Raw genomic sequence first — 144,179 nt, 5'->3', positions numbered from 1 at the left:
TTAATACATTTCTTTATACGTATATAATAAAACCCCAACAAAATTAAAAGCAATATTTTACTACTTACAGTAACAGCATTAGTTAGGATATGTAAAAGATGTGAAAGACTTCTACATTGAAAACTATAAAATAATCCTGAGAAAAAGACCTAAATAAATGTTCCTGGTTTGGAAGACTCAATACTGTTAAGATGCCCATTTCTTCTCAAATTGACCTATATATTCAAGGCCCTCCTAATGAAATCCTAACATGCTTTTTGTAGAAACTGACAAGATCATGCTTAAATGCTTATATTTATGTGGAAATGTATATATCCTAGAATAGCTTAAACAATTTTGAAAAAGAAGAATAAAGTTAGATGAATTAGACCATCTAATGTGAAGACTACATAAAGCCACAGTAAACAACATGGTATTTATGTTGCAACATAACAGAATAAAGTGTCCAGAAATATATACATATGTAAGCTATTGGTTTTCAACAAGCTTTTAGGTAATTCAATGGCAAAAAAGCTTTATATTCTTATTTTTATATTTTTGTCTTTTTAGGGCAGCACCAAAGTCATGTGGAGGTTCCCAGGCTAGGGGTTGGATCTGAGCTGTAGCCACTGGCCTACATGACAACCACAGCAACATGGGATCTGAGCCTAGCCCTGCTCACAGAATGGTGGACCCTTAGCCCACTGATTAAGGCCAGCATCGAACCTGTGTCCTCATGGATACTAGTCGGAATTTTTTTTTTTAGTGCCGCACCCATGGCATATGGAGGTTCCCAGGCTAGGGGTCAAATCTGAGCTATAGCTTCTGGCCTACACCACAGCCACAGCAACACAGGATCTGAGCCGCATCTGCAACCTACACCACAGCTCATGGCAACGCCAGATCCTTAAACCCATTGAGCAAGGCCAGGGATGGAAATTGCATCCTTCCTCATGGATGCTAGTCAGGTTCATTAACTGCTGAACCATGACGGGAACTCCACCAGTCAGATTTGTTTCCGCTGAGCCATGACGGAACTCCAAGCTTTATATTTTTAATGAATGCTTCTGTAACAAGCAGACCAAAAAATCCCCAAATCCCTCCTCCCCCATGCCAGACATAAAATTTACTGGAAGTAGACCATAGACCTAAACATAAGAGTAAAACCATAAAAATTCTAGAAGAAAACAGAATATCCATGTGAACTTTGGGTAGACGCACTTTTGGACAGGATACCAGAAACACTGAATATTAACAATATCAATTAGTCTTATCAAGATTAAAATCATCTGTTCTTCCAAAGGAGCTGTTATGAAAACAAAAACATAAGCCATGGAGTAAGAGGGAAAAAAAAAAGTCAAATTTCTATCTGACAAGAGGATTATATCTAAAAATAACCTGTATAATGCCTTAACTGTAAAAAAAAGGAGAAATAATTTTAAATAATTATTTTTCAATAGCATGTGTTACAATTATAATTGAAGTAGTTAGATGCTTACAATTAGAGATAGAATCATTCTGAATGTGACAGCTGGGATTTTGGAATGATTCCAGGAAGAAGGTTGTTTTCTATGATGTGAAGGGTTTTTATAAGTCTGAAAAAAAAAATAAAAAAGCCCTCTGTTTTCATGGTTTAAAATTCTTGGAAATTTCAATGTATATTAAAACTATGCAAAATGTACTTTGTGTTTATGTGTAAAATGTAGTTAGGTTCTTAGCTCGGATGATTATGCACAAATTTCCACCCACGAGAGAAAGTCCTATGGTGCATTCCAACGTTGCGCAGGTTACAATTCTTCAATGTGTGAGACTGTCCAACTCTTTTCAGGCCCCAATTAATAAACACTGTTAGGGTTCCTCAAACATTGTGACAATTAAAAAAAACCTCCTCCTCAAATTCCTAAAATATCCCCTAGCAGGTGGTGCCAGCCTGACAGAAAACCACTGTTAGTTGCATTAGTGCAACCCAGAAAAAAAATTAAGATTTCCTGTTTAGGTGATAACATGAATGGGGATTTCTCTGTCCCCATTGACTTATTCTGTAAGCTTCTTACAGATGAGTGCATAAAGAAAGTCCTGACACTTTCCATGTTTCAAAAACATTTATTTATTTTGGAAATAAGGTTGTTCTTCTAGCAAAATGATGGAGGTCATCTCTACTGAATTGTTGCCTGGCACATGTAAAGAAGCTAGCAGCTGCCTCCTTGGTTGGTTGCCCATAAAAACTGACACACTGAATACATTCAATCCTGACAGTGAATGAAATGCATTTAGAGAGGTGCCAGATTAAAAGCTAGTCCCTGAAAATGGCTTGGCATAGATGGGAAAACCATTCAGGCTAGACCCACAAGTACCTCTGGGCTTCTAGTTAACAGTGCCTGGGCCCTGCTCCACCCTCCTGGTTTGAAAAAATGCCCCCAGAGCATGTCTTTGGTGATGGCTGTGCCTGAAAGTTTGCTTTCCAGAGTGACATCTTGACAGATCTAGAAAACAGTGCTTCTCTTGGCTCTCTGTGGTTTTGTCTCTCATAAATCTCATGTTTTCCACTTGATGGTGTTACTGGATAAACTAGCTAAAAAATAGCATAGCTTTTCCATCAAGCTTATAGGTGCCTTAATGCTTTTGATACAAATTCACTTAATCTTTAGTCTCATTGCACCATAGATAGTTCTCAGATGGCTTTAAAAAATACAGGAAGAGAGACAATTTCAGAAATACTCTGTACCGCAGTTCCCGTTGTGTCTCAGCAGGTTAAGGGACAGATGTTGTCTCTGTGAGGATGTGTTTGGTCCCTGGCCTCAATCAGTGGGTTAAGGATCTGGCATGGCTCTAAGCTGAGACATAGGTCACAGATGTTGCTCTGATCTGGTGTTGCCATGGCTATGGCGTATGCCTTCAGCTGCAGCTCTGATTGGACCCCTAGCTGGGGAACTTCCATATGCCACAGTTGCAACCAATTAAAAAAAAGTTACACACTGTACATTGTTTCAACTACAGTTTCTGCTTTGAAAACGCCACTTCTGAGTGGGACCTTTGTTGGCAGCCTCTGTCATCAAAATTGGTGACTCCAAGATTGTGTTCTTGGGTTTTGCCGATGTTAAAGTCTTGGTCATATGTATCCAATGGAGTCAAGCTAGCAACAACAAAATGATTTAGATTGATGTGGAAAACTCCTTTTATTTAATTTTATCTGGAGCCAATAGAAAGTGGTGATTTAAAAAAAAAGTGCATATGCAAATTCATTTCCTTTTACATATTAAAAACATTTTCGCAGATACATTGAAAGTCAAGGTCCTTAAGTTGCCATTTAGTGCAACATCTAATCTGATACTTAAATCTTCCTTGCAATCTCTCATACCCACTAAACAAACTCCTTGCCATTTGAGAGTTTGTGAGATTTATAAACATGGCAGAACTTTGGAGACCCTGAGGATAGAACCCAAACACTTCAATCTTAAAAGTGCTATCCTTCAAATACTAGATTTTGTTTTCCCTCTGCTACCAATACCCTTAGATCCTGATTTGATGTTAGTTCCAGACTTAGTAGGATTGTATTCATTTTTCTTTGTATAGGAATCATTTTTAGTAAGTCCTTCTTCTTCAAAGTTGACTTCTGGCCCTGAACAAATTTCTTCCAGATGTCTTCTGACTGGTGAATAATGGAATAGGACTTTCATGATTCTCTTTCTCTTGGTGGACACATTTTTCTTTTTAGTTTTAGTAGTGATTATTGAAGTAACCAACCCTCTTAATTCAAAACAAAAGCATGGAAGCAAATCCAACTTAGGAAGGCTGGTTTACAACCAGTCTCTGTGTTTTCCCTATCAGAAATGAGAAAGAGGGACTACCAGGGAGAAGTTACTAATGTATTTAAGCTGGCACCATTGACTAATTACAACATTCAGGTCTTTAGCAGTCATTGTATAAGCTAATATGCACAATAGCTGGAAAATTAAAGGTTTTAATTAAAACATGCAAATAAAACACCTATCAGATGCATCTTATTAGATAACTTCATCCTTATGGGGATGTCTAAGTGTTTTATACCTCAGAGGAGACAATCTTCACTGAACTCTTAAGCAATACTGTTTAATGAGATTGGATTACCAAATCCATCTTAGCCTGTGCCCTGTTAAACAGTCCTGTGATTGTTTAAAATTTTGTTCTGTTGCAAATAAATCATTTAAGAGCTAGAAAGTTGGTTTGTGTAGATTCAGCCTTTTCCATTCTCATCTCTAACCTTGCACCAGAAGATTTTTTGTCATTGTGTTATATATTACAGAGATCCTTCAGGGTTAAGGAGTAGGTGGGCATTTTTTCTTTTTAACTATTGCCACTCAGGCAGGGAGCGGATCCTGTCATATCCCTGAGTATATTTCACATGATCATAATTGATTCAAACAAGGCTTTACTCCTATATAGTTGATTTTTCCCTTTTAATAGATTTGCTTTAATTTTTAACTGTATATATGAGTGTGTATATATATATATATATATATATATATCCATGTATATTTAAATGCACGCATATCCTTGTAAAATACATGGTTATGATTGGTATATGTTTATTTTTCATTTACGTAAATTGTATTGCACTATAATTCGTACTCAAATAGCTTGCTCACTTCTTGCAATGTGTTAAATGTTGGTCAACATCATTGTATGGGCATCAATTTTGTTGCTTCTGAGAACTTCATAGAATTCCATAATATACAACCACCCCACTTGACAAACTTCATATTAGAGATACACATTGTGCCTGCCTTCCATTCCCATCATTATAATGTCATGATGAACGTGTTTGAGCACAGATCCTTAAGAGATTCTCTGAGAAAGCTTCCCTCAGATAGAGATCTCCAGGAGTGCATCACTGGTTCCTAAAGCATGAAAACACTTTATTTTCTTGGATACTACCATACTGCTTTCTGGCATGGCTTGATCAGGAATTACTGTTCTTACTTGCAGTGTGTGGGTATTCCAGTCCACAACTTGTCAACATTAGCTATTACCTATCTCCCTAATTCTTGCACTCTGATGGGGATATATTAATTTTTCATTGTTGCCTTTTTAGAAAAATTAGCATTTTTTTTTCTATTAGTTGTGACTTAGAACATGTTTCTTGGACTGGTCAGTGATCTTCTGCTAGTTTTCTACTATATTTCTTATCTTCATTCTCAAGAGATCTTTTTTATGATCTAACTATTATTTCCATATCAGTGTTAACAGTTGTAAGTATTTTTTTATGGTCTTCTATCTGTCCATTATTTTATAATGGCCTTTTGATTTTTCCAACACTCGTCAGGTCTATGATCTTCCCATACCCATGTTATAGTCTTGTGCTTTCTGAATTCCTTTTATCATGTACATCTGTTTCTCCAAGTGGCAGGTTGGAAAACCTAGGAAGATCCCCGAAAATAGGCAAAAAATCAACTGAGTAAGTAGGTGTGTTCTTAACTGAGTCAAAAACTCAGTGGATTCACATAGCTTGCTCCTATCTCTTCCTCAATGCTTTATAGTACCATCTTCATCATAACAATTTGTCTTAGGTTCAGGGGCCATTTCTTTTACTGTGTTCTATTAGTCTGTTCATCCAATTATTATGACTTACTAATATCGTATACAGTTAAGTTTCCTTCTTCTTCTTTTTCAAAGTTGACTTTGATTTTTCTTCCACATAAACTTTAGAATGAGTTTAATGCCTCCAGCTATACTTTCTATTGCCTATTTTGTCGAATTTGCAGATTGATTTGGGAGATAGTTAATTGACCTCTAGGCCATATTAATTAGCCCAGGCATAAACATGGCATATCACTCAATTTATTCAAATTTGCTTTCATGTCTTTTAATAGGATTAAAACATTTTCTCAGAAAGATTTTGGGCATTCACTATTAAGTTCATTTATATACACTTTACATTCTTTGTTGCTATTGTTAATGGTATCTTATATTCATTACATTTTGTGAAATGAATCAGGTAAATCAAAAGATCTTAGATGTGGGAAATGGCCTGGCAGGAAAAGCTGTCTCTTAGCAACACTCATATTTGTCCCATTTCCTATGTTAAACCCTCACTTCTGAACAAGAGGCTCTATTTTTCTGACTGAACTTAAACAGGTTTAGACTTATATTACCCATAGCAATATAATTCATTTCAATATGTAAAGAAATTCTTGAGACTTTTCAACCTAAATTGTTACCTGAAGTATAGAAAAAATTGCCAAAATATAGGAATTAGTAGAATTAAGAAAGAAGTAAAGTAAACTTGGGAAATCTCTGGGGCAATTCATGTCCTAAATTTATAGATATATAGGCACTAGCCAATTGGTTCATATTGTATATAAAAGAAAAAAGAGAATATAATGTTATTTCAATTTTAGTCCATAACAAATCAAAAACAATTCTAAAGTCATATGTTTAATAAATTAGATTTTTTCATTTTGCAAAGCCTGGCGATGAATTAAAAGAATAATACATTGTGCCAGAATGCATTATGGGCCCAAATTCTTCACCTTGTCCATACCCTTTCCATGTAACTATGCAATTTCTTTCATAGAAGGTAGAGTAAACTTCTTACTACTTGACTTGAGTTTTGCAGTATGCTGGTTTTTGGTCAATGGGAATTTGGTGAAGATGATGTGCAATAGCTTAGAATGAGCTTGTACAATAAAGCTGTTTCTTATTCCTCTGCCATCTGCATGGGAAGAACATGCAAAGACTACCCTTCTGGTCCAAGGATGAGCTCTGTGGAGCAGAGCCAGCTGGCTAACAGACTGGCAACTTGATAGGACTTCCCAGCTCAGCCCAGCTTAGCCCAGCTAGGCTGCAGCCATGAGCACTAACTCACACACTTAGGTGCACAGATATTTCGGATGCCACTGGTGATTCAGAGCTTCCTTTGCCACTCCATCCACCCCAGCTGACCAATGATCCATGAGAGTAAATGATTACTACTCCAAGTCACTGGCTTTAGGGTGGTTTGTTAATGGAGAATTACTTATGAGATAATACTCATTGATAATAACTATGACAAAACTAGGCATTTAACAAGATGTCAGATTGCTTAACTTTAGAAAATGTATTAAAACGTTTATCTTATCTAGATAAACGTAGAAAGATACTTAATAAAATTCAACACTTTCATTAATTGAAAAAAAAAGTTTATGATTCTTTGCAAACTAGAAGTAGACTTTCCTTAACCTGACTAGTGGCGGATACCAAACCTTACACGTAACACCCTATTTAATGGCAAAATATTAGAAATATTTTCTTTAAAATCAAGTGAAAATGAAATTTCCCATTACCCAACTTGTATTCACATTATAATGGAGGTCTTACAAGTATAGTAAGAAAAAGGAAGCAAAATCATGAGAAGAAAGAAAGAAAGGAAATACGCTATTTATAATTAGATATTATCTCCATAGAAAATCTACGGGAATATACAAATTTTATAATTAGGAAGATAACTCAACAAGGTTACTGAACATTTATCAATAAACAAAAATAATTTGGTTTTCTATATACCAACAGCAAAAAATTAAATTTAAATGCATAATGTGTTACATATCTATAAATATAATTATGAATAAATCCTCAAAATTAAAGTCTGAGAATAATAAGATTTAATATAATTAATATGCTAGTTCTTCCAAGATTAATCTACAAGTTCTGTACAATTCCAAAATAAGATTTGAAAAACCTAGGAAGTCTTTTGTCAATCTGATTTTTAAAAAATTCAGAAGAAAAGGGCCAAGAGTTGATAAGACAATTTGTAGAAAAGAAAATTGGTGGGGTAATTTCCCTTTTCAGAGAGCAAGACTTAAGTAAATAAAGTAGCATAATTTAGATCCATAGTGTTAAGAGAAATGGGCCATCAAACATATGGGGAGCACCAAAATAAACACACATATCTGGAAAATTGATATATAGCATAGTTCTTTTGGCAAATTGGCTGGGATAGGATTGGCATCTTAACCCTAAAAAAAAATAAGCTGCTAGAAAGAAATAGGATTATATCTCAACATAAGCCATGCCAAAAAATCAGTTCTAGGTAAAATAAAATCTAGTTGTGAAAGTAACATTTAAAAACTTTATATCTTTGACCTAAGTTCAGAAATGTATTTCTTAAAAAGACAGAGTAAACAAAGAAAAATAAAAGGAAATCAATATTCAAGTATATAAAATTAAAAGCTTATGTGTATCATAGCACACCAATAAAGCAAAAAGGTAAGTACCAACTGGGAAAAATCATTAGAGCCTATTATCAAAAGATTAATCAGTATCTAGAACATTTGATAAATAACATCCAAAGAGAAATTGACAAAAATTATAAACTGGAAGTTCATAGAAAAAGAAAACTACAAGGCTTACACACACCTTAATAGATGCCCACCTTCTCTAATAATTAGGAACATAACAGCTACCACTTCACAGTTTATGGATTAGTTGATTAAAAAGTGTTGACGAAATGCAAGGAAATGGGAATTAAGTTAATGTGAAAAGAAATGAAAAATGAAATGAAAAATCACCCTGGAGAGCAACCTAACAAAAACTGGTAAAGAAGAATTTGCATGTCCCCTTCCAAGTAGAAGTTCTGTTTCTAGGCATTTACCTGACTCTAACTCTGGCATGTATGCCCAGGAGACATGTATAATAATGTTCATAGCATTATTTTTTGAAATATCAATGATCTGGAAACAACTTAAATGTCATCGAGAGAATGGATACTTTTATTGTGCTATATTTATACTATGTAACATTATTCAGCAGTGAAAATGAATTAGAGCTATCTGTCATTATGGAATATGGCTCATGATTACAGTACAGAGTGAAGGAAGATTCTTGCAGAAGGCTCTGTCCTTTATGACATCATATGTATAAAATCAAGGGGGATACATTGTTTAGGAACAAATATTCACATAATACAGTATAAAGACTTTCACAGAAAAGATAAATACCCAATTGAAAATAGTAGACACCTATAGTGAGGGAGAGGAATTTGAATATAATCGTGGGAGTGTAGACATGAGTTTCAAGAGTTTGGGTCACATTTTATTTCATTTCTTAAATAGGTGGTAAATAATAGGGGCTTTATTTTAAAAATAAATTTGTATGTCTAAAACTTTCATAATCCAAAAGCCCTGGCAAAAGCTGTTTATAGCTAGACTTATAAAGTTATCCTAAGAGTCTTTTCTGGAGGAAAATTTTGAAGTGCTTTGTTTTCCATGTAAGTGGGTAGACTCCTTGGGAATTAATCAATTTATATTTTCTCACTAGACCGCATTCCTCCACTGCAAGAATTAGGCCTTTTACATCTTTGTAGTCTTGGAACTCCCACTAATCTTAGAACACAAGACAAATATTTCATGAAGGAATGAATGAATGAATCAGGTGGACATAAAGGTTAGAAACCATGGGGATAAAACCCCAGATATCCATGTACCAGATTAGATTGTTTAGGCAACTATATCGAGGAATCATTCCTATGTTTTCTCTCATCTCTCTCTAGAATTGATCTTATTTTCTCCTGAAGGCAAATTTAACCTGTTATTCCTGAATTACAGATATAAAAACATAATTCCATGATTAAGTTTTTCCTATGTTCCATGGAACACCATTGTTCAGTGAAAAATTAATGGGTGTGCTTCAATTGAAGGGCCTCATAGTCAAATAAGTTTGGAAAACAAAGAATTTAAAAAGTGAAAATGATCCACAAAAAATCTATAGCTGGAAATTCTGTCGTGGCGCAGCGGAAACAAATCTGACTAGGAACCATGAGGTTGTGGGTTTGATCCTTGGCCTTGCTGACTGGGTTAAGGATCCAGCATTGCTGTGAGCTGTGATGCAGGTCGCAGATGCAGCTCAGATCCTGCATTGCTGTGGCTCTGCCATAGGCCGGCAACTGTAGCTCTGATTGGACCCCTGGCCTGGGAACCTCCATATGCCGCAAGTGCAGCCCTAAATAGCAAAAAACAAACAAACAAAAAACCTATAGCTAACATAACGCTTGATGGTGAGATGGTGAGAAACTAGATGTTTTCCTCCCCACAACTGAAAACAAGGAATGATAATCTGCTTTTATCACTCTTATTTAATACTAAGTTGCAAATGCTAGTTAGGGTAATAAGACAACAAAAGGGAACAAAAGATATGGCTATCAGAAAGGAAGAAATAAAACTGATTGCAGATGACATGAAGGGCTATGTAGAAACTCCTCAAAATCAAAAAAACTCTTGGAAATAACAAACGAGAATTTAAGGTCACAGGTTATAAGGTTGATATGCAGACATCAATTGCTTTTCTGTATATCAGCAATGAACAATTATATTTGAACTTTAAAAGTATCATTTGCAATAGCAAAAACAAAAAAAATTAACTATAACAAGATATATACAAGATCTACATGCAAAAAATTGGAGTTCCTTCTCTGGAGCAACAGGGTCAGCGGCATCTCTGGAGTGCTGGGATGCAGGATCCACCTCCAGTGCCGCACAGTAGGTTAAGGATCTGGGATTGCTGCAGCTGTTATGTAGGTTGCAATTGTGGCTTGGATCTGATCCTTGCCCTGGCAACTCTATATGCTGAAGGGTGGCAAAAACAAAAACAAAACAAAACAAAACAAAAAACCAAAACAACAACAACCTGTTGAAAGAAAACAAAAATCTAAATAAATGGTTTGTTATCCTGTGTTGATAGATTGGAAGACTTAATGTTGAGATGTTTATTCTTCCTAACTAGATCTATAAATTCAGTGAAATCCCAATTAAAAGCTTATCAAGGTATTTTTTAGATACTGTAAAGCTAATTCAAAAGTTTATATAGAAAGGCAAAAGATCTAGAATAGCCAGAACAATACTAAAAAGAAAAAGTCAGAGGATTCACACTATCCAATTTTAAGAATTGCTATAAAGCTACAATAATTAGGATAGTGTGGTATTGGTACAAGAATAGACATTAAAGATCAATGGACAGAATAGAAAGCTTAGAAATAGATTCACAAAATACAGTGAGCTGATCTTTGACAAAGGAACAAAGGCAATTCAATAAAAGATAATCTTTTTAACAAATAGCACTGGAAAAATTGGACATCTACCTGTAAAAAAAAAAATGAATCTAGACACAGACCTTAACATCTCTCACAAAAATTAAATATAAAATATTTAATTAATATAAAATGCAATATTATGAAACTCCAAGAAAATAGCAGAGGAGATGATCCAGGTGACTTTGGGTTTTTAGATATAACACCAAAAGCATGATCTATGAAAGAAAAAATTACTAAGTTGATTTCATTAAAATGACGTTTTTCTCTGTGAAAGACACTGTAATGAGAATGAAACACAAGCCCAGATGAGAAGAAAATACTTGCAAATGCATATCTGATAAAGGCCTTATATCCAAAATATACCAAAAACTCTTAAATCTCACCAAGAAGAAAATAACCCAATTAAAGACTGGCGAAAGATCTCAGATCTCACAGACTCCTGACCAAAAGGATTTAAGATGGCATATCAACATTTATTTTAGAGAACTGCAAATGAGATACCACTGTACACCTATTGGGATGGCTAAAATACAAAACAAACAAAACAAAAAAGCAACCGACAGTACTAATTACAGATGAGGATACAGAGGAATACGAACTCTCATTCATTGCTGGTGAGAATGCAAAATGCCACACCTACATTTTGGTGATTTCTTAAAAGTTACACATAGTCTTACCAAAGAGTCCAGTAATCATGCTCCTGGTTTGAAAAATTATATCCGCATAAAAACCTGCCTGTGAATGTTTACAGCAGCTTTATTTACAGTCATCAAAAATTGAAGCAACCAAGATGTCATTCAATATGTGAATGTACAAACACATTGTAGTGCACCTGCCCAGTGGAATATTACTCAGCAATAAAAATTTATGAGCTATCACGTTGTAAAAAGACATTGATGGACCTTAAATCCATATCTCTAAGTGAATAAAAGCCAGTCTGAAAGGGCTATGTACTATATGGTTCCAATTACATGACATTCTGGAAAAGCCAAAACTGTAGAGCTTGTCAAAAGAGCAATGGCTACCAGAGGGTGAGGAGGAGGAAGGGAAGAGAATTAAATAGGTACAGCATGGGGCATTTTTGTTTCACTGTAGTGTATCATATTGTAATGGTGGGCCCTTGTCTACCATTATACACTTGTCAAGACCCGTACAACTTTATAGCATGAAGAACGGACCTTCATATATTCAAATAAAAATCATTTAGGAGGTAGAGGATCCCAGAAATGAATGCAGATGGAGACAAGAGAATTAACGGTAGTAAATAAATGAAACAAACCTGCTAAAGGTTGTGAGAGAGAAGGGGCTGACCTAAGTAACTCTGGAAATGATAGTCTGTAAGGTAGGGAGTTCCCATTGTGGCTCAGCGGTAATTAACGTGATTAGTATCCAGGAGGATGCAGGTTTGATACCTGGCCTTGCTCAGGAGTTTACGGATCCCATATTGCCAAGAGCTGTGGTGCAGGTCACAGAGGTGGCTCAGATCCCACGCTGCAGTGGCTGTGGTGTAGGCAGGCAACTGCAGCTTGGATTCAACTCCTGGCCTGGGAACTTCCACATGCTACAGGTGCTGCCCTAAAAGAAAAAAAAAAAAAAAAAAAGACTAAAGGCAAATGACTGGTATGTAAACACTGCACTCTAGTTGATAGAGTTGTCTCCCATGGCAACATTTGGTTAACATTTCCCTTCCTATTGCACATGTGACAAAAGACTGTCTGTTTGATCAAACTTGAGTCTGGCTCCTCTGAGTCCTCCTCTTGGCTGGGCTTGAGACCTTGGCCTATAAAAACTGCAGACTCACAGCACTAATGTCCCTCCTGGCATGCACTAAGTGGCTTGAACAAATGCTAGCATAGTTTCTAAAAGCTCAAGGCTATATCCCTATGTGAAAACTCCAGTCTTCCCCCACACCCCACACCCCAAATTCCTGTCTGCTTTGCAAAGGTCAAGACTGCTGAAAGAATTTATGATTCGTTCTATTAAATACCTGAAGTAGGGTCCCTGTCCTCTAGTCTCTGGGAGAGTAGGAGACCGATTTCAGTAAATGTCACTTAGCAAACCCAGATGGCCTAATCACATTGACCAACCCATCTTGCTGCATTCTATAAATTTCCAGTTTCCAGACTCTGCTAGAGCCCCACTTGTTCCCCCCTCCATGTTTCCTCACTCTCCCTTTAGCATGCTTGGTAACCTCTGTGCCAGCTGCACTTGAGTTCATTTCAGGCTGCAGTCTTTTACCTATTGCCATAGTTAATACTGAGTAAATCTGCTATTTCCACTGTAGTGTCTAGCTTTATTTTTGACACGTATGTACTGGAATGGAACAGTAGGTCAAAGACTGGTAGGTAAAGGCTGAACAATAGCTGCCAAAGATATTAGGTCTTAGTCCTTGGATCTGAAAATGTGATCTTATTTGGAAAAACTCTCTTTGCAGATGTGATTAATGATCTTAAAATAGATTATCCTGAATTATCCAGGTAGGCCCTAAATGCCGTCTCACAAGCATCCTTGTGTGAGAAAGATTACACAGACAGCAGAAGGGCAGGTAATATGAAAATGGAGATGGAGATCGGAGTGAGGGGAAGGAAGCCTGGCAACACCAAAGCTGAAAAGACAAAGAGCAGATTCTTCTCTAGAGCCCCCAAAGGGAAGGGAGCCAGGCTAATACCTTGGCTTTAGTTGAGGGAAGCTGATTTTGGCTTTCTGACCTCTGGAATAAAAAACAAAAATTTTTAATTTCTTCTGAGAGAATATGTTCTCTTGTTTGAAACCACCAAGTGGGTGGTAATTTATGACAGCAGCCACAGGAAATTGATGCAGCTGATGAATGGTGAGAATGGGTTTCTCATTCTTGGAGTAGGAGTTTACAGATGAACAAGGGGAAGAAGCCAGATTGATCCGTTTGGTAATGGATGAATGCTGGAGATGTTAGCACAGCCACAAAGTAAGGATATACCCCCAAACCTTTATTTATTTATTTATTTATTTATTGTCTTTTAGGGCTGCACTCATGGCATATGGAGGTTCCCAGGCTAGGGTCGAATTGGAGCTGTAGCCTCCAGCCTATGCCACAGTGACAGCAACACCAGATCTGAGCCGTGTCTGTGACCTACACCACAGTTCACGGCAGCGCTGGATCCTTAACCCACTGAGCAAGACCAAGGATGGAACCTGCATCCTCATGAACACTATTCCAGATTTGTTTCCGCTGAGCTACTATGGGAACTCCCAAAACTCCTTACTGATGGAGTCAAAGGAATGCAGGTGACACCTGAAAGACCTCTCAATGGCCAATGCTGGAAAAATTTGAGCAAGGAAATAAATTATATTTATATTAAATATTCAATTGTATTTATATTTATGTTACTATATTGAAAAATATGAAATATATTTATTAAATAATTGTATATTACTATTGTTAGTATTAAATATCAAATATTAAATATATTAAATAATACAATGTATTGAATATTAATTTATATTAAAATTTAAAATATAAATATCCATGAATCCATATTGATAGATGGATAAATAATAAATGGTGGGTAAGAGAAAAATTTCCCTCATAGAAGAATTCCAAGAAATGTATGCAGATATTCTGCCCTCAGGGGGGAGGGAACATAACTCCACACCCCTTAAGGGTAAGCTGCACAGAGTGACTTCTAAAGAGGACAGAATGGAAAAGTGGATAAAACTGGCAAATACTACCTCAGCTAAGTGATCCAACTTAACATCAGTAGTGATAAATTGTGTTGATAATTTGTACCATTAACCTGAAGTGATTAAAAATGGCACGTACCTCTGTGATCTTCCTCCAAACTCATAATCCCAATCAAATCATGGTAAAAATATATGACAAATCTAATAAGGGACATTTTACAAGATATCTGACCAGTGTTCCTTAAAACTACCAACGCAAGGAGAAACTGTCACTTCTAAGAAGAGCCTAAGGAGATATGACAATTTATCTAACACAATATCCTAGATGAAATCCTGGACCAGGAAAGGACATTTGGTCAAAACGAATGAAATATGAACAAAGAATGGACCTTTGTTAATAACAAGGAACCAGCATTGGCTCGTTAATTGTTGCAAATATAATTGTACAATATAAGATGATCAATAATAGGGGAGACAAAGTGTAGGATATATGTGAAATCTCTGTGCTATCTTCTCAATTTTTCTGTATGTCTAAAATGGTTCTAAAAATATGAAGTCTATTGCAAGTGGGGAAAAAAGTCAAAATAGCTTGTATACTGCAGGGATCCTCAGTGGTGTCTCTCTGTGCACTAAGGCAGCATTCCACCATTTTTAAGGAAAAATTTTGGGAATACGGTTCTTTGCTTTTTCCATTTCAGCGTAGGATTCGTCAAAGTTAAATCTGGAATATGTGTGTTCTGAAATAGGAATTATCCTGCAGCGATAACGGAGAATAAAAGGCATTTTTGTCTTCTCTATTTATGTCAGGAACTCTTTTCTCAACCATTTCCCTGGTTCCGGTTCTTCTTCATTTCTATATAAGAAGCGAGTGATGAAATAGCTTAAAATAAATTAAATAAAACTAGGCTAAAACAAGCATTTACAGTATAGTCTTGCAAGTCTGGTTGGCAAAGGATGTGCTTTATGTGAATTAAAACTAAGTAGGGGCAGTAGCAAGCTCTGAAAAAGCAAGTCTGAGGATCTCTGCAGGGAAGAATTCCCAAGGGAAGGTTTCCTGCAAAGTGGCCAGAGGGTGAGGCCAATGGCCCCATTAGAAAAGTTATGAGTCTTTTGGCTCTCACCCTTCACCTGCCCTCCATTCTGTCTCACTGCTGATGCATTCACAAAGTCCCCTATGCCCAGGAGGAATACTGCAGTCAGTGGTGACAGACTCAGTCCCTCCCTTCCCCACAGCTGTGCTCCTTGTCAGAAACAACCAACTCACTGGGATACCTGCCTTGTGGAGGTTCTATCAGGGCTGCTGGAGGATTAAGTGACCTGGGGTAAAAGGAGCATTCCCCTAGTTCAAATGAAGTCATCAGTAGCTCAAGCATAGACAGCCTCACATTCTCATTTCATTTTTCACCCTCTGACACGATTTGACTGGGATGGCACACATTCTCTGACTATCTCAGGTTTAAAAGATATGCTTGGAATTCCTGTTGTGGCTCAGTTGTAATGAACCCAAGTAGTATCCACGAGGATGCAGGTTCAATCCCTGGCCTTGCTCAATGAGTTAACGATCTGGCATTGCCGTGAGATGTGGTGTAGGTTGTAGATGTGGCTTGGATATGGTATTGCTGTGGCTGTGGCATAGGCCAGCAGCTGTAAGTCTGATTCCACACCTAGGCTGGGAACTTGTCTATGCCTCAGGTGCGGCCCTAAAAAGACCAAAAAAAAAAAAAAAAAAAAAAAAATGCTGACCCTGAAGAAGGAGAAGGAAAGGAAAGTTCTAGTGAACAGATTTTTTTTTCATCGTCTACTTAAGAATAGATGACATTTATTGAGGTCTAATAACCAAACGAAGAGCTTTGAATTTGTCATTTCACTTATTTTCCCAACAACTCTGTGAGCTAACTCTATGTACCCATTTAACAGAGGAGAAGTAAATTGATGCAAATCACATTGCTAGGAATTATGGAGGAAGAGTTCTAACTTCATCTCCAGAGCCACATTCTTAACTATTACTGTAAATGTCTCTACGTAATGTGAGGCTCACTTTCTCTTTTTGCACAACAAAGTCAGGGCTAAATAATTGAAATGTAGCCCTAGTTCTGAAATCTCTGCTATTCCCAAAACAGGTGTAAAATTTTAAGGGAGGTGAAAGATAAAACTATTTTAAAAAGAATCAGTGTATTTCTTTCCATATTATGGAGGAATTTCACTGCTACTAAAAGAATCAACTGTCTAACAGACTAAAATGATATTAGGCATTCAATTAGGCTCTGGGATTGTGCCTTGCCAGGAATATGTTCATCAAGAATTTCGATTTGCTGTGAAAATCTAGACAGAAATATGCCCTCATTTTCAACAAATAAATGTGATTTGGTGGATATAACTGTATCTAACCCGACAAGACTGAGAGTTTCAGTGGGTAACATTTTAATCTAGATCATCTCAGAATAAAGCAGTTTTTTATCATTAAACATAAAACCAACTGGCAGGCACAAAAGGGCCAACTCTTGTAAAATAAATGGTTTGGAGGGATTTGATTACTGCTAGGGGGTAATTGGGTCCAAGTAACTAATGGCCAAAGAATAGGAGGAAAGCTGGACATTATTTAAAGTTGAAGCTTATGCTCTAGGTGGAAGGGGTGCAGATAAGTCAGAATTCAGGAAGTGCGGATATTTTTCAGTGAATGATGTTCAAGGATGCCTTCCAGTGAGGGTTTCTTCTTTGCCATGAGTGGTAAGAGGTCATTTAAAGACTTCTGGTGGAAGTATAATCTTGTGGAGTCATTTTGATTCTCTGTCCTCTTCCCATTCTCTCTGGACATATCCCCATCAGATTTTCTTTATCTTTTTTTTCTTTTTCTTTTCTAAAGTTTTATTGAAATATATTTGATTTATAAGGTCGTGATAATTTCTGCTGTGATTCAGTTACACATATCCATATATCCATTCTCTTTCAGATTTGTTTCTCCACATAGATTATCACAAAATATTGAGTAGAATTCTCTGTGTTACACAGCAGGTTCCCATTGGCCAATCATTCCATATACCTCAGTGAGCATATGCCAGTCCCAAAACCCCAGTCCATCTCTCTGTGCCTGCCACTTGATTTTTTTAAAATTTTCATTTAATTGATAGGGAAATTGAAGTGTAGAGGGGTAGGCACTTGATTTTCTTAATCCTATTCTTTCTTAGTATGTCAGCAGCATATGATACTGTGCTTCATTCCCTCTTTTTAAAGTACCTTTACTCTTGGCTTCTGGCACACACTCATCTTTCTCTAAACTCATGAATGCACCTATTTTGTCTCCTCCCCTGATTCTCCATCTTCCTGACCTTACCCAGATACAAAATAAGGAAAATCATACCAGAGTTCTTAGCTGGAAAATATAGAGTGTGTGTGTGTGTGTGTGTGTGCGCACGCGCGCATGCACAGGAGCACACTTTAAGAATGTCTCGACTTTTACAATGTTAGATGTGGGTTCTCATAGGTAAAGTATAGTTAGGAATTATTCTACAGAGCTTTTCCAGTGAGGTGGAGCAGTTACAAGTACACTTTGGGCAGTGGGGATTTATACATCTGAAAAGGTGGGGTGAACATCTTAATGCAATCTCAGGCCAGTGGACTTAGTTCTCAGATATGTTTTCTTAATCTACACTCACTCTCAAAGTGATCTCATCTTGCCACATGACTTTATATATTATCTATGCACAGACTATCCCAAAATGTCTATCTCCATACGTTTACCTAAATTCCAAAATCCTATGTTCTTCTGCCTAGACCTTCTTCCACTTAGAGAGACTTATGTCCAAGATCAAACTTCTATTTCCAATGCCTCCCATCAATTTTCCCATGCCAGAAAATGGAAAACTTGCCCTCCCACTTGGTCTGTCAGAATCCTTAAGATCAACTTTGTCTCCTTTCTCTCATCACACTTGACTTCTGAACAACACTTTAATCTTTCCACCTTGGCCTTCATAATACATCCAGAATGTGATCCACTGTCACTGCTTCTGCTGTGACCACCTTAGTCTGTGCCACCATCACTTCATAGATTACAGTAGCCTCCTAATGACTCTTACCCTTTGTTCATTGAAATCTATCCCTAACCTCACAGTTCCTATTATTTCTTTGCTCAGCAACCCCCAAAGGCCTCCCAAGTTATTCAGAGTAGAATAAAAATTGGTTTCTGTGATTGACGAGGTCCTGCATTATCTGGGCCAATTTCAGATCCAAGCTCCATCCTTGCTTCTCTCTTACTGTGCTCTAGCTCCTTAGCATCTATTGCTATCTGTCATATTTCACAGTTACTTGTATGAAGGTTGTGTATCTTTCCCGATTAGAATGTAAGCTCCAGCTGAGCAATTGTGTGACATCGCAGGTTGCTTAACTTCTGTAAGTCTCATTTTTCTCCCCTATAGAATATCATCAAGACCTCATAAGGGTGTTGGGAGGATCTAACGATGTGATGCATGTAAAGTACTTACCACAGTGTATGGAATGTTGCATGGCCTTGATGATTAATCATGGTTGCAAGTCACTCCTACACCACAGGCAGCTATGTCCCAGTAATCTGGTGAAATCTACAGAAGGATCCTAGGGGAATGGGGGACTTCCTTTATACAATAATTACAATAAATACAATTCCCTCGGAAAAACATATAAAGTTCCACAGTCTCTTAGTTCTGGATAGCAGCTTTGTCTCCCTAAATGATTTGAGACACTGTGTTTGAAGACTCTACTAGGAAATGAATTACAACCACATCCATATCAGTTAGAGCTAAGGTATGAACTATAAAAAGTTGCACTTCTAAACCACCTCCAGTAGGCAGCAGTCTTAGGAGCTCAGTGAGTTTGAAGAAATAAAAAACTGCAATTTGAGATCAGGGCTTGCTGGCCAGAGACTTGTCACAGCCAACTCCTTTGATTGATTGCTAAGGCTTCACATATCCTGTCTGATTAAATGAGTGTATCCAGGTGCAACTGGCTAGAGTTTGAGAGCTTGGATGAAAGGATGCAGATGAAATATTTGTCTTTTTTTCCTGTTGTTTCAGTAAATCTGCCACTTCAAATCCTCCCCCTTAGAATCATTTTGGCTTATTTAATTATTTGCTCTTGCTTCATTCCCAGCAAAGTTGTGGCCTTCCTTCTGTGCCTTGATCCCTGAGATACACATAAATAGCATCTGTAGCAGCTCAAATCTTCATATCCTTCAATTTGCCTATAACCTTAAACATTAAGTGAAGCAGCAGATTCCTGCTAAGTCAGCTGGCCTAAAGAATTTTCTGGCATCCTCTTTGGAAATAAATGTATTCAAACTCAGTCAATGTTATTGGAATATCCACGCAGGGATGTTAGATGATGAGAAATGGCAGGGGAGCAGGAGGCTTCCCGGAGCACTGAGCAGTGGCGAGTCTACCAGGCATTTCAAGCTCTTGTGCCTTTGCTTTTGCAATTCCTTCTATCTCTTTCCACTGTTTCTGTTGGATGTTAATTCTTCTCATCATTCAAAGCTCAAAGTCAATACTACTTCTCTTCTTGATTTTCCTTAATAAGCTTCTTTCATTTTGCTGAGTTTCATATATTATGTATATATCTTTGCTATAATCCTTGTGTGAGAGTTCATGTCATTTTATGCCCTAGAAGTGCCCCCAGCCCAAGGGGAGGGACCATGTCCAATTCACCTTTGCACACAGTTCCATCTATGGAAAATCCTTACTTATTCATGTATTTACTTCAAGTTACTTGGCCTTATTGACCTCATTTGTGGCCTTTCCACTCTAGGTTTGTTTTTTTTTTAGGGGTTGAGATAACTGGATTCTGACAAAAGCTGAGAAGAAATAGTTACTATTTTCAGCCAACTTTTGGTTGCTGAGAAGGTATGAGATTTTGTGTCTTTCTCATTTTTCTTTGTCCTACTCTTTCCTTTCCTTTCCTCTCCTCTCTTCTCCTTTCCTTTCCTTTTTTCTTTTCTTTCTCTCTCTCTTTCTCTCTCTCTCTCTCTCTCTCTCTCTCTCTCTCTTTCTTTCTTTCTTTCTTTCTTTCTCCCTTTATGGCCACACCTGTGGCATATGGAAATTCCCAGGCTAGGGGGTGAATTGGAGCTATAGCTGCTAGCCTATGCCACAGCCACAGCAATGCAGGATCTGAGCCAGGTATTCAACCTACACCTTAGCTCATGGCAACACCAGATTCTTTAACCCACTGAGCGAGGCCAGGGATCAAACCTTCATCCTCATGGATACCAGTTGGGTTCATTATTGCTGAGCCACAACGGGATCTCCCTGTCCTCATTTCTGTATAGGAGTTCAAGGATAAAGAATCTTGTCACAGATGCCCAAAGGTGAGTTTTCTTGCTTATTTTTAGTGTTATGGTTGAGAATTCTTTTTATCTTGAGGGTCAGGTAAGAGATGCCAACTCCTTAGGTCCTGCTGTCCTCACGGATGAAAGCACAACAAAGAACCAACTTTAAAGCTCATTATTTTAAAATAGACTTTTAAATTCCTACTCTAGGGTCTAACTTGACTCAAATTGATGCTTTTTTTTTCTTGAAAGTTATTATTTTATTCTAAATCAATATTTCTCATCAAATGTACAAAAATATTCACTGTTGGTGAACAATTTCTGAATTCATTTTAACTTAAAATGGCACAAAAATATGGTGAGAAAGCAATATTTCACTTATTTAGTACATTTTACAATACAACAGCTGCTACGCATTTTGATAAAGATACCGAACAACTGAAATGTTCTGCTTAAAATCATACTTTCTGGTTTCCATAGTCAAGTCTTTGACAACTTTCATATACAGTCATGCAATGTTTCTGAGATATTGACAAAAGAATTTATTCCTAAAAAAAAAAAATTAAAAAAAAGGCAAGCAGTCCTCGACGTGGCTCAGTGGAAATGAATCTAACTAGCATCCATAAGAATGCAGATTCAATCCCTGGCCTCGATTGATAGATTAAGGATCCAGGGTTGCTATGGCGGTGGTGTAGGCCGGCAGCTGTAGCTCTGATTCAACCCCTAGCCTGGGAACCTCCATATGCTTCTGGTGCGGCTCTAAAATGACCAAAAAAAAAAAAAAAAAAGAATTTATTCCTGCTTTCTTTCTACTTCTGAATGCTGTTTCAACTAAACTATATAGGCATAAAAATTGTAGAAAAAATGTCACATTCTCTATGGAGAATCTGATATCAGAAAGTATTAAAGATAAATGATTAAGTGAATTACATAAATAATTACTTTGAGTACCTTTTCAGAAAGATACCCTCCAAAAATTACAATATTCATCTTCCTCTCAATACTTTTCTTCCGGTTCTTTAGAATATGTACACTTTCTTGTCTTGCCTATCTTTTCATGCCCCACCATTTACAGTCATTATTGGTGTTCCTTCTTCCTTTAAAAAAATCTAGTCATCCTTAATTTCTTCCTCACTCTGTTCTAGCCATTTCAAGCTGGCATCAGTTTCAGTATGCAATTTTGTCATCAAATTACATATCTGAAAACCTCAGAGATCATTCAATCCAACCATGTCTTTATTGTAAAAATCTTTTAACATCCTTGAGATCCATTCTCCTCCTCAATCTCTCACTTCAAGAGACAAAGCTTCCTGTCTGTGGACACTTCTCATTTCTCCTAAGCTATTTATGTTGAGTCCAAATCTTTTTGCCTGTCACTTACCCCCACTGCTCCTAGCTTGCCATCTGGAGCCACATGGAACTTGTCTATTCCTTTTTCCATAAAACTTCAGATGTTTGCCATATCAAATCTACCTTAAATCTTCTCCAGGCTTTACGTCCATAGTATCTTTAAATTGTTTTTGTACCTAGTGTTTTTCTTTAAGATTTTTATTTTTTCTACTATAGTTGATTTACAATGTTCTGTAAATTTCTGCTGTACAACAAAGTGACCCAGTCATATGTATATATATTTCTCACATGATCCTCCATCATGTTCTATCACAAGTGACTAGATATAGTTCCCTGTGCAGGATATAACCTAGTTTTGAGATCTTTTATCACTTTATTATTTTACCAGTATTTCCCTAGATGGGGTTCAACCTTCCAAGTGTTGTTGAATCTATACTAAACCCCATGGATTTATTATTTCTCTTAATCTGAAGTTCCTTAATCTTCCTTTGGCTTAAGATTGCATTGAACTTCTATTAATTGTGTCATTTTTAAACTCATAATGAATTTTGTATTTATCAAAACCACTAGGTTTTTCACTCAATTATTTTTAGGTATGGCTTTCCTTATGTTTTGGTTGGATAACTTCATTTTTGAAAGAGAATTGAGAACTTTTCCTTATAAGTCAAAATAATTATTCTAGCCAATTGAAGTCATTTGAAATCTTTTGTCATCCAAAGCAATTTTCACCTTTAAAAAATATATATATATATATATTAACCAGGAAGATACACTTTTATTTGTTGCCTACTTTCTAACTTTAATTCAATCCTTAATTTTCCACTCAAAAAATTGAATTCCAAGTGAATGTGAACGTTACTTATTAATGCGAGACATAAAAATCTCAAACTCTTTAAATAAGAAACTTGGCGGAATCATTTTATCTTACCTCCTTTCAACTAGGGAAAGAAAGAAGTACCCCTAGAATCTAGTTCTCACTCAACATTGTGAATATCAGCAAATATTTATACTTTCCAGAAAACTGTCAATTTAAATGTTATTATAAGGGCAAAATAGTACCTAAGGCTGGATAGCTTACTTGTCCCATTCACTCTTCAGCATTCTCCACCCTGATTTGTGCCATGAGAGGCCATCCTGTAAAAACTGAATCTAGAGATATTTGTCCTTTGGCTTCTGGCTAGGAATTACCAGCAGGAGATTTGTGCTACATAGAGATAAGAGGGAGGATGAGGTATTAATTCTTCCAGCATCCCTTCTACTGGGTCCTTGGGCCCTGGTTATATCCTACTATTGAAGATCACAGCTCTTGCTCCACAGGTTGAAGGGATAGCTCCTTCCCCAACCAGCTTTCTCACCATTACTCACCCTCATAGGCTACTCCATCTCATGTGACTTTCCCTGAACTTTGCCCACACCTTTGCAAATAGTCTCTTCATTGAATTCTCCTCCATTATCCTCTTGATTGGGCCATCCATCTCCCACATGAACCTTGAGTGGCCTGGCAATCCATTAGAATTAGAGCTTTGTAGAGGTCGAAGGTAACTTTCATGAGACAGATCTGCTGTGCAGATTCTTCACAACTGGCATCTATAAACATTTGTCATGGGATGACTCAGCCAGGTGTTCTGGGCAAACTGTTGGAAGTTCTTTATCCACCAGCAAGTTCCAACCCCATTTGGCCTTCACTTGATGTGCACTTAGTTGTAAAACTAATGCTAATATGGACCCTGTAATCATCTGTCATTAGTCAGCTGGAAGGTGTTCATCCAGCTAATTCTTAGGATATGTTTTATTGAAATGAAAGAAAAACATGCCTAGACTTACAGACCCTTGAGAAAAAGACAGTTGACCCTGGAGATCCATGGATGCTGTGGTCCTTTTGGGCTGCTGTAACAAAATACTGCAGCCTGGGTGGCTTATAAAAGATAGTAATTTACTTCTCACCATTCTGGAGGCTGGGAATCTGATTTCAGGGTGACAGCAATGGTCGGCTGAGGGCTGTCTTCCAGGTTTTAGACTTCTCATGTGTCCTTGCATGGCCGAAGGGGTAGGGAACACTCTGGAGCCTCTTTTGTAAGGCACTAATCTCATTTGTGAGAGTTCCACCTTCATGACTTGAATCATCCCCCAAGGCACCATTTACTAATAACATTACCTTTGGGCATTAGGATTTCAACATATGAGTTCCCGTCGTGGCGCAGTGGTTAACGAATCCGACTAGGAACCATGAGGTTGCGGGTTCGGTCCCTGCCCTTGCTCAGTGGGTTAATGATCCGGCGTTGCCGTGAGCTGTGGTGTAGGTTGCAGACGTGGCTCGGATCCCGCGTTGCTGTGGCTCTGGCGTAGGCCGGTGGTTACAGCTCCGATTCAACCCCTAGCCTGGGAACCTCCATATGCCGCGGGAGCGGCCCAAGAAATAGCAACAACAACAACAACAACAACAAAAGACAAAAAGACAAAAAAAAAAAAAAAAAAAAAAGGGATTTCAACATATGGATTTTGGATGGATACAAACATTCAGGCCATTGCAGATGCCCAGTTTAAGAAACAAAACACTGGCACAACAAATAAGCACATGGGCTCTGAAAACTTGTCGATGGTCAAATCGTGGTCACTTTTCACAATGTGACATTAACTTTTTTTGGTTTTTCTTTTGAGGGCCACACCTGCAGCATATGGAGGTTCCCAGGCTAGGTGTCTAATTGGAGTTGTGGCCGCCGCCTATGCCACAGCCCCAGCAACACTAGATCTGAGCCGCGTCTGCGACCTATACCAGAGCTCACAGCAACATGGATCCTTAACCCACTGAGTGAGGCCAGGGATTGAACCCATGGTTCTTAGTTGGATTCCTTTCCATTGAGCCGACACGGGAACTCCCAACTAACAATGTTTCCTAATCTCAGATGTCTAATCTGTGAAAGTGATATGATAGTAATATCCACTTTATTATTTGGTAAATTAAATAAGATTTCATATTTATACATTTCAACATAGCCTGGCATTTTGAAAGCACTCAGCAAATACTAAGAAAAATATTTTGGTGCTGGAATGAGGTCAGCTGCCCATTCACATGTCAGAAACAGACATTGGTCTTCAGTTTCCTTATTAATAAAAAGGAAAGTGCCAGAGAAGGTGTGAGAATGGGTTTATGGCCCTGGTTGCAAAATTTTAAAAAGAATGGCTCACTTAGAAGGGATACAGTAAAATATAGAAATATACAAACCATTTCAGTTGAATTGTTAAACTTTCACCTCTTAAGTAGCTCTTAAATTAAGCTTTATAACAAGTAAAAGATGTTTTTGTTTCACTAAAATTATGCAATTAATCACCATCAAAGGCAAAAACAATGTATTTTAAAGAAAATCAGAAAAGTTGGTATTTTTAAGCACTCTATTACTAGATGCTGAATTAAAAAACTTGGATAGCAATGTGAAAAAATATTTACATCAAAATTAATTAAATTGCACACATATTATTTTCAATGTGATAATGAAAAACCAACCTCATTGCCACTAATAAAAATGAATAATACTTGTCAAAAACTTGGGTCTCTCACACATTGCAAAGGCGAAAGGCCTGGTCTTATTTTCCTAAATTTAGTTTTTTAATTGATTTACCCTAATGATTTTCTGGAACACTTTTCTGCTTTTTTTCCTCAATCCAATTTAGATTCTGTTTTTAGTCTTTACAGTGGTATGGCCCTGTATTTGTTTGAGCTATGTTTGTCACAGCTGTTGTCAATTTGATCCCATATGTTTTCTATTTCTCAAGGATTCTTCACCATGTGTGTTCCTATCTCATTATGCTTTATCTGTGTCTATATCATCTACAGCTAAATCTAGCTATATCATCTAGATCTACATCTGAATAATATATATATTCACAGATATGTGTCTTTTCTCTTGCCTTAGGAGAGTTGATGTAGAAAGGAGTATTGGAACAGGTGTTCCATCTACAGTTTTGATTTATTCTTGACAGTATTTTTAATTTGAAGATAGTAAGATGTATGGAATGTGCTATATTTTCTCTTGGCAGTTTAGCAACATTTCCCCTCTGTGCTTCTCTTTTGTATATTGCAGAGGCTGAAAGCCTGTACTACATTCTTCAGAATTCCTAACAACAATACCATGTTACGTTTTGCAAATAAGGGTGCTTGCAAAGAGAGTAGAAACCACTATTATTCTGGAGACAATGGCTCACGCATGTAGACTGCAGAGGTGACAGATGTGAAGTTTGATAATTGTCTTCCTTGTGTCAGCCTGTGAATGAGTAGAGGCAGTTTTCCATGATTCTTAGTTTTCCTGAACTTTTGAACACTAGCAATGAGTTCCCTGACCGTTGTTTTACCAGTCATCCCATTGGTTCTGTGACTCTCCAGTCTGTCTATGACATCTCTTTCTATTATACCTTCAGCAATTTCTGCTTTCCTGATCAAACCCTGACTAATACATAGAGTTTCAATAATTTGTCTAAGGTCCCACAGTTAATCAGGTTTTGAACCCAGATCTGTCCTGCTTTCAACAATGTGTTTATTGGTGAGTTCTAGATCTTTTTTTAGATTCTTCTTGGATGCTTTACATCCTCAGCTGTGAAAAGTATGCTTGGACTTTTATAGGGGGTGATATACGTGTGTGTGTGTGTGTGTGTATAATTTAACAATACTTCTATCTCTTTGAGCTCTCTTAGGCCTAACTGAGAACTTTGGGGTAAATTAAAATGCAGACAATGAAATAAGAAAGCAAACTATTTGAAGATTTGAGGTACCCCCTTTGTTATTTTTTAAGCCATGGGTTAAAGACAGAGGATAGAAGAGACTAGTAAGATGGAAAAACAAGAAATTTACTGTAATATGAAGTGATATGATCTATTGATAAGGTATACCCAACCTTTACTATGTTTGTGTGTGTGAGTGAGCGTTTTTGAAATATCCAATTCTAGTAGTCTCAGTGTTTGTAATATAATGTGACTATTAGCCAAGTGGGACTGATTTAGTTTCAAGTCTTTTGACACAAGAAGAATAAATTAAAAATCACACTCTTTTTACTAGTAGCAAATATTTGCCATCATTTAATAAAAGCTAACAAATTTAGGAGGATGCTTATTTGTACATTATATTGTTGATTTCAGAAGCAGTTTATTTTCTTGCAAATAACTAATTTGTAACGATGGTTTACTTTTTATTCATCAGTATGTTTTAAGAATTCTCTGAAAGGACAGAAGTGAAAGTTGGGTTAACAATAAAGTTATTGACTTAATTGGAAAATGCCTAAGGTATTGCTTTGAAAATTCATGACTGGGCAAAATAAGAAGTGTAAAGGAAGAAATCTTGGGAAGTAACTGTGTTGCTATGGGAACAGGATTTATAGATGACCTTAAATAGTGTATTAATTGAATGTTTCTTTTGTGCAGTTTTACTCTTCATTTGAAAATGGTCAAATGTTGTATGTTTGACAAAAAAACAGTTTCATGATGGAGTAGATAACAAATCACACAGTGGATTTAATATATACCCCCAAATAATCAAACCAGTGTAATTTGTGTTTTATATTTTTAAAATTGTTCAGACAATTTTCAGACTTTAATTTCTTATAGTAATGGGCCAGGTTTTCAGCCTAGTCTCTTCCCTTCCACTGGTATATATGTATATACCACACACTCATAAAGAAAATTGCTGGAGAAAATATTTTTCAAAATTAAAATCACCAAAAGCATGAAACAGCAAAGAATTATATGGTTAAAATTGAAAGAACAGGGAAAATTCAGAAATGTAAATTGACCCAAAGCTGCTCTTGCCCTGAAGACAATTTGCCAACTTGAATTTTGGTGTATGACAGCATCAAAGGGTAAAGGAAACAATAAAAAGTGACTTAATTGATTTTAGACAACCAACCAGAAAGTCAATAATTAAGATGACATTAATTAAAACGAAAACTCTAAGAGTAGGTATAGCAGTATATTAGACAAATCTAAGAAAGATAGGCAAGGAGAGAATATTGGACATGTAACACATAAGAGAAAAAGATGGAGGAGTTTAAGAGGCATGGAAAGCAGAATAGGAAGTTCTAAAATGTTTATTAGGGGTTTCAAAAGGTGATAAAAGAGAGATGAAGGCATTGGAGCTTTCTTTTTACAGTCAGATTTATGGTATGTTTGCTTACAATTTTCCTGCCATTGTGAAGAGGCATGGAGCATATAATCTGTGCATATGTATGTGTTTTAAAAACACTGCAATCTGATTTCTTTTTAAAACTTACAGTGTAACACATCACTACTATATTATAATATTACAAATTTAAATGAGGGCTTAAAATATTTTAAAAATATTGACCACAGGAACAAATGAACATTATTTAATACATTGCCACTACTGAATTTAATGTTTTATACAGTGAATTATTGTCTTACCAAGATGTACAAACTCAAACTATTTCATAGTATGCCTTTTTTGAATTAAAATATTCTTCATATTAAAAAGAGAAAACAAGCATAATAAAGGCCATATATGACAAACCCACAGTGAACATCATTCTCAATGACGAAAAGCTGAAAGAATTCCCGCTGAGATCAGGAACAGGACAAGGATGTCCACTCTCGCCACTACTCTTCAACATAGTTTTGGAAGTCCTAGCCACGGCAATCAGAGAAGTAAAAGAAATAAAAGGAATCCAAATTGGAAAGGAAGAAATAAAACTATCACTATTTGCAGATGACATGATACTATACCTAGAGAACCCTAAAGACTCTACCAGAAAACTATTAGAGCTCACCCATGAATTTGGCAAAGTCACAGGTTACAAAATTAATACACAGAAATTGATGGCGTTTCTATACACTAACAATGAAAGAGCAGAAAAAGAAATTAGGGAAGCAATACCATTTACCATCATATCCAAAAGAATAAAATACCTAGGAGTAAACCTACCTAAAGAGACAAAAGACCTATACTCTGAAAACTATTAGATACTGGTGAAAGAAATCAAAGGTGACACAAATAGATGGAAGGATATACCATGCTCATGGTTTGGAAGAGTTAATATTATTAAAATGACTATACTACCTAAGGCAATCTGCAGATTCAATGCAATCCCTATCAAATTACCAAGGACATTTTTCACAGAACTCGAGCAAAATATTTTAAAGTTTGTTTGGAAGCACAAAAGACCCATAATAGCCAAAGACATCCTGAAAAAGAAAAATGGAGCTGGAGGAATCAGGCTCCTGGACTTCCGACTATACTACAAAGCAACAGTCATCAAAACTGTATGGTACTGGCACAAAGACAGAAATATAGATCAGTGGAACAGGATATAAAGCCCAGAATTCAACCCACGCCCCTACAACCAACTAATATATGACAAAGGAGGCAAGAATATACAGTGGATAAAGGACAGCTTGTTCAATAAGTGGTGCTGGTAAAACTGGACAGCCACATGGAAAAGAATGAAATTAGAACACTCCCTAACACCATACACAAAAATAAACTCCAAGTGGATTCAAGACCTAGACATAAGACCAGACACTATAAAACTCTTAGAGGAAAACATGGGCCAAACACTCTCTGACATAAATGCCAACAACATCTTCTCAGATCCACCTCTTAGAGTATTGACGATAAAAACAAAAATAAACAAATGGGGCCTAATCAAACTTAAAAGTTTCCACATAGCAAAGAAAACCCTAAACAAAATGAAAAGACAACCCACAGAATGGGAGAAAATCTTTGCAAGTGATTCAACTGATAAGGGATTAATCTCCAAAATTTATAAATACTTTCTGCAGCTCCACACCAAAAAAACAAACAACCCCATCAAAAAATGGGCAGAAAATCTAAACAGACAGTTCTCCAAAGAAGACATGCAGATGGCCAAAAAATACATGAAAAGATGTTCAACATCATTCATTATTAGAGAAATGCAAATCAAAACCACTATGAGGTACCACCTTATATCAGCCAGAATGGCCATCATCAAAAAGTCTACAAACAAGTGCTGGAGAGGGTGTGGAGAAAAAGGAACCCTAGTATACTGTTGGTAGGATTGTAAATTGGTGCAACCCCTGTGGAAAACAGTATGGAGATGCCTCAGAAAACTCAAACTAGAACTACCATTTGATCCAGCAATCCCATTCCTGGGCATCTATCCAGAGAAAACCGCGACTGGCAAAGACACATGTACTCTAATGTTCATTGCAGCACTCTTTGCAATGGCCAAGACATGAAGACAACCTAAATGTCCATCGACAGAGGAGTGGATCAAGAAGATGTGGTACATATACACAATGTAATATTACTCAGCCATTAAAATGAACAAAACACCAGCATTTTTAGCAACATGGATGGACCTAGAAATTATCATACTAAGTGAAGTCAGCCATACAGTGAGACACCAACATCAAATGCTTTCACTGATAGGTGGAATTTGAAAAAAGGACAGACTGAACTTCTTAGCAGAACAGATGCTGACTCACAGACATTGAAAAACTTATGGTCTCTGAAGGAGACAGTTTGGGGGGTTGGGGGGTGTGCTTGGGTTATGGGATGGAAATCCTGTGAAATTGGATTGTTATGATCATTACATAACTACATATGTGATAAATTCATTTGAGTAATAAAAAATAAAAATAAAAAGAGAAAACATATGTGGCCTTTCAAGTTTATTGATCCATTGAATTCACAAGCATCACATTTTTTCCCTTGTTTTATGAAAGCAGTAATATTTAAAAAAAAAATCAACTAAGATTAGGGAGTTCCCATCGTGGCACAGCAGAAATGAATCCAACTAGTATCAGTGAGGAAGTAGTTTCTATCCCTGGCCCAGCTCAGTGGGTGGGGGTCCAGGATTGCCGTGAGCTGTGGTGTAGGCCACAGACTCAGCTCAGATTCCATGTAGCTGTGGCGTAGGCTGGCAGCTGCAGCTTCGATTTGATGGAACTTCCATATGCCATGGGTGCAGCCCTAAAAAAAAAAAAGAAAGAAAGAAATCAACTAAAATTACTGAAATAATTGACTGTTAATGTCTGTGGCAATTAAACTACTATCATTACTTAGAGGACTGGAAAAGTCATGCAGAATTATGTATGTTGGAGTTATAGCAGAATTATAAAGCAGCTAGTGTTTTAAAAAATGGCTATTCATGGGAAATCTCTTATCTAGGATATCGAATGTATGAAATATGTCATTCTCTGTTGTAAAGCCCATAAATTCTGAATCACAGAGGTAAAGGAACTGAGATGACATTCAGTTCAATCTTTGGAAAATGACTCTCTAAAATGCCTAGACGATTTTCATTCATACCTTTTCACAAAAGCTTTCCAGTGATGTAGGTAGCTTAGTGTGATCAAATAATTCGAGCACTTGTCCTCTGCAACTCCATTATCTTCAGTATCTGCTTTTTTTCTGTTAACTGCTTTTTAATCTTTATTGAGTTATAATTGACATGGAATAAACTTCATAGGTTAAAATGTGCCATTGAAAAATTTTGATAGATGGACCTACCCATTAAGTCATCATAGTATTCAAGATATCAATTATTTCTATGACCCCCAAAAGTTTCTTCATGGTCATTTGTAATCCATTCTTTCATTTATTCTTTGTCCTTGAAAATATTTATTTGTAATGATACTTGGAGGCTTAGTATGAAGACTCATTCCTCCAGAGAGGTCATTTTCACTTCTGGCAGGTTGTTGGGGACAGTTCTACTCAGGGATCACTTATTGAGGAATTTATTTTTTTAACGAAAAAGTTTTATAATTTATAGTTGTGAATCTGCTGATAAAACTAGTGTATTATTTTTTATTTTCTAGTGTTTTTGTTCTTATTTTTGGTTTTGATGTGTTTAGTTGTTTACCCCTTCTTTGCAGGACAACTTTCCTTGAAATTCCTTTTGGGGATGGATGTGGGGAACAGGAGACATAGTTAATTATGGCTCATCTTTACCTGAGAGATTACTTTTCTGAGGTTCCATTTTAATATTAAGAGAGTCTCCTGTTGGTCTTTGTACTATGGAAAAACTCCAGGTTTGACTTCTTTCTTTTTTTACTGTATAACATTGTCCAATCTGGAGTTTAACTTTGCCAAATTTGATAAGTGCCATAGGAACAAGAGCAGCTTGAGTGCTCTACTTAGGATTTCATGCTTTTCTTTAGCATCTGAACTGTTAATATCTTACTATCTTCTCAATTCTTGTGTACTCTTGAAGTTTTTTAGAAGTACCCTTTATCCAGTGTTTTTTGTTTTTCTTCAGCAAGAGGATCAGTTTGATAATGTAACCCACCATTTTCTCTGAAGTAGATTTCTTACTTTGAATTTTTATTATAGTTCTAACAAAGAAATTTCCCCCTCTCCACTTGATTGGTTTTATTTAGACTCATTTATTCTATTCAATTTAATCTTGGAATCTTACTCAATTAAAAAAAAAAAACCAAGTCTATTTTTGACAAGTGAGGCTCTGCTCAGTTTTTCAGAAAGTTTTTCTCTTTATTTTTTCTACTTATTTTGACAGATTTATCTAGAATCTTGCTACTGAAAATTCAGTCATAAAGCACAAATTGATTAAGACAGTAATGCATACATTTCATTTTAGTGAGGTTATCATTCAATCAAGTTTTTCTTCAATTTCTAGCAAATCAATCTGTAATCAGTGGTTTACATCAGTAGGTATCAGCTTACTGTATAGTTTGTGATGAGTAAGGAAAAGATCTAATTTTTTTTTCATCCAAAGGGAAGAAGTTGGAATATATGTTATCTTCTAACCATCAGAGTTGCTCTTTTACTTAGCAAACCAATAACATTTGGATCAAGGAATAAAATCTGTTTCCATACATATTAATATCATTTCATAGAAGTTTTCATTTTGAATGAGGTTTTGGCTTGTTATTGATGAAGCCATTCCAGAGAACTATTTCTGAATTATGAAGGACAGCATTTTAGGGGTCCAGACTTTGGTTTTAGCTCCATCCATAGTTTGCATTCCTTGAACTTCAGTGCTCTCATCCAGAAAAGAAAGGCAGAAATGTAATTTGGCCAGTTCAACGTCAGCATCGACTTTTAAGTATCATTTAAATGCATCCTAGATTTCATGAATTGGAATCCCTAAGGATGAGTCCTAGGTGACCTTTTAGGTCCAAAGGCTATCTCGCTTGTTCTTAATTTAATTCTTGCAACAAACCCAGAAGGTGGGTATCACTGTCTTCATTTTGCTAATGAGGAAATTCTCATAAGTTAAGTGGGAGGGGTTATACAGCTAGAAAGAGGAAGAGTAGGAACTCAGAGCCTTATTTATTGACTCTAGATTCAGCCTTATTACCACTACACCCGATTTATATGCTATAAAGTTGTTGATATTTCAGGAAAGACTAGAATAAGCGATGAAATGGTCACTGTAAAATAATTATTTCTATCTAATATTATAAAATATTTGGAACCTTAGGTTAGAATAATATGCTTCTCTAAAACAAATGTCATCATACATTTATTAATTTTACTTAGGAGTTACAAAACAAAATCATAATACTATTAAATCTATCTTTTAAAAACACACATATGTTCTTGATATTATATGGCTCAAATTCTATACCTTTTGACTACTGAATGTAATTCAAACTTCTCATCTTAACAGTAGAAGTCAATTTTGATTTGACCCTGCCTCTCAGCTTCACTTCCACTCATATAAATTGTTATAGGCATACCAAGTATCTCTCATTTTCTTAAAACTCCAGTGCCCTCTTATGCCTTTGTTCATTCTGCTTGGAATGCCCTCCCCTAAACATTCCTCCTCACATCCTCCTCCACTGCCCCCTCTTCCCGTCTCTTCCAATGAATTGCTATTCTTAATTTAAAACTGCTCAAATGTCATCTTAGCTGTGAGACCCTCCCTGACCACATGGACACAATTTTCCAAACCGCAATTCTCTGGTGGTACCATGTTTATATTCAATTAACCTTTAGCTCACTGCATTAGAAATTATTTCTTTATGTGTTGTGTTTCCCAGTGGACACTGAGTTCTTTGAGAGTGGAAGTGGCATGTTCTTTTCTGTATACTAAGTGCATGGCACTGCATAAGTACTTTGATAAACTAATTCACTTAAAATATTAAACTTATATACATGGGAGAGTTCTTTTGCATGATTTCAACCTTAAAAGCTTGTATCTCTTCCATCTGTGCCCTCCTCCCTTCCACTCCTCCATGCCATGCCTGGAGCTGCAGAGAGGGCACAGAGGACCCTCTCGACTCTCAGCATAGTTGGAAAAAAGGCTCAAAGATTTACTCTGGAGGGACATTGTTGAGTCTGCTATCATGGAAAGTGAGATAAGTCAGATTCATGAAAGAGTTTGCATCAGTTTAGGGGATGAGGGCATTCTACTCTATTATCTGTGTATCTTGGTGCCTGGATTCCTTCCACAGAGGTACTCTGGTTGTGAGGGAATAAGATGTAGGGAGGCAAAAAATGTCAGCATAGAAACTTGAAAAGAGTATGAGAAAGGTTTGGTCAGTGACGGTCCAGCCCCGCCAGTGGGGCAGAGTATGGGTTTCCTTGCTCAGACTGGTTCCATAAGCAGGAATATATCAGAACAAAGATCCAAGAGCATCCTTCTATTTTAAGATTATCTCCCCATAGGCATTCCCTTTGTGATGCAGCAGTTAATGAATACAACTAGTACCCATGAGGATGCAGGTTTGATCCCAGACCTCACTCAGTGGTTTAAGGACCTGGCATTGCTGTGAGCTGTGGCACTGGTCACAGACGAGGCTTGGATCCCACGTTGCTGTGGCTGTGGCACGTAGGCCAGCAGCTGCAGCTCTGATTCAACCCATAGCCTGGGAACTTCCATAGGCTGGGGGTGTGGCCCTAAAAAGCAAAAATAAATAAATAAATAAAAATAAAAAAATAAGAGATTCTCTCCACAGATCATCTCATTCTCTTTGCCTTGATCTGGTATCCAAGGTTCTTTAAACCTTATTCATTTTTTCTAAATTGGCTTCCCTCTGGGGACATCTACTGACCACCATTGGCAAGAGGATTAAATGAGATCCTGGGCAAGACGTCTTTAAGCTTAATATTTGACACATAGCATACTTGGACCAAATGGTAGCTGGATCTGAATCACTGTAAATTAGCAAATTGATCTTCTGGTTTACAAATCAGCTGTGGGTGAGATCCTGAGTGGTATGAGCCATTCTCCTGCGGCTTTAATGAGTCAGCCTACAATGCCCTGGAGTATCAGAAGATGTAAAATCTTGACCTGCAGGGAAAAACCCCTGCAACTCAGTCTAGCACAGCTGGGCTTCCCAGGGCCAAGCAGGATAAAAGCCAAACTTATCTCTGGGTACTGCCTTTTAGTCTATGGCAAGACCTCTTCATGAGATTTCTGGAGTTCGGGGAAAGCCAGTTATTTTCTTGCCCTCTGCTTTTGTCTGGCCATAATCCCTTTCTCATCCTCAAAGTGAGACTGGAAGCATGTGATTTGGATTGGGGAACCTGGAGGCAATGGAAATGAGAGGGCATAGAATAAAATGGTAAAATTATAGAAGCTCAAAGGAGTTAGGAGGGACAATGGCCAAAGCTAATCCTAAAAACTCTCCCACTGTCGATGATATATGCGAGATTGGTACCAGTAGATGCAAACTGTTCATGCTTGGAACTTGGATTATTTCAGGTGTTTAAGTCCTTGGAATGTTTCTGTGTTGCTGTATTACCCCCCCCTTTATTTATTTATTTATTTATTTTTGCTTTCTAGGGCTGCACCTATAGCATATGGAAGTTCCCCAGCTAGGGGTTGAATCAGAGCTGTAGCTGCTGGCCTATGCCACAGCAACAAATGATCCACATTGCATCTGTACCTACACTACAGCTCACAGAATCACTTGAACCTTAACCCACTGAGTGAGGCCAGGGATCAAACCTATATCTTCATGGATACTTGTCAGATTCATTTCCACTGAGCCACAACAGGAACTTCTGCTGTATTTCTGTTATTCAATAATTGCGGAAGATTTTGAATTTTCATCAAACACTCTTACCTCAAATTTACATTAGGAAGTTGAAAAGATAGGCAACGCTTCATCAGTTGTATTTGTTCCAAATACCTCCAAGCTGTCCAGCCTTTTGACATCACTTTGCTTGACAGTCACATGGAGTAATTCAAGCTTCCAACTTAAAAAACCAGGAGAAGTCCAAGACTCTCAATATTTCCACAGGTTCTCAAAAAGAAGGGCTAACTCTGGCCTAAAGTTGCCTACAGCTTCCTGATTTGTGTAATTGAGAACTTCCCACCATCACTTCATCAATTGATGCTGTCTGTTCCAATTCTATCTTGTCCCTTTTCTCCTAAATTGAAATGAAAGCTCCTCTCCTCTGTTATCCAAAGCAGTGCTGTACTAATTCAAAACTAATATGGTGACAGACTTGCCCTAAAGATCAAGGGCATTTCTGCCCAGATCCAGAAACAACTAAAATCAAATATCAGTCATCACTTCAAAAAGTTTGCCTTCCCACTGTTATTAATCAGCTTTCTCTCTCTCAGTACCTATCTCTTGTTTCTTGCAGGAAATTCTTGCTCTACCTTCTTGTTCTTTCTTGAATTCTAGGGTTCCAATTCCTTATTTTTCAGCCAACTAGCCACTACCTAGATATGTATAACTAGAGAGAGATAGACAAGGGTAGAGAAAGAGAAAGATCAAGGTTCACCCTTCCTACCTGTCTATCTACCTATCTATCATCTATCTATCTTCCTATCTATCTCCGAAGATATCAATTGCAACTTTCCCCTATAGCTAGGAGTTGAGGAAGGGATTCCAAAGGCTGAGAACAGTAGCTGCCAGATCATTTGTCTAAGGCATGCTAAGATTGTGGGTAACCGCAGGAGGGTATAGAAGAGATAAGTAGAGAGGTGTTTAACTCTGCCCTCATGTCTCCTGAGGGATGCTTTGGGAAACCACCTGAAGAACTTGACCTGTGCCTGCTGATATTTAGAAACATTTATATCTAAATGTATAGCTAAAGTCTATAAGGGGAAGAGCTTAAGGGTACTGTTAATAGCCAGAGAGCAATTCATAGGGGGGCTGCCTTCATAATGGTCTGCTTGTCTAGATGTGGAAAAATGTAAATTGATGTAGGAGTTGAACATGGGCTGTCTTGAAAGATCCAGCCCTACATCATTCCCTTGTGGGTATGGGGTGCCCATGATGGGGTATATGTGTGGAGTAAACTGCTAGATGCTAGGACTGAGGGGAGAGACATGAGCAACCAGGAGGTGGCAGAGAAGCTATCTCCTGTGACGAGGGAACAGGAGGTGAGAAATGCATAGTAATGGAAGTTTCTGAAGATTCCATGTTGAGTTCCAGTGAGACTCCGTGAATGAGAGATTGAGAGGAAAGGGAGAAAGGGGGCTGCTCTCTCAGTGGCCTCCAAAGTCAGGGGCAACTGTACTAGTCAAGTAAATCTTTTCATCTTCATCTCTCTTTCCTGGAGCCCTGGGAAAACCAGAGACCACCTAGTGAGGAGAACAAGGGCAACGTGCAGAAGGTGGTCCAGTGCCCCTTCCCCACTGCAACTCTCCAAGCCTCAATCAGCCCAAGATGCGAGGTGGTAGGGAAGATGAATTGATTTACTCAAGAAAACTGGCTTTGATATTAGGCTGGACTAAGCTAGGCATTTTATGTTAAGAGGGACTATTTACTTACATGAAAGAGTGACAGGAAAAGCTATTTTATATTTTTGAGATTTCTTCCAGAGGCAAGAAAATGATTGACAAAACTTGTTGGAAGGCAGTGGCATAGAGCAACAGAAAAAGCTAAGTTATAATTTCACCCCTGCTGCATACAAATCATTCACTAAAGCAGTTTCCCTGTCTTTGTCTTCCTGAGTTTGCCTCTCTATCTCTGGCTTGTTCTCTCTGCATCTCTCTCTTCTGTATGTCACTCTCCTTTCTTCTCTGTCTCTGACTTTCTCTCTCTCACACATACACTTACATTTCTGTTATGTGTTGTCTCCAAGTAAATTTATCTTTCTCTTTTTTGCAACTTCTCCATTCTAGATAAGCATAGGGCCTTCCCTTTCCTAAACAAAATCTCTGTACTTGTTTGTTTGCTTATTTTTAAATAAAAGGACCTCTTCCCCTCACCATACAAATTGCAACTGAATTCTGTTGCTCCCTTCCTGCGTCAGCTGCCCCAGTGGTTTTTCTCTACCAACCATGAACCTTTTTGTTCCTCCTGGCTACACACTACATCTATTAAACACCATGTATGTGAACATGGGCACTGCATCCCCTGGAATTATTTCTTGATAACCTTTGATATAAACCTATATAAAACTATGACATATATTCTGATGGTGGTGCAGGCCTCAGAGTGTCTGCTAAACTGGAATTCCATATATGAGGATGAATTCGATTCTTACTGTGGCCAAATACTCAAGATATCGTCACAAAATTATATCCACCCCCCGCCTTACAACACACACCAAACCTCAAGAGTTGTCAGGAACCCTCTAAGATAGTCGGCAGAAACATACACATTGCTGCTCTTTGCCTGTATCCTTGCAACTTGTGCTATGTCATGGTCACTACAGTGCGACTTTCAAGAACCTATGGGACATCATTCCTTGCAGTCTTCTTAGCAGGCTCTCACCTGTCTCCAAGCCAGAGAACTTTTCTAAAACTTCTGGGAACAGGGTCACCATCTTTTTAAATTTATATCATTATCTCCTTTGTCAGTGTCCTTCCTGGCCTATTGCTTCCAAGTAGTCCTCAGCGTAACATAGCACCAAACCTCATTCTTCTTCTTAGCATAGTCTTTATTTCAGCCTTTTATGTATTCATGTCAGTATGGAATTGGCTGCAGAGTGCATGTGGCTTTTTTTTTAGGGCCGCATCCTTGGCATATGGAGGTTCCCAGGCTATGGGTCGAATTGGAGCTATAGCCATTGTCCTACACCACAGCAATAGCAACGCCAGATTGGAGCTGTGTCTGTGACCTACACCACAGCTCAGCAATGACGGATCCTTTAACCCACTGAGCAAGGCCAGGGATTGAACCTGTGTCCTCATGGATGCTAGTCAGATTCGTTTACACTTAGCCGCAACAGGAACTCACACATGGCTATTTCAATAGAAGGGGTCTTGTTTGAGCAAAGGAGGCTCTTGGAGAACAGCAAAGGTATTTAGTTTAAAGCGGTGGCTGCAAATAAGCAGACATGAATTAGAGACATCTTTTGTTTCATCCACACAGTAATTACATATGGTTTTTAAAATGTTGAAAGCCTTAGAATTCTATTTATTCACTCTCCAATTCACCTCCCTTTTCACCATTCCTTTGTTGGGTTCATTCACTTGTGTTATTTACTTGTCTTCTGCAGATATTTGTATTTGTACCTTCTGAAAGAAAGCCTTTATTGACAAATATGTGCTAGACAGAATAATGGTCCCCCAAAGGTGCCTGCATCCTAGTCCTCAGGACCTGTGAGCATGTCACCTTACCTGGAAAAGGGGCTTTGCAAAAGTGATCAAAGATCTTGAGGTATGGAGATTATCTTGCATTATCTAGGTGGCCCTAGTGTAATCACAGGGAGACAAGAGGGTCTAAGTTAGGAAAAGGAGATGTGTTAACAGAAGCAGAGGTTGGAGTAACAGTGCACTTTGAAGAAGGAGCCCCAAGTGAAGGAATGCAGGTGTTTGTTAGCAGATGGAAAAACAAGAGAACAGATTCTCCCCTGAGAGTCTCTAGAAAGAATGCAGCCTTCCCCACATTTTGATTTTAGGCTCATAAACTCATTTCAGACCTCTGACCTCCAGAACTGTAAGATAATAAATTTGTATTGTTTCAGACCACTAGGTTTGTTATAGTTTGTTTCAACAGCAATAGGAAATATATACACTATCTAGTAAGAGTTTCCAAACAGCCTAAACTTCATTTATACCAGCATTTTCTCCACTTGGTCTTAGTGCCCGCATTGATATCATTTTAGTGGCAAAAGAAACTGATCCATTGGGGTAAAACTCAATGGTTAGGACTCTGCTTAGTTTCTAAAAAGACAGCATGTGACAATAATTGCTTCCTTCCATCTATTGGATAAATAATGAGTTGTAAACTAAAGTTCAATTAAGTAATGGCTCCATAGGCTCTAGTCTCTTACCTTTAGCACTCTTTCATCTAGTTAGTAACCTGAAAGGGATCAAGACAAATGTTTTACTTAAAAAAAAAAAAAAGAAAAACTAAGGCATTTAATAACCACCCCTTAATTGTTTTCCCACCTACCCTCTTGATCATACATGCTGACCGATGATGACTTCATCTTTTATTTTCCCTGATTTCACCTCTTTTGTCCTACTTGTTATTTCTTTCTCACCCTTCATTGTCATCACCTCAAGGACACTCTGTTGCTTTTCATGCTTGAAACTCACTCCCGCTTTGAAGACAAACCTTCATTTCAGCAACTAGCATGTGGGCTCAGGAGAAAGAGTCCCTAGTGTTCACTTTTAAAAGCCATTTTCCATGTTAGCAAATTTAACAATCAGACCTGGTAAAGAAGATAGCAGGCAGGTTTTATATTTTACCTCCCCAATGGTGCCAAGGAAGGTGTCTTTGCATTGACTATTTCTTAGTTTCTTTCACTGCCAACTATGAAACGTAATTTGATTTGGCATATGGCTGTAAAGCCTAGAGACAGGCACAGTTTGGGTTTTCATCAACGTTTGCAGATCAACAACAGTGGGCCTGGATTTCAAGGGAGGCAGTGATAACAGATGCCATCCCTGGGGGACCGCCAAGCCAACCAGGTGTAACGGCTAAAAAAGAGACATAGAATAAGAGTGTAGGATGAAGCACCTGTTGGTATGACGCCTTTTGTCATTGGCTGCTAAAGAGTTTTATTTGAAATAGTCAACAGAGGAAGATCAAAACTGGGTCATTTCCCACGGCCAGGTATTTAAAGGATTTAGGAAGCAGATTGCATGCATTTGGATGGAAATGTATCATTTTGTTTCATTATGAGGAAAATATCTTGAATTATCTAGGGTTCTTACATAGGACAGCCTTGGGCAGTCACCACCTTTCTTTGGTTTATGTCATATAGACCTGGTCTAACCAATCAGTGGAATGCCAAATAGGATAGGAATAGGAATCCCAAACCAGCCACCTCACACCAATTCAGTTCTAGATGGATGCATTCAGCTAGTCTAGTATTTTTAAAAAGTATGACTGCCTTTAGGTAAAGCATGTGCAGTATATACTATGTCCTCTTATACAAAGCTGTTTTGCATAGCCTGCATATTTTTACATATTTGCCTTTGATACACAGAATAACCATCTCCCAAAGATGTCCATGTTCAAATCCCCATAATCTGTGAATGTATCACCTTACTTGGCAAAAAGACCTTTACAGGCATGCTTTTTTTTTCTTTTTCTTTTTAAGGCTGCAACCATGGCATATGGAAGTTCGCAGGCCAGAGGTTGAATCGAAGCTACAGATGCCAGCCTACACCACAGCAATGGCATTGATAGATCCAAGCTGCATCTGTGACCTACACCACAGCTTACAGCAACACCGGATCCACAATCCACTCAGCAAGGCCAGGGATCAAAGTCACATCCTCATGGTTCCTTAACTGCTGAGCCACAACGGGAACTCCTTTAGGTACGATTAAGTTAAGGATATTGAGCGAGATTGTCCTGAATTATCTGAGTGAACCTAATATAATCAAAGGGACTTCATAAGTGAAAGAGGTTAAAGAGGGAGGTTGCAGCGCCAGATATTTTCTGTATATTAACACACTTGCTCCTCACAACAACTCTGAGACATGTACCAGTGTGAACCCCATTTTTCAGGGGAGAACTGAAGCTTGGAAGGGGCAAATAAATTGCCCTGAGGTGATAATGACAGTGCATGAATTCAGGCACTTGGGCTCTAAGACTCATGTCTAAGGATTCTGCCTCCTTGTGAATAGGTATTATAAGACCTGGGCAGGTCCTGGTCATCTTCCACTAAATTGATGAATCATTTAACCTTTCTGGACCTCAGATTCCTCATCTATAAATCAAGGGAGTTGGAATGAATCAGAGTATTTTAACCTTGTAAACAGTATTCTTTTATTCCTACCAATTGAAGTCTTGTGTGGGATTCCTTTATTAAACAGACAAATGAAACAGAGAAGAGGACTGTTTTTTGAGTTTAACCCCAGCAGGGAAGCTGGAATCTTGCCCTCTCCAGTTTGGTCCCTGAGATGTCACACTGGAACCCATGGACACTGGGGTCACAGTTTGAGAAGCACTCAGGTACATGGGGTCTATGGTCTCTTCTAACCCTAATAGTAACTGGTTCTACATGTGACATCCTAGAAAAGTTTAAAAAGTTGAATAAACAAGTGAATAGTGTAGTAATTTATGTAATATGGACCCTTTGGCCTGAAGAAATAAAAGCTACTGGCTACGTCTCTTTGATTTAATTTCATTTCATATTTGCATTTTTGGTCTTGTGCATACGAGTATGGAAGCCTCCCTATGTTGGGCACATTCCCTATTCCCAGTCTTTGGCACTCTCCTCTCTTCTGAGGCTGAACTAGGTCTGCATCAGGCAGATCTCCAATATAAAGACAGACAGAAGAGCATGCCAACTTTGTAAGCCAATGCATTGTAAGCCCTAAGCTGGTTCTTAGCATAGGAGGAGGAAGATTTGCTTCATCTCATTTTCCTCCCTCAGTTCTTAATTCTCTCTTAATGTTTAGAAAATTTAGTCAACTGGTTTGCCTGATAAATGGTCCAAAATAACTCATCAATAATAACACACAGCTGAGTCTTGGCCCCTGGCAGAGATACACACATGACTGACTGAAAGGGAATTTAAAGGTGATCAAAGAAAAACCCATCTTTGCATTCTCACATCTGTTCCTCTCATTTTAACCCTGTCCCTTTCTGCTTTTAAGGAACTTAACCAAGAGACAAGATTCAGATATCAATCTTCCAAAGCAGTTCAGGCTGTAGGAATAACAGGTGGTGGTATTGGAAGCTGTTGAAGTAAAAGATAATTCTCTTTCCCCCAAGTCAAGCTCACTCATATTTTTATATATGTATTCATGCATTTAGATCATTTTCTTTAGAATACCTCATCTGACTCTGTGCCAAACACTATCCTAAGTGATGAAGGTGGAACATTGCATAAACAAAGAAAATTAACCTCAAAGAATGAATAACCCAATAGGAGATAGACAAATAATGAAATATATATCATTATGAAGGGACAATTATATAATTAAAAGATGTTCCATGTGTAAAGGGAAAGAAGATTTTAAGATATCAGGAGTCAAGTAAAGTTTAGAGCAGATAATGAGTTTAAGATTTAAATTATAAATGAGAAATTTATTAATGGACAAGAAGGGGTCAGAATTCTATGCAAAGAACAACCCATGTGTGCACAGCCCTGGAGATAAGAGTAAGTGAAGGCATTTTCTGAGAATTGGAAAATGAAATGTTTAGGGCCATTTAAGAAAGAGGTTAAGACTGGTAGGAGAGGAGGCAAAGAAACCAGAACAAAAAGGGTCTTGTAAGCCATGCAAAGGCATTTAGGTAATATTCTGTAGCTATGGGGAGCCAAACAGATTTTGAAAATGGTAGTGAAGGGATCAGATTTATGAATTATGAAGATAAATCCCATGACAGTATGATTGTCTGACGGGAAGGATAGACATCCAGAAGAAAGCGACTCTTAGTCAAGCTATTATAAATGGTTCAGACAAGACACGATGAGGGCCCAAACAGCGGCACCGGCGTTGGTAATAGGCAGGGAGGATTCTAGACATATTTAGGTAAAAGAATTCGAAGGACTTGCTGATGGACTGAATATGAAGGGTAAGGAAGAAAAGAAAAATTCCAGGATAATTTCTTGCTTCTGGTTTGAGGTATTGTATGCTCATTCAAAGAGGCAGAGGGCATTAATTGAAAGAATGGTTTTGCTGAGGATAACAGGTTCTATTTTCACTGTCTTGATTTCGAGGCACCTGCAATATAACTAAGCAAAAGAAATTGGTTAACTTATTAGATTTTGGAGCTCATAAGTGAGGTTGTGCCAAAAACTGCAGGTTTTAAAGTCACAAGCTTAAACTAGTTTAAACCATGGGCATGGGTGAAGATTGTCCAGTTTCTGGGAGACCATGGATATGAGGCTAAAAATATGGACTATTTCTTCTATGTACATGGTTCCCAGGAAATGCATTTTTCCTTTGGGAATGATGGAATAGGTGGTAGTGGTAAAATGGGTTAAGGCCTTAAAATAATTTTGCCAAAGCAGATTATTTTTCTTAACAAATAAAAATTTGGTGGAACAGAGTATGTCAAGATGAGTCCATGATTCCTCAATGGAGTCCAAGGAGAGTTGTGCCTTGTACCTTATAGATCAAGATTTGTATTATTGCTTTCATTGAGAAGAGGATAACATTTAACAACTGTAAGTAATTCTGCACAACAGAGGTCTCCGAAGTGCTACTCTGAAAACTACCTTGAACCTGTTTAATTAATGCAAGGGAACAACATAATTGGGAATTGTCACTTCACAGAGTCAGTTCAATTCTTCATTTCCCCTGCATCAGAAAACTGTCATTATAAATCAGTTTGAGAGTTGAACTAATCACTCTTTCCATTACTGTATTTTGTATTTGCAACAAAAAGCTGTCAATGAAAGATGTGGTGTGGTTAAAAAAAAAAAAAATAAGGATTCTTTTGACTGCCATATAGGTAGGAATTTTTAAAAGTTAGCAAACCTTTTTGTTTTTTTTGCGTTCATAATGACTCACTCAAATTGCTGCAGGATTTCAGTGGCTATAATCATCAGGCTAGAGGGAGGGAAGGAAACCAGCAAAACCTAGTCCAGTCTCTAAAAATGAATCCCTATACCTGGAGTCTTCACTGGTGTCACTGACATTCTCCTAGTGATCCAGGTTCATAAATCTACCTTTTTAAGGATAACTTGATGACCGAGTATGGATATACTGGGGCGGGGGGAGGGGGTGGTAGAAATTTGGACTACATATAAAAGAATAAACAATAAAATAAAAATCACCATGCCTTATGGAATAATTATTGTTGAGAGACCAAATAGGGTAAAAATAGAGACCATCATTGGCTTGAAACATTAATTTTCTCCTTGCACGCACAGCTAAATACTGCACATCCTTGATATTTTAGCTTAAATACTTCTTTTCAACCTTGGCTCTTCCCACGAACATCAGTGTGTTTCAATAGAGTGTATACTCATCAGAGAAGATGGAAGGAAGGTGAGGGGCAACCCTCGGCGTGCTGTGTTGTGTTTGAAATATCTAACGAACAGTAGGCAGAGATTTGAAGTATGTGATTGGACACATGGGTTTGTGACTCAGTCATGGGACCAGGCCTGGAGATAAACTGGAGAGCTGGATAAAATCACCAAGTGCGAGAATGTACAGGGAGAAGAGGACTGCGGGGCTGGAGCAACATTTAAATGTTGAGTAGAGGCTGTGCCCACATAGAGAATAGAAAAAGGGTGTCTGGTGGTGTCCTGGAGTCCAAGCAGAGGGATGCATCCATTGTGCTGAGTCTGTAAAGACATCAAGAGAGACAGTAACAGAGGGAGTTCCTCATCTGATATACTCTTTTCCTCTTCCTCATGTGGCTAACTCTTAACTCATCCCTTTGCTTCAGATGAGTACCCCTCCTTTGAGCAAGTCTTTTATCCCTCCTTGGGGCAATTTCTCTCCATTCAAACTCTACTTTCTTGAAGATAGCTCTTGCAATTTTGCTATTACTAGGCTAAACATCTGTCTCTTTTATTGGATTGTAAGCTCCCCACAAGTAAGAGCGTGTCTTTTTGTTTACCATCCTGCTTCCAGGATTCAGTATTGCTTATACCACAGAGTAGCTACTAAGAAATGTTTACTGGAAAAAGAAAAAAGAAAGAAAGAAAAGAAAAAGAAGTGTTTGCTGAATGAATGAATGGATGAATAATGAACTAGACTTTTTACATTTTTCTTTTGTTCCCAAGGCAAGAGAGTATATAAAACTGTCCTCTCCTCCTGCGCAATTTTTTGAAATTTTAAAGCATTAATACCAGGCATTTCCTTTGCCTAGGATTATTTGCTTTTCCCATCTTCTCTGACTTCCTTTCTAGTCACCTCTTTCAGGCCGTCTACTTGGACTAGTTCTGGACCTGTCTTGAAGAAAGCCTTGATTTGGGGCTTAGAATGTAACATTTAGGCCATATTTGCCCTCTGAATATCTATAGTTCTTATGTTACTTTTCTCTATTTTTGCAGGCCTAAAGTGCTGGAATGGAAAGAAGCCTAGAATAAGAACTAAGCAGCACAAGCTTTGGCTTCAGCTCAGCCAATAACCAGCTGTACAATGGTGGTGAGTCAGAACTCTGGGCCTGCCTGTTTCCTTATCTGTGAAAACCTGTAAAGAGGGCTTCTTACTCTGTTAAAAGGTCAGTATCGTTTTTATTTTTCTCATTCATGTCTCAGCATCTGTTGAGTATTCTTTACTATGCTCTGCCTACAAAGAACATTTTAAAAATTCTTTAGTTAATATACTTGAGAAAAAAATCTTAAGATAATATATTCAAGAACAGTTTGCTAGGCTTTGTAAACTTAAAAAACTGGTAATCATCTTCAGAGTTGGTGATTCCCAAACCCTCATACAGTGTACGTGTTTTCTTATAATCATTTTAATGTGCTGTGCAATTCAGTTTGTTAGTATTTTGCTGAGGATTTTTGTGTCTATGTTCATCAGGAGTTATGACCTGCTTATATTGTCTTTTTCTGGCTGTATCAAGGTAATTGTGACCTACTAAAATGAGTTTGGAAGTACTCTTTTTTCTTCAACTTTTTGGAAGAGTTTGAGAAGGATTGGCATTAACTCTTTAAATGTTTAGTAGAATTTGCCAGGGAGAGCATCTGGTCCTGGACTTTTTGTTGGGAGATGTTTGATTACTGATTCAAACTCCTTATTTGTTACTGGTCTATTAAGGTTTTCTGTTTCTTCATGATTCGGTATTAGTAGGTTTTATGTTTCTAGGAGTCTATCCATTTCTTCTAGGTCACCTAATTTGCTGGCATATTAATGTTCACAGTAGCTTTATATGATCCTTGGTGTTTTTGTTATATCTTTCATTTTTTTATTTGTCTTTTTTCCTTAAATCAATCTAAGAGTTTGTCAATTTTATCTTTTAAAAAAACTTAGTTTCATTGATTTTTTTTTTTGTATTGATTTCTATTCTCTATGTCATTTATTTCTGCTCTAGTTTCTGTCTGTCCTTCTCCTAACTTTGGGCTTAGTTTGTACATATTTTCTTTCTTTCTTTCCTGTATTTTTTTGTTCTTTTTGTCTTTTTAGGACTACACTCGTGGCATGTGGAGGTTCCCAGGCTAGGGGTCCAATCACACCTGCTGCTGCTGGCTTACACCACAGCCATAGCAATGAGGATCTAAGCTTCATGTGTGACCTAGACCACAGCTCACGGCAATTCTGGATCCTTAACCCACTGACCAAGGCCAGGGATCGGACCTGCATCCTCATGGATGCTAGTCGGGTTCGCTAACCACTGAGCCGCCATGGGAACACCTGTACACATTTTCTTAATGTATTTAACATTCATCAGATGTTTCTTGAACACTCACTGCTCACTGCTTTATATTTTTATTCTGTTTGTCTTTAAGAAAAACTTCCAAAAGTTTATCATAAATTTTATTAAATGCATATTAAAAATTCAAATATATCTATAATGTATTTTATTAGATCTTCCATTCTTAAGTATTGTAACAGCAACAAATATCTCCAATGCAATTTATAGTTGATGTAGTTCATTTGTTTTTTTTAAAATTTATATGTTCATTTTCACTAGCATATTTTAACTTTTTCCCCAAAATATTTTATATCAACAAGGATAACTTTAAAATAATCATGCCACATTAATAAAAAATATTTCAAAGAAGTGTTAAGAAAACCAGAGTCGGAGTTCTTGTCGTGGTGCAGTGGTTAACGAATCCAACTAGGAACCATGAGGTTGTGGGTCTGGTCCCTGGCCTTGCTCAGTGGGTTAAAGGATCCGTCGTTGCCGTGAGCTGTGGTGTAGGCTGCAGACGCGGCTCGGATCCCACGTTGCTGTGGCTCTGGTGTAGGCCGGTGGCTACAGCTCTGATTCGACCCCTAGCCTGGGAAACTCCATATGCCGCAGGAGCGGCCCAAGAAATGGCAAAAAGACGAAAAAAAAGAAATAAAGAAAACCAGAGTCTCAAAAGAACTTCATATTAAAGAATCTGGGTATTTTTTAGTTGAGCTGTTGCCAAAACTCAGCCTCTGTTTGCTGGGTTTTTTTTGTTTTTTTTGTTTTTGTTTTTGTCTTTTTGCCATTTCTTGGTCCACACCCATGGCATATAGAGGTTCCCAGGCTAGAGGTCTAATCGGAGCTGTAGCCGCCAGCCTACACCAGAGCCACAGCCACGCCAGATCCGAGCCGCATCTGCGACCTACACCACAGCTCATGGCAATGCCAGATCCTTAACCCACCTAGCGAGGCCAGGAATAGAACCGCAACCTCATGGTTCCTAGTTAGATTTGTTTCCGCTGTGCCACAATGAGATCTCCTGCTGGTGTTGAACGCAAATGTGGAGACTGAGTTTTTGGGTGAAGGAGAAAAAGATAGCTTTATTGCTTTGCCAGGCAAAGGGGGCCATAGCAGGCTAATGCCTGAAAGATGGTGCCCCCCTTGGGAAAGATTGGAGATGGTTTTATGTTTTGGGAGTGTAAAATAGGTCCACTGATAAGGATCAGGGTAGATGTGAGCTTGCATTATTTTTCAAAGCTGGCATTTAGGTGTTCACAGGATTGGTTCTGATCCTTCTTTTGGAAGGAAGAAGGCTTCATCAATATCTGCCATTTGTTGGGGGGGTTTCCTTCATAGAAAAACTCAAATATATTGTTATGTATATTCCTTGAGGAGGAACCAGGACTCTGCCCTAAGGCTGCACTATTGTCTTTTGACTGTTCCTTCCTGGCCTCTGTATCCCCTCCCTTCTCTGATTAACAACAGTTTGAACCTATCTTTTGGAACTCGGGGAAGGTCATGGAGGCCTCCTGAGGCCTATTTCCTAAAAAGTAATGGGGGACATAGACTTTTGTGCCCAGGAGCCTCACAGGGCCCTGTTTGGTTTCACAACTTGACATGGGCGCTTGATAAAATATGAAAAGCCAAAAATAAATCTGCTAGACCATTAAAGTTCTTTCAAATAGTTCTTCCTTTCAGCATAATTTATTTCTAATAAAGAATCTGTACTCATATTCATTGGCATCACCAATATCAATGATCTGTATGCTGAGTGTAACAATTAACTGTGATACTGGGAATTATAACAAGAAATACATATTTGGTTTTTGTCTTATGTCAGGCAGAGAGTTCCTAAAATCCTTGGTATTTCTTAAGTGTTGAAAGTAATAAAGGTACCTTTTAGTATGTTAATGAGGTGACTTTTGGAAAGCCTTTAGATTACCTAAGGGTGGCTGGTTGCAGGGGGACCAAGGAAGTGATTAGAGCTTTGGAGTGTTCAGTAGCTCCCCTCCTCCCTGCCACACCTCCACCTTATCCCCAACCTCCTGTGAGAGGAGAGGGATGGGAGGTTGAATCAATCTCCAATGGCCAATGATTTAATTAATCATGACTATGTATGAGGCCTCCAGGAAACCCAAGAGGACAGGATTGGAGAGCTTCCAGGTTGGTGTGTTGTGGAAACCGCAAAAACCGTGGCAACAGAAGGAGACAAACAGCACTTGGAGATATGGAAAAGCAAGGTTTATTCAGCACCGGTGCGGGCTCAGAGGAGTCACCTCCAGAGTCTGAGCACCAGGTCTTTGTTCTCAGTAACTTTTACACACTACAAGGTCTTGATTTTCCCATGTAAGCATCCTGGACCTTCCCCATCCCCAAGCAGACAGTCTTCCTCCCTAAGAAACTGAGCGGGCAAGGTTGCAGAAGTGGAACTGATAAGCAATGTTGGGTACATGATTAGCAGGGCTGCTGGCTTGGACAGAGAGCACACAGTTGTTACATTATTGCAAGAAGGGTGGCATAGTGATTAGCACAGCTGGAAAGGCTTGCAGCTGCCTTCTTAGCCAAGGGGGGGGGGGTTGTTCTTTAGTTAAAACTCCATTTCAGGTGAACATGTGGTGATTAGGAGAGTGGTATGCTGGGAGAGAACATGGAAACTCTGCACCCTTTCTGCATACCTTGCCTTATGTAACTCTTCCATCTGGCTGTTCCTGAGTCATATCCTTTTATAGTAAACCACTGACCTATTAGGTTAAATATTTCTCTGAGTTTATGAACCATTCTAGCAAATGCATCAAACCTCTCATTTATACCCAAGTCAGAAGTACAGGTAACAACCTGGACTTGTGACTGGCTGTTGCCAAAATTCAGCCTCTGTCCGCCAGTGCTGAATTGAAATGCAGAGACAGAGTTTTGGGTAAAGGAGAAAAAGATAGCTTTACTGCTTTGCCAGGCAAAGGGGTGTCACAGCAAGCTAATACTCTAAAGACTGTGCCCCACCCCCCCTGGGAAAGAATTGTGAGGAGTTTTATAGTAAAAAGGAGAAAAAACAGGTTTTCAGATAGGAATTAGGATTGTAGCAGACATGGCATTCTTCTTTCTTTGGGGGACTCAAGCTGGAGTCAGATCTCCAAAAGAACATGATAGTGGTCTTCTGGCTTATTGTAACAGTACTTGCAATACAGTATGAATAACAGTATTGCAAAAAGGGCATATTGATCAGAGATTAGAAAAAACTAGGAAATTTCCTGAAAAGCATCATGTGCTAATAATCTAAGCCACAGGCAATTGTGCTCAGGGTGCCTAATCTTTAGCTTATAGGTGATTGTGTTTAGGGTGAACTTAAGCCAGGGAGTCGGACAAGGAGGACTCTAAGTTGTTCAGTTTTAAAATATTCATTTTTAAAAGAAGCATAAGGAATATAACTATTCTCTTAGGTGTATAAGATGTTTATATTATTATGTGTATCCCTTGAGAGGAAACCAGGATCCTGCCCCAGGGCTGTACTATTTTTTCTTGACTGTTCCTCCCTTGTCTTTGCATCCCCTTCCTTCCATGATCAGCAGCTGCCTGAACCTGCCCCTTGGATCTCAGGGAAGGTCATGGAGGTTGAATGAGGCCCATTTACTAAGAACAAAAAATGAAGGACACAGAAAGGCTTTTTTTGCCCAAGAGCCCCACAGGGTCCTGCTTGGTTACATGCCTCTGAAATCTAAAGAGAGGGGGTCTTTGTAACCTCCAGTCTATAGCAGGTTGGTCAGTAGAAAAACAGGTAATAATCTGAAGCTGCAGGTTTTGCTATTATTTAAAAGTCGAAAGTGTTTCCTACTATTCCTAGATTTCTGAGAGTTTTTATTGTTTTATCATGAATGTGTTGAATTTTGTCAAATAATTTTTCTGCATCAATTAATATGATTTTTAATGTGATTTTTCTTCTTTAGCCTGTTAATATTATATATTATGTTCATTGTTTTTTCAAATATTGGAAGAGATTTGCTTCCCTATGCTAAACTCCATTTGATCATTTTAAATCTTCTTCTATATTACTAAATTCTATTTGCTAATATTAAGAATTGTGTATCTATATCCATGTAGGATATAACTCTATTTTCTCTTGTTTTTTGGTTCTTGGTCTTATCTGATGTCAGGGGAATGCCTTTTTCATGGAATAGGTTAGGAGCTGTCCCCTTTTCTCTAATTTTCTGGAAGAATTTTATAGAATCAGAATTAATTCCTCTTTAGACATTTGGCTGAATTCTTCTGAATCGAGAGATTTCTTTTTTGGAGGAAGTATTAAATTACAAATTCAAATAATCTATGTAATTTTTTTTCTTTTTAAGGCTGCGCACATGGCATATGGAGGTTCTCAGGCTAAGGGTCGAATTGGAGCCAAAGCTGCTGGCCTAAGCCACAGGCACAGCAAGGCCAGATCTGAGCTGCATCTGTGACCTACAGTGCAGCTTGTGGCAACACCAATCCTTTACCCATTGCATACGAGGCCAGGGATCAAACCCATATCCTCATGGATACTAGTTGGATTCTTAACCTGCTGAGCCACAAAAACTCCTATGTAATATATTTTTAGTGTTGTATATTTCATAACAGTTTCATAGTTGTGAACACTTTATATTCTTTGAGAAATTGGTGCTTTTCATCTAATTGTCAAATTTATCTATGTAAAGTTGTTAATAGTGTTCTCTTATTACCCTTTTGATGTCTTTAATATCTGTAGTGATATAGCCTTTTTCATTCCTGAAACTAGTCATTTTTTCTTTGCCAGTTTTGCTGGATGCTTATCAATTTTGATGGTCTTTTCAAGGTACCAGCTTTTTTCCTGCCTATTAGTTTTCTCTATTGTTTTTCTATTCCCATTTGTATTTATTTCTGTTCTCTTTATTTCATTCCCTTTTCTTGTCTGGGGTTTCATTTTTTTTTTTTTTCCTAATTTCTTGAGTTGGGAGCTTAGAATATTGATTTTAGACTTTATTTTTTTTTCTAATATATCATTTGGTACAATAATTTTCTTTCTCAGTATTGCTTTAGCTTTGTCCCACAAATATTGATATTGTATTCTCATTTTCATTGTGTTATATATATATGCTTGTGTGGATGTGTAACAAGCCATATATACATGACTTCCTCTTCAACCTGTTATTTAGAAAGTGTTGCTGTATTTCCAGATGTTTGAGTAAGGGGAGATTTTCCAGTTATCTTTCAGTTATTGCATTTTACTTGATCCCATTATGGTCAGAACCTAGTTGGTATGATTTTAATTCTATTTAATTTGTTTTTTGGCCTGGGATATAGTCTATCTTGGCGTAGGTTCCCTGAAAAGAATGTTCAGGTATATCTTGTTTTATCACAGTTCACTTTATTGCACATTACAGATACTGCATTTTCTACAGATTGAAGGTTGGTGGCAATACCACATGAAACAAATATTTCAGCTCATTCCCACAGCATTTGCTCACTTTGTGTCTGTGTCACATTTTGGTGATTTGTACAATATTTCCTACCTTTTTATTATTATATTTGTTAAGGTGATCTGTGATTAGTGATCTTTAATGTTACTCCTGCAATTCACTGAGCTCAGGTGATGGTAACATTTTTTTTAGCAAAATATATATATACATATATATATATTTTTGTCTTTTTGCCATTTCTTGGGCCACTCCCATAGCACATGGAGGTTCCCAGGCTAGGGGTTGAATCAGAGCTGTAGCCACCAGCCTACACCAGAGCCACAGCAACATGGGATCCGAGCCATGTCTGCAACCTACACCACAGTTCACGGCAACGCCAGATCCTTAACCCACTGAGCAAGGCCAGGGATTGAAGCTGCAACCTCATGGTTCCTAGTCAGATTGTTAACCACTGAGCCACGATGGGAACTCCAGCAAAATATTTTTAAATGAAAGTGTGCATATTGCTTTTATAGACATAATGCTGTAGCACACTTAATAGATTATAGTATAGAGTAAACATAGTTTTTATATGCACTGGGAAATGAAAAATTTTAGTAACTTGCTTTATGTAATATTCACCTTTTTTTTTGCAGTGGTCTGAAACTGAACCCATAATATCTCCAAGGTGTGTCTGTATAATCTGCTGTTGTTGCATTGAGCATTCTATAAATCTTGATTAGATTCTGTAGGTTGATTGTCTTGTTGACTTTTTTTATACATTTGATGATTTTCTGTCTAGTTGTTCCATCACTGGCTGAGAGAAGGATGTTGAGGACTCCAACTATATGGATTTCTCCCTTTGTTCTTTCAATTCTATTATGTTTTGCTTTACATGTTTTGAATATATTTTGTTTGGTGCAAACAAATTTAGGATTACTGTATCTTCTTGTTGAATTTATTCTTTCATCATTATATAATATCCTCTATGTCCCTGGTGACTTTCATTCATTTTATCTGATATTAATATAATTACCTCTGCTTTTTTAAAATTAGTGTCTGCAAGGTATATTTTTCCATCTTTTTAAAGATTTCAGCCTACTTATATTGTTATATTTTAAGGTGAGTGTCTTATAAAAAGCACATCATTATGGCATGTTTTCTTTTGTAGTTTTTCTTTTTAACCAGTTGCCAATCTATTTTTTAACCCGTATATTTAAACCACTTACTTTTAATGTACTTATTAATGTTTTAGCTCTTCCTTTTTTTGTGTGTGGACTCTCTCCTTTTAACATTTCTCTCTTCTTTCTCTTCTGAACATTTTCAGATTCCCATTTGTTTTATTTGAAGTGTTTTTGAGTTTATCTCTTTGTGTAGCTTTTTTAGTAGTTGATCTAGGTATTAAGTTACACATACATAATTTATCACAGTCTACTGGTGTCAACATTTTACCAATTTGAATAATGTGTAAAAATCTTGTCCCCCTTTACATTCATTTACCTTTCACAGTTGTAAAATAATTGTCTTAAATATTTCTTGTACATACATTGGGAACCTTGCATAGTGATATCAATTCTGCTTCAACAATCAAACATAATTTAGAAAACTCAAGAGGAAAAATAAAGTCTGTTATTATTTTTCCATGTTTTTGTTCTATTTATTGTTCTTTCCTCCTTCCTACTGTTCCACTACTCCTTATTTTATTATTGTTTTCTGTTGAGAGAATTTTCTTAGCCATTTTTTTTTTAAGGTAAATCTACTGGTAACCAATCTCCTAGTTTCCTGTCATCTGAGACTGTCTCAATTTTTCTCTTCATTTCTGAAGGATCTTTACCCTGGTTATAGAATTCTGGATTGACAGTCCTTTTCTTTCAGCACTTATAAAAACCTGTGCCACTTTGTTCGGGCCTCCATGGTTTCTGATGAGAGATCTACTGTCATCAAATTACTTTATAGCTATTTTCAGATAAGTGTAATATTTGAGCCATCTTGGTGTTGGCATCAGTTGATTGACTTTTTAAAGTTATATCTTCCTGGTTTTTGGCATGAGAGGTATTTTTTTAAATTGAAACTTAGACAATTTGTGTATTATAATATTGGATTTATACAAATCTCATGTTTTATCAGGACTCCTCTACTATCCCTCTGGTGGGGATAAGGGGAAAGCTGCCTGTTATTACTACTAGATGAGGGATAGAGGCAAAAATCCAAGTTAAACATTCAGGTTCTATTTGATATCCATGCAAGAGGGGCTCTTTGTTACTGCTTCCCATATTGTCTCCACCAACACTGGGATTTTGGCTTTTGTCACTACTCTTTAGTGGTAAGGGGGAGGGACACCTGTTTATAATTTTGTGGGAATGGAGGTTCAGCCTCCCAATGTGGCTGCCATTGGCACCATGGGGGAGTCACTTTGTTTTCTCTAAGTGGTGAATATATTGACTCTCTATGCATCCTCCCCGATACTATTCCAGAAAGGAGATGGGGGTGCAGTATTCCACTAAGTGGGAAGAGAAGTCGAGGTTTCCCATGTGGAATCCATTGACACTGTGATGAAGGGAGGTCTTTCTTGCCTCCTTTCTAGATGAAAACCCTGGCTCCTCACTTAGCCTTTTCTGTCAGAACACAGAAGGAGATTAGGGTGTCTTATTACATCTTGGCAGGTATGGAAGTCTAGGTTCTCCACCCAGCCTTTGCTGGTGGTGTGGGAGTAGGTCCATAGTTTTTTTCTGTAGTGTTTGACTGGAGTAGAACATTCATTGGCTAACAGTTTTATATCTCTGAAAGCCTTTTGTCTTTTGACTAGAAAGGACTAGGGCTCTTATTACCTTGGGGCTTCTTCAGTCTGTTCCCAATGGCATTTTCTGGTTACTGGCTTATCCAGCATCTAGTCTGAGATACTTGATTCAAAAAGAAAACCCTGGGAAACTCAAAACTGTGTCACTCCTTGAGCCCCTAGCCAGTTTGCTTTCTTTATTCCCCCATTCAGAGTTGTCTTACATTTGTTTTACGTATAAGGCCAATCATTTTTAGCTGTACTTGGTTGTGATAGAGATAGAGTAGGCACAAGTAGTTGTAGAAGTCTCGGTAAGGGACCATAGATAGAGAGGGAAACCTAGGGGACTTTGGGAGATCACTGTGAGTTAATAACTGCTCAAGAAAGCCATCAGAACCAGGCAAGGCAGGCTTGCTTGACTAGTGGAGGTGAGAGATATGCCTCAGATCATTGGGTGGGGGAAGGGGTGAGGCTTGCATTCAGGTTCGGATCAAGGGCAGAAGTTTGAGGATTACACTTCTGCTGATTTGAAGAAGCACCATGACCAGATACCAAGGAGGATCTGCTACTCAAAGAAAGAGGAAGAGGTGGTCTTTTCTGACCCCCACCCCCCTTGGGTGATAAAACTGTAGCCTACCTGATTCTTGGGGCAGAGCCTCCTTGCCTGACAGCTTGCATCTCTCACAAGCATACTATCTCAATAAATCTATTTCTTGTCTATCTTTTGTCTCTTGCTAAATACCTTCTGTGTGGAGGCATGAAGAACCTGAACCTCAGTAAGCCAGATACCAGGTGAGTGATTCTAATTTAAAACTGTAAGTTCAAGTACCAGTCTGGGTTTTGGCTATGTTTGAGTCCCAAGATGTGAGTTTGAGTCCCAATCTGGATTTAGGCTGGGTTTAGGTCCCAGCACATGGGTTCAAGTCCCAGTCTGGGTTCTGGCTAGTTTCAGGCCACTAGCGCTGTCAGTTTCAGCTTGAGTACTAGGGGGAAAAGAAAGTCTACTCCTTCTTTAAGGAAGCAGAAATCTTCATCCCTATTGTTTAATTTTATTTAATTTTGTTTTTCTCTGTACCATTCCACAGGGCTCTACCATGCATGGCCCTCCCTTGCAGTGTTTTGCACCTCTCTTTATTTTTCTCTTTGTAGCAGAATTATAATAGACTTTATTCATATAAAGTCTTTCTATATTTAAGAAAATACCTGATAAACTCCTTCATTCTAAGTTATTAATGACTAAATCTGACTTAATATCCTTTACAACCAGGTATATTTTCATTTTAGCAGATAAAAATTTTTAAAGTCAAGTAAATTAGTTTCAAGTTCTTGAATTAGTGGCCCCATGACAGTCCTGTCAAGATAGGTCTTATGGTCAAAGATACATTCTTTCGATAACCTAAATCATCTTCTATTTCAACCATATTTATAAGTGAGAAATTCTGTAAGTCAGATTCTTAGTTTCAGAATTAAGTCTGGGTCCTTTAAATATGTCCTCAAAGTGGAAGCCTCTCCCTAGTAGCACTAGCACCATGACATCATTTTGCAAACACTATCCTTTTTTTTTGGTCCAAATACTGTAATATTGCCTCAGAATTGTTCTAATTCAACAATTTTAATGAATTTTTTTTGACTCATGGAAAATGGCATAACTGCATTTCACTGCCTATTAAGTAGACATATTAGTTGAACATTAGCAATTTTTTTCCCTTACTTGCTTTCTTAGTGAAAATTAGGCCCTGAAAAAACGATTGAAGTGTAATGCATATGGCAAATCGTGCCCTGGTTGAATTTTCCACAGTGGTAACCTCTAACCCATGACTGTTAGAAACTTAAAGATTTCCAGGGAAGTGACCTCATCCAATCTTCTGGAGCAATGGGCTGTGCCTTGGAAATGAAAGATTTGACAAACTATCATTCTTTGCTTGGTGGCACTGTCATCTTCTCTCTTTGATCCTCCTGTCTCCTTTCCTCAAATTGGACAAGCCAAGCATAGGCTATGACATGGGGGAACTTGGGAAAGTGGATTTTGGTGGTGACAGAAAGGCTGGCAGGTAAACAGCATAGTGCTGGCGGGCACTAGAATTCAGAAATAGTCAGGTAGGCTTCTTATCACATGGGGAATGAAGCTGAGAACATTTGGACCCAGTTTTTCATGGGAATCAGGTGAGGGAACAACAAAAAAAAGCAAAAGGGAAAAAAAAAACCAAGAAAATTCACAGGGCAAGAGCTTTGAGGACTAATTCTTATTTTTCACAGACTGTTGATTTGTGGTTTAGCCTAATTTAAATGTCCAAACCTAAATCCTGTATGACTTTAAACATGTTCCTGGAGAAATCTTCAAACTTCTTTGTATAGAACTGTATAACCCTGTATGCACACATGTGTGAGTGTGTTTGTGTGTGTGTGCATGTGTGTGCAACATGCAGGCACACATTTCACATGGACATGTGCCTTCAGGGAGGAATACAGTGATGGTAGTGGAGATACAAAACTGAAAAAATATCCTCAAAGAAACTTTTGTTCAACCTGCTTTTTTTTTTTTTCAGTAGAATTCTAAAAATATTGGAAATTTTTGAGTGCCTACTGCTCATTTGCATTTAGAAAAGAGGATCATATCAATTAAGAAAATAAATAGCTTTAAATCAAGGATTTGTTTAATTATGAAGGGATATAAGGGTCAAATAGACACAGATATTTTAAGTGGATCATAATATATCTTTGCATCATGATTAGTTGTATAAAATATGCAGAAATATAATGGCCAATCTTCTAAATCACGACCTCCAATTTGATAAAAACCAGAAAAAGAGGCAATTAACCCAGAAAAACAACGATTTAATACTTATATAGAAATTTTCAATGATTACTTAGGTTAAAGTCATTCCAGTGCCAATTCATTTAACAATGTTTCACAAATTAAGCAATTTATAGCATGCAGCAAATGTCCAGGGAAAATCAGGTCTGCTTGACTGATGGAAGCATTACAGAAATTTCTAATTTTGAATTTAGAGATGCAGAGATGTGAGCAGTTACCAATATAAGAATTATTTGCCCTACTTCTCAGCTACCTAGCTATTGGATTGATTCTTGAACTGTGCTTGTTTGTAAAACAAATCATTCCATTGATAAACAGTTCAAAAAAAATACAAAGTAAACATTCCTCCTAATATCTTTACATATGTGAATTGGGTCACTGGAGAAGAACTGGGATCACAGTGGCCAGGACACTAGATCAGTCATTACAAGTTCAGGTCAACATTCTGGCTCTTCCATTCACTAACCTTGCTCCTTAGTAACTCAATCACTTGTCATCTGTTTCCTCCTGTATTAGAACAAAAACTCACTTCCAGCCTGTGGGGCTGTTAGGAGATTTCCAGAAATACTCTGAAAATGCCTTGGAAATCAGCAAACATTAAATACATAGAAAGCATCGTTGTTCATTCTAACAGATTTACATAAAATAAGTTTACAAGCTTTTCCACATTCACAGTGTGACTTAATGATCACAAGATTATCCTCTAAAGGGTCATAAATCACTGCCACGTAAGCTATTTCAGGAATCTGCTATGGTTCAATAAGAAGCTTACAGAATCTGTAATTTGCAGCATTTTGCCTTTTTTTCTCTTTATTTTTTTGCCAATCTCTACCCATTTGGTAATGCCCCCAATTTCCCATGCTCTCTCAAATTCAAGGGTACAAACTTTGAATTGTAAAATGAATAAGTCCTAGGAATCTAATGCCCAGTATGGCGATTATAGTTAACAATATTGTTTTTCTGATTTGCTGAGACAGTAGATCTTACTCTGTGTTCTCACCCCACCTACACACATATTCACACAAATGTGAGGTGATGGAGGTGTTAATTATGGTAATCATTTCATAACATTTACTTAAATCATCACATATACATCCTAAACATAGACAATTTTTATTTGTCAATTATAGCCCAGTAAAGGTGGGAGAAAAACAGTGGTTCTACCATTTACATTCACTATTTGAGAGATTGACCATTTTTATTTTTTTTTTTTAATTTTATTTTCCCACTGTACAGCAAGGGGGTCAGGTTATCCTTACATGTATACATTACAATTACAGTTTTTCCCCCACCATTTCTTCTGTTGCAACATGAGTATCTAGACATAGTTCTCAGAGCTTTTATTATTATATTTGGGGTTTTAGTCTCTTTGAAGCCAAAATTAAATGGGAAAGAAAAAGATAGGATCCAAACTCTTTAAAAAAATTCAAGTCTTTATTTCTCTCTCTCTCTCTTTTTTCTTTCTTTCTTTTCTTTTTTTTTTTTTTTTCGCTTTTTAGGGCCACATTTGCAGCATATGGAGGTTCCCAGGCTAGGAGTCAAATCAGAGGTACAGCTGCTGGCCTATACCACAGCCACAGCAACAACAGATTTGAGTGACATCTGTGACCTACACCACAGCTCACCACAATGCTGGATCCTTAACCCACTGAGTGAGGCCAGGGATCAAACCTGCAATGTCATGGTTCCTAGTCAGATTCGTTTTTGCTGTGCTACAATAGGAATTCCAACTTCAAGTCTTTCTTTTCAGTCTGAAAATTATTCATTCAGATTGAGACAGAAATAAATTAGTTTACCTTCTCTGTGACTTCTGAAAACTTCTTGGCACTGGGAGACCATGGGTTAAAAGGAATATTTTAAAAATAAGGTTCACATAGTGTTTTTCTTACCCACATCACTTCACTGAAATGTTTAGTCTGCAGTGACTAGTGTCTCCCAGGGTCCAGGCCAGCGATGGTATCTGACTAGATGTGAGAGTCCATCCAGATGTGTGGCCACTTCTGTGACTCAAGTGCCTTGTTCCTGCCCAGTTTTAATGCAGGTGGTCTCCTCAAGGCAGGGAGAAGTGAACAAAGTTGCTCTAACACAGAGATAGACCAGAAGCCTACCCCCTCATGTATAATCACATAAATGGATTTGAAGGGAATCAATCATGGCCTTATATCCATGAATGCAATGTTTTACAAATACTTCACCTCTCTAAATTCTGGGAAGAGCTGTTAGTATTTTAGGATCTGATTTATCAACAAAGAAACTGAGATTCAGAGGAATTAAGAAAACTTGGCTGAGCAAGGAAGTGGCAGGTCTGGGTCCCAAACACAGATCTTAGGGTCTTCAAGTCTCCAGCTCATCTGACACTACTGAGCCCTTAAACATGTATTGCTCTGTAATGTAGCTCATGTTGCTGTTAGTTTTTAAAACCTCTAGCATTAATTAGTTCTTATTTATAGTCTCCCAAACTTTAGACATAAGAACCATGCTTGCTATTTCTTTGTTTTTCCCAAAACACCTAACATGTATCCTGACAAGAAAGTATTTGCTGGAGTTCCCACTGTGGCTCAGTGGGTGAAGAATCTGTCTGCAGTGACCCGGTCACTGTGAAGGTGTGGGTTCTACCTACAGCCCAGCACAATGGGTTAAACGATCTGGCATGGCCACAGCTGCAGCACAGGTTGCGGCTGCAGCTCAGATTCAACCTCTGGCCCGGGAACTTCCATATGCTGTGGGTGTGGCCATATAGAAAAATGTTTGCTGAGAAATTTCTCCTGAGTCATAGTTAATGTATTAGCTCACGGGCATCAATTGCTGTTGAGCGGATATCAAGATGTATGCATTTTGACAAGTAAGAGGGGTATAAATCCTGAGCAAAGGATCTGGAGAGAAATAATACACAGTTCTGGGAATATGAACTTACATAAGGGGTACTGAGGTTAGGCTCCTGGAGCAAACGCTGAAGAAGGAAAACCGGGTGAATGATAAGGGGGTAACTGAGGCAGAAGCGGTGCAAGTCTGGTGCTTTACCATTTGGCCAATAGACCTTAGGTGCAGAGAAGAACATCAGGGGAATTAAAGGACAAAGTGCTTTGAGGAGTTTGTCTTTTATTCTGATCTTGTTACTTTTTCCACCTCAGCACTTGTTGCTGACAAATCTTTGAGTTAAGGGGTATCACTCTAGATACTTCTCCTCCCTTCTTTCATACCCTTTTCTTCCCTCTCTTTCCAGAATAAAAATGACCCTAATGTTTGAGCATTTAATTACAAAGTAATAAATGTTCAAAAATCACAGAAAATCTGACCAAATTCAAACATTAGAAAGGAAAAAATCTCCAAAGGAGTTTCAAGAAATAACCACCACTTGGATTATGTGACTCTTCAGACTTTTTAATATGTGTATAAATACACACAGGGTCAAATTGAATTGTATACTACTGTATCAATCTCTGTTTTAACTTAGTGTCATTTCTAACAGTTGCAGAAGTTTCCATTGCAATGAGTGGCACAAATTTAAAACCAATTTCATGCTGTTGAGCATTCAGTTCATTGTAATGAATATCCCCGCACCACCATCTCTGTCAATTTGCATGATTATTTTCAATGGATAAATTCATAGAAATGAAATTTCTGGGTCAAAAGGAATGCAAAATTTGAAGACTTTTCAAATATAATTTTAATATTTCCTTGGGAAGTTTGTTAACAGGAATGTCCTTGTACTCTCTCAAATACAAGTCTTTATCAGACTTTTTAGTCTTTACAAGTGTAGGACATTTTAAACAATAGTTCACTTTTCATTGATTTAATTACAAGTAAAGTTGATCATTTTGAAAATATAGGTGGGACATATTTTATGTTATTTCTTATTTTGTAAATTTTCTCTTCATGTTCTTGCTGTGGTAATTTTCCCCCTGATTTATAAATATACTTTATATATATTTATGGGTGGATAATGTTTTGAGATATAAATTTTATTTTTCTCTCTATGTTTTCTTGTCAGTACCCCTATCCCAGCATTTTGTCTCCTCCCCTCCCCATCGCATTTAAACAAGTGTATGACTCTGTGCTTTATTGCCTTAGGGGAAATATGACTTCTAGGAAACAGAAAATCTGGTGTCCCTTCCATCTCCCTTAACCTCAATTTCTTATACACATTGAAGAGAACAAGATTGGAGGAAACTGGTGAGAAGCCAGGAAACATGGGAAGTGGAGGGGGAGACATTTTTCTCCTAGAATAAAAAAGTGATTCTTTGGGGGATATAGCAGTATTTGATTTGACAACTTTATTTCCATATTGATGAGTGAGTATAACTAATCTGGCTGAGCAAAGTTTACAGGAAGCAGCTCTTTCACAGCTGTCTCCAACATAGACACATCTCTAAGACCTGTTAGGTTGTTTGCAACCCCTGGAGGTATTTATACCTCTGTCACCATGAAGTTAAAGCAGGTGGTCACTGGGAAACAGTGTAGGGTCTTGGCAAGGTCACTGTCCTGGGACATCAGAAAAGTCACCTCAAATCTGCTTCTGTCTTGCCACTGACTGACCTTGGATCAATGTCATGGAACTTCTTGAAACTTTCCTTCTCATCATATGAGAGACACAACTAGTAATACCAACAGGAGAAAATCATTTCAGAGTCCTTGGAATCTGCCATGCCAGTTATCAGATATTGATTGAGTGCCTGCTGTGTGCCAAGCACTGTTTCTAGCCACAGAAGCTACAAGAAAGAAGCAGCTTCTCCCCCCTTCAGGAAATACGGACATATATATGGGGCATTATAATATATCATAAAAACCTATACTTTTGTGTAATATTCTATATTTTGTTTTTATTTATTTATTATAATTTTATAGCAGTAAATTATTATCCAATGCTCCAATTGAGATGTTAACAAAAAATTGGAGAAGAGCAAGTAAAAAAGTAATTGTCGATAAATTATAAAAAAAATTCTCCAAAACGCAAATGGTTTAGTACTACTGGGTTTGTAGAAAATTAAGGATCTTATTCAGTGTTTGATGGTCTAACTGGTAGGCAAAGTTTACACTCAGGGAACAGTAAAGTAATTGTAATCTCAAAGTGAATGGGCAGAAGTATCTGTCCATAACTGAATGTTAGTACCGCCACTGAAAGGGAAAATAGTCATGAGAGCTAAAATGAGAGTTTTAATGGGCTTTATCACATTTAATCTTATGATTTAGAATCTTTTTACTTTGAATAAATAAGGACAGGAATGACAAAGAGCTTCACCCATCCATGCTGCCTGCAGGTACCCTGATTTAGTGGCAGTCTGACTATTGTGAGTTTGGTTCCTTTGATATATGGATCACTCCCTGGACTCTCCTTACTGTAGTTACGGATGTTTTATTCAGATATTCCCACTACAACATTAGCAGATGTGGCCAAAGAAGAGGAAGTAAAAAAAAAAGCCCAATTTTGGAAATTGCTTGCAGGATTTTTATGGCAGAGGGCTATTCAAATGAGGTCATTCTTTGACTTCTCTGCTATATTCATAGAAGCAGTTAACAATTGACTTTATATCTAAAATTTATTTGGGAACCTTCATCCCACTAGGATTACTATCAATGTCTCCAAACTCTCTGTTTCCAAAGTGAGAGTCTAAATAACTTAGAATTTTTAAGTCTCATTCTTTTATCTTTTTTTTTTTTTTTTTTTTTTTTTTTTTGTCTTTTTGCCATTTCTTGGGTCGCTCCTGCGGCATATGGAGGTTCCCAGGCTAGGGGTCTAATTGGAGCTGGAGCTGCAGCTGCCAGCCTACGCCACCGGCCTATGCCAGAGCCACAGCAACTCAGGACCCAAGCCGCATCTGCGACCTACACCACAGCTCACGGCAATGCCGGATCATTAACCCACTGAGCAAGGGCAGGGATCGAACTCGCAACCTCATGGTTCCTAGTTGGATTCCTTAACCACTGTACCACGACGGGAACTCCTTAAGGCTCATTCTTTAAGAAGATTTGCTACTATGCTACTGGAAAGGTTAAAATCTGAAGCTTGATGACTTAAATGTTTTTGAAAAATCAATTAAAAAAAAGCTACCTCCTGCCAGCCACTGGAACTGCAGATGAGTTGAAATCCTTTCAATTTTTCTTGCTCTTCAAAATGAGTCTCTCGTGTTTTTGCACTTTAGCCAAAAGCTTTTAGGCTTAGTATAAAGCCCTCTGAGTGACAAGATAAAATGTGTGTGCATTTTCCCATTGCATATCTTCAATCCAGATTTCCCATGTTTTAAAAAGAAAATAACAAAAATGAAAGATTTAAGAGGGCCCTGGACACCTGCAGTCAAAATTGAGTTTTACTCAGTTAACATTCTCAAAGCTAAACATTTGACTGAGTGCTGCATTATCCAAGTAGCTTCTTATTTTTAGCATCAGAAGAGATTAGATGGTCTATATTAGCTTGAACACCCTTTTTAGCAAATGCAGAGTTTTAAGAAAATATCTAGGCAAAGGGGCTTTTTTTAGAGATTTAAACCCGTTGTGTTCTGTATTATTTCTCTGCGGGACAGTGCTTAACTTTGTGTTTTCTTGAATAGGAAAGGGAGCTGGGCAGGCTTAAACCAAGGCTGTGTCTGTATATCATTGGCGTAGGGCAGAGGGGAGGTGGCTGGCAGGAGCAAGCAGTAGATGTTGTGGCCAAGGTCATCTGGTACCACACACATATTACAGATCTCATCTTATTTACTGTTCATAACAGCCTTATAGATGTGGCCATTACCATTCTTACTTTACAGGTGAGAAGACCCAAGAATTAGAAAAGTTAGGGGACTTGTGAAGATCATGTAGCCATCACATGTATATGAATTAATCTTGGGTTTTGTTAATTCTAAAACATATATGCTCTGCTGCTTTTCTACATTTGCCTAGGAGCTTAGAAAAAATGGAAACTCTCCTTCTTCCTTCTGTGTTCCTCTCAAAATGACCATATGACTCTTCTGATAGGTTAGTGGAAAGGCTACCAGATTTAGGATCAGTGGAGCTTGGTCCTAGATCTGAGCCTTGACCCCACTACTAACCTAACCATTTGATCCTGACCAGGTAGATCTTCCATTTGTCTAGATTAGTCCTAGGTATAGAGAATATGAAAGATCAGACATCATGCTGCCCTCAGGAATTTAACAGTGAGGTCTGCTCCTTTTCTTCAATTTCTGTATTAGAATTTGCCTACTCAAAAGTTGCTTTAGAATCAAACTAGCCCTGTATTCTCTGAGAGAGAATTTTGTAAACTATAGAACACAGCTTGCTCTATGGACTTTTTTTTCTTTTTCTTTTTTTTTTTTTTTTTTTTTGGTCTTTTGTCTTTTTTGTTGTTGTTATTGTTGCTATTTCTTGGGCCGCTCCCGCGGCATATGGAGGTTCCCAGGCTAGGGGTTGAATCGGAGCTGTAGCCACCGGCCTACGCCAGAGCCACAGCAACGCGGGATCCGAGCCACATCTGCAACCTACACCACAGCTCACAGCAACGACGGATCCTTAACCCACTGAGCAAGGTCAGGGACCAAACCCGCAACCTCATGGTTCCTAGTCGGATTCGTTAACCACTGCGCCACGACGGGAACTCCTGGACTTTTTTTTCTTGACTGAAATTTTCACATTATCACCTATGCTTTAAGGTGCTGAAGACATTTGTTTAAAATGTTAGGTGGGAGTGATAAACATATTGACCCATTGGATAACATTAACAATTGAGCATAATTCATGGCCAGATTAGCTTTCTGGTCACCTAATTCAGGCTCAAAGAGAATTACTAGGGGAGGCTAGAGATTTTCATTATTTTTTTTAATTATCTTGACATTAAGAAGAATAAAGTTTTATGAAAAATTTAGAAATAAAGAAGTTAGGAGTAAAAGATAAATTATTACCTTATTATCCAAAAATAAATACTGCTAATCATTGATCTATTTCAGAGGCCTACTTTTTCTCCCTTTTCTACTCTCTCTCTCTCTGGGAGGTCATTGTATATGTGTGTTTGTGTGTGTGTGGTGTGTGTGTGTGTGTTTGTTTGAATATATGATGTTGGGCTCATTCAATAAACACAACTTTATATTCTTCTAATTTCACTTTGTTACATTAAATTTTTCTGTGCTCTGAGTAATTTTTAGATATTCTTTAATAGCTATACAAGAGTCCCCAAAGTTTGGACATTAGATTACTTCTGGTTATTTACAACTCTAAATGATATTTTAACAAATATTTTTAATGTTTGTGATTCCCTAAAATTCTGATTATTTATTTAGAATAGATTTCTTGACTGGGTCAAATGATATAATTTTTTTTTTTTAATGGCTGCATGTGCGGCATATGGAAGTTCCCAGGGGGCTAGGGGTTGAATCAGAGCTGCAGCTGCCAGCCTATGTCACAGCCACAGCAATACCAGACCCATGTCTGTGACCTACACCACAGCTCACAGCAATGCCACATCTTTTGATCCACTGAGCAAGGCTGGAAATCAAACCCTCATCCTCAGTGATACTACTTGGATTCATTACCACTGAGCCATACTGGAAACTCCTTTTTTTTTGATATAAGCTTATTAATGATTCCTATTACCTAATGCCTCATTTTACTCCAGAAAGTCTATACTAATTAACATTCCCTTCATTAGTTTCTAAGTCTCACATTTACTTTATCCTTGTCTACACTGAATATTTTTAAAGTCTATTTTTAAGTAGATTAAATAGACATGAAATTACATTTCAAGAAATATAATTAGGACAAACAACATGGGATAAAAGAAAATAATTACAAATGTGCCAATTTTTCACTGAAAGTACACGTATAGCTGAATAACATGGAGAATCATATTACATTCCCAATTTTTTGTCATTTCACTATGATTAAAAACTAAACAAAATGTTGAGAGTAAAGTAATACTTTAATACTTAATACTTTAAGTGCTATACAAATACTGTCTACACTGAATATCATTGCTTAAAATCACAGCTAAATTGATAAGTGAAAGCTTGCTGTTTGATTTCGTTTGTAGTTCTTTAATTACTAAAGATATAAGCATTTTTTTTTTCTGTAATTCTTGTCTCTTTCATTTATTCTTGAAAGACAGTATTGTTCAGTCTTTGAGAGTGTGGTCTTTGGAGTCAGGCAGCCTCATTTGAATCCAGGGACTGAAACTTTCTAGACATTTGATCTGTAACAAGTTAATTTAAACTTTCCATACATTAGTTTCCTCATGTATAAGATGAGGGTGTTATTAATAGTATCAGAAAATTAATTCTTATGCATAATCAGCGATTAACCCAAGTACATTTCAGAATGGCATAGTAGGAGTTCCCATCGTGGCTTAGTGGTTAACAATCCATCTAGGAACCAAGAGGTTGCGGGTTCAATCCCTGTCCTCACTCAGTGGGTTAAGGATCTGGCGTTGCCATGGGCTGTGGTGTAGGTCACAGATGCAGCTCGGATCCCGCGTTGCTGTGGCTATGGTGTAGGCCGGCGGGTACAGCTCTGATTAGACCCCTAGCCTGGGAACCTCCATATGCCACAAGTGCAACCCTAGAAAAGACAAAAAAAAAAAAAAAAGGCATAGTAATCCATTAACTTTATTTCACTTATTTATTTGTCCCTTTTGTATATGTATTCATTTGTGTCCTTTTGTGTATTTTCTATTACAGTTCTTCTGTTTGTTAAAAAAACATGTTAATTAAAACATTAGAATTTCACTTTGCTTTTTTCCTTCTTTTAGAGAGTGCGGCAGTAAAGTAAGAGATCAGAAGGAAGATGAGACTCAAAACTGGCACAGAAAACACAGGTCCTCTTGCTTTTTCTAGCAGAGCTATCCTAAACATCACCTTTCATCACTAGCATATTAACTACTGCAATGGAAAGAATCTGGGACTGCAACAGTAATTGAATCTGTGTATACAATGAATTCAGCTATCCTAAAGACATCCAAGGCATCTCAAAGCTCCCGAGGTATTTGTGTGCTCTTTCGACAGACCTGTGTAGGCAAAAGATGAGACACATTCACAATTTAATGAGGTGATAAAGCTAATGCAAGTCAGACTGCAGGACTTAATGGTTTGGCTTGTCAGTCCACTTCCAAGATAGGGATCTAATGTGTCATCAATCTGTACAACTCCCCTATGAGGCGGTTGCTGGGCAACCAGTCTGTAATTTGGTAGATATAGTAAGGCACATCTTTGAATCATGATCCCACTTGACCATTTTCACTAATGTATTTACTATTCATCACCATTCCCTTCCATTTGGTTTTCTGACAGCCTAATGTCAGTGTTCTTCAACTAAAAATGCTTTCAGGTTTAATGAGATTTCCCTTTTTTACTCCATTCATTTTCAGCAGCAACATTGCTAATGGATTGCCAAGACATGTTGGTTTTGTTTTGTTTTTCTGTCACAGTTATAACCATAACTTTACTTACATGCTCTGTACTAGAATTAGAAGCTCAGGATGGTCTAGAGCCACCAGCCTTCTGGATGATTTTAAGTCCAAATGGCTATAAATGCCCCTGTGGCACTTATTTATGAGCTGCATATGGTAAATTTTTGTGGTGCTGTTGATATAGGCAATGGTACAGTGAACTAGAAAAAAAAATCAGTGCTCCTTTGATTAAATTCATCCAAAGGGCCTCATTCATTCAGTCAGTGACCATTCCACAAATGTTTTCAAAATGTGGGCTGTGTGACTGGTAGTATGCCACTAAGCTCTGAGGATTCAGTTATGAGTGCAACAGAGCCTCTGTCTCCAAGTTGCTACATGAAGAGACAGAGAAGGAGAGAAACTTTTATCAATCAGAGGGACACCCGCTGAGTGAGTACAAAGGGCACTCAACCAAGACATAGGTGGTCAGAGAAGCTCTTCCAGAGTGATGGTCTTAAACAGGAAGTGAGTTAACCAGAAGATCAGGAGAAAAGAGCAAGGGAAAGGGAGTAAGATGTACAAAGACTGAGAGAGACTTGGCAGTAGGGTTGAGGATTTGTAAGTGGTTGAGTGTGACTGGAGAATGATTGATTGGAGGATGAGAAAATTCAGACTCTGTCTGTGCTTGGAGGAGAACTGTTAGATCTGTTCACTAAGTTGCAGTCTCCTAACTTTAGTTTTCCAACCCAGACAAAAGATAGTGCTTTATGTCCCTTAGCTACTGCCTTAAAATTTTAGGAACTGTATCCCATAGATAATAGGGTGCTATAGTTAAATGATTCCAAATTTTTCATATTTATTTTTTGTGCTAAAAATGGTAACTTTCTGCTTGAGGTTTAGACATGGTTCCTCCACATTGCGTTTATTGCAAATAGAATAAAGCACTGTACTTTCAGTTAATTATTTCTTAGCAGCTGCTTTCCCAGTTGTGCACCCACGGCATTGGAACTTGACTCGTTTCTTTTGCAGGACCACACTGTATAGGTAGGTAGAGAACTGCAGGTGGTTTTCAATGAAGGTAATTGCCCACACAATATATTATTGATGGTTCCCCAGCAGCTGACAGTTGCCAGAAACAGATGACTGTCCTTTGGGTTATTGAGCTATACTGTAAAAGCTGCTTAAATAGGTCAGTTCTCTTAGCAGTTCTCAATTTTCTGACTTGGGAGAAAATAAATGTTGTATTCAAACACGCACCATACTTTTGAATGGGATTGCAGCAGGATTGAGGAAAGCCTAGTGTGTTTAGACTCCCTTTGCTTACTCCCTGGTTGTCCCTACAGATTCTATTCTTTTGGGTATGAGCGTTCAAGAACAGCTTGCTTTCTTTCAGGGTGTGTCTATTCCTAGTCTTTAACCAACAAGTTCAAGAGAGTTTTCTATAAAGTGATGTTTTGAAGCAGTATACTATCTAGAGCAATTGTTTCCCCTTCATTTATCCCCCAAACCTCCTCTGATACCCTTGAGTTAAAGAGCAGAAGTCAGTTCACAGAGGGGGAAGCAGATGCTATTAAATGACTCACTCAGGATAGCACAACAAGTAGGTTTGGAACTGAAAATAGAGTGAACTCACTAGGGTTGCTGCTATTGGACAGCAATTATATTTGACCAGAAGTTGGTACTTTGTACTCTGCTTTGCTGTCTGCAGACACTTCCAGAATGTGGACAGTCTTTCTTTGGTTGGATAATCAGTTGTTTCAAAGCTGTAAAATTCCTATAATGATATTGACTCATATTATTTGCTTTGTGCTAAGTTCTTTACATGTACTATATTACTGAATTCTCATTTACTATCTATGAGGTAGGTGTGATATCCTTATTTTACAAATAAGCTAGTTATAGCTTAGAGTGGTGAAGTAACTTTGCTAAGGTTACACAGCTAGCTTTTGGGATCAGGAGTACAGAAGCACGCCCATCTTTTCCATAACTTTTTCCCTAGTGTTTGACATATAGTAGGCATCTTCTGAATATAGTTTACTAAGTAGCCAGGAGCTATGGGAATTGGAGATATCTTTGATACAATGAACAGGTGTAGGCCATCCTGTAGCCTCAATTTCTATTTTGTACAGAACCTACACAGCCTCCTCTTGTCCACACAAACTCATAGATCCTCAATACACTATTTCCCTTTTCCCTCTTCCCACTTGGCCTATCACCCATGCGTTTCTGATCACTCTTTTTATCATCTCTCTCCCTAACTTTGGGCAACTCCTGTTGTGATTATCTCTTTCTTTACTCAACTCACTACCTCCCCCATCCTGTTCCTTCCCCTGTGGGACCTCTGTTTGGCTCTGATTTGTCAAGATTGTACCCCAAGATACTTTATGAACTTATTCTTTTCACCTGTTAGAACATATACTTTGGAGGCAGGCAACCTGGGTTTGAATCCCAGTCTCACTGCTTTCTAGCTATATAACTTTAAGAAAATTAGTTTACATCTCTTTAAATGATTTGCCTAAACATCTACAATAACTAATTCACAAGTACAAAATCCAGAAACCTCTGAAAAAATACTCTGCAGATACATGGCACGTTTATTGATGATTACTGATGAACCCTTTCTAGTGTATGTTTTTCATCTCACGTAATATGATGACTCTTGCGTTTCACTGCAAATATTATTTTATTTGCCTCCAAAATGCTACACTAGTTCTCACATGGTTGCAAAACATGTGATATATGCACCTTATTATCTTTTAAAATGCAAACATTTCTGAATTCTGGAACACATAAGGCCGTAAGGATTTGCACAAGGGATTGCATATCTGCAATACTTTCTTAGATAGGGTTGTAAGGATTAGAAGTAAACTGCTACCTGTTTAACACATTGGTGCACAGTAGACGCTTAGTAAATTATAGTGCTTAATTCCAAAATGTTTATTTTAAATTCATATTTCTGTATTCAACATAGAAGGAAAACCCTAAAAAAAATTGCAAGAATGCAGAATAAGCAAAAAGCCCTGCATTGCAGTATTTAAAAACCACTATTGTATAAATTATTTTAATTCACATATCACTATTATTATGCATCAGTAAGCTATTGCCTTTATTAATGTCCATGCCAAATCTAAAAATTATTCCCAGGCTTGATTTGATACCTGCCTGCTTCTTAAGGAGCAATTTGGTCACAGAGTAGACATTGATGGGAAAGCACTATGTTTAGATTAGACTTAAGTTCTCTGTTCTGGGAAATCACTTTGTGGAAGCTGGGCTTGCTTTAAACATAACTCAGGATTTTGAAGCAGAAAGTTAAGTGCTACAGCTCATCTGGAAGAAATTACACATAATAGCATCAAGTTCACTCTTCTAATAGGAAACATGGCATCCTCCAGTGAGTGATAAAAGAGGATAAACTCAAGACCATGCTGCCTCTGGGAATAATTGCTATGACTATGTATTGTGAGGTTTAAAAGAGGGGAAAAAAAAAACTTCCTTTTTTTGTTGGTATTAAAGGATCAAAAATAAATAAATAAAGGGAACTGCTGCATAAGGTGTCACAGCTGTCTATGACAAAATATAGTTAAAAATGGCCTGATATTTCCTTCTAAAAAACAGCTGGAATGATGCTTGGAAGAACAAACTTGTCCTCCTCCAAAAAGATAATTGTAACAACTCCCTTCAATATTTCTGCGTATTATCATCCTGAGTGGTCCTAAATCTCAGATCTGAGGATGCTTCCTGGCAGTAAAACAACTGGAACATTGGCACTGAATGCCTTTCTGATACCCAGATTTGTTCTAGTAACTGGAGCAAGGTAGTGGCCAAAGATGAAAATTTATTAGCAGGACAATTTCCACCTCTGATGAAACCCAAACTCAATTATTACCCAGGCAGTATTTTCCTCATATAAAGCCTGCAGTCATTCTGTTTGCCAGTCTCACAGAACTAACTCAATTTCTAGCGACTGTAGAGGAGAGGAAGCCTCTGTGAACACCTTCAAAAATCTAGACACTTGTTACTTAAAGCAGATCATTAGAGCCAGAACTCAAATCTGTAGAATTTGGAGGAAAAACCTTCATCAATTCTTCCTACACTTCACCAGCCAAAAGGAAGAAAAAAAAAAAATAATGCTTCCTATTAATATATCCATTGCAGCAGCATTTTCATCTAATTTTTAGTTCTCCAAAAACAGTTCATCATATAAAGGTATGACTAGAAGAATAGCGTTCAAGGAAGAACCTAAAAATAACAAAGATAGCAAAAATCGAGTTAACCTGAGGCTAAATAGATAGAGATAAGCAAAAATAATCCTTGTTTGCTGATTTTTTTTTTCTTTTTAGGTCTGCATTTGTAGTATATGGAAGTTCCCAGGCTAGGGGTCGAATTGGAGCTGCACCTGCTGGCCTACACCACAGCCACAGCAACACAGGATCCTTTACCCAGTGAGCAAGGCCAGGGATCGAACCTGCAGTCTCATAGATAATTAGTTGGATTCATTTCCGCAGAGCCAGAATGGGAACTCCCGATGTTTTCTGATTTCTAAAGACAGCTAGGAAGGAAAGCAAACATTACTCTCCTTCAATTGTTAGAAATTGTCTCTTCTTTTTTTCCTGAGGTCCTGTTCCAGAAACTTGACCTCAGCCCACTGGTGCTGATTAGAAACATGGAGACAGAGTTTGGGCAAAAAATAGCTTTACTGCCTTGCCAGGCAAAGGAGGCTACAGCAGGCTAATGCCCTAAAGACTCTGCCCTCCCTTGGGAGAGATTAGGAAGTGGTCTTATAGTTTGGGAGTAGAAAATACGGCCACAGACAAGGATCAGGGTAGATGCAAGCTTTCTTTCTTCTTCAAAGTTGGTGTTCAGTGGCCTGAGGACTGGTTCTGGTGGTCCTCCTCTCTGGTTTTCATTCATTGGGGATTTTAATTCTGCAGAAGAACTCAAAGATACTGTTATGTATATTCCTTGAAGAGGACCCAAGACCCTGCCCAAAGGCTGCACTATTATCTCTTGACTGTTCCTCCCTTTCTCTGCTTCTTCTCTCTTCCCTTCCCTGATTAACAACCAAACCTGCTCTTTGGAACTCAGGGAAGGTCATGGAGGCTGAAGCTTATTCTGTAAAAGTAAGAAATGGAGAACACAGAAAGGCTTGTGCCCAGGAGTCCCAAAGGACTATGCTCAGTTTCAGTCCTTTTTATAACCTCTGAGATTTACTAATAAATGAAACAATATATTCAACCCCCCTCCCCATTTGTATATTAAAGTCCTGACCCCCAATGAGATGGTATTTGGAGATGAGCTTTTGAAAGATAATTCAGTTTGGTCAGGTCATGAGGGTAGAGGATTAATGCCCTTATAACAATGGTCACCAGATAGGTTGCTTTTCCCCATATATCTTTCTTTTTTTCTCTTTATCCCCTCACCTTCCTCCTCCTACCACATGAGGACATAATGATAAGGCAGCTATCAGCAAGTTAGGGAGAAAATGCTCACCAGAAAACAACCATGCTGTCACCTTGATATTGTACTTCTAGTCTCCAGACTGTGAGAAAATATACTTCTCTTGTTTAAGCCACCCAATCTATGCTGTTTTGTTATGGCAGCCTGAGCAGATAAAGACGAGATGCAATCTTGGTCAAATCTGAAATTTAGTTCATGTGGACATGAAGACCAGACCTCCTGGATTGTGTTATTTAAAACATTTTAAGTAAATTGTTAAACAACCAGACAAATTGAGCCATCGATTTATTATGCAGAGAAACAGTGATGCCTTGTTAAATCAAACCAACTCTGTCATTCTTTTGGAAATCTGGCAATTGACATATATTTACTTTAGTGATGCTCTCAATAGATAATGATATCTTAAATGGGACTATAATTAGTCTTATGTAGATGTATATAGATATAGATCTATCTTATACCTTAAGAGATATAAGGTATATATCATACAACCTTAGCATGTCAGAATTAGTAAGAGCCTTCATGTTTGCCTACCATAGAGGCTTTTAACCTAGTCTTGAAGTTATGATTTCTTGGAAAGAGAGGTGGACTCAGGATCACTCTTGTCAGATGAGACTCCCTCATTGCAGCTTTAACAAAAGGGTCAGTAGGTTGAAATATTTTACATATTGGAGCCCTATAAGACTTCATTTGAAGAAATTTTTTCTCCAACTTTTTGCTCTACTCAAGTCTTTCATTTTGCTAATGAGGAGAATTAATTCCTGTAATTAAAGAATCACCTTCCCCTTTCTCCAATCAGAGCCTTGTCTATGTAATTCCCTCTAGCTTCTCTGATCAGATCCACTTTCCTATTGGCTGTCCCATCACTACAGTGCTATGGTCTTCCTCCTACCTTTTGTTTCCTTCTCTCCTCATCAACAACCTATTGTCTAATAACTGACATTAGCTTATGCAAACCTCTTTCCCTCCTACCCTGGGCAAAAAAGAATAGCCTAAGCCAGAGGTTGGCGAACTGTAACCTTCTGGTCCTCTGCATGTATTTTGTATATAAAAAAAAATTAGAACACAGCCACCCTGATGATTTATGTATTGCCTATGTCTGTTCTCATGTTACAATGGCAGAACTAAGCAGTTGTGGTATAGATTGTGTAGACTGCAAAGAATAAAATATTTACTCTCTGTCCCTTTACAGGAAAAGATTGGCAACCCCTGGCTTACATCTCGAAGGCTGTCCAACTTACTGACCACTTAGAATTTAAAGCTATAGTTTAGATACATTTGATTCTGATATTTTTCCTTCTTGTTTTACAAAGTCCCCACTTAGGTGAACTTCTTATTAGACTCTTCGCCAATGGAAGCAGTCACTCTACAGCAAAGCAACATTTAGAAACCTTCAGAAAGCATCAGAAACATCTTAACATTGTTTTTCCTTTTGTTATGTCTTATTTCTTTGATTTATAGTCAACCACTCAATATTTGGAGAATTAGTTTCCAACTGTTGTTGTCATCTCTATTTTATAGTAAATGTTCAGTTTGACAGATGGTCTAAGGGAAAATTTGACATCATGATGACGATTTAATGTCTAATTTTTTGTTAATCTGTTGTGAATTGCAATGATTTGCATCAGGCTTTTTACCTAGATTTCACTACAATTTGCAGCAAAGTAGTCAGATCAATTTTCCTTGACTTTATTCTAACAAGCTTAAGTCTACAACTTTAACCCAACAAGGAAAGTGAGTGACACAGGGGGAAGTGAGGCAGGAGCATGGAGTCATATGGACAAGGGCTTTAGAATGAAATAGGGATAATGAGAATTCCAGCCCTAATACTCATTCATTGTGTGTTTGGAGGCAAATTATTTAGATTCCTGAAATCATGTATGTGAAGTTTCTTCCCAGTGGTTGGCACCGAGATATTCTCAACACTATAATTACCTTCTTTTGTTTTCTTCCTCTTCTATTTACTAGGCCTCTTTAATTAACTTACTAACATTTTAGAATGCAGAAATTCATCATTACTTGGAGGTAGTAAATATTATTGAAATAGTTGTTGGTGAAAAGAATGGGTTTATCTAGCTTGATCATCACTAGTCCTTTTATTAACCTTGACAGAGCTCGGTGTCTTCAGCTCAGCCAATAGATGAAGCATGTCATGAAGTCCAGGTCAACCAATACCATGGTACAAGTCACACTCTCTGCAAATGTCATTTAGGAATGCATTTCACCTGTGTAGATTGAGCTGGACAATTAAGATAGTATGTGTATTCTTAAATGTGACCAAGTGTTTCCATTGTGGCTCATAGAAATGAACCGGACTAGGATCCATGGGGGTGTGGGTTTGATCCCTATCCTTGCTCATTGGGTTGAGGATCCAGCATTGCCATGAGCTGTGGTATAGGTCACTGATGCAGCTTGGATCTGGCATTGCTGTGGCTGTGCAGTAGGCTGGCAGCTACAGCGCTGATTGAACCCCTAGACTAGTAATTTCCATATGCTGCAGGTGTGGCCCTTAAAAAAAAGGTGACCAAATATCCCCTACTACCTCAATATTCCAGGTGAATTTGTGTGTATTATAGATATACCAGAATTAAGTTACTTTCATTTCCATTGGAACATACAAGTCCTCCTGGATTAACTAATTGAATAACTTGTAATTAGATATAATTTGAGCTTATTTAAGAGTCATGTGGGCTTTATGGCTTTTATTATCTTCGCTGGCATTACCACTCTCCTCTGTAAAAATTTCATTCATTACAAAGCTTCCTGAGAGAAGAGGGTAAGGATGGAGAGAGAAAAAGATATAAAAACAGAGGGGGGATGGAGGGGAAGGAAGGGAGAAGAAGGGAAATAGTTTTTGGCAATATCTCAATTTTGATAGCCACCTTTCCCTATTGCTATTGTAACAATGCAGGATTTGTGCTCCCACAGTGATTCACCAGCATCTAAAAACAATTTAGCTATACTTTGGTGACCTGTATCCTAGAATAGAAGTAGTAAAAGAGTACTTTGTTTAAGAGGTACAATGAGAATCAGTGCCCATTTTGTTGTTAGATAGACATGGCTTTTTAAGTTACATTTGCTATCAGAAATGACAGAATGTTTTATTATTTCTCCAAATGATATAAAATCAAAAGCTTAATGGGCTTTAATCTTTTTCAATATAAAATAAAAAATGAAATGAAAAGGTGGGCATAGCCACTTTCCTAAAATTATTTACCTAATTTACTTTGTAATTTACTTTTATATCATCTGTCTGTTCTGAATTAAGTGTCTTTTGCCTCATTTTTGGTACGGGCTCCTTTTGAAGTCTTTGTGGTAGTAAAACCCCTCTTAGTTGTGTGTGTACCACCAAGGGTCTTACATAGCTAGAATAGTGGGGGCTGTTTTTGCTGGACCCATCATGTCAGGTACAGTAACACAGCTGTCTATATATTCTTCAAGTGGACAGACATTCTCAACAGCCCTGGGTATGAGCTGCTCGATATTGGAACTCTGCATTTCTCTGTAGAACTCTGTAGCCACTCAGTACTGCATGGCTAGAGTGAAATTGACAGTTGCCTTCTATCTAGAGGACACTTGAGACCCTCCTTTCTCTGCAGCAGCCTTTATTAGTTGTGCATTGTGATTATTATTCGGGGCTCAACTGTAACCCAAAAAGTCAGCCAATGCCTTGTCACTAAGGTCAATGGATAGTGGCTCTGGGTTCTTTATAGCAGATACTGAAATTACTGGTGCTTGGTAATTAACTGGGACTTCTCACCCCTGCTTTCCCCCTCACTTAGCTCCTGAAGCATGCCTCATGCTATTTGATTCCATAGTTACCTTCACTATAACTTTGATCAGTTAAATTGTACCTTCTAAAAATTGATTAGAAAGTTGTTATAGTATGGCAACATTTCTTTGATTGGGGTTGGAGACAAGACAATGAAATCTCAAGGAGACACAGAGGCTGGAGCTGGCTATATGCAGACACATTATCTCTTCTCTCCTCCTGGTGTATAGGGTCTAGAAGAGTAGGTGGGTTTGTTAGGTAGGTAGTCACCTTAGCTAGGCAGTTGGTTATAGTCTCAAGCATCCCCAGATTGCGTATGTGCTGTTGAGTAGTAACTGGATAAGATAGAGTTCTAGAAAGTTCCCTGGTCAATACCAAGGTATCAGTCTGGAGCTGGATAGTTATTACTTAGAATAATGTTACCTACTATACAGACAAGCTCCCAAATTGCAGTAGGTTCACATAATATCAAGTTTATTTTGTGCTCATCTGACAGCTCAATGTCTGTTTGGCAGGTGACCTTCCATATAAACATTCAGGGACCTGGGCAAGTTCTATCTTCTGCTTTGGATTTCCTTTTTCTTTCTGCCAGCACCTGGGGAAAGAGACCTCTCCTACCTGGGGGTGAGACTCACCACTTCACCTCACATTCTGCTGGCAAGGACTAATAATAGAGCTCTAGCTGTATGCAGGGAGCCTGGGAAATAGAGTCACGGGCTGCACAGCCTTTTCTTAGCAATAGCTCTACCTGAAGGAGGGCATGAATTGTTGATTGATCCTTAGCTGTCTACCACATAACAGATTTGAATGAGTTTTAGTTAGAAAGGGGCCCAAGATGGAGGAGATACACAGCAGGAAAAAAGGAGAGTTTGTAGGAATTTCCTTGGTCAGTCAGAGTTCAGATGATTGCAGCAAAGTTTATTAAATTTCTGAATCTTTTAAAGTGTCCTGTGAACTTTTAACGGAGTAAATATGGACCAAACATAATAACTCAAAAAAAAAAGAAAAGATTCTCCGTCTTCTTTTGTTCAATGTGACTAGGAAGTGTAGATCTTCTTTCCTCCTATTTACATAGTGCCCTAGAAGTTAGAGCCTTTACAGTGTCCTCTCTTCCCCATCATTGCACATTAACATTTTTAAAAAAAAATTATGTGAGTTTTAGTTTATATTGGAGGATAGGTGATATACAATGTTGTGTTTCAGGTGCACAGCAAAATGAATCAGTAATATACATACATATATCCAATCTTTTCCACATTATTTTCCCATATAGGTTATCACAGAACATTGAGTAAATTTCCCTGTGTTATATAGTACATCTTTGTTAGTTATCTATTTTAAATATAGTAGTGTGTATATGTTAATCCCAAACTCCTAATTTATTGTCCCATCCCCCGCCTTTGTCATTTGGTAGCCAGAAGTTTATATTCAAAGTCTGTTTCCATTTTGAAAATAAGTTAATTTGTATCCATTTTTGTTGTTTTTCTTTTAGATTTCACATATAGTAATATCATATGATGTTTGTCTTTCACTGTCTAACTTCACTTAGTATGCTAATCGCTGTGTCCATCCATGTTGCTGCAAATGGCATTATTTCATTCTACTTTATGGCCTATACACACACACATGTACCCACACCACATCTTCTTTATCCATTCCTCTGTCAATGGACATTTAGGATCCTTCCATATCTTGGCTATTGTAAGCAGAGCTGCTATGAATATTGGGGTGCATGTATCTTTTTGAAGATGTAAAGTACTGAGATTGCTGGATAATATAGTAGTCTTACTTTTAGTTTGTTTGTTTGTTTGCTTTTTAGGGCTGCACCCACAGCATATGTAGGTTCCCAGGCTAGGGGTCGAAGCAGAGCTACAGCTGCTGGCCTACACCACAGCCACAGCAACGCGGGATCCACGCCACATCTGCGACCTACACCACAGCTCATGGCAATGCTGGATCCTTAACCCACTGAGCGAGGCCAGGGATCAAACCTGCAACTGCATGGTTCCTAGTCAGATTTGCTTCTGCTGCGCCACAATGGAAACTCCACTTTCAGTTTTTTAAGGAACCTCCACACTCACTGTTCTCCATAGTGGTTGGACCAGTTGACATTTACACCAACAATGTGGGAGGAGTCTGTTTTCCCCACACCCTCTCTAGCATTTATTGTTTATAGACTTTTTGATGGATGGCCATTCTGACCTGTGTCAAGTTATTGTGGTTTTGATTTGCATTCCTCTAATAATTAGTGATGTTGAGCATATTTTCATGTGCTTTTTGGCCATTTGTATATGTGCTTTGGAGAAATATCTATGTAGGTCTTCAGCAAAGTTTTTTTATTGCAACTTTATTTTGGTATTGAACTGTGTGATCTGTTTGTGTGTTTTGGAGATTAATCCCTGTTGGTCACTTTGTTTTACAAGGATTTTTCTCCTATTCTGTGGGTTTTCATTTTGTTTTGATTTCCTTTGCTGTACAAAACTTTTGATGTTAATTAGGTCCTATTTTTTTTAATTTTTGCTTTTATTTTCATTACTTTTAGGAGGTGGTACTTGATGTGTTAGGGCTAGGGTTAGGGTTAGTGTTGTACTTAATGTCAGAGAGTGTTCTGCCTATGTTTTCTTCCAAGAGTTTTATAGTATCCAGTCTTACATTTAGGTCTTTAACTCATTTTGAGTTTATTTTTGTGTATGGTATTAGAGACTATTCTAATTTCATTCTTTTACATGTAGCTGTCCAGTTTTCCTAGCATGACTTAATGAAGAGACTGTATTTTCTCCATTGTATATTCTTGCCTCCTTTGTCATAGATTAATTGGCCATAGGTGCAAGAGTTTATTTCTGGGCTTTCTACCCTGTTCTATTGATCTATATTTCTGCATTTTTTTTTTTTTGGCCAGTACCATACTGTTTTGATTATTGTAGTTTCAAAGTAAAGGAGACTGATTCCTTGAGCTCTATTTTTCCTTCTCAAGTTTGCTTTGGCTATGCAGTTCTTTTGTGTTTCTATGCAAATTAAATTTTTTTTAATTCTAGTTCTATGAAAAATTCCATTGATAATTTGATAGAGATTGCATTGAATCTGTAGATTGCCTTGGATAATATAGTCATTTTGACAATATTGATTTTTCCAAACCAGTAACATGGTAAGGTACATACATTAACTTTTAAGAAAAGTCCAGCTTAGAGTAGTTGATTGGCCCAGGCTCTCCCTTCCAAATTGTTACCATTACTGGGTACTTTTGTATGTGTGAGCGCTTTATTAACATTATCCCCTTCAGTCCTCCCAATGACCTTAGAGATACATATTTTAACTTTAACATTGTTATTAAAGTATACTTTAAAGATATTTTATAGGAACAAGTTAGTAGTCTTAGGTTTTGCATGTACTCCCAAATCTAAAACGCTGTTCAGAAGGCAAGAGTATTATGTCAGATGGATCAGAATTAATGCTGGGAATAGTGATTTTGGTAAAACATGTAAACAAAATAGAAAAAAAAATATACTAAACAATGGTAATAGGAAGCTGAACTCAAAGGAAAAATTGATTTATATTTTCTCCCTTCAAAAATGCTCATAACTATTGTCATAACTGTTCAATCCAGTTAAGAAGAGAAAATATACTATGCCTTCCTCTCTAAGGGTTTCATTTATTGCCAAGCCATTATTACAGCAGTTGTAGAGATTTTATAACAAATAAAAAAGCTACTATATGCTCATACTGTGCTATGACCCAAGTGGTTTTTACAACTATTGCCTTCAAGTCTATGTCCATATGCCTGCAAGTAAATAAACCATCTTGACATGCACTTCACAAAGTAATATTTCCAGCTTTATTTTCCCTTTGGTAAATGCTAAAGTGTTCTCAAACAAATGTGAAATTTAAAAATGTAGAAAATAAATACATATATAAACTGTTTTTTAATAGGGCAAACTGTTGAAAGTCATTGTTCATGAAAGTTTAAATCATAGGTAAATTAATTTTTTTCTTACACTCTTCTAGGTTTTACAAACTTTATAAATGGCTACTTATTACATTTTTTTAAAATAAAAAAGCATAAAAATTATCTACAAAGGATATCTCATCACAAACCTGGTATTGCTTTCTTGGAACTCTAAAGGAAATAGCTATTTTCCAGAATTAGGTAGTTCATTTTAAAGAAAAGCTAAAGAAATGCACCCATTTAAAATAATAGCTTTAAGAAAGACTGTTATTTTAGATTTTTGATCATTTACTAAATTCAAGTTTTTCATGCCTTCAGGTGAAATTATTTAACAGTAATTTGTAAAGGGAGGGCTATGTTCCATGTCTAAACTGACGGGTTGCTAGACAGTGTGGTGAGTCATCTCTAAGATAGCCCCAATGATCCCTACCTCCTGGTTTTCATGTTCTTGTGTTATCCCTTCTCTTTGAATGAGGATTAGACCTAGTGATTCACTTCTAAAAAATAAAATACAGCAAAGATGATAGAATATCACTTCTGAGATTAGGTTACGAAGCTTCCGTTCTCCCCCTTCTTCCTACCTCCTCCTTCTCGTTCACTAGGTCTCAGAAAAGTCAAGAACCATGTTGTAAGCTCTCCTATGGAGAGATCACATAACGAAGACTGCATGTCTCTGACCAAAAAAGACCTAAGGTGGTCTGCTAATAGCCATATGAGTTAGCTTAAAAGCATATCCTAACCAAATTGAACTTTGTTCTTGAACCAGAGGCACCTAGCTCAACTATGCCTATATTTCTGCTGCACAGAAATTGTAAGGTAAAAAATATTTGTTGATTTAGGTCACTAAGTGTTAGGATAATTTAACACAGAAATGGATAATTAATACAGGTTAGTATGGGCTGCCTGGAGTAGGGTGCTGCAAAGGAGTCTTCTTTTTTTTTTTTTAATCTTTTTGTCTTTTCTAGGGCTGCTCCTGCAACATATGGAGCTTCCCAGGCTAGGGGGTCTAATAAGAGCTATAGCCACCGGCCTGCGCCGGAGCCACAGCAACATGGGATCTGAGCCGCATTCTGCGACCTGCAGCACAGCTCACAGCAATGCCAGATTCTTAACCCACTGAGCAAGACCAGGGATCAAACCCACAACCTCATGGTTCCAAACTGGATTCGTTAACCACTGAGCCAGGACCAGAATTCCTGCAAAGGATTCTGAAGCTCTTTCTACTCCTTAGGAAAGTATAGGCCATCAATTATAATTGTCTGCTGTGGATCTAGGACAGGAGGAATGGTGACATATGTGCTGTCATTTTACATTCATTATCTAGTTCGCCTTGATTATGATGGATAGAATGGTAACCAAGAGAATAGACTCATTTGGTTTTTCTGGGAACACCCTGGCATTAGTATGACCTATTATTCCACTGTCTTTATTAATATCATGACATATTAATTGATCAGATTGGTCTGTGTGGGTCCTGATTTGGGTCTATCTCCCGGGGAATTATAGGATTCAGGAGGCAGGCAGGATCTGAGTCAAGGTTCTATGCACTGCAGCCCAAACCAGCCTATGGTACTAGTGTTTTCTGGAGTGATTCCCCAAAACAGAGAGATAGACAGGAAAGGGAATGGTTAGAGAATGAAAGATGATTTTCCAACAATGCACAATTTGCCTGATGTCAATCTTAACTTGTAGAATATTTAAGAGCTCATGAGTGCAAACAGAATAGCCCAGAAAAGATACCATACAACTGTTAAATGTGTTGGAAGGATGACTGGCTCTGAGGAATTGCTACTTTCCAAATGTTGATACTGAAGTATCCTCAAAAGAACTATAAACCCAATGCTCATCAAAACACATCCTGGAGCGCTTTTGAAATGAAAATATGTCCCTTTTCCCAGAGGGGCTCCAACAAGTCTCAAATGAACATTGGCCTGTGATCCAAAAGAGTGAGAAACTTTAACAAAGAAAATTATGTTGGAAAAATTTCCTTATATGTCATACCCATTTCATTTCATAGACAACTCCAAGTTCAGACATGGTCCTCTTTTATGGGTGGAGGTATACTTTGCACAAGCAAATACCATAGTTTTGAAAGTCTAAAAGGAAGTCTTCTCTAATTCCTGAAGTATTGAAATAAAAATGAGCTTTCTGTGAGATATGCCTGAGGAGATACTTACATGGATGAATCATGAACAGTGCTAAGAAAACATTTACATAGCAGAAGTATCCTTAACCTATTTTTTAATGTCTAATTGGAAGACTATCCTAGAATTCAGATGACTTTAGCAAGACAATATTTTCATGGACATTGTGTAGAGAAAAATAAATATTTGTGTGTTTGTATGTGTGTGTTTAACCCAGATAGATTACACTTGCTCCTTATTGAGTTATTCATGGTTCCCAAAGAATCACCTGTGATAGGAGCTTGTACAGTCTCTTATTTAAAGAAATTCAGAAAATGATAGCAAAATGTGAGATAAGCGAGGATTCAGTGTTATTTATGTGCTGCTTTCTTTCTTGTTAAACTCTTGAATATAAATGTGAATATTATGAAGGGCCCCCATGTGAGATGTCTTGCCAAGACTGGAACATTCCTTTATTTATCTCTACTAAAATGCTGTGATTTTTTTTTAAATCTCAGGAACCTTTCCAGATAAGGGAAATATTTTTGTATTTCATTTTCTCCTGACCCCTTTGGAAGTTCTGGAAGGCTTTTGTAATTCAAGCCCATTGGGACACACACACACATACACACCCTCATAAAACCTGAAAGAAAAATCATATTCATCTAAAGCTGAGAAGCGAAGTATTAACAACTTCCTTGGTTTAGTTCAGGCAAGTACAATGGAGAAGTGGATAAATGACTTTTTTTTTTTTTGCTTGTTCTTTTACTTTTATTATTATTATTTTCTTACTACTTATTTCCCCAATACAATTTTTTTCTAATGTACAGGATGGTGACCCAGTTACATATAAATATACACATTCTATTTTCGCACATTATCATGCTCCATCATAAGTGACTAGACATAGTTCCCCGTGCTACACAGCAGGTTCTCTTTGCTAATCCATCCAAAGGCAATAGTTTGTATCTATTAACCCCAAGCTCCCCAACCACCCCACTCCCTTCCCCTCTCCTTTGGCAACCACAAGTCTATTCTACAAGTACGTGATTTTTTTTTTCTGCAGAAAGGTTCATTTGTGCCGTATATTAGATTCCAGGTATAAGTGATATCACATGGTATTTGTCTTTTTCTGACTTACTTCACTCACTATGAGAGTCTCTAGTTCCATCCATGTTGCTGCAAATGGTATTATGTCGTTCTTTTTTATGGCTGAGTAGTATTCCATTGTGTATATATACTACATATTCCTAGTCCAATCGTCTGTTGATGGACATTTGGGTTGTTTCCACGTCTTGCCTATTGTGAATAGAACTGCAATGAACATGCGGGTTTGTGTGTCCTTTTTAAGGAATGTTTTGTCAGGATATATGCCCAAGAGTAGGATTGCTGAGTCATATGGTAGTCCTATGTATAGATTTCCGAGGTATCGCCATACTGATCTCCATAGTGGTTGTACCAGCTTACATTCCCACCAACAGTGCAGGAGGGTTCCTTTTTCTCTACATCCCCTCCAGCACTTGTTATTTGTGGACTTATTAATGATGGTCATTCTGACTGGTGTGAGGCACTACCTCATGGTAGTTTTGATTTGCATTTCTCATTAATAATCAGAGATGGTGAGAATTTTCTCAAGTGCTTATTGGCCATCTGGATATCTTCCTTGGAGAAATGTCCACTCAGGTCTTTTGCCCATTTTTCCATTGTGTTGTTGGCTTTTTTGCTGTTGAGATGCATAAGTTGTTTGTATATTCTAGAGAGGAAGCCCTTGTCAGTTGCATCATTCGAAGCTATTTTCTCCCATTCTGTAAGTTGTCTTTTTGTTTTCTTTTTGGTTTCTTTTGCTGTGCAAAAGCTTGTCAGTTTGATTAGGTCCCATTAGTTTATTTTTGCTTTTATTTCTGTTGCTTTGGGAGACTGACCTGAGAAAATATTCATGAGGTTGATGTCAGAGAGTGTTTTGCCTATGTTCTCTCCAGGAGTTTGATGGTGTCTTGTCTTATATTTAAGTCTTTCAGCCATTTGGAGTTTATTTTTATGCATGGTGTGAGGGTGTGTTCTAGTTTCATTGCTTTGCATGCAGCTGTCCAGGTTTCCCAGCAATTCTTACTGAAAAGACTGTCTTTTTCTCATTTTATGTTCTTGCCTCCTTTGTCAAAGATTAGTTGACCATAGGTGTCAGGGTTTATTTCTGGGTTCTCTATTCTGTTCCATTGGTCTTTATGTCTGTTTTGGTACCAGTACCACACTGTTTTGATGACTGTGGCTTTGTAATATTGCCTGAAGTCTGGGAGAGTTATGCCTCCTGCTTGGTTTTTGTTCCTCGGGATTGCTTTGGCAATTCTGGGTCTTTTGTGGCTCCATATAAATTTTTGGATTGTTTGTTCACTGTAAAAAGTGTTCTGGGTAATTTGATAGGGATTACATTGAATCTGTAGATTGCTTTGGGTAGTATGGCCATTTTTACAATATTAATTTTTCCAATCCAGGAACATGGAATACCTTTCCATTTCTTTGCATCTTCTTTAATTTGCTTGATCAATGTTTTATAGTTTTCAGTATATAAGTTCTTTACCTCTTTAGTCAGGTGTATTCCCAGGTATTTGATTTTTGGGGGTGTAATTTGAAAAGGTATTGTATTTTTGTATTCCTTTTCTAATATTTCATTGTTAGTATACAGAGATGTGACTGATTTCCGAATGTTAATCTTATATCCTGCTACTTGCTGAGTTCGTTGATCAGTTCAAGTAGTTTTGGGGTTGAGTCCTTGGGGTTTTTTATATATAGTATCATGTCATCTGCATACAGTGACAGTTTTACCTCTTCTCTTCCAATTTGGATGCCTTTTATTTCTTTTGTTTTTCTGATTGCTGTGGCTAGGACTTCCAGTACTATGTTCAATAACAGTGGTGAGAGTGGACATCCATGCCTTGTTCCAGATTTTAGTGGGAAGGCTTTCAGCTTTTCTCCATTGAGTATTATATTTGCTGTGGGTTTATCATAAATGGCTTTGATTGTGTTAAGGTATGTTCCCTCTATACCTACTTTGGTAAGAGTACCAAATCATGAATGGATGTTGGACTTTGTCAAATGCTTTTTCTGCATCTATTGAGAGGATCATATGGTTTTTGACTTTACTTTTGTTAATGTGGTGTATGATGTTGATTGATTTGCATATGCTGAACCATCCTTGTGAGTCTGGGATGAATCCCACCTGGTCATGGTATATGATCTTTTTTATATGTTGTTAGATTCGGATGGCTAAGATTTTGTTGAGAATTTTTGCATCAATATTCATCAAAGATGTTTGCCTATGGTTTTCTTTTTTGGTGGTATCTTTGTCTGCTTTTAGAATTAGGGTGATGTTGGTGTCATAGAATGTTTTTGGGAGTGTTCCTTCTTCAATCTTTTGAAAAAATTTAAGGAGGATGGATATAAGTTCCTCTTTGTATGTTTGGTAGAATTCACCTGTGAAGCCATCTGGTCCTGGACTTTTATTTGTAGGGAGTGATTTTATGACATATTCAATTTCATTTCTAGTGATTGGTCAGTTCAGTTGATCTATTTTTTTCTTGATTCAGTTTTGGCAGGCTGTAAGTCTCTAGAAAGTTGTCCATTTCTTCTAAGTTGTCAAAATTGTTGGCATATAACAATTCATAGTATTCTCTCATGGTTTTTTGTATTTCTGTAGCATTTGTTGTGACTTCTCCTTTTTCATTTCTTATTTTGTTTATTTGGGTTTTTTCTCCCCTCTTCTTGATGTGTCTAGCCAGAGGTTTGTCAATTTTGTTTACCTTTTCAAAGAACCATCTCTTGGTTTTATTGATTTCTTCAATTGTTTTTTTGAATCTCTATTTTATTGATTTCCTCTTTGATCTTTATGATTTCCTTCCTTCTGTTGACTTTAGGTTTTGTTTGTTCTTCTTTTTCTAATACACTTAGGTGTTGGGTTAAGTTGTCAATTTGAGATTTTTCTTCTTTTTTGAGGAAGGCCTATATTGCTATGAATTTCCCTCTGAGCACTTCTTTTGTGACATCCCACAGATTTTGAGTGGATGTGTCTTCATTATCATTTGTCTTGAGGTATTTTTTAATTTCCTTCTTGATTTCCTCATTGACCCATTGGTTTTTTTAGTAGCATGTTGTTTAGTCTCCATGTAGTAAGTTTTTTCTCATTTCTTTTCCTGTGGTTGGTTTCTAGTTTCATGACATTGTGGTCAGAGAAGATACTTGAAATAATTTCTGTATTCTTAAATTTGTTGAGGTTAGCTTTGTGCCTCAGAATGTGATCAATTCTTGAGAATGTTCCATGTGCACTTGAGAAGAGTGTATATTCTGATTTTTTAGGATGTAATGTCCTGAAAATGTCAATTAAGTCTAACTTTTCTATTGTGTCCTTTGGGATCTCTATAGTCTTATTGATTCTCTGTCTAGAGGATCTGTCTATTGTTGTGAGTGGGGTATTAGAGTCTCCTACTGTGATTGTATTCCCATTGATTTCTCCTTTTATGTCTGTTAGTATTCATTGTAGGTATCTGGGTGCTCCTATAGTAGGGGCATATATGTTGACAATTGTAATATCCTCTTCTTGAATGGATCCTTTAACCATCAAATAGTATCCTTTGTCTTCCTTTATGGCCTTCATTTTAAAGTCTATTTCATCCTGATATGACTACTGGAACTTCTGCTTTCCTGTCTTGTCCATTGGCATGAAATATCTTTTCCCATCCCCTTACTTTCAATCTATATGTGTCCTTTGTCCTAAGCTGAGTTTCTTGTAGACAGCAGATAGAAGGTTTTTGCTTTTTTATCCAATCTGCCACTCTGTGTCTTTTGATTGGAGCATTCAATCCATTGGCATTTAAGGTGATTTTTGACAGATAAATATTTATTGCCATTTAAAACCTGTTTTCCAGTTGATTCTGTGTTTATCTTTTTTCTTTTTTGTGTTGGATGGTTTCCATTTATTTTATGCTTGAGTTCTTTTCTTTTCAGTTTTTGTGACTGTAATTTTTGTTTTTGATTTGTGGTTGCCCTGTTTTTTAAGCACCTTAAGCCCTTCCTATATCTGCTTGCTTTTGCCTGATAGACATATAAGCTCAGACACATCATTAAAATAAAAAAGAATCTGTATTTTCTTACTTTCCTTCCCCACATTATATAATTTTGATGTCTTTTTTTTTTTTTTTTTTAAACATCTCCATGTTTAGATCTGTCTGCTGGCTTATTTAAGTGATTGCTTTCCAGTTGTGGTTTCTTCCATCCTAATTCTTCTTTTTCTCTTTTCTCTCTCTCTTTTTTAATTTAGGGAAGCCCTTTTAGTATTTCTTTTATAATGGGATTAGTATTGCTGTATTCTTTTAGCTTTTGTTTGTTGGAGAAATTCTTTATTTCATCTTCTAATTTAAATAATATTCTTGCTAGATAGAGTATTCAAGGTTGCAAATTTTTTCCTTTCATCACTTTAAATATAAATGACTATTTAAGGCTTGTAGTGGAAAGAATGAGACATCCAAATCTGGGTTCCTGGCTTGGCACTTGACACATTCATTATCCCTGAGGGAATCTGATGGTCTTCTTTATTTTATTGATAGGTGTGGTAAAAGATGCTTCCCCTAAGAATTTCAAAACACATTTTATTTTTTTAAGCACAAGAATATCATCTTCAGTTCCTTGCCTGAGGTCTTCTCAGATTGTTTCCTGGACAGATTCTGATTTGGATCAAGAGAGTGCTGCTTTCTCATCCCCTGCTGCTCCCGCCCAGCCCCTCTTATTCTTTTTCCACTATTTTTATCATCTCTCTCTTCACAGTGGAGACTGTCATTGGAAATTGCATTCCAATTTTAGTTTCACCTTGAAGTATTCGCTTTACAAGAATTAGTGGAACTGACGGTGATTAAGATAGTTATTCTCTGGCCAACTGAACAGTCCCCAGTGTGTTGAGGCAGGCACCTCTGCTCCCTCAGTCTTGTGGAGTCCTGTGGTTCCCATAGTTCTTTTCAACTGAATTTTGCTGCCCTATCCATGTTACCATGCATTCAGATTCTATATATTTCTGACAATAGAATGTACTATTTCTTGATAAGGCTACAAAGAAATCTCTGCATTTTCTATACTGCTCAGAGGGCTGAAATCTGGGCTTGCTCTGGTGGGTGCTGCCTGAGCTCTGGGTGTATTATCTGGGATTATGAAGCAGAGTCAGACACTCAGCCTTTCCAGTCAGGATGCAATTAAAATTAGAAAGTCATAGAATACCCTACAAGGGCCCTAAGAAAGGAATGAAACTAAAAGAATAGCTTTTGGTTATCAGTACAAAAATCTTGGCTCCAGAGGAGAAGCATGAGTAGAGAGCCTTTCCTTTGTCCTTTCATTGGAGTCAAAACCAAAATGTTAAGAAGTGAATGAAGCTTGATATTCTCTGAGTTCCTAAGTTCTTCATTTATGAGTTTCAATGGATTGAAAAGCCCAGTTGCTCTGAGAAAGAGGCATATGTAAGCTCCTTATGCAGGCCAATAATAAGACTCTTACCCATTCCAGTTAATGACAAGTCATGTACTTCATTGCTCAGTTGCCCCAAGATGGAAATTATCCTCCATACCTTTCTCTGCGAACCCTGAGATCCAATTAACCACCAAAAATATTGATATCACCTTCAAAATATCTCTCAAATGAGTGAACTTCTCTTCATCGTCACTGTCATCACCCTCTGTGTTTACCATCAGATCTTAATTGAACTATTGTGGTGTCTGCCAGACATCACTGTAATTCTTTTAAAAAATATGTATTTCCTTATTTTAATAAAAATTGAATATATTTAAAGTATACAACATAATTATTCTGTATACATATGTAAAATAAAAAGATCAGTAGTGAACCTAATTAACACATCTCCTCTCTTAGTTACTTCTGTGTGTGTGAGAGAGAGGAGAGATAACTTGAAATCTATTCTCTCAGCAAATTTCCAGTATTCCATGCAGTACTTATTAACTGAGTCCTATTAAGTGTCTTCTAAACATGCAAATCTGACCATGTCACTACTTAAGGTTTTCCATTGTACTCAGGATCAAAGTGGATACCTGATACTTAGTGGCCAGTAAAAGATTGAATGAATTGACTAATATATTTTGGCTAATCATAGTTTGTGATTTAGAGAAATAGCATGAATTTTTTTGAGTTTTTATAAAAGGAAAAATTCGTGTTCCCACAAATAATGACTTTCTGGTTCTGTATAAAAACTGCTCAAATATCTTTGAAATCATTATTTTTCAGGGTCACTTACTGTAACAAATCATCCTTTTGCAAAGAATACTATTCTCCAGATAGTGACACATATTTTTCTGTGTGTTGCTGCCCTCTAATTTATAAAGGGGGAAGTAAAAGAATGGTCTTAATAGTTCATATATTGAGAGTCTTTTTATATGTTTTTTGCGGGAGTAATAATACATGCTTGTTTCTCCTTTTTTCATACCTACCTCTCTACATTCCTTTCCTGCTCCCCAGAGGCAACCTCTTTCAAATTTTTCAGCTGATTTTTAAACTATTGCCATGTAGTTAGTATATGTATACCTGTATTTCTTAATAAAAAATTCTAGATTATTCTTGATATAGAGAAATATAATTATTTTTAAAATTTTATTTTATTGCAGTATAGTTGATTTACAATGTTGTGTTATTTTTCTACTTTCAACAAAGTGATACAGTTATACTTACAAATACATTCTTCTTCATATTCTTTTTCATTATGGTTTATCACAGGATATTGATTATAGTTCCCTGTGCTATACAGTGGGACCTTATTTATCCATTTTATATGTAATATTTTGCATCTGCTAACTCTAAATTCCCAATCCAGCCCTTCCCTCCCTCCTCCACCCTCCCCCAAGAGATCTAATATTTAACTCTCATTTTCCAACCATCTCCAATTGTCTTTCCTTTCCCTCATTTACTCAAATATAATCATATTGGATTTTTTGCTTAAATCAATATTCTATGTGTACACCATCATGAATATGAAAATACTTTTGCTAGCTGAGTCACCTAGTTATATTATGATCACATCCCTTTTTCTCACTTATTTTTTGTAATTAATAATTGCCTTTTTGTTTTGTTTTATTTTCCTTATGCTTATCACTGCTACTCCATATTCTGTGACTTGAGTAGAAAATCTCTTCTCACTGTGATCAAACACCCAAGGTCATCTTGAGCAGTTAATTGTTTCTCCCTTTGAAAGGAATCTATTTTTCTATCTAATCTGAAATTATTTCAGGCTGAAAATCATTTTCCCTAGCAGTTTAAATACATCACTCGATTGTTTTCTATCTTCCAGTATTCCTGGTGAGAAATTTGATAGTATTGTTATTTCAAAGTATTTATAAATGATCTTTATATATTTTTCTTTTCTGGGGCTTTTTCAAATCTTTAAACATGGAGTTCTGGAATTTGGCAATTATGTAACTTAATGAGGGCTTTTCAGTCATTAAACTGAGCCTTCAGTGGGTATTCTAATTCTAGAAATGTAGGTTTTCAGAATTTTTTGTGAGTTATTTCTCAAATTTTGTCCTAAGGTACTGTTTGTATACTGTTTTCCCTATATTCTTTTTCTGGTATTTGAACTTTTCAGTTGATTTTCTCATTAGAGCTGATCCTCTCATTTCCTTTTTTAAAATACTAATTTTTTTATCTGTTACTGTGTTCTACTTACTGAGACATCTTTGAGATCATCTTGATTGTATTTTCCAGCATGTGTATGTACCTATTTCTGCTCTCACATGTTCTTAATTTCCAAGAGCTCTCTTTGAAATTCTAAGATTGTTTCTTTTTATAGCATTTTTTTCTTTTTCTCTGGAATTAATTAATGGAGAAATTAATCATAGTTTTGGAGAAATCCTCACCCCCCTTCCCCACCCCCGCTATTTGCTATAGCTACTAATTCCCTTTCTCTTTGTTGGAAGCTTTTTAGTAATATTTAGTCTATGCATAGGTATATACTTAAGAGTGAGGTATACACACACACGCACACACACACACACACACACACACTGGTGTGATGTTTTTTGTGTATATGCAGGGCTTTTCCACTGGTGAGCTTCACTGTAGAACAATTAGTTGGGAATATAGCCATCTGGGGACTCAGCTTTCTCTGCCAGCTCAGGGATTTTCAACTTCTGAAAAATTGGTATTTCTTGTCTACTACAGTCTCCTCTCTTGTGCTCTTTGTTATTGTCAGTTTTCCTTTTACATGTACTTGTCTATATTAGCAATGCCCTGCAAGATATTATATATTTTATATTAAATAATAGGCAAACCATGTTATATTTTAAGTTTGGAAGAGAACATCTAATTGGGAGCTGTCAGTTCTACTCGAAGAGAGGGTGAGGGTGCCATGAAAACACTTCAGGAAAAGTCTGACCTTTGGCCAAGTCCTGCGAGATGAAGATGCTGGACAGACAAGAGGCTGAAGAGGATACCATGTATGTGGCAGAATAAGAACAAAGTCCCAGGCCATAACACGGCACAATCTTTTCCACAGAACTGCCAGTGGAACAGCAGGAGTTCAGGTAGTGGGAGTGGGTGAGAAAGGAGGCTCTGGGGTTAGTGAAGTTCAGGTTATAGGCCTCCTTGTGCTTCATTCCCAGGCCCTGTGCAAAGCATCCTGGGTAATAAAAAAGTGAGGAAAACTTTATTTCTTCCATAAGTAGCTCACAATCTAATAGGGAAGGAGAGATATAAAAATAAATAGCAATAATATCAGGCCTACCTATGAATTGAAATTATTTTCCAAGGAGAAAGAGATTGCATCTGATTGAGAGAAAAGGTTTTATGAAGGAGGAATCATCTGTAAGCCTTCAAGTTTAGATAAAGAGAGCTTTGGCAATAACAAATTGAGCTGGAAGGGAATAAAAGGAGGATAAGCATGGCACTGCATGTGGAAAGAATAATTGGAGAAGTACAGGCAGTTCAATCTGGTCGGTGCACAGGTAGGAAAGATAAATCCAGCAATTGGGCTGGGCCATGAGGTGGATGGTCTTTGTTGATTATCTATTTATTAACCCACTAGAAATCATCCTTTAAGATGTAAAGGGCCTAGTCCTTCATATTTATGCTACATCCCTGATGCCTAGCATTGTGCTTGGCACATAATAAGTACTCAATAAATATTTGTGGAATAAAGGAGTAAGTGGATAAGTGATTATGCCAAATGACTCTCTTCATTCTTGTTATGTCAATACCCTAAATAATCGAGTGGATCCCTAAGGACTTTTTTCTTTAACCAAATCATTTCTGTTATTGTTTTCAATCTACATTCATCCTTAGTTACGTAAATACTTATCTGCTATATTGTAAGCTCCATGAGGGAAGAGACCAACCAGGTCTCTATATTTAAACATTTTACTCCTGGTGTCTTAACCATAGTAGATCCTCAGTATTTTAAAGATGACTGCGTGATGAGGAAAGGTATGTAAGGAAGTGAGAGATAAAGGGTGGGAGGGATTCTCTCTTGCATGGAAGGCAGAAAATTTGTTTCTATTCTTGCATAAAGCATTGAACTTCTCCTCTTCCCCCTCTTTATTATTATGATGATTTTTTAGTTTTTATTTTTATTGATGATGTCTTGTCCTGGCTCTACTAAGCAGGGCTTTGACCGTGAGCACACAGATTTGTATTTTTGAGTTGCAATTTTTTCATCTGCAATGTTGAAGTAACATCACTTCAGGTGCGGTCTGTGGCCCAATTGCATCAGAATTCCCTTGAGTGCACAATAAACATGCATTTTCTTGGTCTCTAACTGAATGTCCACCTGCCCAGCATCTCTGTGACTGGGGTGCAGGGCAACTCTTTCAGTGATTCTTCTGCAGACTGAAGTCTAAGAAACACTGGTGAGGGGTTATATTAAATGATCTTCTATGATTCTGAATTCTACTATGGAATTGAAATAGTACATATTGGCCATCTGGTGAGAGAAAGAGAGAGCTATGTTCTTTAGTTATTGCTCATGTAGATTGCTATTGCAGGAAGTTTCCTAGTAATTCTTGTCAGCTGCTAAGCAATGTGCTGTGTCTTGTGAGTAATGGTCTATTCTTTGCATTATATTGTATTAAATTACATTATTCCTCATGCTTTGTGTCTTGGGGAAAAATAAAACTGTGGTATGGTAATTTCTCTTAGGAAATGTTTCTGCTTATACATCTCACATAGTTCATGACTCAGTCTTCAAATACACAACTTTTGGGGAGTAGCCCATGTATTTGGGGAAACTGCAGTAACTTCTTCCAGCTATGGGTTCAACTTGGTACACTGGTGATGTTTATTCTGTAACATGATGACAACAAAGCGCCATGGGAACTTAGTGGTCAGTAAAGACCACTGAAGACCAAGTAGGGAAAAATGACTATCAAGGCAGAACATATGATATAAGAAATGGAAAATAATTACAAAAATTCAAGCAAGGAGTAATTTTTCTCTAGCTAGAAAGCTTAGAGAAGACCTTGGGGAGAGAGGAAATTGGATGAGTAATAACTTTTGACAAGGATTCCATGGGAGGAGGGGAGTAAAGACACTGCCAACTGAGCAGGGTGGCACAGGTGCAGAAATGGGGTAGAAGTGGGCTCAGGAGAAATACCTTCTTCTAAAAGTTCAGCTCAAGAGGAATTAATTTATATCTGCATTCATGAGTCAGCAGGTTTAATAGAATTCTAGAAAATGCTCATAAAGCTGAAAATGGAAGCAAGGGCACCCCCTTAGAACTGCATGGACATTTTAGGAAAAGGATAGCTCTGATTTGAAGGATTTGATTTGAAGGGGATGCATCTCATTCTCAGTATTTCAGACTGAATTTAATGTCTGCATGCCATCTACCCACTTAGTGTTTGAGATACACATGCACATACACATATAGTAGTTTATATTAATTTAACCCTTTCATGTAACTTGGCTGAGGACTCATGTTTCAGATACTCCCAGCAATGCTGAGAATCACCCAACAGTAGCTCTAAAAAAGAATTACACTGGGAAGCTCATCAAAACTTGCATTTATGCATAAAGTAAATAATTATTACTGAGAATAGTAACAATGGCACTTCATACTGGGGCCACGATTTTTACAATTTAAAGTGATCCTTTTTGGGAGTTCTCGTCATGGCTTGGTGGTTAACGAATCCGACTAGAAACCATGAGGTTGCAGATGCGATCTCTGGCCTCGCTCAGTGGGTTAAGGATCCGGCATTTCTGTGAACTGTGGTATAGGTCGCTGATGTGGCTCAGATCCCTCGTTGCTGTGGCTGTGGTGTAGACCTGCGGCTACAGCTCTGATTAGACCCCTAGCCTGGGAAACTCCATATGCTACGGGTACAGCCCTAGAAAAGGTAAAAATACAAAAAACATTTAAAGTGATCCTTTTTGCATCACTTCTTTTAATCCTCACCACCATCTCGTAAGGTAGGTCTTACCTCTCAGCATTCTGATGGTACAGGTGGTATGGATGGCTAAGAGAAATAGTCATCCACCTTTGCATCAGGGTGGGCTTGCACCCAGCCTCCTTTATGTTTTGAAGGTGTCTAAAGTTGTGAGGTTCTAAAGAGTAGGCAGAATTTTCCCTTATAAATTCTGGGTCCCATCCTCAATGATCTATGTATGGTAGAACCTCTGAAAGAGCAACAGAAGATAGGAAAAATGTTGGACTGTAAGTTAGCTGACACCCAAGAGCATCCTTGGAAGTTTTGGAATTGGATAGGGCCTCATAGCTCCTTTTTTTGTGAACAGGGAAATGGGCAGCTGAAGTGGGCATTGACACAGCCATGCACGACAGTCAGTGCCCAGATTACAGTTCCAGTCTCAGCACCAATTTTCCAGAAATAACTTGCCTGGGCTTTTTGCCACTCTGAGGTTAGACATAGGACTGTTTCTGCACTTTGGTAACACCATCTGCTAATTTTCCAGTTCATATTTAACATAGTACTGAAAGACCCCGGATACTCGTGAGCCTTAAGGCAATTGGAGAGCTCACAGAAAGTGGGACCAAGAGATTTGTTTTGACTCTCTGCTATCATGTGCAGGGGCAGACCTTGAGTACCTATACTCTAGCAAATAAATGGGACATGGTATGAATTCCTAGCTGAGTAAAGGAAGAATAGTGCTGTATCAACAATGTTTGGAAGGGATGTCTTAGCAACCAGTAAAGGGCATCAGATAATGACAAGAAAAATGGAACTGTCACATCGAGGGAGAATCTTAAGCAGCTGATTTGGAAGGTTAATGGTATGTTACAGTATATTTATGATTTTCCACTTCCAGAAGAATTAAGCCACTAAGTGAATGCCAGCAAATCACTGGAGAAGCCAGAAGAAGAATTCTTGGCTCAGAATTCTTCTCTGATTTCTACTCTTGTCTCCCGAGGTGAACAGTCCAGTTCTAGGCACAAGTCTGCCCAGCACAACAGAGAAGCCCCAGAGTGCTGTGCTATGTCTTTCTCAGTTTAGGAAGACATGTTCATAGAAGACTTATACTAATTATTCCACTAAAAGCCCCACATTTCCCTTTTTATTGCACAGAGAATAAAGACCTACAGTTGCACTGCAGTGTAGAAATTCATGAACTGTAAAAAAAAAAAAAAGAGAGAGAGAGAGAAAGAAAGAAAAAGAAAAAGCAGTTCTTGGTAAATTGTGCATCCTCTCTTTTCAATGTGCCATAGGTCATTGGGATGAGAAAAAAATCAGAGCTCTGAAAGTCATCTACTCCTGCAGCCCTTTTCCCACTTGGAGACCTAATCGCCTCTGCCACAGTGAATCTGGGTCCTTGGCAGTGCTGAGTCTGACTTATGGGGTTTAGACCTCCAAGCGCGGCAACACCCAGCAGGAGCAGATGGACTTCTAAGCAACCAGACAATAATTTCCTAATGCAAATGCTGGGAGCTGGAGCCAAGCACGTTTAATTTCTTACCCTCCCTCTGGCGCAGAGATTGATGAACAGAACATGAGGTTTTCTAAGATAACGTATGCAAGCAACCTACTTGCAGCGAGCTTTCTCCCAGTGTCACCGTCTCTCTCAACTTGCAAGTGGGACCAGTAAGATGATCCAACAGTGACCCACACGGTAGTGGGACAGAAAGCCTTAGGGGCTGGATCCTCTCTAGACAGAACAGAAGATAATTTAAATGTACCATATTTGTTCTTTTTTACTTTGGATTTAGTGTGACTAATGCGTGGGACTTTATCTGCCCTACATTTAAATGAGGCAATGCTTGCTAAAGCACAGAAAAAGTGGCTGGCCCAGGGAAGCACTGCTGTAATAACAATTCGGACTAGTAAAATCTGGTGTGAATAGAATTAGGGTCAGTACTGCTATTATAATTTTAGTAATTATTATTATTACAGTCATTATGACTATTGTCAGGTTTGTTGAATAAGAGATCACAATGCAGTGTAGGAAAGAAGGATGACACATCCAAGATGAAAAAAGGACTCAGTGTTAAAATTCAATTCCTTTTCTTCCAGCTTTATTTGAAGCATGCTTGACAAATGCAAATTGTATATGTTTAAAGTATATAGTGGGACATTTTGATTATAAGTATATATATTGCATTAATTATGACAATCAAGCTCATGAACCTATCGATCACCTCATCTATTTACCTTTTTGTGTGGTTAGAAAGTTTAAGATCTACTCTCTTAGCACCTTTCAGTCTGTAATTAATTGCAGTCATCATACTGTACACTAGGTCTCCAGAATTTATTCACTGTGTAACTGAAATTACACCTATTATCCCACTTCTCCCACCCCTCAGCCCCCATGCAACAGTCTTTTGTTTTAGTTTCTATGAGGTTTTTTTTTTTTTTAATATTCTATATACAATTGAGATCATACAGTATTTGTCTTTCTCTGTCTGGCATGGTCTAGGTTCACCCACGTTGTTGCAAATGACAGGACTTCCTTCTTTTTTGTGGCTGAATAATACACATACATGTAACATTTTCTTTATCCATTCCTCTGTCAGTGGATTTATGTGTAGGCTATTTCCATGTCTTGGCTATGGTGAATAATGCAGCAGTGAACATGGGAGTATAGCTATGGATATGTCTTTGAGATACTGATTTCATGCCCTTTGGGTACATACCCAGAAATGGGATTACTGAATCATTTGGTAGTTTCAGTTTTGATTTTTGGAGGAACCTTAATATTGCTGTCCCCGTACCAACTTACATTACCATTAACAGTGCACAAGAATTTCTTTTTCTCTGTGTCTTTGCCAACATATGCTGTCTTTTGATGTCTTTTTTTTCTTTTTTGGCTGTTCCACAGCATATGGAGTTCCCGGGCCAGGGATCAGATCTGAGCCATAGTTGCAACCCAAGCTGCAGCTGCAGCAACACCAGATTCCCCAACCCACTGTGCTCCCAAGAGGCTGCATATCCTGTTATGCCACAGTGAGAACTCCTGTCTTTTGACTTTTTTTTGATAAGAGCTAGCCTAATAAGTGAGGGCATAACAACTGTGCTTTCTTATTTTTTATTAAAGTAGAGTTGATTTATAATATTGTGTTAACTTGGGGTGTACTACAAATTGGCCTGATGACGAATTCAAAATATTTGTCTTCAGGAAGTGCAGTGAGCTACAGGAGGAACCTGTTGGATAAAAATTAATTCTTAAAACACCAACATCAGAGTTCCCTTGTGACACAGTGGGTTAGGATCAGGCATTGTCACTGCAGTGGCTCAGGCCACTGCTGTGGTGCAGGTTCAATCCCTGGCCTGGGAACTTCCACATGTTATAGGCATGGCCAAAAACAAGAGCAACAACAACAACAGCAAAACCCCCACCAACATCTATGTGATCACTCTTTTAAAAAGAGTTTTGGTGGTGCAATAGTTTCCTAGGAAAGTCTCATTCATAAATGGGGTTTCTAAAATTGTAGCAGCCCCATACAATACATCATCTTAGCAGGTAGCTCCTTTACCATATCCCTTCAATCTTATGAAATACTGGACTATCTCTTTTGCCCTGACAGTATTTGTCTTTCTCTGTCTGGCATGGTCTAGGTTCACCCACGTTGTTGCAAATGACAGGACTTCCTTCTTTTTTGTGGCTGAATAATACACATACATGTAACATTTTCTTTATCCATTCCTCTGTCAGTGCCCCAGGACCCACCATCCTAACGCTGTATAGTGATCACAAGAAGCTCATGCAGGACTTCATATCTTACGTGGAGTGGGTGTGAATACATGCTTGTGAAGTTGCCACTGTGCTGCAAAGTGATTATTGAGCAGTGGTAGAACATGAGTCCTGGCTCATAAACCTCCAGCTCTGAATCAGTACCTTTGAGAGGTTCCTGAAAAATTCTGAGCTTCAGTTTCCTCCTACGTAAAATGGGAGGTAATGATACCAGCTTTTCAGAGAGGCTGAGAAAATAGAATAAGTTAATGTAGACAAAGCACCCAGGGCAAAGCAGTAGCTCAGCAATGATATTCTCTTCCTCAGCTAGTTGCCCCAAATTAGCCCTCCTAACTAGCCCCTCAACTCCTACTTCCCTGTCCTTTGTCCTTTTTACCTCCAAGTCACAAATGTCTTCTTACCTAAATTTTAAAATACCAAGAAGGCTAGTAATTGACAATGTTCGCATAGAGATCTAGGCTAAAGATAGAAAATGTGGAAAGAATCAAAAACTGCAAATCCAACAGCCATTAAATATATGAAAAAAACTCACTATTTCTCTAGTGGCCAGGAAAATGCAGATTAATGTGAAATATAAATTTATAATCATCAGCGTATCAAAAAGTCTAGGAAGTGATAGTACATACTCATGGGATTGCAAAAAGGGGTACATTCACGTATTGCTTGAGAAAATGTGAATTTTTATGTTCTTTTTGGAAAGAAGTTTCTTTCTGTATGCGATTATCTTAGAAGTAGAAGTGGTAATATAAGTGTGTTTATGACGACAGCAGGGTGGTAAAAATTTAGAAATGATGCAAACATTTATTTAAAAAAGAAACTGTGTTCAAATATTTGTTTGACTTATACATTTACTTGGTGGAATATAGTGCCACAAGATAAATCTATACCATTTTACTTGGAGAGATTTCCATAATACATTAAGTGAAATAGCACAATATAGGAGAAGAAATGATTTCATTTTGGGAAAACAAACAGTACTCATATGTGAATGTAAGTAAATAAATATATGAGCATGGAGAAGTCGATATAAGGGAACCCACTGAATAACTAATATTACTGTGGTTTGTCTAAGTGTTATAGAGAAAAGGCGTGAGTAATGGGAGGGAACATTAGATAAAATCAAAAGGTTGCATAATATATACTGTAGATCTGTGTATAATATATATGGGGTCTATGATTACAAAGAAGTTGTATTTACATTATGCTCCAAATTTTATGAAACTATATATATGTGTGTAAAGAAATGCATAAAAAGCTAGCCACCAAAGTATTAGAGGCAGTATTTTGTGATAACATTCACATAACTTTTCTTGTTTATTTTTCTTTTGTTAGAGTGCTTTATATTGAGCCTGTATTATTTATATAATCAGAGAAAAGCTATTTTCTGCAGAGGAGAGGAGAGAGGGAGCAATGCTGAGACTGGCTATAAGCCGACAAGGTGAATTCAGAAATAAGGGAGAACATTTAGAACATTTTTTGAATTTGTTTCAAATCATGGAAAAAATTAGGATGGAGATTGGGAATGCAAGAAGGACACTCTGAGATGGGATTTCTGTGCAGGTTGCTTAGTAAGGAGAATACTTGAGATCCATACCTGTAAACAAGAGGAGAGCAAGAAAGGTTGAACAGAGGGCAAGGTTGAAAGGTCATGTTGGTCTGGGGACAGTCTCAGCCCACCCCACAAGGAACTCTGGGTTGAAATGGCACTTCAGGGTTCACCTGGGTTGAGGTGAGATGGCCAGGCCTTTACAGCCCCAGTCATGGGTAAGGGTGTCCCTGGAGCAAGGGCCATCAAGTCAGTCCCTGTGGGGGCTGAAGCTGAGTATCTGATGATAGCACTCCCAGCAGTTGGGGCCTTGAGTCCTTCCCTGAGAGTGACCTACATAGTGTATCTCATAGACTTTCCAGAATGGCCCTGATGATCTCATTGGGCTGGGAATGCTTGGCTAGCCCAGCTAAGTGTAGGCATCTTCCACAGGGTCAAATCTAGGTTCAACTGCACAGGATAATTGATTTGTTGTGAGGGTAAGTTTCTCATGGAACCCTTTGGCACTCCAGAGCAGTAACTGGAGCATTTCATCAACTTGGGACAAAGATTTACTAAGCTTCTACCATGCGCCTGGCACCGAGCTGGGTTCTGTGGGTAAAACAAAGATAAATGAGGTTCGTCACTATCCTCTCTCAAGTTTACACAGGAGCTAAAGCATGTTACGTGACAGCAGCTCTATTAGGACAATGAGTGATAAGTTCTACCACATGGGCACAACAAAATGCCATAGGAAGGCAGGGGGAGGGGGAGCATGTCTATATCAAAGCGTGAGTGTCATGAAGTGAGCAAGTCAGGTGATTTTGGAAACTACGTTCCTATTTCTGGATGTGACAGGGCAAGTTTGCAAGCAGCAGACAGCTGTGATATCCTAGAAAAACATGAAGCTGGAATTAAGTACACCTGGGTTCAAATTATGTTTCTACCCTACTTGGTCATGGATTTGAGGCAAATTGTTTAAAACTGTATAAGCCTCGATTTCCCTATATGTCAAAAGTATATAAGCATACCTTGCACATTGTAGGATGACATGGGGTCATGTGGAGCTAGATGTTATGAAGATGACAGAGAATAAGGGTACTTTTTAAAGAGTCACATGCTTCACAAACATGAGGTATAATTGTTATTATGCTACTAAGTTGTAGTTCATGGATCCATGAAATGTACAGTGAGTGTCGCCATATAATCAATTTCATAGAATACTGTTGGATGACATACCATTCTCCAGCGTGGTCATGAGATACTCTTGGGAATATCAGATACTGAAGACAAGACCTCTCAGCACAATGTTATATTACACAGGTTACTTAATGGGATTGTGTAATAAATGTATCAAATATTAGGTGGAAGAGAAATTTATATTGATACTGAAAAGTCCTGAGCAAACTCAGGCATCACCATGTCTTTCCCTTACACCAAATCCTGTTGCTAAATACTTTTTTCAAGTGCATTTTACAAATGTTTATCACTTCTGCGATTAGCATCTCAAGATTCACTAGGACTCTGTTAAATCATTTACTGAATCTTGAAAGCAGGCAGAATTTTCTTCTAACTTGGTCCCCAGCCAAAAGTCGTTCTTTTTCTCCAGCACCTGCTACATTTATTGCTTAAGTAGGCAAAGGAGCAGACATTGTTCACCTCACTCCATGTTACTCTGTTATTATTTAGTTAGCACTGCTGACTTGGGAATCAATTTTGTGACTTATTCCCTGGACCCTTGCTTTTGTTTTTTTGTTTCTTTATTTGTTTGTTTTTTGGCCTTTATGTCTTTTCTAGGGCTGCACCTATGGCATATGGAGGTTCCCAGGCTAGGGGTCTAATCGGAGCTGTAGCTGCCAGCCTACGCCAGAGCCACAGCAATGCGGGATCCAAGCTGCATCTGCAACCTACACCACAGCTCATGGCAATGTCAGATCCTTAACCCACTGAGCAAGGCCAGGGATCAAACCCAAAACCTCATGGTTCCTAGTTGGATTCGTTAACCCCTGAGCCACGACGGTAACTCTGACCCCTGCTTTTTTTAATCTTAACCTTCTTCAAGGCAGAGGTGTTGCCCGAGGGTATGTTAGGAATAAAGGATTCCCCTTTTACTTTTTTTTTTTTTGAAATCTCCCATATCTTTGCCAGTTTATTTATTTTTTATTTTCTAATGATTTTTGTTTTTTCTGTTATAGCTGGTTTACAGTGTTCTGTCAGTTTTCTACTGTGCAGCAAAGTGACCCAGTCACATATACATGTATACATTCTTTTTTCTCACATTATCATGCTCCATCATAAGTGACTAGACATAGTTCCCAGGGCTATACAGCAGGATCTCATTGCTTAGCCATTCCACAGGTAATAGTTTGTATCTATTAACCCCAAATTCCCTATCTATCCCACTCCTTCCCCCTCTCCCCTGACAACCACAAGTCTGTTCTCCATGTCCATGATTTTTTTTTCCTGTGGAAAGGTTCATTTGTGCCATATATTAGATTCCAGATATAAGTGATATCACATGGTATTTGTCTTTCTCATTTCTGACTTACTTCACTTACTATGAGAGTCTTTCGTTCCATCTATGTTGCTGAAGGACTCCCCTTTTAACTTCTCTGCTCAATCAAAAGCCCTACACCCAGGTCACTCCTTGGAGCCTTTTTATTTAAAATAGACAGTTGTCATTTTAAATGCTACTGTCTAAAGCTGCAGTAATGTGTGAATAAAAGCATCTTCACCAAGCTTGGCTCTTTTGATTTATCTGTGATATAAAGCACAGATTGAAAACGTCAGTTGTAGGCTGGCTCAGCAAGCGTAGTTTCAAAGCAAGTGTCATAGACTCTCCTTTCCAACCAAGCTACTGCTCCTGAGCTCTTGCTATAAAGAAAAATTTAAAGCCACCATGGCCTAAAGGAGACTGGGTTTATGGTATTTCTCAGTTCTTTATTCCCACACTTCTCGCCGCTGGGTGCACTGAGGCCAGGAATTACCAACTCTGATCATGGCCCCGTGAGGCCAGTCCTCTCATGCTGAGAGGAGCCTAGCTCTCCACTCAGTTTGTTTCCACAAATCAGACTACAGAACCAGGACAGGTAAATGGGGCTAATCATGAAGAGAGAGCCCAGTCAGGGGACGGAGGTAAGAGAACACAGATGCAGGGCATAGAAGTCGGAGAGGCAGAGAGCTGCCATGTCACATAGGCATTCCTAGTGATAACTCAAACGGCAACCAACATTATGTAGAACATACTAGAGGCAGGTGAAAATTCCAGTTATAATTGTATCAGATGGCTCCATTTTCCTGGATAACAGAACTCTAAATTACATCATTCTTTAAACCAGAGATCCATATGCTTCTAGGAAATCTGATGACATCACTAGTTGTAGTAGATGGATCTTGATTAAGTCTTAACCAGTGATTCTCAGACTCCTTGGTCTTAGGAACTTTTTATACCCTTAAAAAATTAAGAACCACAAAGAGCTTCTGTTTCCCAGTTTATTAATATCTATCAATACCATTGTAGAAATGAAAACTTTAAAATATTTATACATTTATTTTTTATTGAAGTATAGTTGATGTACAATGTTACATGTTACAAGTGTGCAAAGTAGTGATTCAGAATTTTTAATGTTTATATTCCATTACTATGAAATACTATTTTTCTTCTGTTGTGCAATATATCCTTGTAGCTAATTTTATTTTATACATAATAGTTGGTACCTCTTAATCCCCTGTGCTTATCTTGCATATCCCCTTCGCTCTTCAAACTGGTAGCCATTAGTTTATTCTCTGTCTGTAAGTATGATTCTTTTTTTGTTATATTCCCTAGTTTTTTAAAAATATTATGTATATAAATGTCTTCCTCTGACTCATTTCACTTAGCATAATACCCTCCAAGTCCATTCAAGTTGTTGCAAATGGCAAGATTTCATTATTTTAATGGCTTAGTAATATTCCATTGTGTATATATGCCACATCTTCTTTATCCATTCTTTTGTTGATGGGCCCTTAATGTTGCTTCTATATCTTGAAAATTGTAAACAATGCTGCTATAGACATTGGGGTGTATGTATCTTATCGAATTAGTGTTTTCGTGTTTTTTAGATACATACCTAGGAGTGAAATTCCTGGATCATATGGTAGTTTTATTTTTAGTTTATGTAGAAAGCTCCATACTGTTTTCCACAGTGGCTGCACCAATTTACATTCCCAACAAAAGTGTATGAGAGTTGCCTTTTCTCCACATCCTTGCCAACATTATTTGTTTGTGTTCTTTTTGATAAAAGTCATTCAGATAGGTATGAAGTAACATCTTATTGTAGTTTTAATTTGCATGTCCCTGATGATTAATGGTTTTCAGCTGCTTTTCCTGTGCCTGTTGGCCATCTGTATGTCCTCTTTGGAAGAATGTCTATTCAGTTTTTCCACACATTTTTAATTGAATTTTTGATGTGTTGTATGAGCTGTTTATCTATTTCTTATTGGTCATATCATTGGCCAATATTTTCCCCCACTCAGTAGGTTGTCTTTTTAGTCTGTTGATGGATTTCTTTGCTGTTCAAAAGATTTTACATTTAATCAGATCCAATTTGTTTATTTTTGCATTTGTTTCTTTTGCTTTAGGAGACAGGTACAAAGAAATATCGCCATGAAATATATCAGAATGTTCTGCCCATGTTTTCTCCAGGAGTTTTATGGTTTCTGGTATTATAATTAGATCTTTAAATCATTTTGAGTTTACATTTTTATATGGTATTAGAGAATGTTCTAATTTTATTCTTTTATATGTCCAGGTTTCCCACAACCAGTTATTGAAGAGACTATTTTTTCTCCATTGCATATTCTTGCCTCCTTTTTCATAGATCAACCATAAGTGCATGGGTTTATTTCTGAGCTCTCTCTCTGTTCCATTCATCTATGTACCTGTTATTTTGCCAACATCATACAGTTTTTATTATCATGCATTGCAGTATAGACTGAAGTCATGGAAGGTGACGCTTTGGCTTTTTGGGGTCTTTCGTGTTTCCATACAAATTTTTATTATTCTAGTTCTGCAAAAAAACACTCTTGATATTTTGATAGGGGTTGCACTGAATCTATAGATTATGTTGAGTTATAATGATCATTTTAATAATATTGATTCTTCCAATCCTTGAACACGGTATTATACCATCATTCATCTGTTTGTGTTGTTTTCAGTTTCTCTCATCAGTGTCTTATAGTTTTCTGAGTGTAGGTTTTTACCTCCTTATATAGGTTTATTCCTAGATGTTTTATTATGTTTGATATGATGTTAAATGAGTTTATTTCCTTAATTTATTTTCCTGATGGTTCATTTTTAATATATATAAAAGCAACAGATTTCTGTGTATTAAGTATGTATCCTAAAACTTTACCAAATTCACTGATAAGCGCTATTATTTTTTTGTGGTGTCTTTATGAATTTTTTATGTGTAGTATCATGTCACCTACAAAAGTGACAGTTTTACTTCTTTTCTTTTCTAACTTGGATTTCTTTAATTTCTTTTTCTTATCTGATTGCTGTGGCTAGTACTTCCAATGCTTTGTTGAATAACAGTGGCAAGAGTGAACATCCTTGATCCTGATCTTAGAGGAAATGCTTTCAGTTTTTCACCATTGAGTATGATGTTAGCTGCAGTTTGTCACATGTCATATATGATCTCTATTATATTGATTATGTGTTTCCTGCTGGAGCTGGGTGTGAAAACACCCATATCCTCAGAGCAATGTTATTTACACATCTTAGAACCTTGTATAAGGAAATGCATCTTAGGCTGTATGTATAAGAATACTTATATATGGTACAACCACTATGGAAAACGATATGGAAGCTCCTCAGAAAACTAAATATAGAACTATTCTATGAACCAGCAGTCCCATTCATGGGCATATATCCAGACAAAATTACAATTCTAAAAGATAAATGCACCCCTATGTTCATAGCAGCATTATTCACAACAACCAAGATGTGAAAACAATCTAAATGTCCATGGACAGGTGAATGGATTAACAAGATGTGGTACAAATACACAATGAAATACTACTCAGCCACAAAAAGAAAAAGAATGAAAGAATGCCATTTGTAGCAACATGGATGCAACTAGAGATTCTCTTTTTTTTTTGTTGTCTTTTTTTAATTTATTTTATTTTATTTTATTTTCTTATTTTCCCACTGTACAGCAAGGGGGTCAGGTTATCCTTACATGCATACATTACAATTACAGTTTTTCCCCCACCCTTTCTTCTGTTGCAACATGAGTATCTAGACATAGTTCTCAATGCTATTCATCAGGATCTAGAGATTCTCATATTAAATGAAGTAAGTCAAAAAGAGAAAGACAAATACCATATGATATCACTTATATGTGGAATCTAAAATATGGAACAAATGAATCTATCCACAGAACAGAAACAGAATCACAGACAGAGAACAGACTTATGGTTGCCAAAGGGAATGGGGAAAGGAAGTAGGATGGACTGGGAGTTTGGTATTGGTAGATGCAAACTGATATTTAGAATGGTTGGGCAGTGAGGTCCTATTGTGTAGCACAGGGAACTGTGCCCAATCTCTTAGGATAGAACATGATGGGGAATGATATGAGAAAAATAATGTGTATATATATATATATATATATATATACACACATGTATATATATGTATATACATTATATGTATATATACATGTATATATATATGTATATATATGTGTATATATATGTGTATATATATATATATATGTATGATTGGGTTACTTTGCTGTTCAACAGAAATTGACATAACATTATAAATCAACTATAATTTTTTTAAAAAGGAAAAAATAAAAATTAAAAAATAATATTATATAAAATTGTCTAAACAAGTAATAACAGTTTATTAATCTCACATAGTCAAAGATCTGTGGGTCATTGGTTCCAGGGACAATTCAGTTGCTCAGTAATGTCATTGACTTCTCTTCCCCTTTTTCAGCTTTGTTATCTTCAGCATTTCAATGATGCCTTTTCTCATGCTGCTAAATGTCTATAGTGGCTCTAAGAATCATGTCCTCACAGGACAATATCTAAAAGTAGGAAAAAGTGACAGGGAAGGATCATCTCCTTCTATACCTCTATCTTTCATCAGTGAGAAAAACCACCTCTAAAAGTACCCAGCAGTCTTCTCTTTATGTCTCATTGACCAGGATGGAGTCATATGTCCACCCCTATATACAGTCATGAAAGAAAATGAAAATTACCATGATTCCAATTGGGCATATTGAGGAAGAAGCAGTATTGGCTGCTGGGAGCCAATCAATAGTACCTGCTATAACACTTTCTCATCTCAAAGTCATTATGCAGAGACTGATGGCTGGGTAAAGAAATCAGAAATAACCATGCTTTATTAAGCTCTCTGTCTGGTTTTCATCAGCCTCAGATTAAGCTGACAAATGCATGGCTGACTTGAATGCATAGCAAATGCTTTCAGAAACAATTATAGGTAACCTACCTTAAAGCACACTTTAGATTAGGGTGTCAATATGACCTGTAGCACTCAAGTTGGAGATATGAAAAGTGGTCAAACAATGTGAAAGTACAATGCAATGTCAAAAATTTCCTGGCCCCATATCACTATTTACTAGCAGGGCAACTGTGGTTAAGTGAATTTCCCAAGTTATACACCAAGTTTGAGGAAGAACATGACTAAATCCTTCCAAAGAATTACTAAGGGGGTTGGGTAGAATTTAGGCAATTCATTTATTAATCTTAAAGAGGCAAGAGGCCCACATGCTGGATCTCAGACTGTTCTCTTCTGGTGACAGCCTCTCTGCTCTTCTGGAAAAGAGGGAAGAGCTGCTGCTTCCTGGGCTTTGGTCTGGGTTAGGTTGCTCTGGGTTTGAGGGACATGAAGGCTGCATTCCTTGACGTGTACTTGGAAAGTCAACATAATTCTGCCATATTTCGTTTGCTACTCAGAGCCCCTTTTCCTTGGAAAGCAGAAAAGTCCTTAATACCTTCTATGCCATGTAAGGCTGAAATATTGCAGATGCTTTGGTGCCAAAAATTAAATTCCTGAATTTTTAAGTTTTGTTTTTTCTTGCCTCCATATATTCTTTTCCCACTGTTATCAATGGTATATTAATTTGGGAAGAGATAAAGACGCATCCTAGGAATAATAAGATAAGAAAATATTTTAGTTGGAAGATGGAAAGGATTATTTAAATTTTTTTTCTCATTCTTTTTAAAAACATATTTTCCTGCAGTCTTTTCATCTTAAGCCTGAGGATATGTATTTGGATACTGGGTAGGTCTTTTTGTGTATGGGGTGCCTTTGGCTCTGGAAGGCTAAGAGGTCAAGATGAGGCTCTAAGAACAGCAAGGTTCTAAGAACAATTGATCTCCCACAGGATTTCTCTGGACTCTAAGGTTTGAGAAAGAGAAATGAAGGGGACCTTCTAAACTGGGGATGACAAAGAGGTTTTACTTATATGCCAGTTTTGAGAAATTTGTAATAATGGCCTTGAGTGCTGTATTAAGAAGGATTAAAGGCACTGGGTTTGCCTGGAGAGAATGCTGGCAAAGATGGAAGCAAGTGGAAGTCTCCTCCACTTGGGTGGCTGTTTAACTGGTTCAGTCACTTTTGAAAACAATTTGGTATTACCTCATAAAGTAAATGTGTTTATCTTTTGGTCTGGCAGGTCTACCCTAAGTTATCTACCCTAGAAAAACTCTTTCAATGGGCACAAAATGATTTATATAAGAACACTCATAATAGAATTGTTTGTAATAGTCCAAGCATGAAACAACCTAAGTGTCCATCAAGAAAAAAAATTGAACATTAAGTTGTGGTTAATTTATACAGTGGAATAGTGTACAGAGAGAACCATAAATTAACTATAGCTTTCTGCATCAACTGAAAAAATTTCACCAAAGTTATACTGAGCAAGAGAAAAAAGACTCGAAAGAAAACATAGAGTGTATTTTCATTTGTATAAAGGTCAAAAACAGGCAATGCAAAACTGGGTTGCTTAGATACATACATGTAGGAGTAAAAATATAAGGATAAGGAAGAAAATGGTTATTATAAAAGTCAGGACACAATCACTACCAGAAAAAAGGTGGGCAGAACAGTTATCCTTGGGAATATTATTTGCATGATTATAATTCTGTAGGGAAAGCTTTAGTTGAAGTACATACTGAGTTCAACATTTCCTTTTTTCTTTTTTTTTCAAGTTGTATTGAATTATAGCTGACAATACTATGATGATTTCTGCAATACAACAAAGTGATTCAGTTATACATATACACATGTCCATTTTTATGAATAAAACTTTTTATCATGTACTTCATCAATTTTAAGAATTAGAGAAGTAGAAGGTGATGTTAAGGGCATAGTGTACCTGAGAACACTGATGACCTAACAGATGATAGAATTCTGGAAAGAGGATGAGGTTTCAGAGCTGTTTGTAAGAGCATAGGTAAAAGCAATAGCTCTAAGTATTAGAATTTGCCAAACCTGCAAACATATTGAAAGTAATTCACAGGAAGGAAAAGTAGAGAAGCAAGATTGAACATGGGCCAGAGGGAAGAAGGAAATGCTTGAATTTTTATTTACCTGATATAAAGTAAAATGCATAAGTAGCGGAAAAGTCAGCACAGTGGTTTTCTCTGAAATCAGTCTATACTAGAACATGTCTATATGATGTCTCAAAAAATTTTGTTATGGGCACAGGGGTGAGAAATGATGGTGCACGTGACATGTAGAGCTCAACACTCTTTAACATGGACCTTTCTAGCTTATCAAAGTAGAAACATGATTAGGACTTTGGGAAGAAAATATGGTTAAGGATAAATGTAATATGTCTGAGGGTTCTGTATGATCTGATTCTTAGGAAGCATAAGCTTGGTGGAAGGTAGCACTAAATATATGAAGGCCAGGAGATAGAACATCCTCCAGTATGTACAGGGGAACAAAGACAATCTACAGATTTAAAGGAAGAAGTATACTTAGTCTTTATTTTGGAATGGGGCACTCTTAACAAGTGCTGTTGTGGGTGTATTAAGTTGATTATTTTTTCTTATTATACTTGCTGAAGTAGCGTATTTAGGTTGGATTTTTTTCAACCAGAATATCCCCAGGGTAATTAATCAGAGTTTGCCAGCAATCCAATTGAGGTTTGGAAGTGCACCCGGTTTCTTTTCTATACTTTTCTGTAGGGAGGGTAAACTTGAACAGCCTTCTTCCTTGACTGATGGAAGGAGCCAAGGAAAAACAGAACTTCCCCACCACCAGCCACTCACCTCATTTACTTCTCCCCTTTCTTCTTAGTGACCACAGGAGAGTTTTATGTTTTATTTCTATTCTCAGGTTGCATAGTCTTGGAAGGCTGGGGGTAGGGTGGCATAAGAGGTGGCTGGATTGTTCACAGAATGAGAAATGGGTAAAATGAAAATGTTAAAATCTCTATTTTAACCCCTGTGATTATTCTAATGTATGTCCTTTATAGATGATACACATCCTTAAAGCAGCCATTCCTCATTTGTTTTAAAAATATAGCACTTTTAATATTGCTACTTGGGGAAAAAGAGAAGGGAGAGTATGATTACTGAGAAAGTGTCTAGATTTGATTTGTAAGATTTGTAGGTCAGAGGGAGTTGCTGTGTGAATCTCCTAGAATTTTACACGATGGGTCTTTGGAGCTAGAAAACAAACCCTAAAACTTCAAGAAAGATGATTTTATACTGTGCATGCTGCAGACGATGCTTTACAGGCCATTCTTAGGCAAAAAGTAGGCTAGTCTGTGGGCTCTGAAACAATTTCAAGGAACACTTTACCAACACTGAACTAATTTGAATGCTAAAATCCACCTGTGCTCCACAGTGGACAATTGATTCTCAGTAAAAATCAGTTCTTACATTGGGAACAAAGGAGCAAAGCCTTTTTCCCTCTCCCATCATCAAAAGCAGGCTGCAGAGATGAGTTGGAAGTGAGCAAAGGGCACTTTCAGATGTGAGTTATCTGACTTGTGTAATCACAGAATCCCAGGGCTGGGGCAGACAGTGGGAAGATCACTTCCATACTAATCAACTGTGGAGAGAGGTGTGATTATAGAATCCTGGACTCCTCCCACCCTACCCTGCTGACTGAATCAGGCCCGCTGAGGGTGCAGCCCAGGAATCTGAGTTTTAACATGTTCTCTGGATGACTCTGATACAACTGCTGCAGCATATCTTCTAGTCCAAAAATCTCATTTTTAACTAAGAATTCAGTAGGTAAGAATATATCCACTGGATGAAAGGTAACATACATTGAGCACTTATGAACTGAATAAAAACTGAATAAACTGGAGTTCCCGTTGTGGCTCAGTGGCTAACAAATCTGACTAGGAGCCATGAGGTTTCGGGTGCAATCCCTGGCCTTGCTCAGTGGGTTAAGAATCCTGTTTTGACGTGAGCTGTGGTGTAGGTCACAGACATGTCTTGGATCCCATGTTGCTGTGGCTCTGGCATAGGCTGGCGGCTACAGCTCTGATTAGACCCCTAGCCTGGGAATCTCCATATGCCACAGGTGTGGCCCTAGAAAAGACAAAACAAAAATAAAACTGAATAAACTATAGTCTAGCCCTGGAAGAGCTTGCGGTTTAACTGGAAAGACTCATGTGCCAAGTACTTTCCCAGCAGATTGAACAAAACTCAGCAGGAAAAAAGATTTCTTCCATAGTGCTGGGAAGAGGATGAAGGGGGTACAAAATTGCACTTAAGGTTTCACAGAGAAGGTGTCATTTGCTATAGACCCCAGTGAACATATGCTAGAATGCATGCCGTGTGTTTTCTAGACAGACAGCTTGCATGAGGCATAAGTATCCCTGTTTGGAAAAGACTAATAGAGTAGTGTTTTTAGAATGTAAGATTTACTCATATAAGCATTATTGTTGTTAATAATAATAATAATAGTAACTATCATTTCTCAAGTATATAGTATGTACTAGACTTGATCATAAATGTTCTATACCATTTATTCTTTATGACTACCCTGTAAGCTGGTATTATTACCTTGTAAAAATTAATAATCAGAATCTTTAATCAAAATAGTGTCAGGAAACCAGAAGCAGGAGCTCTCATGCCTCATGACAATAGCAGAGCTCAACAGGAAGAAGAAAGTCTTCCTCTTCTTGCCTGACAGGAGCTCAGCCAATGAGAAACTGTCACAGCTCAGCCAATGAAAAGCTGCTATGCTTCAAACTCTTAATTCCTCCAATGGACTCTTTGTTTACTATAGTCTTCCTAGCTTCTTTCCCCCTCTATAAAAGAGTTCTCTGCTCCTTTTTTTTGTGGGGGGTGGGAGTGGGTTAGCACTTGTCTAGCCATGGGTACAGATCTTGAATTGCAGTTCTATGCTGATCCCAAATAAACCTGTTTTTTTTTTTTTTTTTTTTTTTTTTTTTTTGCTGAAATATTTTAGGTCAACAATTTTCATTTTACAGTTGAGGCATTGCCAGAGAGGGTGAGTGACTTGCCTGGGGTCATACTCTTAGTCTGTTGCAGAGGCAAGATTAAAATTTAGAAATGGGATTATGAGGGTGAAATAGATGATAAAATTTTGAAAAAAACATTGAGAAAGAGGGTTTGAATACATACCTGCCAAGCAACTCTGCTACACTTTATTTATGTGAGGTATTTGGCCAAGTAGCTTCACAACATGTACATACAACATGAAACTCCCTTGAGCCTCAAGACTGCTCACTTTTTAGACCCCAGTTATCCCATTCTGACCAAATAGACTTTTTTTTCCCGCCTCAATCCCATTTAAATTTAGACCACTCCTTTGGTTTCTGTAATCCAGTCATGTTACTAAAATGTTACCACTTTTCTCCTTCTGGGCCAGACCTGGAGGATGAAGCTCCTTGGAAAAAGGGAAGGTGTGGTTAAGGAAAATGTGGTACTGTGATTTATCTTAAGAACTGTATTCTTTGTTCCTGTCTCTGGTACAAAGCTCCTCAAACCCTTGGAATTTCCTAAGTGAAGAGGGCAATAAAAGTGTCTTTCGTGTTGGTAATGGGATGACTTCTGGAAAGCCCCTAAGTAACTAAAGGCTGAGGGCTGGTGTCCAGGGGAGCCTACTAAGTGATTAGAGGGTGGATATTTCAGGTCCATCCTCCTGGCCTCCTGGGAGGGGAGCAGGGCTGGAGACTGATTTCAGTCACCAATGGACAATGATTTAATTAGTCATACCTATTTAATGAAGACTTCCTAAAAATCTGAAAGGACAGGGTTTGGAAAGCTTCCAGGTTCCACTCTAAGGAAGCAGGTTGGTTAACCTGTGGTGATTTTGGGGGAGTGGCTTCTCAGAGAGCATGGGTGCTCTGTGCCCTTTCCCCATACCTTGTCCTATGCATTTCTTCCACCTGGCTGTAAAATAAATTTTCCTGCTGAGTTCTCTGAGCTGCTTTAGCACATTAATCAAACCAAAGAAGGGGGTCTCAGTACCTCCCATCTATAGAGGGTTGGTCAGAAACACAGGTGACAACCTGGACTTGCAGTTGCTATTTCAAGAGGGGAGGGGAATGAAGTCTTGCAGAACTGAGCCCTTAACCTATGGGATCTGATTCTCTCTCCAAGTAGTGGCAGAATTTAGTTGAGCTGTAGGACATGCAGCTGGAGAATTTGCTTGGTAAAGGGAAAACCCCAACACACATCAGAATTTGTTGTTAGAACTGTTAGTAGGATATAGTCTGCTCTTTCCAAACACAAACATCTCTCCTGGTAATTGGAGCAGGAAAAACACTGACTCTCACTGACCGCCAACATGGTGGCAGCTACAAGTTCACCACCCCCCTTCAGTGGGTTGCTGTGGTTTTACTGACACCAAATAGATAGACACTCAAGATATGTCTCCAGCATAGAAGGGTTTATACAGGATCAGAAGAGAATTGCAATTCAGGGTCTGCAACCATGTTGAGCATTGTGCAAGTCCTTACATGGCAAGGGAAGGAGAACTTTTATAGGAGGAAAAAGAGGTTGGAGGAGCTACAGTAAAAAAAAAAAAAAGTTCCTAGCTTTTCATTGACCAAGTAGTTGCCAGGAAAGAAGAGTCTGTCTTCTTCCTGCTAGACTCTGCTATCATTGCAGGCATAAGAGTCCTCCTTCTCATGTCCCAATTTGATTTAACTCAGGTTTGTGGTTTTTTTTTTTTTTTTTTTTTTTTTTTGTACAGCTTTTGTATCTATTCTTAACTATTGGTAAGCTATGCTACCTAGGTCTGAATTGGCAAGGGCAGTTCACTTGTAGCTTGTTCAGGGGATCCTCCCTGGCAAAAGTGAGTTGGCAAAGCTGGTCTTCTTGTTGGCTTTCATCCTCCCAGTGACAAGTTTTCCCCAGAGTCTCCTCTTGCTGGGGTCCCCTTGCTCTACTAGGAGGCCCTCCTAGGGGAAGCCAGCTGTTTTGTGCAGCATCTACTCAGCCCTCAAAGAGACTTAAGTTTTCTCCCCACAACAAGTGGTAGGAACTTGTCCCAGCTTCACCCTCTATCTTCAGACCCCATTCCTACCTTGGCAGCATCAGAGACTCAAGAGTTCTTCCATGACTCAGCAACCTTCAGGCCAGTGACCACTGACCCTACCTAATTGGAGAAAAATTTGGGTTCACTCGTTGAGGGAGAAAGGGGTACTATATCCATCCAATGTATTCCCCTCTCCCATGGGGAGAGAAAGATGAAGGTATATTAGTCTGAGAAGACTGCCCTAACATAATACCATAGACTGGGAGGCTTAAGTATCAGGAATTTATTTCTTCACAGTCCAGAAGGCTGAAAGTTCAAGGTCAAGGTGTCAGCAGGGTTGCTTCCTCTGAAACCTCTCTCTCTCCTTAGTTGTAGATGGCTGCCTTCTTGCTATGTTCTCATTGGTCTTCCCTCCCTATTGGTCTGTGTAGGAATTCCTTTTCTCACAAGGATGCTAGTCATGCACACACAAGGGATCTCATTTTAACTTAATTACCTCTTTACACCTCTGTCTCCAGAAAGAGTCCCAGTCTGAGCTACTGGGAGTGAGGACGTCAACATATGAATTTGAGGGGGACACAACTCAGCCCATAATAGATAGTTACTACTTCATAATCTTAGCTTGAGGATACCCCCAGCCTCAGCCTTCTCTACATTGGCACATCAGGCACATTTTCAGAACTATTTTTTTCTGAAATACACCCTTTGGGGTAGCTCTGTGGTAACTCAGGAGGCACAATGATAACAAAAGTAGTTGTACCTCTGAATTTAGAAGGTGAGACAGTGATGCCTTTGATCTCAGCTGAGACCCATCTCCCTAGAAACTGCCACTCTCTCTGCTGAGAAGCTGGGTAGAGAGGCAGCTGTAGAATCCCTCTAAGGAATCAGGAAGGGTCTCTCTTGGTGATACTTCATGTGAGGAGTTTCTACTTTTGTAAATATATGCATCTTCCATGGTGGCATTTCAAAGCACTTCCCACAGTATCTAGGTGGGAGGAAGGGCAGGCAAGTGAGAAAACTAATCCTCCAAGAGGTACCAAGTGATTTATCCAAGACACATAGATTAAGGCAAGCCCTGCTAGGGCTGAATCTCCTAGAGCCTCACTCCTTAGGGGTAAAACAGAAGGGAAATAGAGGTGGGCTTGTTACATACCCTACCTACATAGAGGTTACTGTATGATAAAGACAACTAGAATTAGCAAAGAGGTGACCTTACATATAGTAAGCATTCTCTGATGTGTTAACGTCCACAGTGTTTATATAAGATTAGAAATTATCTTTTAAATGCATTTAGTAATAACACCACAAGAAAATTATTTTATTACTGTTAAATTATTCTGTTTTATTTTTAATGTATGCCATAACATTTTTTTTTAAAAAAAGCCTTTATCCAGAAAAAAAAAAAAAAGTTTATGTCAAAAGCCTTTAGAGAAATGGTGCTGTAAAATGCTTGCTCTCAGCTTCATTACTTGCTTTTCAGGGTAAAATGCTGACATTTGCTAGGAGAGAGCTGTTCCTTTGTTAGCCATCCATTCATATATTTATCAGTCAATAAACATGTAGTGAGGGATTACAGTGTGTAAGGTACTGAGCTGTGTATCACTTGGGGAATGTTTACATAAAGATAGAGCCACCAGAATCTTTATATCACTGGAAAAAAAAAAAAAAGATTATTGCATACCAACAAACGACCACGTTGCTAGAGTTTTTGATCAGGTTATGAAGCAGTGCTGGCATTGGAATTTTATGGATTAATTGCTCTCACTCTGATATAGTTCAGTAGTTTTCTGGAAGAACAGATGCTGTATTTCTGAAAGATGCTTTTCCCTGATTTGGGCCCACCAAGTCCTGTCTAATCACTGTGTTCATCCTTTTAATCTAAGCCAAGAGAATGTCAACAGCAGAGGCTGGGTCCAGCAAGTCTTGGACCTGCATGTTCCAACATAGTTGAATGCCTCAGAGGCCAAGGGCAAAGGCACATGGCTTCTTCCCCTGGATGGAGGTCACTTGCTTTGCCCCCCACTGCTGCTCTTCCTCACTCTCATTCCATAGACTCAAGATCCCAGGGACATGTACTCCCTGCCTTAGCCAACTTGTCTTGATTGACATCCCGACCTCTCCAGTTATCTTCTGGAAGGGGGCTTCTGAAATCCAATTTGATATAATTAGAGCCAGAAGGAATAGGATGACTGAGGATTTTTGTCCAGATAGTGAAAAGTAGAGCATTCTCATAGAGAAGAGAATTGAGACTTCAAGAGGAGAATCAAAGTGCTACCTTATATTCTCAAAGACAAGTAGCTAAGTAAAAAGCTCACATAGGCTGTCCCACAGCCTGAGAGGCTTATTGCAAAAAGCATCAAGTTCGAATAAGTACTAAAATGGGAAGTTTAAACACCATGTTTTTAGCAAAAGAGATGTATCTGGCTACTTGTGTTTCTTTCACTTTTGCTCTATTTTTCATTTTATCTCTTGGAGTTGAAGAACAGATAACCCCCCCAATACCTCATTGCTTACATTCTGTTTTTTTATATTTAAAGTGACAGCAAAATGAAACATATTTTTAAGACCAATTTCTCTTTATGCTTCAATATCTACTTCACTAAAATGTACAGTTTATACCACATTGCCAGAAGGCAAGGAGTAGCAATTTTTAAGAAGAGTTGAACTTTACAGAGAACCTTTCGGTACTCTTTTTGAATTTCAAATGGAATCTCAATCAATGGATATAATGTCACAATTCAAATAATGTATGATGGCAAAAAATTACTAGCTTTAATAAATTATATCATTGATTTTCATTTTGTGAGATGGAAAAACTGTCAAAATTTAATACAATATTTGAATTTAATTTGAGGGTTTTTATTGTCTTCAGTACAAGACTTTGTCAGTGAAGTGATTTTTGTAACTTCACAAGAGTGAATTCACCACCCCTTTGAACTAGTCTTTGCTTATTGCCTTGTGATGATTAAATGAGATTCTTTCAACAAGTATCTTTGAATATTGACTATGGCACTATTCTGGAAGCTTGGGGATCCAGCAATGAACAAAACAGATATAAATCTTTGCCTTTGTGAGACCTAAAGTCTGGAGGAAATAGAATAAGGGCAGTAATAAGGACATTTTCCAGCTCTTTCAAACAAAACGAATAGAGAAAAATGTAGCCAGTATGGGGAGGGTCTGGAGAGATGCACTTTGAAATGGATGGAGGTCTCACCCAGAAGGCAAGGATTTGAACCAGGTCAGGGACTGAGCAATAGGGTGATTTGGGTAAAAAAGGTTGCAAGCAAAGGCAGTAGCAGGTGCAGGGGTTCTGAGGCACCACCTGCCTGGTGAGCTGAGGGAGCAGCAGGACCAGAGGTGGCAGTGAGGGAAGGAGAGTAGTCAGAGATGAGAGAGGGGACCACCCCACCGCTGTTCTTAGTATTTTAGGAACACCCTACCACCACCGCATACTCTCTCACTTGAACTGCTTGGAGAACACATTGAAATGAATGTAAATGAATTCCTAGGAAGGGTGAGGGTGTTTGCATTACCATATTCCTTAACAAACTCCACCTGCATCCTTAGGAGCCGGCCAAGATATGCCCCCACCTCAAGGCCTTAGCACACACTCCCTTCTTCCTGAGGGGCTCTCCCTGCTGCTTCTGCCCCCATTCCGCTCCCTTTCATCTTCCACCTTCATGTTCCAATGTGAATATTAATTCCTAGAGTTAAAGGCCAAAGTAGGTTCTCTCTATTTTCTCTCAGGACTCCCCCTTTTCTCCTTCTCCATGGGCTGCATTATAATTTGCAAAAGCATGCTTCTGGGTTTTTGTTGTTACATTGATTCCAATGATAAAGTTCCTTATTTCCTTGTTACTTTCCATCATAGGCACCACAAGAATAGAATAAATATCTGCCTTATTGTTAATGCTGTTTAAGGAGTACCTAGCACATCACAGGTATTCTGTAAATATTTGATGAAAAGATGAAGGAAGGAATGAAGGCTGCCTAAATGAAAGAATGTGAACAGCTTGGAGGGAAGCAAAACTAGGATTTGTGTTATTGTTTTACTACACTTTGCTTTATTGAGAGAGAGAGACACATCCTGAAACCCAGACAGTATTTCAGGGCCAAGACTGAGATGGACACCTTTGCCATTCATATGCCTAAGAACAATGCACTTTCTTTTTGTTTGTTTTTTGTTTCTCCAAGTGCCAGTCATTCTTTATTGGGTGTTAATTCTGCATTCATTAGGATATGAAAGGATTCATGTGTGCCTGGCAAATGTCATGGTCAGGAACGCAGAGTGAGCCCTCTTTAGCGGTCCTTGAGTAGCTGCTCATAAGAGAACACTCTTAATGAACCTCCAGGTGTCCTGTGACTTAAGGGGATTCATCCTTCCTGCTGAGGTTACAGAATGTTGTGCCTTTATTATTACACTTATCAAATTCACTTTGTTTATACCACAACTACAGCAGCTCCACATCTGAGCCACATCTGCAACTGACACCATAGCTTGTGGCAACACCAGATCTTTGAACCCACTGAGTGAGGCTACAGATCGAACCTGCATCCTCATGGTTACTATCCTGGTTTGTTACTACTGAGCCACAATGCCAGATTGTAAACTTCTTCAGGGCTTCCCTTCCTTTGAATGGAGCATCTGGTATATTGCTAGACAGGTATTGGAAGTTTAATTAAGCTTATTGAATAAATATATCTCTCAAAGCTTAAGAGAACCTTGGGAGCAAGAACTGGACTATTACATTTCAGATTAAGTAGGTCCCTGCTCAGAGAGGGAAATTAGTATAATATGGAAGTAGGGGAAAATAGGAGATAGGAGAGGCCCAAAGATGTACTTTCATTGCAGATATCACCCAGTTTTGAATTCCACTGCTGTGCCTCTTCCCTTCATTCCAAGCCAGCAAGATATAGTCTGGCCTTTGGTATGAAGTTATATAGCACCACCAGGCTCCAGAATTAAGTAGAAGTAGATACTTCTCAACCATAGATACTTGTTAGAAAAAAAAAATGTTTTGGGACACACTTCAATGGCTGAAGATAGGTAAGTAGATTATATGGTTGTTAAGAAGTGTAAATAATATATTCTTGTTTATTTTCCATCCTGATATCTTTATTGGAAGACAGAGTGGTGAGATTTTGTAATCACCTTCTCTTCTGCAACAGTAAGAATAACTCACATTGTATATCCTTTTGGCGTATATTGTTTCATTTGAAACTTGCAAAAACCTAACCAGATAAGGAGAGTTGCGAATAGTTTCCTGCATTTAGACATGAAAAATACTGAGGTTCAGAGAGGTTATATAACCTACCCAAGCAAGTTGGTCTGATAGAAAGAAGACTTCTGACTCCTAATCCAGCTCTCTCCCCTTTCCACCCTGCTGGCTCTCTAATAATGATAATTGTAGCTCAATCGTTGCTCAATTTCATGTGAGGAGGCAAAGATTATGTACTCATTTTCTCTTTCCTGCTTTTCTCTTGTCTCTCTTCCTGCCTGCCTTCTGCTATTCTGCAACCTGTTTTCTCTGTACAACAAAGGAATGAAGAATAATATTCAAAACCTTTGTTAGCTTTTTTTTTTAGCTGATTTTGGAGACTTCAGCCAAATAGTTTGAGAGGTTCTTTGTATATTTCACCATTTTACCATTATAGAGAGTTTGAGGGGAAAAAAAAAAACAGCTCTTGGTGATAAAGATAGAAATTACTCACCAGCATTTGTGAGATCAAAATGACCTTCATTAAGACTGTTGAAAATGAAGTGCAAATGGCATTCTTTCTGCTGCATTTATTTGACTTTCACTGCTTGGCCTGGCAAGGAGGAATTTTAGAGAAATTCCTAAAAACAACAGGAAAATTGCAGTGAATAGCACAGTCTTGAGCAGCAGGGGAGCATAAAAGTTGAGGGGGTGGAGTTGTGTGGACCAGGCACGAGAGGCTGGCTCTACCTGCAGCTTCCCTAGGTTTGTGCTGTAATACAGAAGAGAGAAACATGTGGATGATTTAAAATTAAAATAAAATCATATTAAAAACTCTAATTACACTGGGCACATTTCAAATGCCCCATGTGGCCAGTGACTACCACATTGGATAATACAAATAGAGAACATTTCTCTTGCTGGAGAGATTTAATTGTATCACGCTGCTCTGGCCGGAGAACTAAGCACCTCATACCTTTTCAGAGTCATTTAAATCAGGAAAGAACAGTGAGCCATTCCCCAAGGATTCCTTCCTTCCTTTTTTCCTCCCTCCTTTCTTCTTTTCACTTCTCCCCTTTTCCCCTCCCTCCCTTCTTCCCTCCTTTCATCTTCTCTTCATTGCTTTGTGCCACCTTTTCTTTTTCTTTTCTTCCAACAAATATTTAGTGAATAATTACAATGAGCCTGGCTCTGTTTAAGCAGGTGAGCTATAATAGCAAACAAAAATAAATGAGACTCCTGCGTCAGACAAGCCACAATCCAGTAAGGGATACAAACAAGTGAGAACTGGTGTTGGGAAGAAAAAAGTTTCCTCTCCTTTTGTAGGTTCTTTGGCTGGATTGATCCAAGTCAGAATTAAAAGAGAAAGGCAAATTTAATCACACATGTATGGGATCCTCCTAAGACTATGAGACCCAAATGATAGTCAAACAGTTGAGGCTTATATGCCATCCCGAGCTAAGGAATCCTAAAAACGAAGAGAGCTTACCTGAAGATAGGAAGAGTGAACGTTTGGTAAATGCCTGCCATGCTCTTCAGAGGCACAGGACACAGAGAGGCATCTGATCCCCAGGTCTAGCCCAGCCCTTCCCAGCTCCCCACACCTAGTCCATATTCTTTGTAGTTATCACTGGAGATAGTTCTCTTCCTGGACCAAGTTCTCTTTCCAAATTCCTAGGCAATGAAGGGAGAAGTAAATGACTTTCTTGAATCTTCTGGGTTGTGATTGCTTTCAACTCAAAGTAGTCCATATGCCAAATTGGCACATTTTGGGGAGACTCATTCTGAATGCTTTAACTGGTAATTATGATCCAGTGATATAGGTGATGTGTGACTCCTAACCTAGTTTTTGGACCTCGGGTTTATGCAGAGAAAGAGACATCAGAAAGCTGAGCACTGGAAGATTAGTATTAGATTCCAGGTATAAAAGGAGGAAGAAGGAAGGAGGGAGAGTGTTTTAGATAGGATGGAAGAAAGAAAGAAAGGATATATGCCTGGGATGGAGAGAAACTTATATGCACAGAGGATAGAGTGTAAGCAGAAAGAAAAGAGGCTACAGAAATGAGCAGAAGGCATATCCTTAGGGTCTTATGAGCCATTTGTATTTCATCCTAATGGCAATGGGAAATTCCCAAGAGGTTTAACATGAGACGGTGACTCCATTATACTTGTATTTTTCACAGATCACTTTTGCTGCATTGTGGAAAATAAACTGTGATTGGCAGAGCAAAGAGGAGGATGAAAGCTAAAGCAGAAAAACTAATTAGGAGACTGTTGAGTTGGTCCAGATAAAGATGTTGGTTTGCAGCATGAACAAGGGTTACCCAGGTGGCAAAGAGAAAATAATGTTTGAATATAGAGGTAAAACCCCCAAAAACTGGGTTCACATCTTTGTGGATGTTGAGCCCAAAGACAGCTAATCCAAAGATCAGGAGAAGGAAGGATTTATTACTTGCAGCAAATAAGGATAACACCAGGATCTTTCTCAAAGCAGGATCTCTACAAACAACAAAACTGGAGAATGTTACAGCAGAAAATCCAAGAAGAGGCAGGAGGCCAGAGCGCCAAGACCTCAAGCAAGTTTTAATGACCAACAGGTTGGGCAGGAGCACTGAGAGAGGACTCAGGCTCCTGCTGCTTAGGAAACAGTTATTTATATAGGAAAGGGGGTAGTTACTATTTTTAGCACAGGGTTGTTCTTAGGCTAAGTCAGTATGCAAGGGTTGGGGGGGTGGCGATCTCCTTAGGAATGTGGGTAATGGTTTGGGGTAGGGGGTAGAGGGAAGTTGTAAAGTCATTCCATGATGAATGACTGTTTAACTGGTCTCCAAGGCGGCTTATTCCGAGGGGACCAGCCTTCTAGATTGTAAGTCTGATTAGCGTTTTGGTGGCACATGGCAAGTCAGTTCCGATTCCCCACCTGAGAGGGAAGTTTTAAGTTAAGGGTACATGCATATTCATACAAGGACTTGAGGAGAGAAGAAAGTGTAACTGAGGTAGTGCCCTAGGGGGCTCCTAGGCACACAAGCCTTTCTGCATCCTCCATTTCTTGCTTTTAGGGAATAAGCCTCAGCATCCATGACCTTTCCTGAGTTCCACAGGGCAGTTGCTAATCAGGGAAGGAAGGGGATACTGAGTCCAGGGAGGTGTAATCAAGAGACAATAGTGCAGCCTTGGGGCAGGGTCTTGGTTCCTCCTTAAGGAATATATGCATAACAATATCTTTGAGCCTTTCTGCAGAACTAAAACCCCCAACAAATGGGAGAACTATTGAATGAAGCATTCTTCTTTCTGGGAAGAAGGAAGATCACCAGAACCAGTCCTGGGGGCCACTAAGAACCAACTTTGAAAGACAATGCAAGCTTGCCTCTACCCTGATCCTTACCTGCAGCCATATTTTCCACTCCCCAAACTATAAAACCACCTCCTAATCCCTCGCAAAATGGGCACAGTCTTTAAGGTATTAACCTGCTGTCGTCCCCTTTGCCTGGCAAAACAGTAAAGCTATCTTTTTCTCCTTCATCCAAAACTCTGTCTCCACATTTCTATTCAGCAATGGTAGACAGAGGCTGAGTCTTGGCAAGAAATGTAGCATAGAATTGGGACAAAGGTCTGCAGTTCAAGCTTTAGTTGATTGATGTCAGGAGGGTCAACATCATCATTCCATCCTCCACCTGAGTGGGGGCCTTAGTACCTGAAGAACTCAAAGATACATATCAGATTGTGATATACATCCTTTGAGAAGGAACTGGTACTGTTTTACTGCTGAATTTTTGTTTCTTCACTGCTTTTCCTTTGTTCCTGCATTCCCTTGTTTCCCTTGAGATCATTCCTTGCTGAGACCTGTTCAAGGGAAAGCATTGTGCCCAGGTTTAGATCACAAAATAACATAGTCCAAAAATCCTTGCCTGGTTCTCTTTCTCCAGGAACCCTCTGCACTATCTGCTTACAGAGAAACAGAATCTCATGATTGAGTGGAAGATGAAGGAAAAAGAGAAATGAAAGATAATGTTTCTATCTCTAATTGTGGAGCCATTCACAGAGATAGAGAATGCATGCAAAGAAGCTAGATTAAGGAAAAGGTGACAGATGTAGGTCTCAGCTCAAATTCTACTTTAGAAGCCACCCTTTCTTGACCACCCCCCACCCCCACCCCACATCCAAGACCATGACAGGCTTCCCATGTTATTCCTTCTCATGTCATGATGAGCTTTCTTCCATTGTTGTTACAGCAGTTGAAATTTTATATTTATTTGTAGGCTCACCTTATTATTTGGTTGCCAGCCTGTCACTGAATTGCCAGCTCCATTATGGCAGAGGCTGTTTGATTTTGTTCACCATGGAATCCATTTTCCTAATCCACTGTCTGTTTGTGCCCTGACATGGTGAGTTTGAGAGCAGTGTTATAGCAGTGCCTTCTTCCTTTTCTCTGTGCACCATTTCAGGACTTGCAGGTACAAAATGGTCTCAGCCTTTCACTCTAAGTTCCTAGTCTTGGAGTTCCCATTGTGGCTCAGCAGAAACAAACCCAACTAGTATCCATAAGGATGTGGGTTTGATCCCTGGCCTCGCTCAGTGTGTTCAGGATCTGGCATTACTGTGAGTGGTTGGTGTTGTTTGCAGATGCAGCTCAAATCCCATGTTGCTGTGGCTGTGGTGTAAGCCAGCAACCGAAGCTCCAATTCAACCCCTAGCCTGAGAACTTTGATATGCTGCAGGTACATCCCTAAAAAGACCAAAAAAAAAAAGTTCCCAGTCCTATCTTTTGTAGGGATGGAAAAAAAATTTTCCCCCTACCTCTCTTAGCGGAGATACCCCTCACCATGATAAAGGATAGATTAACAGGAGAAAAACAAGTTTCATAATATGTATACTCATGTAAACATGGGTGATACATAAGAAAACTAAGTAACTCTGAAACAGCCCCCCAAAAGTCACCATGTTAAATATCATCTCCAGTTAAAGACCAAAACAAAATGTTCTATGGGAGGGGAGTTGATGATGGGAGGTGACCAGGAAAAGCACAATAAACAAGGGTAAGCTTGTTTTACAGATTAAGTCCTTGCCTTCTCCATTGATAAGATTTTCTAGAGATTTAGGCTCATCCTTCTCTTCCTGGTACAGAGAGGAAGACTCCCTTATAAATGGAGATTTCCCTTGTAAATGTAAACATCTCCCAAAAAGGTAACTTCTACTCAGTTTTTAGAGCTTCTCCTTTGGCCATTTCTTAAAATTAATTGGTCTAAAATGACCCTTATGGCAGGAGCCATATTCTTGGGTGGCACAACCTTCTCCCCCTCACTTCAGTCCCAGGGCCCTCACTGCCCTAGGAGCTCAAATCTCACAGAAGGAAAGCATCTCTAGGAGTCATTTATACATGTGAAATTAACTCCCTGAATTGTATTTTTTTTGTTTGTAGTTTAACCCTTTGTTTTCATTGTATTTATGAAGAATTTTCCCCTCATGAAAGCAGAGAAAGGATATTCTTTTGGAAAAGGGACTTTTCCATATTAAATACCATTATATCTTGTATTCTGCTTTCTAGTAGAGTAGATTCTATATTCCTTTTTGGCCATGAATATAGAAATATCTGGCCCCAAGCCATTACTCTCTCCCTTCTCCTCACTTGCTCCCCCCTTCCTCTCTCTCCTCCATCTCCCCAATCTCTCACCCTCCCCCCCACAAAGAGTCATATAACTGACCAACCCTGCTATTCTCAGTCAAGACCACAGAGTGGGGAAGACATGTTGCAACCCAATGCTGCTTGAAAACAAAATCATATAAAAATGTGGTTTCCGAAGTCAGATGGATTTTGTTTTAAATCCCAGTTTCACTGATTCTATTTGTAAAGTTTGGTCCATGTTGCTGAAAGAAAACAGTTTGTAACTATTTATTAGATGAATGACTGAATGAACTGATTTCTCTGAGCCTTGGGTTTCTCATCTGTCAGGAGGAAAACAATGGTGCTTACCCTATCGTACTGTCAGGAAGATTAAATCAGCTTATCAAGAGAGAAAGCACCTAGCACATAGTAGGCACCTGATACATAACTTTCTCTTTCTGCCCTACAGCTTGCTCTCCCCTAGGAAAGTGTTAGAAAGTGTTACAGAACCGAAATTGGGTCTGCTCGCCCACTGTGCAGCAAGGCCAGTTTACTGACACTGGGTTGTGGTGAAGGAAAGTACAGCATTTATTACAGGTTGTCAAGCAGGGAGGACAGGCAGCTCCTGCTCAAAAGACCTAAACCCCTTGACAGCTTTCAGGGAAGTATTTTTTAAAGGCAATTTATGGACTTACTTCTGACTGATTGGTGGTAACAGGGTGATGTTTCAGGAGTCTTCGACATTAGCCTTCTGGTTCCAACCAGTCTGGAGTCTATGAGCTTGTGGTCAGAATGTAGTCACCATTTTCCACCTGGCTGGGGTCTTAGTTCCTGGAGAATAACTCAGATATTGTGTCAGATTGTTATGCATACCCCTTGAAGAAGAACTAGGACTCTGTTTTATTCCTGAACTATTTGTTTTTCCTTTATTTCTTCATCCCCTCACTTCCCTAATTAGCAACTGAGTCTGCTCTTCGGAACTCAGCAAAGTTCTAAGAGACTTAAAGCCTTTTCTACAAATAAGAAAGGAATGACAGAGTGACTTTTGTACCCAGGAGGACCCTGCAGGGTCCTTCTTAGTTTCAGTCCCTCCTTTTATACTCCTCAATCCTGAGGGGAACAGGACTGGGACAAAAAAAGAGAATAATATTTTGGCTAGAGAGGTTAGTCCTAAACTGGGCAGGAGAATGTGATTTTAGGGGAACTCATATTCAGTGTATATATAGACATCAATATAAAATCCAAAAGTACAAAATTGCTGATGATGTTTTGTTCTTATGGATCCTGTAAATATTCCCTGCTAAGTTCAGCAGGGAAAAGTGTGGCCAAAATCTCTTATTCAGTGAAGGAATTAGCATGGCCGTTCCTTCAAAGGTTGCCATAGTAGTTACCATGGTGATGAAATGAAAATGCAATTTGAGTTATTCATAATACATAACTCTTCCCAGAAAAACAAAAGGAGTACTTAGGATAACTGACTCATTTTGATGATGTCTCCGTGCAACCTGTTACTCACTTGAATGATGCAGGCAAAAGGCTGTAATGAATAGAAGATCTGACTATTTGCATTTGCAACCAAATGTACCAAATACATTCTTAATGTGTTAATTAGCACTTTCTCCAAATGCAAAAGGAAAACATTCCATTTGAGAAGACAGGTAAGAATCTGAATGTAATGGAAACTCATCTGGCATTAGGAAAAAAAAATTTAGGAAAAATGAGTTAAGTAACCACAACATTCAGAAAATAAAATTCTAGATTGCTAAGTCATACACAAGGTTATTTCTGGTAGATAATGTAATGGATAAAGAGAAAGTGGCCATTTTATACATATTTGAGTATGTCACAGGCCTGTCTTCAAGATTTGAAGAGTTAAGTAGAAAACATCCCTTTGAAACACTTTTTAGGAAATTGGAAAACAGTTTAAAATGTTAATGCCAGAACATATGTAAAACAATATGCAAAGGAACAAGCAAAATATTATCTGGAGAAAAGATAAATATAAAAATATAACCCCAAAGTCCCCCATCACTCCTTCAGCCCCTTTATCTCCCAGGGTACCAAAGTTGGTCCATTTTTCCTTTGATGCCTTCCCCCCTCCCCAAGGCCTTTCCTCAACTGTCATCTTTACTTTCAAAGAGCTCTGGGTCTAAGACCTGACTCAGGTCAGAGAAATGGAAAAGGGACTGTGTTTCTCGTGGAAACTCCAATTAGATCTCTGTTCAGTAGCTTCAAGGTCTATTGGGTTTGTGCTCTTGTCAATACAAATCAAGTGACCCCTTAGTGGGCTCCACATCTATTTTAGATGTAGGTATTCAGTAATCAACTGCAAATTATTTAAAATCCCTGTGTGTCAGACCATTCTGATAAATGCCATATGATGAATGTCCATGACCCTTGTGATTTCTTGATATTACTTGTTTTTCTGCCAGCTCAGAATTCTCTCACCTACACTGAAATCAAAGGACTCCTCTCATCTTTCTTGCCTCTGACCAACTTTCCATTCATCTTTAAATATGCTGACAGTTCTCTTGCTATTTCATTGGTAAGATGCCTAGTTTCTGGGCCTTATTGGTAGCTTAATTGGGGGTGAATTTTCTTGGTCAGACTGCACAAGGCAAAGTCCTCCAAAATTTCTGTTTTCAATCTTTGGGTTCCTTTCTTTACTTTAGTCCCATTTCATATTAAAAATATTATGCAGACACCATATATTGGTCAGGATTTCATTAAGTGAATAATTAGACTCCCAGCTCTTTGACTGCCATGCTTAATTTAGAAACTCTAGTACTCCTATCAATAAACTCAGGTTGATCCATTCTTCACCAATCCCTCTTAGACTCCATTTCCTCATGTTATTTTCCAGATTCTCGCAGATATAAATTAGTGGACTTATTAAGATGTTTGTGTGTAAGCCTCGTCTTCCTTTTCTTCCCATATCTGACCTTGGCAACAAAATGGCAGGAGAGTGAAGTATGAGAAGAATTGGCTCCCTTAGGGAGGTAATTCCCTTAGGTGAAGGAAGGCAGTGTCTCCCAGCCAGGGAGGATGCTCTCATTGACCAGGGGGCAGGCTGCGGAGGATGCTCAATGCTAAGGGAGCATTGGGGGTACTCCAGACTTTTCCAAACCTCTTTATATTCCCAAAAGTACCACCAGCCCCAGAATAATGAGAGTGAATTAAATAGATCTCACTTTTTGAGCCATTTTGCCTTGACAGATAAAACATTGTTTTAGATTGGTCATAAGCAGTCCTTGTGTTTCATTCAGTGTCTCTATGTGAGAATTTGGAGAACTGTTACTCTCTTTCAGTGCACTTTTCCAGTAAAGTGATAGATCAGCACCTCACACTATAGTCCTTGACTTGTGCATTCTTTTCAGTTTTCTACAGAAGTGGCAACTGGATCCCAGAAACTCTTATCTTCATTGGGCATTTCATTCCTGGTCAAGAGCAACAATAATTTAACTGGCTGATTTATCATTACATACTGGGGTCTTTCTGACTCCCCTGCTTATAGGATCCTCCCTGACTTCAGGCCCACGTAGTCCAGAAACATCCAATCTCAGTTTTTTCCTCTGCCATTTGTCTGAGATTATGTTTTCTGTTACCTACTGGCTGGCACTAGTTTTGATATCAGTCAGATCCTGGATTATAAGCAACAGAAACCGACCTGACGAATGAAAGCAGAAAATTGTCAGAAGGAATCAGTTGGAAGGTTGTAGAACCACTTTTGAAGAGTGGGCTGAAGCTGAAGAAGACAACCTCATACCCAGAAATAATTTAGTTATGATACTGCCATGGCATTGTCAACACTGTCCATTCACTGCTGTTGTGCCTTGATCTTCAACATTGCTAGTGGAAATTCTCTACAGTCTCTGTAACAAGTACCCTCACAACAGACCTTGTATCTTTGCATCAATTCTGCTGTTTCAAAGTGCTTGACATGACCATCCGAATGATTAAGCTTTCCATTAAGACTTAAATATGGAGGGATTCTGCCAAATAGAAAGGGTTCCTTGCTGTTGTATAGACACCCTTCACCAACCACCTATTTCCCACCAAATAAAAATAGCTTTCATCATAAGGTATCTGCAGACTTTGTGGTTCCTCCAGTGTCATTTCAATGATATCTATACTCAAAACATGAAAATGTTTGAAGGGCCTTTTGGTTTATGCTCCCAGATGATACTAAAAGTAATGGACATAACAAAATATCAACTGGGCACATAGTGCATAGAGAGAGGGTAGCAAAAACTCAGCTCAGCTCCTAAAAGATACTTCATAAATTCTTTGAGGGTGAAAGCTGCCTTATATTAGTATCCTCATTATCTTGTGCTTGAAACATAGATGCTCAACATATATTTGTTGAATGAATAAATGTTAGTTATATCTAAAGCTATTTATCTTTTGAAAATGAGGACTGGGATTTGAATCTCATTCTAGTTCTCCAAGGCCACTTGCAGTGGAATCTCAATTTTTAGATCATCTGCATTAGAGTCATCTGGGATACAGGTTAAAAATGCAGATTCCTGAACACATCCTAGATCTAAACTAAGTCGGACTAATTATGAGTGAGGCTCAAGAATCTACATTTTAAACAAGCACTCCAAATTATTCCCATGCACACTAGATTGGAAAGCTAATGCTCTTTGTGGGTTATTAAGGATTCTAGTTAGCAAAAATTAATGAGAGTGTTGGGAATACAACTCTATAAAGCCTCATTTTAAAGCTTTAATATTTATTTTAATGACTGATATGCAACTCTTAGAAGATAAGTTTTTCCTATTGCATACTTAGTGTTATGTGGAGAGAAAGCTTATAAGTGAGAAAGAATGTAAAAGCCTAGTTTTATCTTTTTAATTAGGATATTATTCTCATTTCTCTTGCTTGTCTTGGTTGTAATCTGAAGTAAAAGAACAGAGAAAACCAATCAAGAGATAAATAAAACTGCTTTGACCACCTCTCAGCTAAGCAGGTCAGTAAGATCTCCTCAATTCAGAGACAGGAGTGAGAGAATGGACAGCCTACAGTGAAAACATTACAGAAGTATCCCTTGGCATGACCAAATCCACACAGAATCGTTGTTACAGGACTTTTAAAAGCCTGGATAGATGCGAATTGTGCAAAAACAAAGCTTTTTTTCCTGCTCTGGAATGTCAGTGTTTCTGTAGTGGTACTTCAAGTATACTCTTGGTTTCTCAACAGAAATAAAAGAAAAAGACTAGTCTTTTATTTTTATTATATTGCTTTCTCACCTACTCTTGGAAGCATCAGCTCATTTGAGCTTCACATCTCCTGTCAGAAGGGCATGCCCATTTAACAGGTTGTAAAATAAAGATAACACGTGTGAAGAGACTTTTCAAATTCCCATAACTAAATGGGGCTGAAAAACAGAGGTATCTGCTACTACTGCCATCAGTTTTAAACCTTAATATGTATAATTAAGAAGTGAGAGTACTTTCTCACAACTCATACATATACATGCAAAACATAAATATGACACATACATTTTTAAAAACACATATGGGGTTATGCTTTGTTGTACTGTTACTTCTGTTGTCCCCTTTATGTATTCACTGTACTCTGAAGCTTCTAAGAAAGAGGAAGGTTGGTTGCTTAGCTTTGCTCTTTTAATGTTCTTGCCACATAGTGCCTTTGGGATCTTGTTCCTCTACAGATCACCTTTGTGGGCCATGAGGTTGCACGCTTGGCATTACTAGTTCTTGAGAATTATCAGTAGTTTCTGAACAGCAATGCCTGGCTTCCTAACCCTTTGACTCCTCTGCCATAGTAGAGTTGGTCTTGCCCTCTGTCCATCATGTCCAACATCAGAGCACTCTCTCTGGACACAGTGTCTTTCCCAACTGACCATAGTAACTGCTGCTCTGCTGTCCTTTGACTTTCCAGGGTGCCTGCCTCTTCTAATGGACACCTTTCTTCAGAAGGGGATGGAAGCTTACATGTCGACCTGGCTGGCTAAGCCACCATCAGTGAGGGATTTGGCTGTTCTCTCCAGCCCATAGCCTGTGCTTTGCTCTATTTCTTCTTAGGCTTAATCACAAGCTCCTATTATAGAAGATTGAGAGCTTCTCTGTAATTTCATCAATATTCAAACAAGCTCAGGATTCTAGCCAGCTAGTCAAAGACCAAATACCTCTGGCTACAATTAAATGTCCAGGAAAAAAAAAAAAAACATTGGCTAAAGTGGCACTGTAGTACTGAGGATGTGGTTCCTAGGGTGTTGTGGGGTGATGAAAGTGGGTGTTCATATGTTTATGCAGCAGGACCACTCTTCTTTGCATTTAGAAGTAAAGTAAATATTGCTGGTAAATTTCTAGAAAAATAAAATCATTAGAAAGCCTCTCAAAGTGTAGATATTTTCTCTTTGTATTGAGTTATTCTATTATGAAGCTGACTAAATGAGGTATTTAGAAATGTAGTGAACACATATGAAGGTGATTACCTTTGTACAATGTGATCCCACATAGCCCAAGTTTGCATGTCTTTGGAATCTAAGAGAAAAATAACAGAATATTTATTTGCCCTTTCATAAAGCCTTTTTATGACATATTTTAAGAGATCCATAGTCATTAGAGATGAAAATTTCTAAAAATAGAAGAATATTTGTGTTTACCTCTCAGTTCTGCCACATTGGATTAGGCTTCGTCAGTTTCACTCTCTGAATTTCAGTTTCCTTATCTAAAAATTAAGCAGTCAGTGATTTAAATTTAAATAGCCACTGTGGATAGTGGCTACCCTATTGGATACCACAGTATAGACAATACTATTTCTTGAATAAGTGAATAGATGAATGAATGAAAGGATGTAAAATATGAATTATGTCTGATGTTGCTGGAACACATTTTATATGCTAGATAAATAGTTGATTAAAACACATCTGACAAAAATTATTCTTAAAAATAGCTCTGCTGTGTATATGGGGGGAGGGCAAGGGGTATATGGGAAACTTCTCTGTTCTTGCTGCTCAATTTAGCTGTGAACCTAAAACTGCTCAAAAAAGTAAAGTTTATTTTAAAAATATAAAGCAAACCAAAGAGAAAAAACAAAAAAACTAAACAGTTTATATTTTTCCAGAAAAACCTATCAAATTCCAGCCCCTTCGGCTTCTGATATATACATATTGTTTGTGTTTTTATCCAGAGATTATTCAAACTCTCCTTTAAAAGGAGGCAAACTTAGGTGTGACTGGGGCTGTAGAATTACAGGGCTAGATTTAGAGGTTGACATGGGCTCTTTGACAATATCTGTGAATAAAGTTGCAACCTACATTGGGAATGGATACGGATGTCATCTTCAAAAGAGAGTAGTCACATATGGTCGAAGTTACCCTTGAGAATACCTTAGGAAGTAGTTACAGCAGAGCCTGACATGCTATTTCTCAGTGAGTCCAATATGGCCAATTTTTCCTCTAGCAATGGGACAGATTGAGTCCCAGATGAAGCTGTTGAGTTTTGTTTAAAGGCAGAGTTTTGTGGAAAATACATATCCTTAAATATGAGAGTCATACTCAGACGGGCTAGTGGGTCAAGAATAAAATGTACTTGATAACGAAAACTCCAAGTAAACAGTCTCACACAGAGTCTGGAGCTTGAGGAGTGCAGTGGCAAGCTCACTAGCCTGAAATAATTAAATGACTCTTTCCCTTACTTAGTTATTTTTGGCCAGGTGCATACAGTTTAACTTACCTAAGAAACATGTGTTTGTGACTGCACTGTACTGCCAATGCTGGCTTAGTTCAGACCTAATCCTCACTTGACTAATTCTTGCAAAAAACTGCCTAACCCCCAGTCTTGATCTTTCCCTTCCCTCACCTGTAACTACTGACTTTCCTGTCACCATAAGTGATTTTCCTAAAATGGAAGTCTGTTCTGCATGAAATCCTTGCAGTGGCTCTTATGTCTATTGTAGCTATTCTAAAGTGTGTTCTGTGGAATAATAAGTAACATACTTCATCACAGAATACGGGTTTCATTTTATTTATTTTTTAAAATAAAATTACAAAAGATGGGTAGGCTCTTCATAAAAAATTCAAAACTCATACTACTACATTAAAGCCTCAAAAGTCCAGAGTTTCTCATTTATTTCACCATTTTCTTTACCAATTTACCTAATAATGTTCATTGCACAGAAAAATAAGACATGTTGGAAGTTCTAACTTATAGATAAAATATATAAGTTCCTGATCATGGTATTACAAGGTTTTTCAAGGGCTGGTTCTAGGTTTCCCTTAGTACTGTCCTTAGACTTAAGTTAAGCTTCAGCCCTAATATAGGCTTGGGCTTCAGGAAGCGTACTGTATTTGGAGCACCTTCCTTGGAATTTTCTCAATCCCCTTCCTGGAAATCTGGGACTAACTCTGTGGAAATTTCACCTGCACGAGGCACTTTGAGGTTAGATTGGGACCCATGAGGGCCCTTGACTTTACTTAAACCCTTCAAGGTGCTTTAAACTCTGTGAGGTTGACCAGATATCCCCAATATCTGAGGGAACTTAGGTTCTGAGGTTGTCCTGGGGCCTGTGGCTGGCTCTGGTTATAGGATCTCTCTTTCCAACTGGAACAGTATTTCTTTGGCATGATTACATGAAAATGGGCCACCAGCTGGGTGTTGACGTGTTGAATTTGGGTGACTACCTTCAGTATAAGAAGAGGATGAGTTCAGGGCTATGGGCTATTGATAGTTCCAGTGCTGGCCTTTGGGCTTGAGCTGCATGTGTGGCTCTCACCCATCTGTGTTCTGATTGTGGTGCCATCTCTAGCCTATAGCACCCCAGGGTGGTGAGAGTGGTGGCAGATGTCACTTACTCTGTATGTTCTCCACTGCTGGCTCACCACTCACTTCACTGGTTCCATGGCACATGTTGTCTGCCATTCCCTGCAGGTGGATGCTTGTCTGTCATTTGAGGACTTTATGATGGCAGCACCAATAGCCTCTTCTGATGCCCTTTCTTATCCCCACAACTGTGGTGACACTATAGTCTTCTCAATCAGGTTTTTTTTTTTTTACTATTTTCTGTTACTTTATTTTTTATATTTTTGTACAGTCTTGTCCTATTTTCCTCAAGACAACATATTTCTGGGTATCACTTTTACATTCAATCTGGAATTCTATTTATCTGGGACCTTAATGAAATTTGTTAAGCTCTTAACAATCATGGACTATTTAGGACTCATTTCTGCTATCTTGTTTTATATTTTCTATATAAAATGTCTTCTTTTTTGACTTTCCTTTGGATATTTTGACATTTACTGGTTTGAAAATTTTACTTTGCATTTTTGTTACTTTCCATAGTTACATGTAAGTAGGTAAAGACAATAATTATGTTTATTTTCACTTCAATTTTAAAGTTTACAAAATATCTCTCTAAATTTTAAAAAAAATTTATTAAAGTATAGTTGATTTATAATTTCCTTCAATTTCTGCTGTACAGTGAAATGACTCAGCCATCTATATATATTTTTTTCTTTTTTTATGCTATCTTCCATCATCTTCTAACCCAAGAGACTGTACAGAGTCCCCTGTGCTGTATAGTAGGACCCAATCACCCATCCATTCTAAATATAATAGTTTGCATCTACCAACCCCAGGCTCCCTGTCCATCCCCTTCTCTCCCCCTCCCTCTGGCAAACACAAGTCTACTCTCGATGTTCATGATCTGTTTCTGTTCTGTAGATAGAATCATTTGTGCCGTATTTTAGGTTCCACATAAGTGACCGACAGATGAATGGATTAAGATTGTGGTATGTCTCTACAATGGAATACTACTCAGCCATAAAAATGACAAAATAATGCCATTTGCAGCAACATGGATGGAACTGGAGATTCTCCTACTAAGTGAAGTAAGTCAGAAAGAGAAAGACAAATACTGTATGATATCCTCAATCAATCTTGAGCTGATGAGCAACAGCCATTACTTAGGTGAATGAGAATATTCTTCCTACCCTGCATGGCCCCTCACCTGTATTTTTTGTTGATGGAATTGTGAGGAAGACCGATCCACAAAGAAGAAATCATACTCTAGGAATGCTGTGATTGTGTCCCAGAGAGTTTAAGAGAAGATGTGGAAGGAGATGTGCTGTTCTACCGTAGCATTCTGAATGGTAAATCTGTTATGGCCATAGTATGAACGCTCACATTTTCCTGCAACAGAATTACATTTGTTGTTATCATCATGGAAGCATAATTACAACTTTTAGGTGACTCATTTGGAACTGGCAATATTCACAGGTGGCATGAGGGATGACACAGACTCCTGAGTGATGATACAATCAGCATTAAATAAGTGGTAGCAGAGAACTTCTGGGGCAAGAGAAGTTTTAGGGTTTCAACAGAGTAGGTTCTGAGGAGCTATGGCATTGTAGAGATATAACAGTGTCACTATATTTTTCTTGCTGTGGGAGATCAGAAATTAGGCAGGATTGGTGCATCTAACAATCCAGAATGTGAAGAGATAGTTACTTGACATGATCAGGAGAAGCCTAAATACTACCCGAAATCTTCACATATAGTGAGGCACAATAAGCAAACATGCAAAAACCTCCTTTCTACCAACTAGTTTAAATCTTCACCAATAAATCACTGGAGTTTGCTTTGTGGCTCAGTGGGTTAAGGACCCAACATTGTCTCTGCAAGGATTTGGGTTTGATCCCTGGCATTGCTCAGTGGGTTAAAGATCTGGCATTGCCACAAGATGCAGCATAGGTCACAATGCAGCTCAACTCCGGCATGGCTGTGGCTGTGGTGTAGGCCCCAGCTGCAGCTCTGATTTGACCCCTAGCCCAGGAACTTCCATATGCTGCAGGTGCAGCTGTAAAAATAAATAAATAAATAAATAAATAAAAAATAAACCTCACATGGGTCTGTAACTTTTATAATACAGCTTTAATCAAACTATTTATATAAATATGAACACTGCAAACTATATTTGTAGGTCCCACATGCTCTTAGGGTAGCCTTGCTTATCTTGTGGAACTCATCTCTTGCCATCCCTATGTGTACCCTTTAATTTCCAGCAACTCCAAACTGTTTACTTCATGATTTTGCCCATTGTATCCTTTTCTGACAAGTTCATACTCATCCTTTGACTCATTTCAGGCTTTGCCTGGTCTGTGAAGAGCCCATGATCACCTCCTCTGTCCTCCCCCAGCATGCTGGGGCTGCCTTTATTCTAGTACCTCCTGTAAAGACAACATTGGCTGCTTATGTCTCGCTTCCCCGGGTGATTTTCACCAAGGCAGCAACTCTGGCTCCTTTATCCATTTATTCCTAATACATCATTTATCCATTTATTCCTAGTACATTATTATGACCAGGTAATTTAGAGAAATGAAAATGAATCTAACAGATAATCCCATAAAATCTTTACTGCTATAAGAGACTCTGACCCCAGTAGAAAAAGCTAATCGTGTAATGCTGACATTTACAAATCCACTTGTCCTACCCTCAAATCTATGATACAAGCATGCCTGATTTCTGCAGTAGCTTTGTATGTCAGTTTACATAAGCTGGAATTATTTTCTCCTTCCTACACAATTCTAATTTAGAGTTGGCCAAAGAAACATTTGCATGCTATCTGGAAGAGAGAAGGAAAATGGAAGCTATTGCTTTCTGAAGACCATTCTGGTTAAATAGCATGACAGATACTTGTAGAGGTACTGGAAAGTTCAAGCCTGTCCTCATCCAACCTGCATAGAGAGAAATAGGAAAAATGCTGATAGGCTCCAGATTGTATTTGCTCTTCCCTAATTTTGCTTTTCTTCCTCACTGACAGCCCAGTGACCAACTGTGAACCCAGGCTCATCATCAGAGGCATCGGCATCAGTGCTCAGGAGACCCTTCCACCAGTGACTAGCAGCTGGACATGCCTGGCTTCACAGATTTCCCTTCTGGCTCTTGCTTCAGCAGAGGTGGTTAGTGACTTGCCTCTGGTCCCCCAGCTCCCTTTATGGGACTTTAATTCCTCTGTTCCTTCCATAGCCATAGAAAGTATAATGCCTATAATCCTATATTCCATAACTTGTAGGGTTGATAGATTCAGACAGATTCTGAACCAGCAGATCCAGTCTCTTTGCTTCTTGCTACTCCTTTCAAAAGTGAGTTTGCTACCCTTTAGAGTTGAGTTGACATATGAGATTAAAAAATTAATGATGAGTAAAGGGTGAGAGAAGGACTGAGATCAAAAAAGGAAAGGTGAGTAAAGAAAAAAGACATGTTGGAGTGCCCTTCATGGCTCAGTGGTTAGCGAGCGAACGCAACTAGGATTCATGAGGATGTGGGTTTGATCCCTGGCCTCACTCAGTGGTTTAAGGATCTGGCATTGCCGTTATGTGCAGTGTAGGTCGCAGATGCGGCTCGTATCCCACATTGCTGTAGCTATGGTGTAGGCCAGCAACTGTAACTATGATTCAACCCCTAGCCTGGGAATCTCCATATGCCATGGGTGTGGCCCTAAAATAGCACAAAAAAAAAAAAAAGACATGATATTGAAAATAAAATAGGAAAGAGAAAAGCAAGCCAAGTTTGGGTAAAGGAGAAAGGCAGTTTACAAGGAGATTTATATGGTTCTATCCCACCAGGAATGTGTAACCTGTTTAGGAAAGAGAAAAGATGATCATCCCTAAAAGTCTAGCATATATTTTCAAAATTAGTTATCACTTATACCTAATACACAGTAATTCCTTCTAATTCAGTGGGTACATACATACTCACATGAATTAGCTTTGCTTCTAAGAAAGACTGGGAAACAAAGATTGAATTTTCCTTCTCCCTCTTTAAATATTGGCAGAATCTCTTAATCTCAGGATGAGGTAGGAACTGCTTTTTTATTTCCTACCTGAAAAGAAGGGCATGATACCTATCCATATTTTCTATGAATGCCATGATTTCTTCTGCCCTTGGAGGGCTGGGGCTTATCATTTGAGAATGGCAGGAAGTCACAGTCATTCTCTCTTCCTGATCCTCTATCACCCCTCCCAGGAGTAAACATATGGAAACCCATGAGAAGCATTATTCTGATGTTCCATTAGGCCCTTCCTCACAGTCTTTGTATTTAAGGAATGGAGAGTTTTCTGCAGGTAAAATGGTGGTTGAAGTTTTCAATTTTCTCCTCTCAAAGGTCTGTGACCCTGGAAAAGTGAGGAATATGATATTTTTCCAAATTTCTCTACCTCTTGTGAACAAAAAGCTACTCTAACTGAAGACAGAGTGCTCTCCAACTGTTAAGATTGTAGACAGCATGGCCATGGTTATTTAGAGTGTTCCACTATGCCATGGGGGAGGAAAAATAAGGGAGCGATTATAGCAATGCAACCTCATTGGAAGCAAGCTCCAGAATTCAGCCTCCATTCCTTCTAGGGGTCTGTCCCCAAATCAGGATTAAGGAGCTTTCTTACCGTACTTTATCTAGACCTTGCTTGAGGAGGCAAGATCCGACTTCAAGAGACCTGATCTTCCACCACATCCTGGCCACCTGAGTGCACATGGCCATCACTGAGCCAAGCTCCAGGGTTTTGCCTCCTTCCAAAAGTACCCACATGAAATCCTTCTTCCATCTCTAGGCCCTGATTAGCTTCACTTACAGAGAGAATTCCAGGAATCCCTTAGGGTTACCATGCATTAGGAAAATTCTTAGTGAATCTGGACTCTAAATTGCTCCCACCATTTGTTCCAGCATTTTTTCTGTTATTTTGAGTTTAGTTTTGATAGTCTGAGATTCATTTTATAGCCCTGGTAGGGAATTTGCTATTGAAATTCTGCTCTGAACACTTAGCTATAGCAATTCTCCCCTGTCCACTGATCATTTGGGGTTTTTTTAGATATGTACCCAGGAGTGGAATTGCTGGATCATATGGTCATAAGTTAGTCTTGTCGGTCACAGTCCTCTCTACCTACCATATGCTTGTCCTAAGAAGGGCTGCAGTCATCCCTGGGAACAGCTGTCTTTGTGGCTGGGTGACTGGAACAGCCTTGATGGCATGTGGGCTCCCAGCATGAGCGTTTCTCAGCCTCTGAGGATTTAAATCCCCGCACCATGTTAATGGCATATTTAGACTGTGACTCAGGGTCTTTTCTCTGTTCTCTGGCTTGGTTCTTCATGAGAATTTATTATTTCTGGAGGAAGAGTGTTTATACCCGTAGACTGAAAGCCTGTTCACTGAAGTTCCACAGGAACAGCCCAGTCCTTGGGTAAGCCTGTTTCCTCTGGGGCCACAGAGCAATAATGTACAGCCATTCCACGTGGGTCTGACATTGACCTATTCTTATTTTTATTGAAATATAATTGATTTACAATTTTAATTTCAAGTGTACAGCATGATGATTCAGTATTTTTATAGATTATACTCCATTAAAAGTTATTACAAATAATGGTTAAATTCCCTGTGCTGTAAAAATATATCTGTTGCTTATCTATTTTATATGTAGTAATTTATCTCTCTTCATCCCATACACCTATCTTGCCCTTCCCCTCTCTTCTCCCCAAACTGGTAACCACTAATTTGTTTCCTGTGTTTATTGTCTTGTTTCTTTTTTGCTATATACATTCATTTATTTTTTTAGATTCCACATATAAAAGATAGCATCCAGCATTTGTCTTTGTCTGGCTTATTTCAATAAGCGTAATATTTTCTAGGTCCATTCATGTTGCTGAAAATGGCAGCATTTAATTCTTTTATGATGTGTAATATTCCATTGTGTGTGTATGTATGTGTGTGTGTGTGTATACATATACACCTCATCTTCTTTATTCATTTGTTAATGGAGGACACTTAGGTTGCTTCCATATCTTGGCTATTGTAAATAGTGCTGCTATGAACATTGGCGTACATACATTTTTTTGAATGAGTGGTTTTGGGTTTTTTTAGATATATACCCAGGAGTGGGATTGCTGGATCATATGGCAGTTCTATTTTTAGTTTTTTGAGGAACCTCCATACTGTTTCCCATAGTGCCTACATCAATTTACATTCCCACCAGAAGTCCTCAAGTGTTTCCTCTATTCCACATCCTTGCCAAAATTTATTGCTGTTTTTCTTTTTCAGCTGCCCCTGTGGCCTATGGAAGTTCCTGGGCCAGGGGTCAAATCTGAGCTGGAGCTGCAACCTATGCCATAGCTGCAGCAACGCTGGATCCTTAATCCACTGAACTGGGCTGGGGATCTAACCTATGCAACTACAGAGACAAGACAGATCATTAACCTGCTGCACCACAGTGGGGATTCCCAACAATTTTTATTTGTAAACTTTTTGACGATGATCATTCTGAAAGGTGTGAGGTGATAAGTCACTGTTATTTTGATTTTCATTTCTCTAATCATTAGTGATGTTGAGCATCTTTTCAAGTGCCTGTTAGCTATGTATGTCTTCTTTGGAAAAATGTCTATTCACATCTTCTGCCCATTTTTTTAAAATTTTTTTAAAATATTGAATTGTATGAGCTGTTTATATATTTTTGACATTAACACCTTATCAGTCATATAATTTGCAAATATTTTCTTCCTTTCAGTAGTTTAACTTTTTGTTTTGCTGTTGGCTTCCTTACCTGTGCAGAAGCCTTTAAGTTTAATTAGGTCTCATTTGTTTATCTTTGCTTTTATTTATTTTGCCCCAGGAAGTAGATCCAAAAAATACTGTTACAATTTATGTCAAAGAGTGTTCTGCCAATTTTCTCTTCTAAGAGTTTATGGCTTCTGGTCTAACATTTAGGTCTTTAATCCATTTTGAGCTTATTTTTATATATACATGAGGAAATGTTCTAATTCTTTTACATGTAGGTATCCAGTTTTCTCAGCACCACTAATTGAAGAAGCTGTCTTTTCTTCATTGTGTATTCTTTGCACCTTTGTTGTAGATTAATTGACCATAGCCATATGGGTTTACTTCTGGACTCTATTCTATTCCATTGATCCGTACATCTGTTTTGTGCCAGCACCATGCTGTTTTGAATACTGTGGCTTCATAGTATAGTCTAAAATCAGGAAAGGTAATACCTCCACATTTGCTCTTTTTTCTCAAGATTACTTAGGGTATTTGGGGTCTTTTGTGGTTCCATATAAATTTTAAGATTATTTGTTTTAGTTCTATGAAGAACGTCATGGCTATTTTGAATAAGATTGCATTAAATCTGTATATTGCTTTGGGTATATAAACATTTTAATAATATTCCTCTAATCCATAGACACAGAAATCTTTCTATTTCTTTGAATCATTTTCAATTTCCTTCATCAGTATTTTATAGTTTTCAGAGTATAGGTCTTTCATCTCCTTGGTTAAGTATTATATATTCTTTTTGATGTGCTTTTAAATGGAATTATTAATTTTTTTGCTTTCTCTTTCTTATAGTTTATTAGGAATATATAGAAAAGCAGTAAATTTATGTATGTTAAACTTGTATCCTTCAACTTTGTTAACTTCATTTATTCTAACTTTTTTTTTTTTTTTTTTGGTGACTTTAAGGTTTCCTATGGAAAGTATCATGTCATCTGCAAATAGTGACAGTTTTACTTCTTCCCTTCCAATTCAGATGCCTTTTATTTCTTTTTCTTATCTGATTATTGTGGCTAGGACTTCCAATATTATACTGTATAGAAGTGGTGAGAGTGGACATCCTTGTCTTGTTCTTAAATTTAGAGGAAAAGCTTTCAGCTTTTCACCATTAAGTATGAT

General features: G+C 38.1%; 1 long non-coding RNA gene across 1 annotated transcript; it reads left to right on the top strand.

Moving 5' to 3' along the window:
* LOC110256667 lies at positions 40,092-132,129 on the top strand. The gene is made up of 3 exons (XR_002338531.1): positions 40,092-40,121; positions 46,600-46,769; positions 130,879-132,129. It is a non-coding gene; the product is annotated as an uncharacterized LOC110256667 (long non-coding RNA).

The sequence above is a fragment of the Sus scrofa genome, chromosome 14, assembly GCF_000003025.6.
Source record: "Sus scrofa isolate TJ Tabasco breed Duroc chromosome 14, Sscrofa11.1, whole genome shotgun sequence".
Classification (NCBI taxonomy): Eukaryota; Metazoa; Chordata; class Mammalia; order Artiodactyla; family Suidae; genus Sus; species Sus scrofa.
Note: the sequence above shows the minus strand (reverse complement) of the source record. Positions and strands in the feature narration are given on the sequence as shown.